Below are 144,179 nucleotides of genomic sequence, written 5' to 3'. Positions count from 1 at the left end.
AGAGTTCCTAGATTCAGTTTTCCCTGAAGCCTAGCAGGATAAGGCTTGCCTCACATTCATCCTGTGGTCTCTCTCATGGCTCTGAATTGGGTATCAGTTCAAAACATAGACCTGCCTTTTGAGACAGTGGCCATCCCAATCCATGTATATAAGCTTTGTTTATATACATGGGGCTCCCCAAGAACCTCACATTTGCACCACTTCTTCCTCAGTGCTTTGAGAAAACACAGGAAAGCATGTAGCTATCAGTTCAGCCACCAGACCTGAGATGAATTGGACCTGAGGACAAGGGGCACTTATTAATCATTTACCTGATTTTTAAAAATAACTGGGAGAGTTCCTTTCTAAATTAGTTTAGATTCTGTTTATATATAGCCTAGTTATTAATTAACAACTCTGTTAAGTATTTAAGTTCTTTGGGATCACCCTTTAGCAAACCAGAACTAAAAACAGAAAGTGAATGACTCTAAGAGGTGGAACTGGGAGAAAGAGCAGGAGATTCTGACTTTCATTTAATATCATTCTGAACTGATTAAATTTATTTTTACTCTCTTTGTGTAACAGGAGACAGGGAATCATTTCAGCCTGAAGTCATAAGCATCCCTGAAGACAAGGGGAAGTGACTCCTTCCCTGAAGCTCTAAAACCTGAAACATGGGGTTTGGATTTCCTTGCATTTATCCTGTTTGTGGTTTACTCAGCTTCCTGAGTAGATAGGTGTATGCCTTTCACCACATTTGGGAAGTTTTCAGCCATTATTTCTTGAGATATTTTCTTCTGCTTCATTCTGTTTCTCCTGTTTTTCTCAGATCCTGATAACACAAACATTAGATATTTTGGAATTGTCTCCACAGGTGCCTGAAGTTCTGTTCAGTTTCCCCTAGTCTTTTTTCTCTGTTATTCAGATGGGATAATTTCTATTTTTCTATCTTCGAGATCACTGGCGTGTTTCCCTGCAATCTCCATTCTGCTATTGTACCCATCTGTTGGGAGCTGAAAAGGCCAAAGGGATCTTGACCAACTCAGCATTCCACTGGAGGCTATATGATTAAATAGCCAACTGTTTATCATGAATGCAGGATGTGGGCAAACTCACAACTGCGCCTGCCACCAGGAGGTTTGCTGAGGGCAATCACCCCCTGGCACTGTGCTCATTGAGATTATCTACTGGGACATCTAGAGCCTATTGTTTGAAGACTGCAGTCTTGCAAGCCTGCTGTAAATCAAACTGCTAACCGACAATCACCCCCCACTTCTCGCTGTCTCTTTTGCCTAATAAATGCAAAGGGCTCTAAAGCTCAGGCCCCTTGTTTACTAGAAGCAAGGAGCCCCCTGACCCCTTCTTTCAAATATACTCTCTTGTCTTTGTCTTTTATTCCCATGTTTGCCCCCTTTGTTCAGTCCCGTAAGGTCTATGCAGGTGACAAATTGCGACCCAGAACAGGGACTCCAAGGATGTCAGATAAGTGGCATCCGAACACAGATACTTTGAGGATGTGAACAAAGAAGGTCTGCTGGAGCAGAGGAACTGAAATTGACAAGACGAATGGGGACCCCAGGATGAGTCTGACAGCAGCGGATATAAGGTCAGTGCCCTAAAGAGGTACTGGGAATGATATAAGGTCGGTGCTCTAAATAAGTACTGGGAATGGGGAGTTTTCTGAATCAGGGTAATATGAAGCAGAATTTATCTACTGAAGAAAAACATTATGTGCAGTTGCTTCAAGTTCTGTTGAGACAGTCTGGAGCTCAGGTTAATTCGCAGGCACTAACTAACCTCCTGCAGAAGCCACAAAATGTTACTACACATAACCCATGGTTTCCACAGGCAGGCACTCTTGATGTGGACAATTGGGATAGACCAGGAGAAGGATTAAAACAGGCTCATCAAAAAGGTCTTAAAGTTGATTCTTCTGTTTTCTCCACTTGGAGTCTAATTCGTACTGTTCTTCCACCATTATCTCCTTATTATTCTGCTGGACAGCAGGCTGAGTCTAAAAATCTGAAAGAATCTGTTGTCCCACCCACACCTCCAGTTGAAAATAAAAAACAGGAGAGGGAGGATAAAAATTGGCCTATGCCGCCCCCTCCAGTTGCAGAAATGTCTGTACCGCCTCCTTTGGTAGCAGAAATAGAGACCCCAATACAAAGAATTTTATGCTCTGCTGCCATAGCTGGAGAGCCCCAAGGACCTTGCACTTTTCCTATTTCTGTAAGGCTTGATCCAAATAATCCACAGCAGTTTATTCATGAACACACCCCACTAGAGTTTAAGTTGCTGAAGGAATTAAAAATGAGTGTAGTTAATAATGGGGTATAGAGCCCATTCACTTTAGGATTGCCAGAATCTGCATTTGGTGGTATGTGTCTTCTACCCTTTGATGTAAAACAGTTGGCTCAAACTTGCTTGTCTATTAGTGCATATCTGACATGGAATTTAAATTGGCAAGAACTGTGTGCAGACCAGGCTAGATAGAACCATGTTGCTGGACACGGAGACGTTACAGAGGATATGCTATTGGGTAATGGCCCTTATTCAGACCTGGAACGTCAAATGGCACTCCCAGATGCTGCTTATCAGCAGAGTGCACAGGCTGCTAAACGCACCTGGGCCACGATTCCTGAAGAGGGAGTCCCAGTACAATCCTTTCTACATATCATGCAAGGGTCACAGGAACCCTATGTGCAATTTCTTACAAGATTACAAGAGGCAGTGAAGCGTCAGATTCCTCATGCCATTGCCACAGAAATGCTAACCTTAACTTTAGCTTTTGAGAACGCAAATGCACATTGTAAACATGCACTGGCACCTGTGAAGTGTACAGAAAACTTGGGAAATTTTCTCAGAGCTTGTCAGGATGTAGGAACCGAACTTCATCGCTCTTCAATGTTAGCACAAGCAATGGCTAATCTAGTAGCTGGCAAATCTAAAAGGAGCCAAGGAGTAAGCCCTAAAGTAGGAAAATGTTATAATTGTGGAAAAACTGGACATTTTAAAAAGGAATGCCGCCAGATCTCAGGACAGAAAGGATCTTATAATGCAGTCCCCCCTATAGTGGAAAAAATGCCAGGACTCTGTCCTCGCTGTAACAAAGGAAATCACTGGGCTAATCAGTGCCGCTCAAGATTTCATCAGAATGGCAACCCCCACTGTCGGGAAATGAGAAGGGGGCCTGGACCTGTGTCCCTCAAACAATGAGGGCATTCCCAGTTCGGACCACAACCCCATTTCAGGGGTGGGTCCCAGGAGAAACATTGATTCCCTCACTCCAGGAACACCAGGAAGTGCAGGATTAGATCTCCCAGTTAGAGAACAGGTAATGTTAGCTGGTGGAGACAAATCTATCAAAATTCCCACTGGCATGTGGGGACCTTTACCAGACAGATACATGGGACTAATTTTAGGCACAAGCCGCCTTAACTTGCAAAGAAAGCATCACTGTAGTCCCAGGAGTTGTTGACTCCGATTATGAAGGAGAAATTCAAGTAGTTTTAATGTCACAAGATCTTCGGGTTTTTGAACTGGGAGAATATATAGTGCAATTATTGCTTATTCACAGGAAATTATACCCTTCTCCACGAAAGGAGAAACAAGGAAATAAAGGGTTTGGGAGCACAACTACATGAGAAATCTATTTATCACAACCTATAGCCTCTAATAGACCCACCTGTGTAGTACAAATTAAAGGAAAGAAATTTTATGGGCTTATGGACACTGGAGCGGATGTGTCAGTAATATCCAGTAAGGACTGGCCCCCAGCATGGCCTCTCCGACTAACCTCCACATCCCTAGTGGGAATAGGAGCAGCTAAAAGTGTTCAACAGAGTGCTGAGATTTTTATCTTGTCTTGGTCCGGATGGACAATCGTGTACTTTTCAGCCTTACATTGAAAATATAGCTATCAAGTTATGGGATCGAGACTTACTTATAGCATGGCATATGAGACTTACAAATGAAAACTTTGATAACCCACAATTTAAAATGTTGAAGGATATGGGATATCAGAGTGGGAAAGGTTTAGGGAAATTCCTACAAGGGAACCCTAACCTGATATCAGTAACTAGAAAGACAGGTTAAACCCTGCAGGGAAATTCTTCATTAAATTCCCCACAGCAATTAACCAAAGAGGCAGAAGTTGAGCTCAGCAACGACATGCCTCCTGGCTACAGCTGCAGAAACCTTTGCTTTCATCATCCCTCAGACAAAATTTTGCAGTTTTATAAAGTCCATTCTTTCATTCTTCCTGTGATTACTCATCACAAGCTTCTTCCAGGTGGCCAGACTTATTTTACTGATGGCTCTTCCAAAGGTCATGCAGCTATTTATGGACCTAAACATACTCAAACAATAATGACCTCTGGGGTTTTTGCTCAACACTCAGAGTTGATCGCAGTCATTTAGGTTTTACAGCTCACAGCTGCAGATCCTATCAACATTGTCTTTGATTCAGCTTATGTTGTAAATGTAGCCAGTCGCATAGAAACTGCTACAATTAAAAGTACACTGGACCCAGAACTGCTTAATTTGTGTCACTTATTCTCATATGCTGCAAGCTACATGCCAAACCAGTGAGACAGCTGGTCATGTACAGCCACATTGTCTGTCATCATTTGCTCATATGGGGATTCCTAAACAATTAAAAACTGACAATGGACCCGCTTATACTAGTCGTGCTTTTCAAAATTTGTTATACCTTTGGGCTATAACCCATAAGGAATTCCTTACAACCCTCCAGGACAAGGCATTATAGAGCGGGCACATCAAACATTACAATGTATGTTGAATAAACAAAAAGGGGGAGTAGGAGACCAGTTACCATCTCAAACAAAATTACATTTAGCTTTATTTACTTTAAGTTTTTTGACTCCTGGTATGGATGGTAAGACTCCAGCAGAAAGACATTGACAAGTGTTAGAGGAAAAGAGGAAAGTTTATCCAAAAGTGTTAGAGAAATCCCCAGAAGGACGATGGAAAGGTCTGGTGGATTTACTGACATGGGGAAGAGGGTATGCTTGTGTTTTTACAGGAGGTGGACAAACCGCGTGGGTGCCCTCGAGGTGTGTGTGGCCATGGAACGGGAGACTGGAGGAACCCAGGGTGGCCAACCATCCGCCCGGTCTCTCCGGTACAGGCCATGAGCCAGCTGAGCCTGACTGCGAAGATGGAGAGAAGGCCGACTGGAGTCACAACACAGTCTTAATGTTACATTTGTAGAGAATATCATCACTCAATTTATGGTTTGTGTTTTTAATCCTTATGTGTTTCTGGCACCTAAGAAGGACCAGCTCCAGGTAAACCATACCCAATTGACCTGTAAATCTTGTCAGTTACATCACTGCATTAATCATAGCACATTACAAACACTTAATACGCCTACTTTGATAATTTTGGGTTGCATCCCTGGACGATGGATTCCTGTTAATCTGTCTGAGCCTTGGGCTGCCACCCTTGCTTTACACTTCGTGAAACATCTTCTAACTCAACTTACTCATCGTGTCTGTAGAGCCTTAAGCATGATAATTTTTGCTGTTGTTTCCTTAGTCACACTAATAACCTCTGTTGTGATGTCCTCTGTAGCTTTGCATAGTTCTGTTCAAATGACTCAGTACATGGAGAACTGGACACAGCCCACCAAGTACAGCCAACCAAGCGTGGCTACTTCAGAATAAAATTAACACCGAGTTACAAACTGAAGTGACAATGTTGAAATCCCCATGGTTAGGGGAACAAGCACAAAGTTTACAATTGCAACAGCAGTTGTGCTGTCATTTTAATCACACTCATATTTGTGTAACCAACTTAGAATATAAGTAAAGTGAGTATCCCTGGTACCTTGTGAAAGCCTCCAACATCACCTTTGGTATTGGTGAATTACAGGGAGCTTTCACATCCAACATCACCTTTGGTATTGGTGAATTACAAAGCAAAAGTATTGATTTAAATAAGCAAACTCAAGAGTTTCAGCCTTCTTTAGAAGCCTGGACAGAATTCCAGCAAGGCCTGGAGAGCCTCAGCCCTTGGGCCTATCTAAAGCAGCACATTTACATCTTATATGTAGTTCTTGGAATAACATTGTTTTGTCTCTGTTTTCTGTTCATAGTCTGTAAAATCAGATGGACTGCCAACTGGAAAATGAGAGCTGCCCAGCCTGGCCTTACATTTTTTCAATTAATTCATAAACAGAAAGGGGAAATGCTGGGAGCTGAAAAGGCCAAAGGGATCATGACCAACTCAGCATTCCACTGGAGGCTATATAATCAAACAGCAAACTGTTTATCTTGAATGCAGGATGTGGGCAAACTCACAACTGCACCTGCTGCCGGGAGGTTTGCTAAGGGCAATCACTCCCTGGTGCCATGCTCATTGAGGTTATCTACTGGGACATCTAGAGCCTATCATTTGAAGAATGCACTCTTTCAAGCCTGCTGTAAATCAAACTGCCAACCAACAATCACCATCCCCCCTTCTCACTATCTCTTTTGCCCAATAAATGCAAAAGGCTTTAAAGCTCAGGGCCCTTGTTCACTAGAAGCAAGAAGCCCCCTGACCCCTTCTTTCAAATATACTCTTTGTCTTTTATTCCCATGTTTGCCCCCTTCGTTCAGTCCCCAAGGTCCATGCAGCTTACAAGCCCATCCAGGAATTTGTTGTTGTTGTTCTCATTTTATTTTTTAGTTCTAACATTTCCACTGTGTTCTTCCTTATATGTTCTATTTTACTTGCTTAAACTTTCCATCTTGGCTGAGTGCAGTGGCTCACACCTGTAATCCCTGCACTTTGGGAGGATGAGGCAGGCAGATTTCTTGAGGCCACGAGTTTGAGACCAGCCTGGCCAACATGGTGAAACCCCATCTCTACTAAAAAATACAAAAATTATCTGGGTGTGGTGGCACTTTCCTGTAATCCCAGCTACTCAGGAGGCTGAGGCAGGAGAATTGCTTGAACCTGGGAGGTGGAGGTCACAGTGAGCCAAGATCTTGCCACTGCACTGGGGGACAGAGCAAGACTCTGTCTCAAAAACTAAATACATAAAAATGAAAAATGAATTTTCTATCATTTTATTTATTTCCAGATTATTTCTACACAGTGCAGAGGCACTGTGACCCGAGAGAACACTGTGACATGGTCTAGGACACAGGGAGGCAGATGTGACAAATCTTTCTCTGGTCTGTGTGTGTGTGCTCCTATATTAGTCCATTCTCACACTGCTCTAAAGAATACCTGAGGCTGGGCACGATGGCTCATGCCTGTAATCCCAGCAGTTTGGGAGGCTGAGGTGGATGGATCACTTGAAGCCAGGAGTTCAAGACCAGCCTGGCCAACATGGTGAAACCTGTTTCACAAGAGAGTTCCTGGATTCAATTTTCCCTGAATCCAGGGAAGGTTTTCAGCCATTATTTCTTCAGATATTGTTTGAACATTTTAAAATTTTTACTTGTTTAAAAATTTGTGTAATAGCCACATTAAAGACTTTGCCAGACAACTCCATGAGCTGTGTCATTTCAGCATTAACATCTGTTGATTGTCTTTTCCTGTGTGAGCTGAGATTTTAATGTTTTTTTCACAAGTCAAGTAATTTTGGACTATATCATAGACATTTTGAATTTCATAATATTCTGAACCTTTTAAAAAAATCCTATCGAGAATGTTGGTGTTTTTGTTTTAACAGACAATTGACCATATTGGACTTAGGCTGTGAGCTCCAACCAGCCTTCTGTGGGTAGTTATTTCAGTGTCAGTTCTGTTTTCAAAGGTTTTCCACTGTCATTTGGACCGTTCTTATATGTGTACCACTCAGTGGTCTATCTAGGACCTGGGCAGTGATATATCCTTTAGTTAAGTTCTGAAAGTCTGTGTGAGTTGTTTAGTATTTAATTCACACATGCAAAACAGAGGGATGAGCCCAGAAGTTCATAGCAACTTTATTCGGTTACTTTCCCAAGCTCTTCCCTCTCTTCTTAATTTTTTTTTTTTTTTTTTTAAATTCTGGGCGGCTCCTCTTTTTGGTTCTCTAATCAAAAGTATGCGGCCTATTTATCCTGTTAGGCCAGCCACTTCCTATGTCTATACCTGTGTTTGGGACCAAGCAGTGAGTGAACACAGAAAGGAAAAGCAAGAGAAGTCTGTCCTACCCTCTTAGGACAATAGCTCCTCTGATTGTAGAGGAAGGTTCTTATCTGTCAGTTTTAGGCTTCGTAGGCCATCATTGCTGTTGCTGCCACCATCACAAGGACTTCCTAGGGGATAGGGTACAAGTGAATTGAAAAAAGAAAAATAAAGGGAAATGTCCTTCATTCTGGGCATTTGGAGGCCTTTTTCTGCTCCTTAAACCAGAGTTAGAGGACTTTTCCTGGAGATTTCTCTGTCTGCGCTAGTATACATTTCCAGGTTTCAAGCTGCACTGAGTCCAGCCTGGGAAATATTGGAGGAAAAAAGTAGTAAACTAACTGCTGGCCTCATGGTGCTTCACATTCTTGTTTTATCCCTAAATCCATCTGTTACTATTAATTTTTCAAAGTTCTTAAATAGTAACTCCTTGCATTTTGTCCAGGTTTTATAGCTGCATTCACTGGGAGAAGTGGGGCACAGTGCACTTACTCCATCTCACCTGAACCAAGCTCTGTTCTCTTTAATTTTTAAAAAAGAACTCTTTCCAGAGACAGAGAGAGACAATGATAAAACAAGTTAAAATGTTAATAGTTGGGGAGTCTAAGTGGTGGCTACAATGGGAAGTCTTCATACTATGTTTTGGAGCATTTTTTGTAAGACTGAAGTTATTTGAAAAAAAAAAATTTAACTATGGGAGAACAAATATGGATGTATAGAAACCCCTCGTAAGAATAATAAAAAATAAAACAACAAAATAGCTTTTTTTTTCTTTTACTTTTTTTTTTTTTTTTTTTGAGACAGAGTCTTGCACTGCCACCAGGCTGGAGTGCAGTGGTGCAATCTCGGCTCACTGAAACCGCTACTTCCCGGGTTCAAGCAATTCTCCTGCCTCAGCCTCCCGAGTAGCTGGGACTACAGGCGCGTGCCACCACGCCCAGGTAATTTTTGTATTTTTAGTAGAGATGGGGTTTCACCATGTTGGTCAGGCTGGTCTCGATCTTGTGACCTCATGATCTGCCTGCCTCAGCCTCCCAAAGTGCTGGGATTACAGGCATGAGCCACCGCGCCCGGCCCCAATAGCTTTTCATTTAAAACAATCTCTCTGTTGGGGTGAGCATTAAAGCAACTCAAGCTGTTGCTTGCCTCCCAACCCTGCTTCCCAAGATGGCATCTGGGGATAGGTGAAGGCTTCAGATCCTCTTGGAGTTGGGGGTGAGGGTGCTGCCTGGGCTGCTCATGTGTGGACCAGGAAGAGGTGGTCATTCTGCTATTCCTAAGGACAAATCTGTGGCAAAAGATGATTCTGGTTATCTATTGTTTCGAAAAACAACAGCAATCGGTTTGCTCATAGGTTTTCAATTTGAGCAGGCTTGGTGGGTAAGTCTAGTCTGTATGTCGCCTGGATGGCTAAAAGGCTGAGGGTGACTTGACAGCTGGAGGCTGAAATCATCTGAATGTTCACTCACTCACATGTGAGGACTTGTTGCTGGGATCTCAGCTGGGTCTATCAGTTAATGGCTTAGTAAGTTCCTGCTGCTATAACAAAACACCTTAGACTGGGTGGCTTAAACAACACACATTTATTTCTCACAGTTCTGGAGGCTGGGAAGTCCAAGATTAAGGTGCTGGCAGATTTCAGTTCTTGGAGAGGGCTCTCTTCCTGGCTTGTGGACAGTTGCCTTCTCATGGTAGCCTCACATGGTGGAGAGAGAAAGCTCTGGTGTCTCTTCATCTTCTTATGTGGGGCATTAAACCCATCATGGGGACTTCACCCTCATGACCTCATCTAAACCTAATTACTTCCAAGGCCCCATCCCCTAATACCATCACATTGAGAGTTAGAGCTTCAACATAGAAATTTGGGGGGCAGGGTGGGAGAGTACATGGACATTAGATCTATAACAACCAGAATACCTATATGTGGCTTCTCAATGTGGCTGTTTGGCTTCCTTACAGCATGGTGGCTGGGTTCCAGTAGGGAGTGACCCAAGAGAAACAAATGGAAGCTATATCACATTTCAATGACCTCATCTTGGAAGTCATATAGCATCACTTCTTTCACAGTCAATCACTCTTCCCCTCCTCCTGGATTAAAGGAAAGGGAATTTAGATCCCATTTTTTTAATGGCAGAAGTGTCAGTTGCATCATTAAGAGGAGCATGTGAAATGTGAGATCTTGTCATGGCCATTTCTGGAACATGCAATTTGCCAGAAAGAGCACAGTGATTATTAAAACACTAAAATACCTCCCAATCAGTTACTACATAGCAGAGCCCCGAGCCCCTCAATCTCATTGCCCTTCTCCCTACTCTCCCCTGGGACACCCCCTTCTCAGGCCTCCCCAGGATCTATTGTCTGAAGAGTTGATAACCTGGCATAGTCAGGACCTCTGGGAACTTGCTCCAGGCTAGGGCCAAAGTCTTGTGATAGGAATTGCCTTGCTAGCTGTTAAATCTTTTGAGTATCACCTCTGGCAATGAGGCATCCTCATTGGCAGTCTCCCCAGCCTGACCTAGGAGTCTGGGGGAGCCTTGCTTGCTTCACCTAAGATGTGGGACTTTACCTTCTATCGTGACTTCTCTTCCCTGGTGCTTTTGACCTTCCCTTTATCCTATATAACCCTACCCTCTCCAGGATTTGTACCATCAGTGGGAAGCCAGGACACACAGACTTCTACCTACTTTGCCCTGTCCCTTTGTGACTTCACCCTTCTGCCATGGCAGGATCTTTTCCATTAAGTAGCATTCTCATGCCCCTTTCTTTACGACCATGATAACAGCAGGAAGAGGGACTGGCAGCTCCCTGCGGGAGAATTTCAAAAATATTATTCCTGTTATATGGACAAGGTGGGAAGAGGTGAATTGAAAGAAACCACCAAGGCTCAGGTGACTGACATGAGAATATGCTGATTAGAGAAGCAAGGGAAAGAGGGAGAGCATGGAGTGGGGGCAGCCACAGGACAGGAGGTACTAGAAAGAAAGCAACATGGAAAGAAGGTTTGTATAATGATTTGCCATGTCTTCTGAAAGTATATTCCATGAGAGTATTACCATGAGATACCTGGGAAATACTTAAACTATTTTTCAGTTATTTTGGGTCTTAGTTTTATTGATTGTGGTTATGACTTGCATTTCTGTAATGACTAGTAATGACTAGTAATGTTAAGCACATCTTTTCTTTATTGGCCATTTGCCTATCTTTTTTGGAGAAATGCCTATTTAAATCCTTTGCCTATTTTCAAAGGCAAAGGTTGTCTTTTTTTTTTTTTTTAACTATTGAATTATGCATTCTTTGTATATTTTGGATACAAGTCCCTTACCAGATATATGATTTGTAACTATTTTCTCCCATTTTGTGGGTTGTGTTTTCATCTTTCTTTTTTTGCGATGGAGTCTTGCTCTGTCACCAGGTATGAGTGCAGTAGCGCGATCTCGGCTGACAGCAATTTCCACTTCCCAGGTTCAAGCGCTTTTCCTGCCTCAGCCTCCTGAGTAGCTGGGACTACAGGCATGCGCCACCGTGCCCGGCTAATTTTTGCATTTTTAGTAGAGATGTGATTTCACTATGTTGGCCAGGATGGTCTGCATCTCTTGACCTCGTGATCCACCCACCTTGGCCTCCCAAAGTGCTGGGATTACAGGCGTGAGCCACTGCGCCTGGCCCTGTGTTTTCATTTTCTTGATGGTGTTCTCTGATGCACCAAAGTTTTACATTTTGATGTAATATAATTTATTTCTTTTTTCTTTTATGACTTGTGCATTTGCTGTCATATCTAAAAAGCCATTGCAGAACCCAAGATCACAAAGATTTACTCTTATATTTTCTTCTATGAGTTTCACAGTTTTAACTCTTAAGTTTGGGGTCTATGATCTATTTTGAGTTAATTTCTGGGTCTGGTGTGAGGAAGATCGCCACAATAATTACTTTGTATGTGCATAATTTTCTTTGCACCAGCATAAACTCATACTAACTTGTTACAACAATTCTGGACAGGATATAGTTGGAGGCATTAGAAGGATGAGATGTCAATTTCAAAAGAGCCTCTAACAAAGCAACATGAATTCTGCTAAAACTGAAGAAAGAACAAACATGAAATTTGTGGGGAAGCTTGGGTGGAAAATGGGGAAATCATTGATATTTTACAAAAAGTTTCTAAGGACAATGCCCACCAAAATCAGAAGTTTACAAATAGATAACTTGTTTTAGGAAGGGACAAGACTATGTTGAAGATGAGGCCCACAACAGCAGAAAAAAAATTAGTCTTGTTTGTGCCTTGATTGATGAGAACCAACGATTAACAGCAGAAACAATAGCCAACACCGGTGGACATCTCAATTGGTTCAGCTTACACAATTCTCCCAAAATACTAAAGTTGAAGTACTTGGACAAAATACAAAAGTTGAGCAAAGTTTCCACTTAGTGGGTGCCCAAATCCTTACACCCAGATGAGCTGCAGACAAGAGCAGAGCTTTCAGAGGGAATTTTAAACAAGATCCTGAAGGATTTTTTTTTTTTTTTCAAATAATTGTACTAGGAGATAAAACATGGCTTTACCAGTATGATCCAGAAGGCAAAGCATAATTAAACCAAAAGCTACCAAGAGGTGGAAGTGATCCAGTCACAGCAAAAGTTTGTTTGCTTTCTGGACGGCCAATGAATGATAACATCTGCTTATTATGAGAGTGTTTTGAGAAAATTACTCAAAACTTTACGAGAAAAAACTAGGGAAAGCTTCACCAGAGCATCCTTCTCCACCATGATTATGCTCCTGCTCATTTCTGTCATCAAACAAGGGCAATTTTATGAGAATTTTGATGGGAAATCATAAGACATACACGTTACAGTCCTGATTTGGCTCCTTCTGACTTCTTTTTGTTTACTAATCTTAAAAATATCTGTAAAGGGCGCCAATTTTTCTTCAGTTAATAATATAAAAAAGACTGCGTTGACATGGTTAAATTCCCAGGACCCTCAGAGTTCTTTAGGGATGGACTAAATGGCTGGTATCATCACTTATAAAAGTGTCCTGAATTCACTGGAGCTTTTGGTGAGAAATTAAGTCAATACTTTGTATTTTTAGCTTCTCATTCCATTTTCCATGAACTTTTTGAAGTCCCCTCATGTTAAGTATCTACAGTAGCCAAAATCATAGAGACAGAAAGCAGAATGCTGGTTGCCAGGGGCAAGAGGGAAAGGGAATAGGGAGTCATTTGATGGGTACATAATTTCAGTTTTGTAAGATGAAAAAAGTTGTGGAGGTAGATGATGGTGATGGTTGTGTAACAATATGGCTGTATTTAATGTCACTGAACTGTATATCTTAAAATGGCTAACGTAGTAAAATTTATGTGTATTTTACCACAGTAAAAACTTTGGGAGGCTGAGGCGGGCGGATCACAAGGTCAGGAGATTGAGACCACGGTGAAACCCCGTCTCTACTAAAAATACAAAAAATTAGCCGGGCGCGGTGGCAGGCACCTGTAGTCCCAGCTACTCGGGAGGCTGAGGCAGGAGAATGGCGGGAACCCAGGAGGCAGAGCTTGCAGTGAGCCGAGATTGCTCCACTGCACTCCAGCCTGGTGGACAGAGCAAGACTCCGTCTCAAAAAAAAAAAAAAAAAAAAAAAAAAGAGAAGGAAGGGGAATTCAGATACAAAATTGACCATCTCAGAAAATGCAGTGTCACTTTCCCAATCCAATTGGAGAAATTATGTTTCTGTGGTCTCTACGGAGCTATTGTGCTGACTCAGCTACACTGCCCACTGCATACAAGGTTTGGGCAAAACACCTGCTGGGCGAAGCTTTGCCAATATAGAAATGCATAAGTAACAGGGAAGGCTGATCACCTCCAAACTCTTGGCCCAATGCTGAGCCAAGAGCTCCACATCTGGGCCTTCTTTCCATTGTGGCAACTGAGCCTCCCGTTGCTACTACCATGCAGCTTAGTAATACTCAATTTGGCATAAGCAATAGCAAAGGTGTGCTTCTAAGCTAAAATACCTACAGCCTCAAAAGCACAATGTGCATTCTGAAAGGGGCCTCTGCAAATCTGAAGTATGGAAACATACCTGAGATGGATGGGGTCTGAGACCCCCAAGGTGGAACTGCCAAAAGTTCCAACCCCCTTCTCCCTTTGAGCTCCTATGGCTCTCTTCTTTTACTCAATGGAGAAAACCTTCTGGATTTGAAGTATCAAATGTATAAATGTCTGACAGTGTCTTGACTGTATATTTTAAAGGTTTATACCTTAAAGGGTTTAAGAATTCTGGTTAAGGGACAGTCTCTGATGGTGAAATTTCAGACATTCATCAGTAGATGGAGTTGATACATTTGAGCCTTATCACAGTCTTAGGAGGCTCCAGGAATCAGAGACATGGTCTCCACTTAAATGCCCAAATCTCCTCCTTAAACAAGCTTGCAATGGGCTACCCAGGTTCTGCTTGAATATCCCCACTGACAAGGAAGCTATTACCTCCAGGAGTAGAAGTTTTCACCTTTGGATAGTCTGTGTATTGAGTGAAAAGGCCTGTGGGAATGGGGATTAGACCAACTCTTCTGCTTGTGAGTGGAAGTGAGGACATGAGGCCAACTCTGAAGGTCCTAAATTTGATGGGCAGCAGGAGGGGGAGGTGAGCAATGCATTGCTGTATCATCAGGGCGTGACTGGGACTGTCTAGTACTGTACAAAACATAAGGCTTGGGTGAAACTATACCTAGTCAAAAGTCTTATAAATTCTACAGTGGACATTTGGTGGCATTTGTCTTTTCCAGTAATAGCACTTTGGTTTTCATTTGGGGAAGCACTCATTCTACACTCTTTGCCATGAAGTTCAAGTGGAACTAACGTAACTCTCAGCTCCAGGAGTGGTCATGTGACTCAAGTCCTTAAATACGGTGATTGATTTAGGAATGGGCATGTCTTAGTCCATTCTGGCTGCTGTAACAAAATACCATACCTTGGGTGATTCATAAACAACAGAAATTTACTTCTCAGAGTTCTGGAAGCTGGGAAGTCCAAGATCAAGGCAGATTTCATGTCTGGTGAGAGCAAGCTTTCTGGCTCATAGATACTGCCTTCTTGCTACATCCTCACATGGTGGAAGGAGTGAGAGGTCTCTCTTGGGCTTCTTTTATAAAAGAACTAATCCTATTCATCAGGACTCTACCCTCATGACCTAATTACCTCCCAAAGTCTCTATCTCTTAATACCATCACCTTGTGGGTTAAAAATTTCAACATATGAATTTGGGGAGTGGGACACAAACATTCCAACTATAACTGCATATGATCCAAACAGAGTGTCCTAGTTACCTCAGGCTGCCATAAGAAAATACCATCAACTGTGTGGCTTAAACAACAGAAATTTATTTTTTCACAGTTTTGGAGGGTTGAGTCTGAGATCAGAGTGCCACCATGGCTGGGATCTGCTGAGAGTTCTCTTCCTGGATAACAGACAACTGTCTTGTTGCTGTATCCTCATATGTGAGAGATAAAGAATGAGGAAGAGCTAGAGTGCACTCTCTTTGCTGTCTCTTCTCTCTAATCCCATCATGAGGGCCCTACCCTCATGATTTCTTTTTTTTTGAGACGGAGTTTCACTCTTGCTGCCTAGGCTGGAGTGCAATGGTGCGATCTTGGCTCTCCGCAACCTCTGCCTCCTGGGTTCAAGCGATCCTCTCACCTCAGCCTCCGAGTAGCCGGGACTACAGGCATATGCCACCATGCCCAGCTCATTTTGTATTCCCAGTAGAGATAGGGTTTCTCCAAGTTGGTCAGGCTGGTCTCGAACTCCTGACCTCAGGTGATCCTCCCACCTCCACCTCCCAAAGTGCTGGGATCACAGGCGTGAGCCACCGTGCCCATCCATGATTTCTAAACTTCATTACCTTCCTATTGTGCCGAACCTCCACTGACTCCAATGGGGATGGCACCAGGTTCAAGAGGCCAAAGAAGAGACCTAGAGCCAGCAAATGAGACATGAGGTTTTATTTGGGGCTTACATACAGGAGAGAGAGTCCAGTGGTGGTGAGCTGGACAGGAGAACCACGGTACATACAGTCCAGTGGTGGCAGTCTAGATGGGATAACCACATGGGTCAGTGGTGGTGGCCTGGGCAGAAGAACCACAACTGCTTGTAGAAGACATACAGTTTATATAGCATTTTCACTTAGCACCCTCCCCCTAACAGTTTCCATCTAGCAACTTCATCTAACCTAAAACAAAAGGTCTAGATCTCCTACATGGCCTGCATTCCACAGGATGGGCCATATGTTCCTCATAGACCCAGATGTTCCTCATACACAAGGAAGGAATCTCCAAGTTGGCCACTCCCAGATTTCCTAGTTGCGTCTGCCATACAGAGTCATTCTCAGGGTATACTTAAATTATTGCTAGTATGCACATTTACCATACATTCCGAAAGGCCCTATCTCCAAATACCAGCACATTGGAGGTTAGGGCTTTAGCATATGAATTTAGGGGCGACATAGTTCAGCTCATAGCACAGAGTTAATCCCAAATTCTTGTGGGTGTAGTTACTAAATAAAAGAGAACCCTGATTATAGTAGAGCCAGCAGTGTCAGAATCCAGATGACCCTTAAGCTTTCAACTTTATGGGCCAAAAAGTCTCCTTTTAGCCAGTCTAAATTGAATTTTCTGCCACTTGCAACTAAAAGATTCTTGAATAATATGATCCCCAAAGTTGCAGATCACTTGATCTCCAAAGGCTGCACTGGCTGGTTAATCGGTTGCTTTGTGTGTGTGTAATGACTGTAGGAGGTTCTTACATTTAAGCCTTCATCAGAATCACTTGGAGAACTTGGTAGAGTCCAGATTGCTGTGCTTCAACCCCAGTTCCTCATTCTGTAGGTCTAAGGTGCAACTTGAGAATTTCTGTTTCTACAAGTTCTGAAATGATGCTGATGCTGTTAGTCTGGGAATCCCACTTTGAAAAACGGTGAAATGGAAGCCCTTGATTCCTGAAATGAGGATACCTGGAATCTTTGTGGCCCAAGATTGAGACAAGGGGTAGGATGAAACTTTTCTTTAGTGGGAAATAACCATTTTAGTATGTCCTGGGAGTCCTCGGAGAGTTTAATCCTTACTCTTAGCTCCCAAAGGGGAGGTATTATAGTTCCAGAAGAGATTTTCTTAGAGATCGTTTAAACATGTCTGTTGTGCCTCCCTACAAGGCTTTTCTATTGCACTCAGAAAAAATTCAGGTGCCTTACAAGGCATTACATGATCTGGCTTCACTGGGGTAAGTGGAAGGGATCAGAATCCTTCATTCCCTTGACTCTCCTCTCATGTTCTATGTCAGTAGCTACAGGGCTCATACACACTGGAATTTCCTGGGCCACTCTGGCAGCAAGGAACATTTTTCAGGCTATGAGATGTAGCAAAATTAATCTTCATAATAACAAAAAACACACCAACTCTTCTCCTCAGCTCTCTAAATGTCTAGGAAATTCTTATTCTGTGTTGGTCTGAACTAAACTATATCTCTCAGATGCTTTGGCGCCCAAAAATAGTTCTTAGACTCCCAAGTATGTACTCAGATATTTGGATTGAGAATTGCAATCAGTAGATCATAGTGGCTACAAATAATGACCCATGACTCTAGGAGGAGTCACCAAGCAGTGTGTACCAAGGGCCAAGACAGGGGTCTTAACTGCTCCAGGAGATCAGGAAAGGGGCTCTTCACCATGTAGCAAGGCAACAGGAAGTTAACTCAACCATAAGAAATGCAGTGATAGGTGTTTTGCATAGAGTGGCTTATGTAATCCTGATCCCAACATCACTATTATTACACCTCTTTTACAGAAGGGAAAGCTGAGGCTTAGTGACACAGAATAACTTGCCTATGGCTACATGCACTAGCTTGAAAAATGGTCTCTCAAAGGTACCAGGTTCTAATCTCTTACCTTACATGAAAACAGGGTCTTTGCAGATGTGATTAAGTTAAGGATCTTGAGATGGAAAGGCTATCATGGATTATCAGGGTGGGCCTTAAATGCAGTTGCACGTATATAAGAGGAAAGTAGAGGAAGATTTGACCCCATACACACGGAAAAGAAGGTACTGTGACTATGGAGATGAGAGATTTGAAGATGCTGGCCTTGAAGATTGAAGTGATGTGGCCATAAGCCAAGGAATGATAAGAGCCACCAGAAGCTGGAAGAGCCAAGAACGGATTCTCCCCTGGGATCCCCAGAGGGAGCATAGCCCTGACGACACCTTGGTTTTGCCCCAGTGATACTGATTTCAGACTTATGGCCTTCAGAATTGTGAAAGAATCAATTTCTTTCATTTTAAGCCACTGTATCTGTAGTAATTTTGTACAACAGCCTCAGGAAACTAAAACACATAAGCCCAGCAATGTGCCCAAGTCTGTCTGGCCCCAATAGCTCTGCTGTTTGCTCTGTACTGTGGAGCCATGCAGGAGAAAACAAATGCTGCTTCCCATGGTCTGCATTAATAGAGATGGAGTGGGCATGGGAATGCACATAGGACCATTATTTGGCTTGGGAACACGGTGTACTTTTTTTTTTTAATTATGAAGATTTATTTTGCTACATGTAGTAGTCTGAAAAATGCCCGTTGGTTCAAGCTTCTGAGTAACCAAGCATTGACCTAGTGGGCCCATAGTGGCTGGATACTGAGAAGGGGTGATGGGCAGGGACAACCTCGGATGACAGATGTGCTACAGATGACCCCCAGATGGGACAATCATGTTGATGTGAAAGTGATATTGTCAGATAGGCTAACAGATTCTAAGTAGTATCAGAAGCTGCCAGGTTAGCTTGCCACTCTGCCATAGATTTAACTGGTGGGAACACATCAATCCCATATAGATTAAGATGACTTTTTAGTTACACAGACAACAGTGGTATTAGCTCCTTGATCACAGGATGACACTGGAACAGAAGGGGCCAAGTGACATGCAACAGAGATGATGGGTCCCTGATGCTAAGGAGCCAATTTTATGCTGCAGCTAAGCAGCTTTACAGCCTGCAGCTGTACCCTGAAGGGAGGAGGAAAAGTGGATAGGCCCGCCTCATCAGAACCAGCAAGGCAGATGAGAAATGGCCATGACAGTCTTCCTGTAGATAGAGAGGTGGGTGAGAGATGGCCTTGTGGCAGCTCCTTGCAAGCCCACCTGACTTCTCATGATCTGGGTGATCAAGGGGTATCCCACCAAGACTTAGGTCAGCAGTGGTTAAGCCTTGCCCCATAGCCTAAGTGAACATCTGCGAGGTTGTCAGGGCACCAGCATGGAGGAGTTCCCCTACAAATATGAGCCTTTCACAGTGAAAAGGCAAGAACTTAGATTTTGCCACTTCTTTGAGTCTTCATTTTTGTATTAAGACTCGTGTGTGTGTGTGTGTGTGTGTGTATAACAGGGTCCTGCTCTGTTGCCCAGGCTGGAGTGCAGTGGTGCAATCACAGCTTACTGCAGCCTTGACCTTCCAGGCTCAGGTAATCCTCCCACCTCAGCCTCCCAAGTAGCTGGGACTACAGGTGCATGCCATCACACTGGCTAATTTTTTGTATTTTTTGTAGATGCAGGGTTTTGCCATGTTGCCCATACTGATCTCAAATTCCTGGGCTCAAGTGATTCTCCTGCCTCAGCCTCCCAAAGTGCAGGGATTACAGGCTTGAGCCACTATGCCTGGCATCCTTATGCAGACTCTTGTGTCACGTAAAACTGACATTAAATCTGTAGGTTTTTCTCCTGTTAATCCATCTTATATCAATTTAATTCTCAGGCCCAGCCAAAGACCTTAAGAAGGGAGAGGTAATGTTTTGCTTTCCCTACACCATCACCCTAGAAAGTTTCCTATTGTCCCTTTCCAGTCAACCACCTTCCTAAGAAGCAATCACTGTTCTGATTTCTATCCCTGTGGATTTGTTCTGCAACATCACTGTCCAATGGGACTTTCTACAATGATGAAAATGTTCCATGTCTTCACGGTCCAGTACAATAGCCAATGGCTACATGCAGCTATTAAGCACTTGAAATGTGGCTAGTGCAACTAAAGAAATGAAATTTTTATTCTACCTAATTTTAATTAATTTAAATTTAGATAACCACACAAGGCTAGTAGCTACCATATTGGATAGCTCCAGCTCTTTTTTTGTGCTTTTGATAGTTTACATTGTTGTGTGCCTCACCAGTTAGTTTCTTACTGCTGAATGAGGCTTTTAAAATTTTAAAATTTATTTTTAATTGAGGTAAAATATATATAACAGAGAATAGACCATTTTAACCTCATTTTTTAAAATTGAGATGGTGTCTCACTCTGTTGCCCAGGTGGAATGCAGTGGTGCAATCATAGTTCACTGCATCCTTGGCCTCCTGGATACAAGTATCCTCCTGCCTCAGTCTCCCAAGTAGCTGGGACTACAGGCGCACACCACCATGCCTGGTGAATTTTAAAATTTTTTTTGTAGAGATATGGTCTCACTATGTTGCCTGGGCTGGTCTCAAATTTTCAGGCTCAAGCTATACTTCTGCCTCAGCCTCCTCAAGTGCTGGGATTACAGCAGTGAGCTACTACATCGGGCCCCATTTTAACCATTTTTAAGTGTAGGTTTAATGGCATAAAGTTCATTCAACATTGTTGTGCAACAATCACCACCATCCATCTCCAGAACTTTTCCCCTTCCCCAGCTGAAACTCTGTACCTTTTAAACAATGACTCCCTGTCCTCTTCCCTCAGCTCCTGGCAACCATCATTCCACTCACTTTCTGTTGCTGAGTATGTTTTTTACTGCTGAGTAGTTTTTTTAAAGCTCAGTACTATCCCCTGCCTCCTTGATATTGCTCTGCTTTGTATATGAGTTGAATCCTTGAAGGTTAAATATGCACAAGACACAGTTCATCTACATGCCTTGGTTTCAGCATGTTTTCTTTGACTAGATGAGTCTTTAACAGCAGATCCATGCCTTCTGTTTCTCTGAATCCCACATTCTGAATGTACTGCCAAGCTGTTGGTATAAAACAAGATATCGGCTCATTGTGAATTCTTGGTACCTGATGGTGAAGTTGGGTAGGGCACCACATTTGCTGAATTCCCATGAGGTATCTGAGTCCAGGGCTTTAGAGCAGGTCATACCACAGGGAAGGAACTTTCCCAAGCAAACTGCTGGTTTTCCACCAAATCTATGAGGCTGAGCATGTGGTCACTTCCTCTGATACTTCATCTTGATTGCATTCTAGATGACATGCCCAGCTGGGTCACATTCTCCAGCCATGTCAGGTATGGCCATGTGACTAAGTTTTGGCAATGGAACTGGAGCAGAAGTGTGCTGGGACTCAAGCTGAAGACACTGGACTAGTGTCTTCCACTATTTCCTCCTCCTTCTAGCTGGAACTGTGATACAACACCCTAAGTTGGGGATCACAGCAATGCACTAGAGGATTGCAGGGCCACCCTCCCAGCCTGGGACTCTGGATGACTTCATGAAACAAGCCTACCTACTTCCCTGGACTGTTATGTGAGAGGAAGATAATGATCTGTCTTGTATAAGCCATTTTATTTCAGGGCTAGCCTTTGCCCTAACTAATACAACCACAGACAAGGCTGAAATAGAATCTGGACCTCCTGATTCCCATGCCATCCCTATACCATAGTACAAGGGCTACTAGATTGGAGGAGAAAGAGAAGTGAGTGTAGCAAAGTTATCTTCAGTGGCAGCAGGAGAAATGCCTCTGCTCTTGCCTGAAGGTACTTTCTGTCTGGGCCTCAGCCTTACCATCTCACTCCTGGGTGTTTGTGGTGGCTTCCCACTTGGTTTTTCTATGTCCAGCCTTTCTTATGCTGGCTAATCCTCCTTACCATAATCAGAACAGTCTTTCCAATACCTATGTGATCTCTGAAACAGACATTTTATCCAACAGCCATTCCTTTCCATTGTTTCCCTTCTTGGAAGAGCCTATCTGCCAAGGTAGATGTTGAAATATTAGTAATTTGTTCTCCAGTGTCCCTCACAGCAAGGGTTGGCCATGTAGCCAATGGGACACATTGACATTGTTGTATATGGTAATTTTTATGTTTAACTTTTTGAGGCACTTCCAAACAGTTTTCCAAAGTGGTTGTACCATTTTACATTCCCACTAGTGATGAATGAGGGTTCCAATTTCTCCTCATCTTCCCCAACACTTGTTATTGTCTCTCTTTTATTACAGCCATCCTATTAGGTGTCTAGCCAATGAGAACTGTGGGTAAGTCTGTCAGGGGACTTTGGGGAAAGATTTTCCTCCCTAACAAAGAGATGTGTGCAACAAAGACATCACAAGAAAAGAAAACTACAGACAAATATCCCTTATGAATAAAGATGCAAAGATTCTCAACAAAATAGCAAAATGAATCCAGCAACATAAAAAAAAAAAAACTATACACCATGACCAGAAATGCAAGGATGGTTTAATATCCAAAAATCAATCCATAAAAATACACATCAATAGAAGAAGGAAAAACCACATGATCATCTCAACAGACACAGGAAAAGCATTTGACAAAATTTAACACCCTTTCATAATAAAAATGTTCAACAAACTAGGAATAAAAAAGAACTTCCTCAGCCTGATAAAGAACACCTATTAAAAAACCAACAGTTAATATAATATTTAATGATTAATGATTGAGGCCGGGTATGGTGGTTTTCGCCTATAATCCCAGCACTTTGGGAGGCTGAGGCAGGTGGACTGCTTGATCTCAGGAGTTTGAGACCAGCCTGGGCAACATGGTGAAACCCCATCGATAAAAAACATATAAAAATTAGCCAGGTGTGGTGGTGTGTGCCTGTAGTCCCAGCTACTTGGGAGGCTGAGGTGGGATGGTCATTTGAGCCCAGGAGGCAGAGACTACAGTGAGCCAATATTGCACCATTGCACTCCAGCCTGGGTGACAGAGTGAGAACCTGTGTCAAAAATAAATAAATAAATAAGTAAGTAAGTAAATAAAGATTGAATGCTTTGTTCCTAAGATCAGGAACTAGACAAGAATGCCCATTATTACTATTTCTATTCAGTATTGTACTGGAGGCTCTGGCCAGTGCAATAAGGTAATAAAAGAAGCTAAAAGGCATCCAGATTTAAAAAGGAGAGGTAAACCATTTCTATATGCATATGACATGATCTTGCATATAGACAATACTAAGGAATCCACAAAAAACTATTAGAGCTAATAAACAAGCTCAGCAAAGTTGTAAGATATAATATAAATATACAAAAATTATTTATATACCCATACAATTATTTGTATAGGTATATATCTATACCTATACAGAATAATCTGAACATGAAATTAAAAACCAAACCTGTTTTTAATAGTATTGAAAATAATAAAATAATTAGATACAAATTTAACGAAAGAAATACAAGACTTGTACACTGAAAACTACAAAACATCGCTGGAAAACACGAAAAGGTATAAAGAAATGTAGAGATATACTATGTTCATGGATGAGATGACCTAATATTTTTTAAATGGCAACACGCTTCAAACTGATCTAAACTTTCAATAAAATCTTCATCAAAATCTGAATGGCATTTTTAGCAGAAATGGAAAAACAAATCCTAAAATGGTAGTAGCTTCTTGTTCAAGGCTCCTTGTCAGTGAGATAATCCTCCTGTCTTCACTGATCCTCCTGACCTTCACCTGATGCTGTTCTTTGGGGGAAAATGGAACACTGGAAAGCCAACACTTTTCTTTTTCTTTGTCTCTGGCCTTCACCATTACAGTAAGTGAACAAAGTCTTGACTATTAATTTCATTTGGTTTATTGTCCTAACTGACCACCTCAACACCTGGCATCTTGACAATCTTAAATTATTAAACATAACAATCAAAAGACAGATTGGCAGAGTATATGTGTTGTTTATGATAAACTCATTTCAAATTCAACAATTTAGGTAGGTTGAAAGTAAGTGATATAATAAGATATATTATGCAAACAGTTTAAAAAATAGAAGTGGCTAAATGAATATCAAATACAGTGGACTTCAGAACCATGAAATTTACTAGAGTCAAAGCAGGATATTACATAAGAATAAAATGATCAATCCACCAGGAAGATAAAACAATATTAAATGTGCATGCACCAAGCAACAGAGACTTAAATATGTAAAGCCAAAGCTAATAAAACTGAAAGAAGAAATAGATAAGTCCACAATTACAGTCAGGGGCATAAACAACCCAATCTCAACAATCAATTGAACTACTAGGTAGAAAATCAGTGAAGATTTAGAGGATCTGAACAACACCATTAAACAACAGCATCTAATAGGCATGTATAAAATACTCCAACCAACAACACAGAATACACATTAGTTTCAAGAACCCAAGAAATATATATCAACATAGACATATCCTGGACCATGAAAGAAACCTCAGCAAATGTAAAAGAATTGTAATTATAGAGTATGTTCTCTGACAAAAATGTAATAAACCTACAAATCAGTAGTATAAAGGCAGAAAATCTCTAAACGTGGAAATTAAGCAACATAGTTCTAAATAATCTACGGCTCAAAGAAGTTTAAAGGGAAATTTAAAAACTACATAAAACCAAATAAAAGTAAAAATACAAGGTACCAAAATAAGTGGGATGCAGCAAAAGTAATGCTGAGAGGAAAATTCATAGCACTAAATGCTTAACTGGAAAAGATGAAAGGTCTCAAATTAGCAATTTAAGTTAGTACCTCTAGAAACTAGAAAAAGAAGAGCAACATAAATTCAAAGCTAGCATAAGGAAAGAAACAGTAAAAATCAGGGCAGATACAAATAAAATCGGTAACAGAAAAACAACAGAAAAAATGCAAAAATGCTGATTTACTAAATAAAATTGATAACCCTCTAGCAAGATGGAAAATAAAAAGAGAGAAGATACAAATCACCAGTATCACAAATGAAATAGGGAATGCCAGTATAGATCTTGTAACCATTAAAAAGATAATAAGGAAATACTGTAAATAAATTGATGCTCATAAATTTGATAACTTAGAAGAAATGAAACAATTCCTCAAAAATAAAACAACTTCCAAAACCCAACCAGGATGAAGCATATAGTTTGGTCAGTCCTGAAATCATTAAAATGGCCGGGCATGGTGGCTCATGCCTGTAATCCCAGCACTTTGGGAGGCTGAGGTGGGTGGATCACCTGAGGTCAGGAGTTTGAGACCAGCCTGGCCAACCTGGTGAAACCCCATCTCTACTAAAAATTTAAACATTAGCTGGGCATGGTGGCAGATACCTGTAATCCCAGCTACTCAGGAGGCTGAGGCAGGAGAATCACTTGAACCTGGGAGGTGGAGGTTGCAGGGAGCCGATATTGCGCCATTGCACTCCAGCCTGGGTGACAAAGTAAGACTCCGTCTCAAAAAAAAAAAAAAAAAATTAAAATAACTGAATTCATAATTAAAATGCTCCAAAGCTGGATAATTCTACCAAACATTTGAAAAAACACCAATTTTACCCAATCTCCTCCATAAAATGGAATCAGAGGAAACACTTCTCAATTCATTTCATGAGGCCAGTGTTATGAGACAAAATAAAAAGAAAGGAAATTACAGACCAATATCTCTTATTAATTCTGATGCAAAACTCCTTGACAAAATATAAGCAAGCCAAATCCAACAATGTATAAAAATAATTATTCACCATTATGAAGTTAGATTTATTACAGCTATGGTAATTCAACATTCAAAAATCAATCAATTCACTATATCAACAAGTTAAAGAAAGAAAAGCACATAATCATATGAATTGATGCAAAAGGAAAGCATCTGACAAAATCCAAAACTCATTAAGTCTCCCAGCAAGTCCTAAATAGTGCAGAATTATTTCAACTTGATAAAGAACATGTAAAATAATTATACAAAACAAGAAATTCACAGCTAATATACTTAATGGTGAAAGACTGCTTTCCTCTTACAATGCTTTCCTAATGGCACTTTCCTTCTAAGACAGAAACAAGGATGCTCTGTCTCACCACTCTTATTCTACACAATACTGGAAGGTCTAGCCACTGCAACAAGGCAAGAAAAGGAAATAAAATGCCTAACATCACAAAAGAAGAAATAAAACTGTACTATTTATAGATAATCTGTTTGTAGAAAATCTAGAGGAATTTAAAATTCAACAAACAAACTCCAACTAAAAAGTGAGTTTACAAGGTCATAAGATAACTCAAGGTCATGAGTTATCAAGATTTATCATAGATAAACACACAAACTTCAGTCACATTTCTACACACTAGCAATGAATCTATGGAACAGAACTTTAAACCACAATACCACTTATAATCTCTCCAAAGAAAATGAAATATTTAGCAAAACATACATAGTATATGTATGCTGAAAATGATAAAATACCAGATAAAAGAAATAAAAGATATAAATAAATGAAAATACTGTGTTTACAGATTGGAAGTCTCAACATAGTAAAGATATCAGTTTTCCCCAAATTTATCTGTAGGTTCAATGTTCATATCAAAATCCCAGCAAGATTTTTTGTAGCTATAGATACGTTTATTTTCCAATTTATAAGAACACGTATAGTCTCTAGAATAGATAAAATAACCTCGACAAACAGGAATAAAGTGGGAGGAATCAATCTACTCAATATTAAGGTTTACAGTATAGCTACAGTAATCAAGACAGCTTGGTAGTTTCTTATAAAACGCAACATGCAACTATTATATGATCTAGCAACTGCACTCTTGAGCATTTCAGAGAACTGAAAACATGTTCACTCGAAAATCTGTACACCTATGTTCACAGTAGCTTTATTCATAGGAACTAATAACTAGAAACAACCCAGATGTCTTTCAGTGGGTGAATGGTTCAGTAAACTGCAATATATATATATATCATTAAATACTCCTTAGCAATAAAAAGCAATGAACTGCTGGTAGGTGCAACAACTTGGATGAATCTCCAAGGAATTATGCTGTGTGAAAAAAAGCCAATTGCAAAAGGTTACATACTGTAGGATTCCATTAATATTTATTTCATAAGTATTTATTTTTGCAATAATAAAAATTTTAAAATGGAGATCAGATTAGTTAGTGCTTGTCAGGGCTTAAGGATGGGTAGGGAGTGGCTGAAGGAGGAAAACAGGCATGATTATAAAAGGATAAAGTCCTTTGATATTTTTGTGATGATGAAGGTGTCTATTGTGAATGCAGTGGTGAATATACACACCTATGCCTGTAATAAAATTTGCATAGAACTAAATACACACCACACACACACACACACACACACACACAATGAGTACATGTAAAAGTAGGAAAATCTGAGTAAGATGGGTGGATTCTATCAATGAAAATATCCTGGTCATGATATTATACTACAGTTTTGCAAAATGTTATCATTGGGGAAAACTAGGTAAAGGGCATATATGGGATGTGTCTGTATTATTTCTTAGAGTCTGTAATTATTTCAATAAATATTTTAATTTAAAAAAGAAGCAAAATACATCTGCCTACTTTCTGATCCAGTAAATCTGCTTCTAGAAATATATTGAATGGAAATATTTGCATGAGACAGGGCAATGGAGGTGGGGGGAAGGGTTAGATTCTGATCAGTGTTGAAGCTAGAGCCCCCACAACTTACCAAGGAATTGAGAGCATCCCCATATCTCTGGCCCAGTCTCCTCATGGTTTCCCGGCTTCACGCTGCAACGTCTAATCCATTTGCCGTTCTGTAGCTGAGATGATCTTCTACAAACTCACCCTGACCGTGCACCTTCCTGTAGAGCTTTCTATGGTCCCTCACTGCCCTCAAAAGCCAGCATTCTTTCCCCTGGCATAGGAGATACTTCATGATCTGGCCTCTCTGACCTATGCTCAGTCCTGTTCTGCAACTCCCCTGACTCACTGCATTCCCTCTAGACACGAGGCCTGCACAGATGCTGTTCCCTCAGCCTGGAAGACCTCAGTCTGGGTGACTCATGCTCACTCTTTAAGTCCCTGGTCAGACAGCACTTCTTCCAGGAAGCCAGCCTGACCTTCTCAGCGGGGTTCTAAGACCCATGTTTCCTGCCTAATCACAGCCTTTTGCAAAAGTGAGTAATAGTTGTCTCCTCACTGGCTAGGCACAGGATGGGGGCTCAGAGTGTGATTCTTCCAAGTAGAGGGGCTCCCCGTTGGCTCAGGACTAAGTCCAGATTCTGCACCATGTTCAGGAGATCCTGTAGCATCTGACCTCTCCTGACCTTCCAGCCCTGGATCTAGCCCCCATCTCTCCACTACTTCCTTTATTCAGTCTGTTGACTTTTAATAGTTCTTCTAACTCTCCTCATGGTCTTCTCTCAAGGCCTTTGTTGATACTGTTTTCTCTGCCCTGACATGCCTCCTTCTTCCCATTTTCACCTGGGTACCTCCAACTCATCCTTCCCACTTCAGTGGGAGGTTTCCCTGACTGCCTGGGCCAGGTGAAGGCCTCTGTTACGACCTTTCCCATGGTACTCTGTGCCTCCTTCCTTCCGGTGCACATCATACTTTGTCATTCATTATTTTTGCCTGTACTTACACCAGAATGTGAACCCCATGAAGGCAGAGCAATTTATGTCTTGCTCACTGCTGAATAGTGCATGGCACCTAGTAGGAGCTCAGGACATGTTTGTTGAATCAATGATTAATTTCCCTCAGAGACAAATGCAGGTATGTGGCTTGCCCAGTTGACCCGAGGTCTTTGTGAAGTGGACAGCAATTCTGGGCACCAGCTGCATGACAGGTACTCTCGAGACCCCACTTATTCCTCACCACAAACCTTTGTGATAAATTTATCATTCTCATTCTACAGATGGGTAACTGAGGCTCCAAGAGAAGAAATAACCTCTGCAGAATCACTGCTGGCAAGCAGAGAGTCAGGATTTAAACCCAACTCTCTGGCCTTTGAAATTGGTTTCTTACCACAGAAAGGCACTGCCTCTTGGTGGTAAGAAACCAACTGGTTTTTTCAGATGACCCTGGGAGCTAAGAGAACCAATGCTTCTTGCGTGCCCGTTCTGTGCCAGACACTGACATGCTGATCTTGCTCAGGCTCACCACAGCCCTGTGCAGTGGGAATTAGAGGAAGAGCCTGAAGCCCTGAGAAGCGAAGCCACTCACCGAGATCACATAGCTGAGAAGAGCTGAGCCAAGATTTACCCCAGGGTGTTCTGACTCCAAGGCTGGTGGACTCAGGCAGAGTGGCTACACATTGGTGCCACCTCCCACTTCCTGGACATACCAGCATGATGACACCAGGCACTGGAAGCTCCCACCTAGGTCTGCAGGGTGAGTACAGAAAAAGACAAAGATCCCTTGAGTCGTCTGGGTAAGAAAAGGCAGGGAATGACAGGCACAGTGTGGTGCGCTAGTGATGGCCTGTGCACAGATGGGGCTTTGCCAGTCCCTTTACAGGGTGGGCTCAATCATACCTCAAGAAAGCCGGGGAAAAAAAAATCACATACCACAAATTCACTCTTTTAAAACATGCAATTAAGTAGCTTTAGTATATTTACAGAATTGTGCAACCGTTATCACTATTCATTCTAGCATATTTTAATCACCCCAAAAAGAAACCCTGTACCCATTCATAGTCACTCCCCAATCCTCTCTCCCTCTAGCCTGTGGCAACAAGTTGTAGCATGCATAATATTCCATTGTACGATTACACCACATTTTTGCTTATCCATCAATTGATGCACATTTGGATAGTTTCTACCTTTTTGCTATTGGGAACAGTGCTGCTGTGAACAGCCTGTGTACATTTTTGTCTGACACTTGTTTTCAATCCCTTGGTCATATACCTAGGAGTAGAATGGCTGGATCCTATGATAACCCTGTTATCATAACTTTTTGAGGAACTGCCAAACTGTTTTCCAAAAGGGCCGCACCATTTTACATTCCCACTTTCAGTGCATGAGGGTCCTATTTCTCTATATTCTCTCCAACACTTGTTGTTGTCTTTTTTTATTATAGCTATCCTAATGAGTGCAAAGCGGTATCTCTGTGTGGTTTTCCTTTGCATTTAAAGATTACTAATGAATTAGTCTGGTGTGGTGGTTTGTGCCTGTAGTCCCAGCTACTTGGGAAGCTGAGGCACAAGAATCACTAGAACCTGGGAGACAGAGGTTGCGGTGAGCTGAAATCTTGCCACTGCACTCCAACATGGGCAAGAGAGCGAGACTCTGTCTAAAAAAAAAAAAAAAAGAAAAAGAAATTTAGTACTACTAATAAGCACATTTTCATGCTGATTTGTTTGTTTTAAAGATGCCAAAGATCTAGATGGGTTTTTGTGTGTGAAATTTTCTGATTTTAAAATGTTGGTCCCAGATCATGGGGTGCTCAGAGCAGCAGGCTTCCCATGCTGGAGGGCCACGCCACCCCTGGCCAGGCCTGCTCAGTATTGGCTTCTGTTTGGCCTGTGTTTGCCAACCACCTCCTTCAGTTCCCTGTTGTTCCCTCCATGTCAGTCACTTTGGATTTCATCCATTCCTCACACATAGCAAGTTCTTTTCCACCTCAGGGCCTCTGCACTTGCTGTTCCTTCTGCCAAGCACACTTTCTCCCCAAATCTCTGCTTGGTTGGTTTTTCATCATGCAGGTCTCAGCTCAAATGTCAAGTCCTCAGAGTTGCAATCCCTGGCTACCCTAACATAGCTCCCAAATTTGCCGCTAGTAACTTTCCATTTCTATTTCATTGTCTTCAGAGAACTATTGGCATCCGAAATTACCTTGCTGTATATTTATTTACAGCTGTCCCTAGTTATACACAGAGGATTATTTCCAGGACCCCTTGTATATACACAAATTCACATGTGCTCAAGTCCTTTAGCGTTTATTGGAGTCCATGGATACGGTCTTTCTCTTTCTTTCCTTCCTTCCTTCCTTCCTTCCTTCCTTCCTTCCTTCCTTCCTTCCTTTCTTTTTCTTTTTCTTTTTCTTTCTTTTCTTTCCTTCTTTTCTTTCTTTCTTTCTTTCTCTCTCTCTCTCTCTCTCTTTCTTTCTTTCTTTCTTTCTTTCTTTCTTTCTTTCTTTCTTTCTTTCTTTCTTTCTTTCTCTCTCTGTCTCTCTCTCTCTCTCTCTTTCTTTCTTTCAAGAGAGGGTCTTGCTTTGTTGCCCAGGCTAGAGTACACTGGCATGATCATAGCTCACTGCAGCCTTGAACTCCTGGATTCAAGTGATCCTCCCACCTCATCCACCCAAGTAGCTGGGACTACAGGCATAAGTCACAGTGCCTGACTCAGATACTGTATTTTTTATTTACATTTGGTCGAAATAAATTTGCCTATAAGTGGAATCACATAGTTCAAACACGTGTTGTTCAAGGCTCAACTGTGCTCATTTACTCTCTACCCCACTAAGATATAAACTGTAAGAGCAGAAATCATATCTCTTATTCCCTGCTATAACTTGAGTACCCTGCACCTAGCAGGTGCTTAATACGTACTTGATGAATGAGTAAATAAGCTACAGATGAGGAAAATGTGGCTTTGAGATGTTAAGTCACTTGCCCAAGGTCCCACAGTTAATTAGTGGAAAAGCCACAACAGGAAAGGTTTTCTATGTGCAGATCCTGCAGCCTAGGAAGGAGAGACTTGCCTGAGTCTAACAGCAAGTCAGCAAGAAAACACAGGCCACCAAGGTCTTTCCGTGGGATGCTGAATGAGGTTGGCACTGGGGGCCTGTCAAGCTCCAGGAACCTGTCTGCAGTCGGTCTCAGCTGAGGGAGACCCTCCACCTCCAGGGAGTCAGTCAACCAGACCTGGCTCCTCTAGAAGCCTCCATAGATGAAGGGCCCCGGGAAATCCCCAGAGAGATTTCTGGAGGCCAGAGGTAGGAGGACAATTCAGCATCCAGAGGAGAAAGGACTTTCTAACAGGCAGAGCAGCAATGAGGGAAGGACAGGTGGTGAACTACCCATTGCCTGAGGGAGATAAGCAGAGATGAGTGTCAGGAGGGGACCAGCTCCACTTAGCTCTGCCGCACGTTACACTCAGGAAGGAGGCTGGGGGAGCGCTGGCAAAACTCAGGAGCGGAAGAGGCACCATTGCCCAGTCTAGTGTGTCTGACATTTGACTGAACCAGTGGGACCGGTGGGAGCAATGATAATGCAGCTTTATTTTGACCTCCCAGTGTCCACACACCCTGATGGGTGAACTGGAATCTTCACAGGCATTGAGATGGAATCTAGGGCAGGTCCCAGTGACTCTGGTAATTGTAAGTCTTCCCGTCACTTTTTCCCCTCAAAGAGCTTCAATTCATCTATTCATAAAAATAAATTTCTGCAATGATAAAAATGTACTAGAAGCAAGTCAAAAGACAAAAAACAGAATAGGAAACAAAAATTGTGATTCATATCTCAAAGTGTATGTCTTCCTGATCCTGAGACATTAGTTTCTTATAGATGAGTGAACGGAGGATATGAACAAAGGTTCACAGAAGAGAGGATGCAATGGCTTCTGATTGCACGAAAGAGACTCAACATCCTTCATAATCAGGAAAATGTTAAGGCAAACTATGCTGGGGTCAGATCTGGTTCTGGGCAAGAGGGAGTAATAAGCATGTTCCACCCCACCTCTCCTGCTGAAGGCGCTATAAAACCTGGACAGGATGCACAGGCCAGCTATGTGAGGCCTGTGAAAAGTAAATGGTAGAAGGTAACTTGAAGAAGATCAGAATTCAAAGTACCATCCTGAGTTTACCTTTTTGCCCCCTTCTTGTTTCCTGGCTAGAACAAAATGTAGCCTGGGAGTGGGGACTGGGACCACACAGGAAAACTCCAGTAGAAGCCCTCTAGTGCTGGCTCAAGGACCAGGAAAGGAATTTCTAATGCCACCCTCCTGCCCTAAGTTTCTTTCTTCTTGCTGCTCTTTTATGTCCCAGCCAACAGGGAGTCCCTGGCAGGAATGACAGAGGCCTCAAAGCATTGGGAACCTGCAGAAGCCGAAACTCAGAGGGAGGAGAACCACCTTCATGCATCAGGAGAGCTGTGATCCCAAAAGGAAGGGAGCAAACCCCTGTTGCTTTTTCGTTGTGCTCCCACCACCTGGCCCTGCCATGAAGAGTGCAGCACAGCGGGATGCTGAAGCTTTAGCTTTCTGACTGGGAGTGTGAAAAGGCAGCCTCAGGAAACAGGAGAGTACAGGGAGATTGTAAAAAGGGAGGAGCTTGTGAAAGCAACCCCATTACACTGTTTACGAACTCCTTGATGAGCTCTCCAATTCCATGTGTATGGATCCGATTGTAATCACCATATAAAGGCTCTGAGAAATGTGCTAACAGGCCACACTGCTCAGGTCCCAGACTCTCTGCTGGGTGGTGCACACAGGGGACCAGACAGTCAGTAAAGGTTTTGCAGACTGAACTGACACTGGAACCACCACACACAGAAGCTTGGAACTTGAGGCCTGAACCTGACCAGGTTGACTGCCTGCCAAAATGAACGATATAAACGTTTCCAATAAAACTTAAATAAGACACAGAGCCTCAAAATATAATACAGAAAATGTTCAGGTTACAATCCCAAACTACTCAGCTTGTGAAGATTCAGGAAAATGTCAACTCTCCTGGGAGAAGACATCAACAGATGCCCACTCCTAGATGACATAGATGTTGGGGTTATCTGATACTTTTTGAAGAAGTGACTACAAAAATACTCAAATGAGTAAGCGTAGATACTCTTCTTTTTCTTGAGATAAAATTCAAGTAACAGGCCGGGTGTGGTGGCTCACACCTGTAATCCCAGCACTTTGGGAGGCCGAGGTGGAAGATCATGAGGTCAGGAGTTTAAGACCAGCCTGACCAAGATAGTGAAACCCCATCTTTACTAAAAATACAAAAATTTAGCCGGGCGCGGTGGCAGGCGCCTGTAATCCCAGTACTTGGGAGGCTGAGGCTGAAAAATCGCTTGAACTCTGAGGGTGGAGGTTGCAGTGAGCCTAGATGGCACCACTGCACTCTAGCCTGGGTGACAGAATGAGACTCCGTCTCAAAAATAAAATAAAATAAAACAAAAATAAAAATAAAAAAATTCAAGTAACATAAAATTAATCATTTTAACAGGGCGTTTGGTATGTTCAATGTTGTGTAACCACTACGTCTATCTAGATCTAAATATTTTCATCACCCCAAAATAAAGCCCAGTATCTATTAAGCAGTACTTCCCATTGTTCCTTCCACATGGTGCCCAGCAACCATCAATCAGCTTTCTGTCTCTATGGATTTACCTATTCTGGATATTTTATATAACATGTGGCTGTCACAGTACGTGACTCTTTTGTCTGAGTTTTCACTTAGCATAATGGTTTTGAGGTTACCTGGAGTTAGCCAAACTGCAGGTAACCTCAAAAACACTGTGCTAAGACAGGGTCCTCCAGACCACCAAATTTGACTCCCAAGACAAATTTCAAGTTCAAGCGTTTCCTAAAACCACCCTCAGGTTGTATAATTCACCAGAAAGACTGGCTGAAACCCATTATATGCACGTTTATGTTTATTACAACAAAAATATACAAATTAGAACCAGCCAGAGGAAGAGATGCATAGGATGGAGTTGGGAGGGGTCTAAATGGGGAGTGTCTGGAGTCCTCTCTCCAGGGTCATGGACAGTTACTTCCTCGTGGCCATGATGTGTGATAACATGTGCAGAGTATTGCCAACTAGGGAAGCTCACCTGAACTTTGGTATCTAGAGTTTTTAATGAGGCTTCACTACATGGACATGATTGATTAAAATCAATCTTCAGCCCACTCCACCCCATCCCTGGAGGTTGGGTTGAAAGCTCCCACAGTAAATTCTATGTTTGTTTTTTCTGGTGAGGTCAGCCCCTCCACCCTAAGACTATCAGGCATGAGTGGCATTATGAATAATCTCATCAGCATAAACTATTCAGGTGTGGTGCCAGTGACTCACCAGGAATAAAGAGGACACTCCTGTCATGTAGGAAATTCTAGACATCTCTTTGAATGAGGCCAAATTCCTTACAACATGGAAGTTTATCCATAATGGCATGTATCATTACTTCATTTTTTGTTGTTGTTGTTTGTTTCTGAATAATCCATTTTATGTGTACACGATTTGTTTATTCATTTGTTCATAGCTGGACATTTGGGTTGTTTCCACTTTTGGGCTATTTTGAATAATGCTGCTATTAAACATGGATGTACAAGTATCTGAGTACCTGTTTTCAATTCTTTTGAGTATATACCTGGGATGTTTAACTTTATGCATTCATTTGACTAGATTATGGGATACCCAGATATATGGTAAAACATTATTTCAGAGTGTGTCTGTGAGGGTGTTTTCTAGGTTCGTATTTGAATCAGTAGATGGAGTAAAGAAGATCATCCTCCCCAGTGTGGGCGGGCATCATGGATGAACTTCAGTGTTGAAGGCCCATTCATATAGAACAAAAATGTGGAGGAAGTGCAAATTCTCTCTCTCTTTTTGAGCTGGACCACCTTCTCCTGCTCTCAGACAATGGAGCTCTTGGTTCTCAGGCTTTTGAACTCTCTAAGGCTTATACCAGTAGCCTCCCACCCCCAGATTCTCAGACCTCAGGCCTTGGACTGTGAGTTATATACTGGCTTCCCTGATTCTCAGGCTCTCAGACTTGAACTGAATTACATCACCAGCTTTTCTGGTTCTTCAGCTTGTAAATAGTACGTCATGGGACTTCTTGAACTCTGTAATTGCATGAAACAATTCCCATAATAAACCTTCTCTATATGTATTTCATTGGTTCTGTTTCTCTGGAGAACTCTAACATAATTCCTAAGAGTGGAATTTCTGGGTCATATGTAATTCTATGTTTAGCTTTCTGAGAAGCCACCAAATTGTTTTCCACAGCAGCTCCCAATAGTGTACAAGGGTTTCTATTTCTCCATATCCTTAACAACATTTGCTTTTTCCATGTTTTTGATTATGATTATCCTGGCAGGTGTGAAGTAGTTTCTCTTGTGGGTGTTAAGTGGTATCCCACTGTGGTTTTTATTTGCACTTCTTTAATAACAAATGATGCTGAACATGCTTTCATGTGCTTATTGGCCATTTGCATGTCTTCTCTGGAGATATGTCTATTCAGGTTCTTTGCCTCTTAATTTTTTTCTCTTTTTTTGTGGTTGAGTTGTAAGTGTTCTTTGTGTATTCTGGATACAAGTCCATTATTTGCAAATACTTTCTCTCATTTTGTGGGCAGTGTTTCTGCTTTCTAGAGAATATATTTTGTTGTGCAAATGGTTTTACTTTTTATGAAGTCTAATTTATCCATTTTTTGCTTTTGTTGCTCATGCTTTTGGTGTCAAATCTAAGAATCCATTGCCAAGTCTGAGGTTACAAATATTTACTCCTATGTTTTCCTCTAATAGTTTACCCTATGTTTTCCTCTTGTATTTGGGTCATTGATCCATTTTGAGTTAATTTTTGTGTATGGAGTGAGGTAGGGGTCCAGCTTCATTCTTTTGCCTGTGGTTATGCAGTTGCCCCAGCACTGTTTGTTGAAAAGACTATTCTTTGCTCATTGAGTCGTGCTGAATGCTTACTGAAAATCAGTTAGCCATAGATATTTATTTCTAGGCTATCAATTATATTCCATTGGTCTATATGTCTGTCCTTATGCCAGTACCACACTGGTTAAATTATAGTAGTTTTGAGTACGTTTGGAAATCTGGAAGCATGAGCCCTGAAACTTTGTGTTCCTTTTTCTTTCTTTTTCTTTCTTTTTTGGTGTGTTTCTTTTTCAATAGTATTTTGACTACTTGGGGTTCATTCCAGTTCCATATGAATGTGAAGATTAGTTTTTCCATTTTCTTAGGAAATGCCATTGGAATTTTGATAGGCGTTGCATTGAATCTGTGGATCATTTGGGGAGTATTGCTATCTTAGCAATTAATATTCCAGTACATCAACATGTGGTGTCTTCTGTTTATTTAGGTCTTTAATTTCTTTCAGCAATGTTTTGTAGTTTTCAGCATACAAGTCTTTCTCCTTGGTTTAAGTATTTTACTCTTTTGGATGCTGTTATAAATGGAATTGTTACTTAATTTCATTTTCAGACTGTTCATTGCTGATGCATAGAAAATGGATTTTTGTGTACTGATCTTGTAATCTGCAACTATGCTGAATTTGTTTATTGGCTCTAGTAGTTGTGTGCAGTTTTGTATTGTGATACTTTCTATATCATTTCTATTATCTATATACTTCTATATCATTTCTTCTTCAAATAGAGATAACTTTACTGCTTCCTTTCCAATTTGGAGGTGGTTTATTTCTTTTTCTTGCCTAACTGCTCTGGCTAGGTCTTCCAGTACAATATTTGATAGCAGTGGTAAAAAATGGGCATTCTTATCTTGTTCCTGATCTCAGTGGGGAAGCTTCTGCTCTTTTATCATTGAGTATAATGTGAGTTGTGGGTTTTGTGTAAGTGCCCTTTATCATGTTAAGGAAGTTCTCTGTATTCTGATTTGTTGGTGTTTGTATCCTGAAAGTGTTTGAAGTGTTGAATTTTGTTGCATGCATTTAATGTATCTATTGCAATATCATTTCTCTCTTTACAGTGTTGTGTTACACTGATGGACTTTTTTTTTTCTTATTTTGAGCCACCCTTGCATTTCTGGGAGAAATTCCACTTGGTCATGGTATATAATCCTTTGAATGTGCTGTTGGATTTGGTTTGCTATTTTGTTGAGGATTTTTTGAGTCTATATTCATAAGATATACTGGACAGTCATTTTCTTTGGCTTTGATATCAAGGTAATGGTGGACTCACAGAATCATACCTTTGATATCAAGGTAACGGTGGATTCATACATATTCTGCATTTATATCTTTGTAATCACAATTTGCAAAGAACTCTCAAAATCCAACAGTAAGAAAACAAATAATCCAATAAATAAAAAGGCAAGGACTCTTAAAAATGCTTTATCCAAAAGGATTTATGGGTGGCAAATGGCACATGAAAAGTTGTTCAGCATCATTAGCATGACAAGACAAGCTAATGTTAAAATGATGACAAGAGATAACTTCAAACCTATTAAAATGACTAAAATAAAAATGCTCACAATACTAAGTGTTGGTGAGGCTATGTAGCACCCGAAAATCTCATATATTGCTGATGGGAATGTGCAGTGGGACAGCCATTCTGGGAAATGATTTGACAGTTTTAAATAAAATTAAACATACGCTTACCATATAACCTAGTCACCCCAGACCCTAGACATCTCTAGAGTATTCACCCTAGAGCAGAGGTCCCCAAAACCTAGGTCATGGACCAGTATCAGTCCATGGTCTGTTAGCAACCAGCCACACAGAAGAGGTGAGAGGCCGGTGAGTGAGCAAAGCTTTGTCTCTATTTACAGCCTTGTCCCATTGCTTGCCACCTGAGCTCCACCTCCTGTCAGATCAGATCAGCAGCAGCATTAGATTCTCATAGGAGCACAAACCCTATTGTGGACCGTGCATGTGGGGGATCTACATTGTGTGCTTCTTATGAGAATCCAATGCCTGATGATCCGTCACTGTCTCCCAACACCCTGAGATGGGACCATCTAGTTGCAAGAAAACAAGCTCAGGGCTCCCACTGATTCTACATTATGGTGAATTGTATAATTATTTCATTATATATTATAATGTAATAATAATAGAAATAAAATGCACAATAAATGTAAATGTGCTTGAATCATCCTGAAACCATCCGCCCCACTCCCCAAGTCTGTGGAAAAATTGTCTTCCATGAAACCTGTCCCTGATGCCAAAAAGACTGGGGACTGCTGCCCTAGAGAAAGGACAATTTTGTTCAAAGAAAAATCTGTACATGAATGTTTATAGCAGCTCTATTTCTAATTGCCCCAAACTGACAACAACCCAAATATCCTCCAATGGTTGAATAGATAAACAGATTGTTGCACACTCATACCATGTACTATTACTTGGAAATGAAAAAACAATGAACTTTTCATATGCACAACAGCTTGGATGAATCTCAGAGGAATTATGCTAAGTGGCCAGTCTCCACAGGTTAAATACTGTATGCTTTCATTACATGATGTTCTGGAAAAGACAAAAACTACAATGATGGAGAAGAGATCAGTGGCTGTCAGGGACTAAGTTTGGGGGGTAGTATAACTATCAAGGCATTGCATGAGGGAGGTTTTGGGATGATAGAATTGTTTTGTGTCCTGATTGTGGTGGTGGTTACATGAATCTATACATGTGCTGAAATCCATAAAATTACATGCAACATAGTTAATATTACTGTAAGATAATTTAAAAATTAAATGAATTAGAATAAGGTTAACAGTTAATACTGTTATGGCTAAATGTATAACAACTCTTATGAGGTAGCAGACTGGCAGAACTTATTTTCTGGTCCCAACCCTGCTGACCAAAACAGGATGTGGTCTACACAAAGTGAAGAACCAGCAGATGGTGAGGAAAGCAATCCCTAGCTGCCCTCATTGCTCATTAGCATATGACAGTCCCACAAGCGCCATGACATGGTAATGGTAATTACCCTGAAGTTACCACCCCTTTCCTAGGAAGTTCTAAATAACCTGTCCCTCAGTTTGCATTGGCCTGCCCTTTAATTTGCATGTAATTAAAAATGGGTTTATGTGATTATACAGTTGCCAGAAGCCCACATGTTGCTGACTTAAGTGCACTGCCTAGGAGTTATCCTTTCTCTGCAAAGAGCAGTACTGTTCAACAAAAGACTGTCAATTCCACTAGCTTGTCCTTAAAAGCCAAGAACCCTTCCCAGATAAGCACCAATTTTGGGGCTCACCTATCCTGTGTCAGTTATACTGACATACCCATTTTGCAGATGAAGAAAAGGAGGCTCAGAGGGGCTGTTGGGTTGCCCAGGGTCTCAGAGTTAATAAATGGCAGAGCTGAGAACCTGATTTGGGCAGTTTGCCTTCATGGTCATTATTCAAAATATCTTCATTAACTGACTCAAATCGGGGGCACAAGGCCACATTTTTCTGAGTTTTCAGGTAGTTGGTGATTGTTTTTGTTTAAAACTCCTAGGATTTTTTACAAATTACATGTTTTTGTAATTTGTTACATGTTGTAATAAGAACTTTTTTTTTTTTTTTTTTTTTTGAGACAGAGTCTCGCTCAATCGCCCAGGCTGGAGTGCAGTGGCGCTATCTCGGCTCACTGCAAGCTCCGCCTCCCGGGTTCACGCCATTCTCCTGCCTCAGCCTCCCAAGTAGCTGGGACTACAAGCGCTCGCCGCCACGCCCGGCTAATTTTTTTGCATTTTTAGTAGAGACGGGGTTTCACCGTGTTAGCCAGGATGGTCTCCATTTCCTGACCTCGTGATCCGCCCGTCTCGGCCTCCCAAAGTGCTGGGATTACAGGCTTGAGCCACCGCGCCTGGCCAAGAACTTTTTAAAAATTAGATTTACAGCAGCTGAATTTCCTAGAATACAGGGTGCTTGATCATAAGTCTTTTCAAGAAAAAGATACTTTAGAACACTAATAAACAAAATGTGAAAAAACTGTGTTCTTATCTGGGTCCTTTTATCAGTGAAGCCAAAAGAGCTATTATAAGACAACTTAAAACCCATTCCAAAGATGAAGGCAGTTGTCTGTACAATGCAGTGCATCCCAGGCATCTCCAAAAGACAGTAATGAGAATCCAACCCGACAATGAAGAGAACCATGCCCACCAGGAAAGTTGGTGCAATTGGAAGGAAGGAAGGAAAGAAGAGGTGCTCCAATCAGCATATTTTTTTCTTTGAGAACATGAATAACAATATTAATCAATTTCTCATACCCACAAAAATGTTCTAAAAAAACAGAGAAAGCAAGTTAGAAAATCCGCAACCATAGCAAGCAGTATCCTAAAGAAACATAATTATGTGCTCACATACCTGAAAAATGAACAGGTTAAATTATATATATTTTACCAACTCATCAAAGATTGGCCACATACAATGAAGACTTTGAATACCATCCTGAAGTAGGAGTAACTAAAATTTGCACAGATGTTATGATCAGATTATTATGAATAAGATGTTAGTATTCATTAATCCAGGAAACCCTAAGTTGGAAACATTCAACATTCAACCCTAAGTTGGATATTATTTGACACTTTGTGCACAAGCAAATGTTTAGGGAGGCAATATGCAGAGTGATTAAGAGTACAAGCTCTGAAATAAACATACTAAGGCCAAATTTATTGCCGGGCATGTTGGCTCATGCCTCTAATCCTAGCACTCTGGGAGGCCGAGGTGGGTGGATCACCTGAGGTCAGGAGTTTGAGACCAGCTTGGGCAACATGGCGAAACCCCATCTCTACCAAAAAATACAAAAGTTAGCTGGCTGTGGTGGTACATGCCTGTAATCCTAACTACTCAGGAGGCTGAGGCTGGAGAATTGCTTGAACCTGGGAGGAAGAGGTTGCAGTGAGCCAAGATCACGCCACTGCACTCCAGCCTGGGCAACAGAAAAAAACAAAAACAAAAAACAAAACTAAGGTCAAATTTATCATAAAATTGTGGACTTGCATATGCTGGGTAGGTGCAATAGGCATGTTCCTTAACCTCTCTCATGCTCATATATAAAATGGGATTAAAAATAGTTCGTGCCTTATAGGGCTTGCCTGAGGATTAAATGGGATGATTCGTGAGAAAGATTTAGTTTATAATGTGGTACAAAAAAGTACTCAATAAATAGTATTCACAGGCTGGGTGTGGTTGCTCATGCCTGTAATCCCAGCAGTTTGGGAGGCTGAGGTGGGCAGATCACCTGAGGTCAGGAGTTTGAGACCAGCCTGGCCAACATGGTGAAATCCTCTCTCTACTAAAAACACAAAAATTAGCTGGGTATGCTTGTAATCCTAGCTACTTAGGAGGCTGAGGCAGGAGAATCTCTTGAGTCCAGGAAGCGGAGGTCACAGTGAGCCAAGATTGCAACACTGCCCTCCAGCCTGTGCAACAGAGAGAGACCCTGTCTCAAATAGCAACAACAACAACTGGTATTAATGCAAACAAAACCACACTGTGAATCTATTGCTCACTTAACTGACAGACAAATGCTCACAGCGCACCCTGCTGGTGAATCTGTGGGAAAACAGGCTCTCACGTCCACTGGGGGTGCAAGAGTAAACTGCACTTAACGCATCTAGGAATTTACTCTTTACATATTTGCATTTGCAAGCTGTCCCACTGCAATACTGTTTGTAATAGCAAAACCCAGGAGACACCCACATGTCCTTCATAACAAATGACCTCCAAAATCTACTGTTAAATGGAAAAAGATGTAGACAGTGGCGGGCAGGCTGACATACTTGTGAATAAGAATCGCTGCAGATCTATTGGATCTAAGATGCCAGGAGTGACAAAGGCACCATTAATTTATATGCCACTAAGAAAGACCATTGCTGATTAAATTGGCACAATGCTTAGATTTTTATATTTGAGAACTCATTTAGACTTATTTAGACATGAATTTATATCATATCAACTTGGGGCACAAATAAAAAAGGAAACATATAGACAAAATAAATATGTTAAGATATTAGGTGACACCAAGACTGCCTGATTGTATGATGCATTCTGATTTCAGAGTAGTTAAAATAGGGGAAACAGTGGATGCCTTAGAATAGACAGAGAGTATTGGCTTGTATTTAGGAACTCTGGAAGGACAACTAAGAAAGTGTGGGGGGGAGGGAGGGGAAGTGGGCAAACGGCATGGATAACGGAGGTATCTAAGACATTTTTTGGCACCATGTAAATATATTACCTATTTTAAAGTATTTTTTTTGAACTTCATTTAGAAGTACAGCTTCTTCCCTCTCTCAGGGGCAGGGTTGCAGGCGAGATGGGGATGCAGGAAGGGCCTGCTGGTTTCCTGTGGCCAGTACAGATGCTCTGGGCTTCCCTCTAGGGTGCACTTGTTGGTTCTTCAGATCTTGGCTCACTTCCCTTCAGGAAGCCAATAGATTCTCTGGCTGGCTGATTGTAACTCCTCCCACAGTCCTGGAATCCAAGGTCTATCTTGCACTGAGGTCCCTCTGTCCCTCCAGAGCAAGACCCAGGACAGTCCAGTCTGGCTGCCTTATGGGTCCACATTTGGCTGACGGGACACACAGCACCTTTTGGCCCCTCAGACTCCTGGAGTACAAGCTCCCTCGCACCAAGTTCTCTTTGCTTCATCAGCCTCTTGCTTTCAAGATTGCTCAGGTGTGAGGTGGGTGCCTGGCACCTTCGTCATCTCCAAGCTCTTGAGTGGTCTCCTTGAGACCCCAATCCCTAGGCTGAGGGAGGAGGAAAGCTCCCCCTTCCCCTGTGGACTCAAAGCCCTCCAGCAACTTCCTTTAAAGAAAATTCTTCTCAGAGCCCCAACTTGAACCTTTAATGTCTTTGGTGTGAAAAAGAGGCAAGGAGTCACAGCTAGTTTTTGGCCATCTCTTTGTAAGCCCTGTGCGTGGGCAGCAATTCATCCAGCGAGGTGGAATGGCGAGGCCCCCTATTGCCTCGGGAACCCAGCTAAATTGGGATGGAAATAATTCCATCTTAGTATATTGTCATATGGGTGATCAAACTACGGAACTTGCTGAGGCCACACAGCTAGTACCCAGCAGGCTGACTCTTAAGCCTGAGCTTTTCCTGCTGCAGGTGGTTCACCCAGAGCTGATTTAAAATAAGCTCATGGTACAGAGGCCAAGCCAGGAGGATGGAGTTAGATGGCCCTTGGTTCAAACTCAGCTGTCATTTATTAGTAGTGTGTCCTTGATAACTTTCTCCTTTTTGATTCTCCGATCATTTATCCAATAGATGTTTAATGGCCAGGTTGACTACTATGTGTAAGGCACTCAATTTCATTCTCTGTAAAGATACGGATAATAAAAGTACTTGTCTCACAGGAGTGTTGAGAATTAATGAGATCATGCTTAAATGTGTAACAGTGCCTGGCACATGGTAAGGGCTCCATAGCAGTGCCTATTGCCATTCATAAAGTTCCTACTATGTGTCAAGTGCTTCACAGACATCTTTAATCCCCATAGTGTAAGAGGTAGGAACTACCATCATCCCTGTTTTCTGAATGAGGAAGCCAAGGCTCAGAGAAGCTTAGGTGACTTGTCTAAGGTTATGCCTGGTAAAAGACGGAACCTAGTTCAAAGCCTGCCCCAAGCCTCCACATGCCCTCTGAGTTTGTCTCCTGAGGAAGGAAAACTTTTTGCCTTTTTGTCAAAGAACCAACCTCTAATCACCCTTCACAACCTAGCTCAAGGGTGCCCGCTTCTGTTTTCCCTGTCCCTCCCTGACCGACCCAATCATCCCTCCTGCCGCTGCCTTTGGGCCTGCATTTTTCACAGAAGTAGAGCCTCGTGGTCAAGGGCTGTGGCTTTGCATTCAGGTAGTTGGGGATTCAAATACCTCTTACTCCATGTGTGACTTCAGGCAAGTCCCGTCACTGCTTTAAGTCTCAGTAACTTCTTCCATAGTGGGCTAACCATGGTACCCTTGGGTTATTAAGGCACAAACGGCCTGGTGAGTGCTCAAATAATGGCAGCTGCTATTATGATTAGTACTAGCAAGTCCTAGTCCTGGCATTGAGGTTCTCAGGTTCTCAACACGGAGGGTAACTGGCCCTTAATAAACCTCTTAGTCCAGCTGAGACAGGGCAGGAAGGGACTGGGGACATTCCTGTCACACCTGCTTCCCACCCCAGACACATCTTCTCAGCACCTGTTGCAGGAAGACCCTGTGGCTCCTGGTGTCCTTTAGGACGCCCCTTCGTGGCTGAGAACCTGCTTTGGGAGGAGGGACTGCAGTTGCCAAGCATGCACCACATGGGGGTGCTTTAAGCCTTCTTGCCTTCCATCCTTTTATACAAGGTCTGGTCTCCATTTCACAGGTTCATGCAAGCACGCACTTGTTGAGCATCTACTATGCGTCAGGCACCATGCCACCTGCTCCGGATACAAGAGTGAGGAATAGGCATTTTTGCCCTCATGGAGTCTATAATCTAGTGGGGGACCAAGGAAACAAGCACATTAATAGAGTACATATTAGATGCAGCAGAGAGAAGAAAAATGCAGCAGGTCAAAGGGATGGAGGGTGGTGGGAAGGGGCCAGGGCCTATAGGGCTCTGCAGGTCTTAGAAGTTTCCAGGGGTAATGGAAAGCTACCAAGGACGTTAAAGGATGGGGGTGGCAGGTTGTGGTTAATGGTGCAAAAGAAGCCCTCTGCCTGGGTGGGTCAAGGGCAGAAGCTGGGGTACTGATGAGATTCTGCAGTCATAGGTGAGTGACTATGGAGGCTGGCCCAGGTGATCGCAGGGGAGGGGTGACCAGGGGCACCTAAAGGATTGCTGATGGACTGGACACGGCATGAGATGAGGCCATTGAAACAAGAGAGGCACAGTCACACAGTGCAGGAGCTGGCTCCGACTGGGACCTGGGACAGATGCTACAAGTCAAAGTGTTTTCTATCTGCTTCCCTGTCCTGGCCTGGGAAGAGAGTGTGGCCTGGAAGAGGGGGACTGGGATCCCCAGCCACAGACCTAAAACACAGGAGCCCAACCCCATTTAAAGAAGGCAGGCCTTTTATTTGGGCCTGGGAGTCCGGAGTTGGCAGTTCTCTCTGAAATGCCGGGAGTTAGGAGACAGGGAGCAGCAGTGAACCCTTATTTCTGTACCAGCTGCTTCCCCTGAATGAGCTCTAAGTAACCTTTCAGCTCCTGGCAGGGAAGGGCATGCTTTGTCCTATGGATGGGCATGAAAAAGGCCACAGCCCCTTTGGAAGACACTTTGGAATGCCATTAAAGCCATGTCCAGCTCTTGCCCCACATGCCTGCTTCTTCCCTGGTCTTCTGATGAGGAAGCAGTCGGATCTGTGCAAGACTCTACCCACACGGTTGCTGGGCATGACTGTTAACAAGATCAAACAACCCACATCCCACAGCAGAGACTAGTTAAGACTGCACTTTTAGAAAGGGCATCATGACAATTACTTTGCCTTTTTCATTTTGATGAATTTTGGATATCTACCAAGGCATGTCCAATGAACTGACATGCATCCTTGGCCTGGCCCATTTAATGCCAGGAGGTTCTCTTCCCAATCAGTTTTTGGGGAGATTCAAAATGCCCCAGTTGAGAACTGAATTCAGAGGCCCCGGAACCAGTGGCTATCCTTTTTCTTTTAAACCTGTGAAAGCCTATCTGGGTGGATGGGCCTTTCCATCTAGACTGCCCAAAACCGAAAACTAGGGCTGGGAACATCCTTCCCCAGCCTGGAAGCAGACCAGTGTGATCCCTGGTCCAATGTCAGAGGGACTGTCTCTCAACTGTGGTAGCTTCATCAACAATACAGGTAAGCGATCACCTGCCTTGCTTGCTTCCCAGAGGTGCTGGGGGCTCTTTGCAAACTACTGTAGATGATACAGGTTTTAAGTGGGTGTTTTTACAATCTCTTCTGCAATATACTAATTAAGCAGACACTGTGAGGAGGTGGGGGGAGGTCAAATGTATGTACATGGGCCTGGCAGTTACGGATGGAGTGTATACTGCACTCCATGGTGGCTGAACGTAGGCTCTGGATGGGAACAGGCAGTACCTTACCACTTACTGGCAGTGTGACTGGGGCTCAAGGTTTTGCACTGTGAAGTGGGACCTTTGTGACGCACTGAAGCACTTCTGCTGGCTGCTGTAGTTTCCGTCAAAGCAACCCATTAGAAAGTACAAAAGTCCATTGTCCTCATTCTGGTTTTTAATGTTCAAGGTGACAACAGTGTACAGTTTTTCCAGACCCATATGTAGTTTCCACAGTAATCTCCACCTGCTGGAGAAAACACTATGACAGATGCCATTGCCCCAGCAGGTCACTGCCAGTGTGGGAATTTGGGATCAAAAGCACCAAGCCAAGTCCCTTGCTCAGGATGGGTCTTGGTTGAAACCACAAGCCCTTCTGCAGTTCTAGGTGGATGTAGTGTTGGTTCTTGGCTCATTGCAGGGGTGAAGCAGGAAACAGAAAGACTGGTGAGGCCTGCTTGGAAAGAGGATCGAGGCACATTACGATTCCAAACCAGGAGATCCTGAGTCAGCACTGATTCTAAGTCTCTGGTTTGTTTAACAGGGGAAAGGATTCCATCCAAGAGCCCAACGGGCCTCCTCTCCCAAACATGCATAGGAAGCAAACTTACGGGGGTGGAGGCTCTTTACCAGGCTAGGACTACTGCCTATGTTTCTGCAAGTCACAAGTCAGCAGGTCAAAGAACAACTGTGAAACAGAATCTGCTAAGCAAAGCCAAGTAGTGACACTCACTTCCAAAACATACCCACAGAAGCCTCCTGCATGTACCAACAGTGACAGATGCTTGTAGCACAGGAAACTCACCCCTTCTTCAACAGTTGATTTGACTTGCCACACATCACTAGTGAACAGCTCGGTGGCATTTTGGCTGTTTATCTTTTAGGGCAAGATACCCTGATTCTGAACTCACTTGGGTAGGGTTGGCATGAGCTGTATCCTAGTGAAAAAAATACCCCACCTACCTCCTAGGTCCACTCAAGACTTCTGCACGTGGAGTAAGTCAAACCATAAAGGAGCCCATAACAATACCCAGGAGGTGAGCAGTCTGGATGGTGACGGAGGAAAGGACCAGGCAGGCAGGTGGAACAGACTCTCAACTGGCCAAGGCCTGGCAAGATTGGATTTCCCAGGGGTTGAGTAAAAGGAGCACAGGGAAATATTTATTTTCATCTTCTGAAGACACTGTGTGCATGTAGCTCTGATTTCCCACTTCAGGGGACTCTGGCTGCTGCCCAGTTTTATCTGGGCCAGCGATATATTCTTGTGGGAACAAGTGGTGGCAAAGCCCCTTTCGACACATTTCCCCTCCTTCCTCCAGTGATCGTTGGGGCTGGCAGGTGGGACACACTAGTGAATAAGCCTTGTGTGCCACAAGTTTTTATGTAGAGAAGATGGAAGGAAGTTTCCTCCCACAGGCCCCAAGATAAATATAATTTTAAAGCAATTAAAGCCTGCTTCAGTGGGAGAGTTTCCGTACAACATGCTGGTGATATTCCTTCAATTTTTTTGGTTGTTTTTATTTTTTTTTTCATTAAAGTCCATTGATCGTCACAAAAACCCAGGAAATGCAACTAAGGAGAAAAACAAATGTCCAACCAAGATCTAAGAACCCAGAGCTATGGAGGAGACGTCGCACTGGACTGCTGGGTGTGCACAAGGGGGCAGGAGGGGCGATCCTCATGAGGCATGGCCACTGGCCATGGGAAACACAGGAGGGACGCCAGGCAGCTGGCTGGGCGGTTATGTTAACCGCTGCACGATGACAGCATTGAGCAGGTTGGCTTCCTTCAGGGTCTGGCTCTCATCAGCCAGCTCTTTGTTCGGGAAAGTAGTCATGAGGATAAAGCTGGTGGCAGCCATGGCTGGCCGGGCATCCACGATGAAGAGTCGGATGTCGCTGATCCTGCAGGAGTTGGGGAAGTGGTGAGCAGTGCCCTCCTCTGCCATCCACACCCCTGCCCTGTGGAAAGCTAAACACCTCGCAAATCCCCGTCCCTGACCTTCTCCACAGAACAGCGAAAGCTACGCTCAGGCATGTGGGACCATGTCCCTTTCTTGCCAAGAGTCCTCCACTGCTGTTTCTATTTTCCTTGAGATAAACATCAACAACCCTACTGGGTTCCCAAGGCCTGCCTAATTTTCTACCACCCTCTTTCCCCTCAATCTCTTCTCCCCACTTTTGGTTCATCAGGCCATACTCTCTTCCCACATTTGGGTCGTTCTTTCCAGAGGCCCCCTGCCTGATCCCCGTCCTGTAATCCTCCTAATCACAACTCAGGCCTCGGATCAAATGCCACCTCCTCAGGACAGCCTTCCTCAGCTCCTTGTCTCCATCCCTGGCCCTCCTTCCACATTTATGGAATGATCTGATTAGTGTCTCCTCCTGCAGCTCATGAATTTCATAAGGGCAGTATATGTCTGTTTTGTATGTCACAGGAATCACAAACTATTTGTTAGAAATTAATGGTCAACTTCTCAGGGCCAGGAATCGTTTCTCCAGACACTGCCTATCTTCTGAACCTGGAGATCATATGAGAATGAAACCACCTGGAAACAATGCCTCCTTCTCTACAGCACTTAAACAGAAGTTTCCTTTTTGCCCCAAACCCCTAAATTCTATGCAACTTACAATTTGGCACATCTAAGGGTGTGGACCTGCAGGATTCTGCCTGTGACTTTTAGCAAACCAAGCCTTTTCACCCAGCGAAGCTCTCTGCATGGGCTGTCCACCTTGGGAGTGGGCAGCAGTGTGCTGAGCTTAATGAGTGAAACGAAACTGAGGCAAGTAACTCACATCACTGGGATGGGTCACTCCCTTAACCACCAGACACTTGAGTGTAATGAAGGTTCCTGATGAAGGAGGTCTGAACAGGCTCTAGATGCTCCTGGCTCACAGCTGGGGCTTGTCTCCCGCTTTTACTCACAGGCGAGCCCAGTCGATACTCAATGATTGTCAAACAATTCACTGACCCCACATCTGGGTGCTGGCTTAGTTGGCTCATGACCAATAACATTTAGACACTTCTGTTCCACAGAAAGGAGATACCAAATATATTTACTGGCGACAGTCCTCTAGCACCTCTCCTACTAGTCTCTTCCCTTTGCTGCGCCTCAGTCTCCCCATCTTTAAACTGAAGGAGGAACTGATCTAGCCCAGACGGTCTGAGATGTAGAACAGGCATTCCCAGAATTCTCGACAGCCAGATCTAGAAGAGATCTTCCTGGCCCAGTGGTTTTCACAGGCCGCTTGTGGGGAGGGAGGTGGAGGAAGCCAGGTGAGTGGGATGCTGGCACTGTAACCCCTTCTCCTCTATCAACCACAGCAGTTCTAATTTGATCTCTTCACAGGACTTTAGAATAAGACTTCCTCTGAACAGTCTGGTAGCTTAAAAAGCCCTGAGAAATCCAATACTTTAATTTTACAGATGAAGAATAAGACACACGGGGTGGGGGCGGGGGGGAGTTAACAGTCACTGGCCACACTAATGGAAGAGTGGGGACCAGAACCTAAGGCTTCAGACTTGTAGTCCTTACCACCCTCATGTCTGTTTTGGGGAAAGCATGGAGTGCCTGCTGGTGTTTAGGAGGAAGAATGGCTCTCTGCTTCCCACACATTCGTGTGAGTCCCAGAGGACACTCCTAGAATAAGCAAGGCCACACAATGCAAGGTACCTGTGGCTGTGGTTAAATTTCTGCACCAGCCTCCCGCCGTCTGCAAGCCGAATTTGGATGTTTGTGGTAGGCTCTGATTCGTCGATTAAGATGGAAGAGCTGGCTTTGGCTTCATTTTCTGCCTGTTGGGCTGGAGAGCTGGTACTCAACACCTGGGGGGCAGTGCTGAGGAGAGAGGATGGCATCAGGACACAAGCAGAAACAAGGCCCCTGGCAAGAAGGGAATCCCCTTTTGGACTGTTACTGAGCATTTCCTATGCTCCTGTCATCGTTTGGTGCTGCTGATCTATTGACCCAGACAGGGAGAACTGTGCCCTTGTGGTCCAGCAGAATTAGCCTCAAACCCTGAGTCATGTGTTTCATATGTTATTGCTAGCTCTCTTGCTCCTGAGTAATGTGGGCAAGTTACTCGGCCTTTTTCCTCCTTGGTGTCTTCATCTGAACAAGGGCTTGAAGGGAGGAAAGCAGGACAGCCTAGGGTGGGAGAGACAGGGTCATAAGGCTAGAAGACATAATAGACCAGGGTCAGTTTTGGTCTCAAATGGAGTGGTAGAGGGGAGTGTTCCAAGTCTGCAGTTGAGGCAGCCTTGGCACAGCCTGGCAGGTGAGTAGCAGGTTGCAGGCGAAGCAATCCAGATTCTTCCTCTGTGATGGAATTTTCAGGCCTGCATTACCTAGTGCACCTCACTCATGTGTGTCTGTACTCATACATCCACTATTGAGGGCAGGGGAGAGAGTTCTGAAGGGTGTTGAAAAGCCAATCAAGTGCTGGGTACTGCTGGGATTCATCATACAATGAACAGGACACGGTGTCTGCCACAGTGTTAGATTTCATATCTTAGAATCACATGGACCAGGGTTTGAATTACTCATGGGTTAAGGCTATAGGCCTTGCTCAGTTTTTGTGAGGATTAAAGGGGAAAATTGCATAATGCACTCAGGATGGCTGACAAACACAAAATGCACAAGGACTCCCAATTCTCCACAACTGTATGGAGCCACCTTCTCTCCTCCAAACTACCTGTTCACTTCACTCCCAGTCTTTCTCTTGGCAGACGACCTGACCTAGACCTTTACAAAGAAGCAAGGCCATTAGATAAGCCTTTGCTTCCCCTCAAAGCCTCTAATTAGATCAGTTCTTGTACCTTACCCTTCCCCCTTCACAGCCCCAAAAATGGTACTCAGAGCAAATCCAACTGAAAGTGCTTTCCAAAGTGTGTTCCATAGGAAGGAAGGTGTAGGAAAGGCCACATATCACACCAGCAGCTTCAGAGGCCATTGGTACATTAAAAGTTTTGAGAGACTGAACAGTTCAATAGCGCCCTGAAGCACATAATTAAAGAATGACTGAAAAGTGAACTTATTCTTTTCTGTGAATGTGAAAAATATGGACTTAGAGAATTACAAAGTAGAGCTCAGAAGAGAATGTCGCCCACATTACTAACACTAGAGAAGCTGCTTCTATGCATCAGTCTCACAGCATGTGGGACTCAAAAAGTGTAGGCTGGGACACAGAGTTTAAATGACACCACCATAGGCCACAAGAGTTGCTTGGAAAGAGTGAAGAGGTAAACCTCACATACCTGTAAATGCCTAAGCGCTGCACCAAGCTTTTCCAACCACCCATGGCTCACGGGCCGTATGTGGCCCAGGACAGCTTTGAATGCAGCCCAACACAAGTTTGTAAACTTTCTTAAAATGTTATGAGTTTTTTTTTTTTTTTTTTGCTTTTTTTTTGTTGTTGTTGTTAGCTCATCAGCTATCATTAGTATTAGTGTATTCCATGTGTGGCCCAAGGCAATTCTTCTTCTTTCAATGTGGCTCAGGGAAGCCAAAAGACTGGACATTCCTGATCTACACTATCTTGTTTTGTTCATTAGTTTCACAGACATTAGGTCAACTCTCCAATTAGAATTCAGGCAGGCTGTCCCTCAATTATTTATAATAATTCAAAGTACATGTACTCATTGAAACCACTGCCTGCCAGAAAGGGAACTATAACATTTTCAGTCAGGCCTAAAATGAGAAAGAAGCTGTTAAGCCAAAATAGCTGATATCTATTCAGGCAAGGGGGTGGAGAGTAGAAAAAACAGGAGTGACATTTACACCGACTTTGTGCAGGATTGTCTAAAGGAGCTTTCACAGTCATGACCTCACTGAATCACCACAACCATCCTTTGAGATAGGTGTTATCTCCATTTTATAGATGAGAAAACAGACACACATGCTATGGATCATTTTTAAAAACTCATGCAATAAACAAGCTTTCTTTCAGTATAGATTCTGTGTATTCCCACCAGCCAGGATTTTGTCAAGCTTTACAATTAGGATGGTTTACTTTAGAAAAATAATATTTACATTGAAAATGCTTTCTCAAACTTCTCCTTGAGTGTCATTCCTCACTTACGAGCTGATGACCCTCAGCAAGTTACTGAGCATCTTGGCACCTCAATTTCCTTTTCTATAAAATGGAGATACTCTCCTTACCACATCTCCATGCCTTTTAGGGGGAAGCAGTCTCTACTGTCCCTATTATTAAGGAGAATTGGTGTGATGCTAGAGAAATGGCACAATCTTTGGAGCTATGCCACCTACCATTTGGCCTCCGCTCTGCCTCTAAACTAAACAAGCAGTGTGGCCTTAAGCAAGTCACAACTTCCCGGGGTTTCAGTGTCTTTGTGTGTAAAATGAGGAGCTGTTCTGTTTTGAGGATGAGACGAGATAGTGTGCATACAAGGCCTGATATTTACGAAATCCTCCACACAAGGAAGCAGTTGCTGTTTGGGTTTGCTTCCCAGCACGTCCTGTTGCAGATGGCTGGTGGCTCATCACTGGAAGAGATGAGGAAAGTCTGATGCCTGGACTTGGCTGTGCTGCTTCTGACTGGTTGTTTCTCTTACACACTCCCTGAAAATTAGGTGAGGCAGGGTGGCCTGATAAATATGGTGACTGTTTATGAGGCACCCATTCCTAAGCCAGGCCCTGTGCTGAGTACTTCACATGTACTAACCCACATTACTTAACCCACAGGCTTAACCCCCAGCCTATGAGGTAGGGATTCATCATCTCCACTTCACAGATGAGGAAACTGAGGCACAACAGGGTTAAGCAACTTGCCCAAAATTCCAGTGTTGGTTCACAGAGGAGGCAGTATACAATCCGACCTGTCTGGCTCTCCATCCTGTGCTCTTTACACTGTCACACTCTTCTGTTGGGCCTTACAGTCAGACAGATATAGGCCTGGATTTCAAGACCCAGTTTCCTCATCAAAAAACAGTTAAAACTTCCCAGATAGTTGAGAAAATAGCTAAAAACATGCACTGTACCCAGCACATACTAAAAACACAAACAAATGTCTATGTGGCTATGCAAGAATATCCAGGATGCTATGCAGGCTGGCAGGTAAGGACAGAGACTGGAGGGATCCAGCTCTGCACTGGCCAGCAATATGGATCTCACCAAGTCTCAGGGTCCTTCTTTCCAGAATGGGGATCAAAACAGGATTAAAGAAGATAAAACATGTGAAATACTTTGCATAGTGCTTAGCTAACAACACAAAACACTCGGCTAGCCAATTACTATCATTCTTCAAGGTCCTGCCCCACTTATATTTGCCTCAATTCTGGACCTAAATCCACTGGAAATGCTATCAGCTGCCCATGGGCTGTAAGTGGAAGGTCACCTGACAGGCATTCCCAGTCTGTGCTGCTCTCAAGGAGGATAGGGAATAGAAGAGGAGGAGAAACCTGACGACCAGGCCTCCTGATTCTTCAAATAGTAAGAGCACATCATTTAAAGAACATTAGTTCCATAGTGCTCTAATCATCCCGCAGGGCAGCCACATACATCTGTTCAAAGGAGCTGGTCTGTCAGCTCTTCCTGAGAACTGCCAACAGCTGGGCTACTGCTCCCAATGAGCGGCTGGCCATCTGCAGCTGTTTGATCACAGGCAGGAAAGGTTAGAGCAGATGTCTATAAATAGTGTTTTTTGGTGTCTCCCTACAAACATAGTAAGTTATGGGGAAAATGAGTCTCAATCCAAGAGCCTGAATCACCCAACTCCTCCTATCTTTACAGTGAGAATAAACTGGCACTAGGTGCTTTCTCGCCACTGTTACAAATCCTGAGACCAGTCATATTCTCCACAATAATAACCACTAGAGGTGGCACAGGAGCAGCTAAAGCTCACTTCCAGCAGCAGTGACCCCTCCTTTCAAGTGCACTCTTGCTGTTTGCTAAAACAACAACAAAATTCTCTGGTTTCTCTTCAAATTGTATACATCTTTTACCTTTTACTAAAACAACAAACATTTAATACAACTGAATTTTCTCAAAATCTTTGAACTGAGACAACTTATTCATTCACTTGAAGCATTTTCCCAGATAATTAAGATTTTGAAAAAGTCCAGCACTGACTGATTTTTGAAGCAAATCTGAGAAAATTTTCTTGAACTTTTGGCTTCTGATCATTTTGGTTCATAAGACAATGAAAAATGTAGTAAAACTTACGGGAAAAACTAAAGCAGCTGTCCTGATTTAGACTGGTTTTTCTTTTTAAGCTAAGTTTTCATAAAAAGCCAGAACTGAAATAAAATGCAAGTGGAATTGGCATTGAACACTTATTTTTTTTTGTTGATAAACATCATGGTGATATCAAGTTCTATCTTGTACTCATTCTCCACACTAATATTTATTTCTATCATGCTAAAATAGACTTTAAACATATTTTAATTTTCTGAGATGCAGAGTTTCACACACATAATATGGTTAGACTCTCCAATAGTAGAAGCATTTCCTGTTAGTATTATAAAATCATACCCAAAGTACATGGTGTTCTGAAGCTCTAAGCCCTCCCTTGTAACTGGCAGTGAGCATAAAAAATATAACCTTTTTGATGGGCAATTTGATATCTTAAAAATATGAAGCCCTTTTGAAACAATAATCCTATGTCTAGCCCAAGATTAAAGAGTATACAAAGATTTAATTAGAGATATTCACTGCAATGTTGTAGTTCTGGTAGCTGCCTAAATGTTTAACAGTAGGGACTGGTTAAATTACAGCACATTTGTGGGCTAAAAAATTATGTAAGCATTATAATTAAAAGTGTAGAAATAAACTCACTGATATAGGATGACAGCCATACTTCATGGATAAAGCAAAAAGTGGGTGATAAAACAGCATGTTTACAAACACATGTAAATGAGTAAGAGAAGAAAGATACACTTGCCAGATATTTCTGGGTGTTAGGTTTAGGACAGCTTTTATTCTTTACCCGCACTTTGTATTTAGATGAACATGTACCACTTTAACAATCAGAGAAAAAGAAAATTAGGTGCCCTATAAAGCTCATCACAACTGACAGGGACACTCTCTGTAAGAACAGCTGTCGTGGGCTAGTCCACAGCCCTTGACACAGTAGACGAAATCATGAGAATAGGGATGACTTAACTATTTTGGGCCTGCTAAATCTAATACCGTGAGCTCTGACCCTTGCTCCTGATGAGGCATGAATGGTCAATAGGCAGGTAAGGGATTCTAGCAGAGGGCCAGCCAGAAGCTCAGAGGGCATGGTTGCTGGAAGACCAAGCTTTGATCCCTGAAGACAGTGAGGTGAGCAAAGGCAGTACCTACTTTGAGAACTGCCAGATCTAGGTTAGAAAGGATGTCTCATTGTGCAGGAGTGCAGGAAGGAATGCCAGTCAGAAGGCCTGGGGTCCTGGCTGTAACACAGACCACACACAAGGACAGGCCCCTAATGTCCAAAAGCCTCAGCTTTCTCTCTATAAAATAAAGATCATATTGGCAAGAAGGGTCACTATGCTCTGAATGCCTACCATGTGCACAGTTCCCTCTGAAGAACACTAATCAGGTGACCCCATGGCCATGGCCAAAGCTAAGTGGATCCTGAGAGAAGGCAGCCTACCAATGGGTTGGCCAAGAGTCTGGTGGGAAAACTGTATGAGGGATACCAGTGACTATTAACCAATCAGATATCATCAGAGGGTTTGAATAGAAGATAGAGAATGTCTGTTAGTAGAGGGTACAGGAGTGAGAAGGCAGTGGCAGAGGACACAAGGCAGAAAAAGTCACAAGTGGCAGAGTGTCAGGAAGGGTCAAATAAGTAGAAATAAGAGCTGCTGAGCTGCCATAATGGTAGCACACCAGCCTGCAAAGGGGCAGCAAGGTTCTTGAGCGTCCCTGCATCCTAAGCAACCCACCGTGAGGCCTGGCTGGATGAGAGTCTGTAATTCCTTATCCCCCTTGGAATCCCCATTTTGGCCTTAAGCCATCAAGGAGATGACACCTTCCCTGAACACCCTAGATTACTGATCCATAGCAGCAATTATGTTACACTCTCTGCTTACATTGACTGCTAACTATGGAACAATGTTCTACATGTATCAGCTCACTTATTCCTTGCAACAATAATCCTAGGAGGTATGGACTCTTATTAGTACCAACTTATGGTTGAGGAAACTGAGGCTGTACAGTCCAAGGTCACACTGCTAGAAAGTGAAGAATCAGAGATATAAACTCAGGTCTGTTAACTCCAAAGTCCGTGTTCTCCACACTGTTCCTCCCATAGAAATACAATTTGAAGTATTTTGTAAACAGTAAAGAGCTAATAACCAAAGTGAGTGATACACAGGGTCTGCTGGGCTTGGCAGGTGTGACTGACAGTCTGGCTCTCACCTGTGCTGCTCCTTACCTGCCCAGTTTCTGACCCTCGCCAGTGAAGGCTCTGAAGGCTCCTTTGGGCTTCACAAAGTCCTCGTCCCGATGGTCCTCCATATCCAAGTTCACCTGTCCACCGTGAGCTAGCCTCCGCAGCTCTGCTGGCACCTCCCTGTGGGAGAAAAGGCCATGCTGGGGTCCACAGAGAGAAGATGGAAATGACAGTGATGGGGAAAAGGGGAGAAGAAACCTCTCAGTCCCACAGAGAAAATTGCTGGGTCTCCCCAGGGAGCAGGCTACTCCGGTGGCTACCTGTCTACCTCCACCTTTTCTCTTGTTTGTTCAGCCATGGCCAACACCTATTTCTTATTTGGCCACTTAGGTCTGCCTCAGGCCCAAAGGGGAAAAATGGACACACAAGGTTTTTGGAGCAGATCTATGAATCTGTATCTCAACTATGCTGAATCTGCTTCAAACAATTTACTTCCCAAATAATCAACATTCTGCCTTCTTCTTTCCCAACTGCTATCCACTCACTGATTTGGGACCTGGAGGAGGGCTTTTTCACTCACCCTCTGCGGATAGACTCCAGAAACTGGGCATTGGATGGATCTTGGTAGCTTCTGAGTTCTCCGTTATCCAGGCTGAATCCACTCTTCCAGAGTTTCAATACTACATGAACCTGTGATGACAGGGAGTAAACAGTTACCAGGGATCTGGTAAGCATAACAATTTGAACTTGCACATTAGCAGGTTTTTACTATTTCTCAGTGTTGCTACTACCAAAACACACACAGACAGACACACATACATACATGTGTGCACAAGCAATTCAACAAGCAAACTAAATAAGCATTAACCTAGAATAGGAAGGTAATCCAGCACAGACTAAGAGCAGGGGTTTTGTTTTAGGAGAACTGAGGCTGCACCTTGACTGTGCCACTCACTAACTAGATGGCTCCAGGCAGGTGACCCAATTGACGCTTTGCTTGTGCTTGGTATGCAGTGAGTGTCCGACTAAACTACCATGGCAAATCTTGCTTGTGGACTATTCCAGTCATTAAAAATGTTATCTACAAGTTCTGTTAACAACAACTCCCATACACATTCACAGCAAAGGGTCTAGAAGGCTAAAAACCAAGGCATTAGCAGCTGCCTCGGAGGATAAAATGTTTATTGTCTTCTTGTTTGACTTTATTTTGGAATAAAACCCAAAATGATTTAAAACATATTATAGAAATCAATGATCACAAGACTACAAGAAAATGTTTGTGGTATAATATTGAATAAAAAAGACTCAAAATTGTGTGTATGATTACACTTGTGGGGAGGGGGACCCTAAGCACAGGGCTAAATAGTGGACAATGAGGAAAACTAAAAAAAAAAAAAAAAAAAAAAAAAAAAAAAAAAAAAAAAAAAAAAAATTGGTGTTAAGTCTTCTCTGGGGGTCTGAAGACAAGTTCTTCAGCTATACTCACATCACTAGAGAACCCCAGATACACTGTACCTCTGCCTGAGATCCATGGGCTGCTCAAAAAACTCCTTCATTTGCCCATCCCCTTTCCTCACCTGTTCTCACCAGCTCTCTCACCCAGCACCCATGAAAGCTGCCTTTGATTTTCCAGTAAGCCTCTCTGTTCATGAACCACAGCAAGGGCACTATGACTGTTAGCTTCCCTTTCAGAGGCTGCTGGTTCATGCACAATATGTAACCAATCCCTTCAGAAAAATGACAGAACAGTCCACAGGTTTCCCTCATGCAAGGTGGATGCACACTCACATCTTGGCTGGAATGCTGCCTCTTTTCTCCTGCCACATAGGCAGACTCTTCCTCTGGTGCTGCCCCAAGGCGGTAGCCACCTCCTGCAAATGGCTATAAGGGACAAGTTCATACACATTTGAGAGGTTGGTCCATGGTAAAAGGGTTACTCAGATGTAATGATATATATATCTTAGGTAAGAGGAAGAAAGAGGAATGGGTTCCTGATCAAGCATGTTAGCTACTAGATGCATTTTCTCTGACATCAGACTCAGTGCCTACATGGCCAGGCAGTATGGTAAATGAATTAGGTGGCCAGAACTGGGGTAAGAGCTGGAAGGGGCAGTGCCTGGCTAAAGGAAACAGATGCTACTAAACTCTCATTAACCATGACCATGTAGGAATTTGGGTACAGGAGTCCCAAAGAGACAGAAATCCCTGTTTTATATAAAATAGATGGCTATTAATTCAAGTAAAACAAAATAAAACTCCAAATAAGTCAAACTGGATAGGCCAAACAAAACATGTATGCAGAACCCAATCTAGACCATAGGCTACAGGTTTGAAAACTCTGCCCCAATTCTTGGTTCCACGTTAAAGGGTGAGAGAAACTATACTCGCGTTCTGCACAGAAGACCAAGTAAGCACATGAAAAAAAGAAAAAGAATCAGTCACTACCGAGGCGAAGAAGGTGGCATTCCCAGCTCTGGAATCTCAGTCCTGTGGGCAGACAAAGACCCTCATACTCACTCTCGGTTTACTGGTCTCTCCAGGGCTCTTGGTCACTCGCTCCACAGCTACAGCTCCATGCTCTTTGGCACCTTTAAAGAGATCATCCACCAGCTCGTTGGGACTTTTCTTCCTGGGAGGGCCAACAATCTGCTGTCCACTTCTCTCTGAGCCCCCAGCATAAAACCTGTGTACAAAATACACCTCTAACATGAAACACTCATGGAAAACATGAATGGAGCATGTGCCAGGCTGGTGCTGGGCACACTGAGGCAAAGGTACAACGCTTGTCTTTAAAGAACTTACTGGCTAGCTGGGAACACATGGAAGGAGGCAAGCAGGTACAATGCAGTGTGAGCAGCAACAGAAGTCAGTAAGGGAACACTGGGTGGGAAGGACAGCCAAGACTTCCTATAAGGGTGTCTTCTGGGCCGAGTCTTAAGGATGAGGATGAGTTTATTAGGTGAAAAAATTGGGGAAAGGCATTCCAGGCATGCAAAACAGCTTATCAGCTCAGGACAGAGTCTCAGCTCAGGAGAGAGTCTCAGCTGGGAAATATCAATCTGGTGGCCAGGCTCCTCTCCAGGAGACAGTGACTGCAGTCATAGTCAGAAGTATCCACCACTAGTGACTTGGGGTTAATGGCGGCACTGGCATGGTTAGTACAAGCAGCTAGGCTCCAGTCTTGGCTCTGCCACTGTGTGTCCTGGGTAAGGCAGTGCACTACTCTGTAACTCACTTTCCTTGTCTTTGAAATGGGAGGGAAGGACCACATGCCCTACCTACCTGCTCCTTAAGTCAGAGCCGTGAGGTTCAAATCAGCAGATGTATGCAAAAGAACAAGCACAGAGTAATGCACACAGGTAAGGTGGTGTGACACAGCACCAGGAGCTCCCCCAAGCCTCACCTCACCTTGCCATTCATGTGACACACACTGTGGCCCCTGAGGAAAGGGTACTGGAGGTCAGAGAAGCTCCAATCTCAAATACAAGTCCCAAGACACCCACACTGGGCTTTGCAACAGGCCAGGCATGGCTTGAGATAATAAAATTAGTACTTTTTTATATGGGTCTGAAAACCAGTTGTCATGCAGCCTGGCCCCACTGCCTCTTTATTACTCCTAGTCAGAGCTAAGTCAACAGCTTGTCCCCAAGTGGGAAAAATCGAGAACCTATAAACATTAGGCTCAGCCCTCTATTTCCTGACATTCACCAGAGAACGAGAGGCAAAGCCACAGGCCCTGACAAGGACAACAGCACCAGTGTCCTTTTAGTCTGAAATGCTGAGGGGTCAAGGAAGTAAGCGGAATGTGAAATAAAGGAAGGTCATTGCCTGGAGGATGTGACTGGGTGGGAAGAGAATGAGAAAGTCATTTATGAGCTGGGCATTCACGTACTTGATGACACTGCCTTTCACTCAGGAGTTAATACCCTTTCACTCAGGAGTTAATACCCTAAAATTAACATACATTCTCATATCCAGGAGTATCTAAAAGGAAGGTTTTGAGGCAGTGTGAAGGTCACAATAGGAATGAAAATAGAGAATAGAACATGTGTAATTTCTCAGCCCACTTCTCCAAAGACTGACCATGATGAGATAACTGCATTCCCGTAATAGTTATTATACAATTTTCCTTAGGAATGTCTGACAGACCGAGGCAGATCCTGTGGAGAACCAAAACCCATGAAATGAGGTTGTAGCCAGTTCATTCTTGTTCATTCCAGGTAGATGAAGTTCTGCTAAATGGACCAGAAAGTCAAAGTCTTTATTAAGGGATCTCAAAGCCCTGGCTTCAGAACTGGGAGCCTGTGAGCAAGAACCTTAAAAACATGCATGCCCTTGACCTAGTATTTCCATTTTTAAAAACTATCCTAAAAAATAAACTGAAATGTAGTTAATTAATCCACAAAAATGTTCACAGCACTGGTATTTACAGCAGTAAAACACTGAAAATAACCTAAATGGCAGGCATCCCATATAACAGATTATTATTACAGCATATGAAAAGGCATATGAAGGATTTTAATGACATAGGAAAATGTTTGAGATGTAGCATTGATTCAACAAAACCATATTTATATATGGAACAAAGACTGGATGGAAATATGCCAGAACATCAACCGAAGTTACCAAAGGGTAGATGAGTTTAAGCCTTTTTCATCATACTAGTCTGTATTTTCCACAATGGATATTTTTATTACAATGCTCCTAAAGGTTAAGAACAAATAGATGTGTGCATGTCTATTGGGGGAATATACACTTACAAGCCTATTATTCTGTTTTTTACATGATGTTTTTTAAATTAAAAAGAAAAAGCTGGAAAGAAATATACCAAAAAACGGATATATGGTTACGTATGGATTATAATATAATGAATAACTTTTTCCTTCTTTTCCTTATTTTTTAAAATTGTAAATTGGCAGTTTATAATTGTTTATACTTCTGTGGTACAAAGTGATGTGATGCTTTAACAATATGAAGTGGATTAAATCAAGCTAGTTAGCATATTCACCACCTCAAATACTCAAAATTTTTGTGGTGAGAACACTTGAAATTAACACGTAGCAATTTTGAAATGTACATGCTCTTTTATTAACTATATTCATCATGCTGTGCAAGAGATCTAAAAAAAAAAAAGCCCCAAACCATATTCCTCCTGTCTAAGATTTTAAACCCTTTGACCATCATCTCCCCATTATCCCCTCACTTCTGCCTCTGTAACCACACTCTGCTGATTGTTCTAGACTGGAATTGTTCTAGATTCCACATGTGAGCATGCCGTATTTGTGTTTCTGTACCTGGCTTATTTTAGCTAGCATAACGTTCTCTATCCATGTTGCTGAAAATGACAATTTTCTTCTTTTCACAGACTGAGTCGTACTCCTACTGTGTATATATACCACATTTGCTTTATCCATTCATCTGCTGGTAAGACACTTACGCTGATCCATAACTTCGCTACTGTGAAGAGCACCGCAATGAGCATGGGAACATAGACATCTCTTTACAAACTGATTTCAAATCTTTTGAGTCAAATATCAAAAAGTGGGACTGCTAGATCTTTTCCTTATTTCCCTCCCCTAATATTCCTCGATAAATACATTAAGTAATGGAACAGGGATCACTTCTAAGCTACGGGGAGAAGAGACTTCCTAGGATATAACCCACAGACCAGCCCACAGTAGTAACGGCTAACAATAACTGAACATGTTTACCAGGTCCTGTTCTAGGTGATTTACACATTACCCTGAACTTCCCTGTAAACTGTCCCCCAGATCCCATCTAGAAGACTCACCTCTGGCCTTCCTCCTCCTCCTCATCCTCATCTTGGTCATGAATGAGGTCTCTGAAGGATGTCACTCTATTATCACTGGAGACACAGAAAGGAGCAAAATGATCTCAGGGAGCATTAAGAAAGGTAACCCTCATCACCAGCAGCTAAGGAGGTGAAGACACTAAGGTTAGATTTTTGGTAGGTGAGAGGAGAATGTTATGTGGAGACAGGTTAATCCTCTAAGACTGCACATAAAATAATGTGGCATTTATTTTTCCAAGGTCAAACAGACTGAGTATAAATTAGAAAGTCCTATCGTGAGGTAAAATGGAATCCCAATTTAAGCTATCCTGGCTTTAATAAAAACTAGAAAGTATTCATTAATATTTAGGAAAAAAAGCAGTGTTGTGTAGGGTGGGCACAACTAAAAATGAGTACAAGGGTTAAGTAGTACAGACAGTGGGAAGGAATACAGGAACATAAGAAAGGCTTCGCAGAAAAATAAAATATTTGGACCAACTGCCAAAGAACTAGTGGACAGTCACGGTGATGGGGCTGCTGGGGAAAAGGGGTTGGTATAGCATTACAGGAAAGCAGCATACACAGTGCACAGAGACCAGAGAGTTGAAGGAAGGACACACAGTCAAGAAGTAGGAATGAATGAATATGTGGGTGACAGCACTGGAGGAAAAGCAAGCCCCAGTCTACTTCTGCTGCAGGTTAGTGGAGATGTAGTATTGATTTTGAGAACAAAAGCAGTGTTGTATGGGATGGGCACAACTAAAAATGAGCGTGAGAAGGGTTAATTCTCTCTGACATTATCTTCCACTGCGATTTTCCACCTAGTTTAGATCTGTTCTCAAGGAACAGGCTTAGTTTTTCAAGGATCATAAGACACAAGTTTTATCAAGATGAAAAAAAAAAAAATTCTGTATTTCTTAGGGGAAAAAAGCAGCTTCCATATAATATGGGAGAAGGAGAGTGATACGGTTTGGCTCTGTGTCCCCACCCAAATCTCATGTTGAACCATAATTCCCAATGTTGGAGGAGGAACCTGTATCATGTGGGTGTATTTCCCCCATGCTGTTCTCATGATACTGAGTGAGCTCTCACAAGATCTGATGGTTTTAAAATATATGGTACTTCCCCGTTTACACATGCTCTCCCCTGCCACGATGGGAAGATGTGCTTGCTTCCCCTTCACCTTTTACCATGATTGTAAGCTTCCTAAGGCCCTCCAGCTATGCTTCCTGTACAGCTATGGAACTGTGAGTCAATTAAATCTCTTTTCTTCATAAATTACCCAGTCTCAGGTAGTTCTTTATAGCAGTGTGAGAAAAGACTAACACAGAGAGTAATACAGGTTTAGTGAGGCTTTAATGAGCTGTTAACTAGGAAGAAAGCTCCAGTTCAGTCTTGAACATTTATTTCAAGGAGACAATCAGGGGACAGAAGAGTTCTGAGGTTCCATCAACTAGAAGTGAGAAGACAAAAACCAATCAATGTAGCAAATAAGCTCCCTGTATGAGTTGGCTCCTGAGAACAGCCTCCTGGGCATTCCTTGATACTCGATATGACATGGTTCAAAAGGATCCAAGTGATGAGATCTGTACTAGTACCCTGAGAGTACTAGTTTCACTCATTCATCTTCCCAAAGGGATTTTTCCATACAGGCTCAGCCTAAAGTTTCTTAAAATGACTAGGCTAGGATGACCATCTATGAAAAAAATATTTTCTATCTCCCTGTTGCTAAACTTTCAAATATATGTGTGTACACTTGCTTGGGCAAATCACTTGCTCTGACTATGGCTTTCTTTCCCCCAAAACTCATACACCCAGACTCTGATGGTATCCGACACTGATTCTGGTGTCCATGTACCAGGTTCCAATCCCAATTCTGCTTCCTACCCTTGTGATCTTGGACATGCTATTTAAATTCTCAACGCTCTCATTTTCTCACATGTAAATAAGACAATCACAGCACCAACCTATGGGCTTTCTGTGTACAGGTGGGGTAGTGATGCACGGAAAGTCTTTCGCATGGTATGGCACATTTAAGTACTACTCTTGAGTAGCAGTTCTCAAAGTGTGGTCATGGACCAGGAGCATCAGCATTACGGTGAACCTGTCAGAAATGCAAATCCCCAGGCCCCTCTTAATTCTACTGAATCAGAGGCTCTGGAAGGGGTATTCAACAATCTAGTCTTAAGGAGCCCCTGGGATAATTTTGACATACATTCAAGTTCAGAACCACTGTGTGGAGTAATACTTTCAGTTACCTTCTGGCATGGGTGTCCTAGGGATACTACCAATTGCTGAATACTTTAGTCCTATGGTCTCTATAAATCGGCTAAATATCTCAGAAAGTTCGATTTTTCAATATTAAAACTATCTCCCAGGCTACTCTGGCATACTGAAGTGGCACAAAGCTCCTTCATCAGATGACATTTTCTGCTTTTAATCTGGTTACCTAGCTCTGTCTCTGTGTGATGATGGAAATGCTCTATCTGCACTATCCAACAGAGAAGCCACTAGTCACATTTGGCTATTAAGCATCTGAAATGTGGTTAGAGCAAATGAGTATCAATGTTTGTTTAATTCTAATTAATTTAAATAGCTAGTGGCTACCTTATTGGATAATGTAGTTTTAGAGAATCAGACAATGGTAGTCGCTGAAAGTTTCAAGTAAAACTTTTGCTGGATGAAAGAGGGGGAAAAAAAGGAAGAAACTGTTACCTCTTGCTTAACCCTGCATACAGGGGTGGGAGGTGCTGGCAGGGAGGTAGCATGTGGCAGTAGAAGCAGCTTTGGACTTAGGCAGACTTGGCCATGAATCTGTGATAACAGCAGCTGTAAGTTACTTGACCTTTCTATAAGAATTAGCATCCTGACCAGCAAAATGGTGAGCACCTTATCTACTTCAAAGCTGTTGAACAGTATCAGAAGAGAACACAGGTGAGAAATATGGCTAGAAGGATGGTGACTGCTCCTGAAATACTAGCCCTCCCACTTCCAGGAACTTACAATTTACTTGGGGAGAAAAATTAAGTTAAATATCAAGAAAAGAGTTCACGGCAAGGTGGGAGAGATGCCATTGAAGGAGTGACAGTTGTGACTGGAGCTCTGTGGAACAGAATTATGGCATGCCGCCTGGTCACAGGGTTAGGAATAACACGCTCGACAGAGGAGTGGGGATGGAGGTGAACATGGAAGGATGCATGGGATCTGTAAGGGCAGAAAGCAAGAGAGTGGGCACACCTGACCAGGTGAGAGACTCAAACAAAAGCAGGAGAACCAAAAATAAGGAATAATTAGAGCACCAATAACCAAAGAAATCAGTTTGGTTGGAACAAAGGATTTAAGAAATGAGGAAACGGGAGTCAGATTAGGAAGGTGGGTCCAGGGTAAACTCTGGAGGACTCTGAATGACCACAAGAAGAGGCAGAACGTCGTTGGGGCTGAGAGCTGAAATGCTGATTGTAGAAACAACCCTACATTTAAATCCTTGTTTTACTAGCTCTGTGATCTTGGAAAGATACCCCAACTTCAGTGTCCTCATCTGTAAAACAGGAATAGTACTAACCTCAGTGCTAATAGTACTAACAACAGTACTAACCTCAAAGGGTTGTTGTCAGGACTAAAAAGGTGTTCATGTAAAAGCTTAACCCAGTGCCTGACTCCTAAATACTCAATAAATGGCAGCTGTTATTACTGAGTTTAAACTGTCTCCTGTAGCAATGGTAACATTTTTATGTCTGTCAGTCCTTTGAGAATCTCATAAAAGCCAAGGACTCTTTTGCCACAAAAGATACCTGCTAACGTGTACACAAACTTTTGCCTGTAACTTCAGTTATTAATAATTTAGAGACTTTCTCATGCCCATTCCATAGATTCCTCCTAGGGTTCTGGGGCTCCATATTAAGAATCCCTATTCTAGAGTCGGGTGTTGCTCTGAGGCAGCAGTGACAACATAAATGGGTATGTGAGAAGTCAAAAGTGGGGGATGGGGAGAGGGCAGCAGCTGGCTAAGTGTCCTGCAACACCCAGGTTGAAGCAGAGGCAGGCCCCACACAGAATTCCTCTGAGGTGCTAGCACAAGTTTGGCTTTTCCTGAAAATGTAGTCCTAGCATTTGTTTTCCTCCTCAATAAGGACAACCATGCAACAGACTGCATCCTCCTCCCTCCCTTTTTCTTGTCTTCAGTTCTTTTCTAGGCCTACCACCAAGTCTGCGCCTTAACAGAGCAATAAAGCAATGCCTCTTGGACTGAATGTGTGTCCAGCCTTTTTACTCACTTCAGTTCTAATATTAAACCCTATGTCCTTGATTCTTTTACTTTTATGCCTATTCTTAAATAAACATACTTGTTGGGGAATAGACAGAGTAAACAAAACAGGTTGAGAATGAATGCTAAAAATGATAATTCTAAAATTACAATAACAACACATACTGCGTTCTATTTGCTTGTGGTAGCAATATCCTATGTGGTAGGCACATTCAATCTCCTATGTGGTAGGCACTATCATTCCCAATTGACAGGTAAGGAAAATGAGGAACTGATACATTAAGTAACCTGCCCAAGGTCACAAAGCTTTTACTTAAGTGGCAGAGCTGGGATTTGAACCAAGGCAGTCAGGCTCCCGGGCCCACGCTAATAAACCACTGCCTTAATAGAACTTTGGGACTACTGGAGAAAAGAGAGGAATAAACATGTAACTGGCATTAGAGACTAAGTTTCAATCTCTCCCCCTGTATAATTCTGACATGCCAACATCCTAACAACACCCTAAGGTGGCTGTCAAAGACTCATACCCCAGAAAATTAGCCATCTCTACTAGCAGCTGCAAGAACAGCACTTACCCTAACAACATGTCCCAAGCAATAATACCCAGATGTGCCATCACCAGTATCTCACAGGTTAGCACGTGCAAACAGTTACAAGATCACTTTCCTCCTACCTCTTTTCTCTGGATGGGAGTGAGTGAAAGAAGTTAAGAAAGCAATGAGATCTGGGGTTAGTGCTCCTTCTTCAAAGGGAGGAAATATATTTTAAACCTCAGTTGCCTTTAGAGAGAAACATAATTTACCACTTCATGGCAAAGAAACACTATTGGTTATATTCTAGGGTTGAATTCAAACCCAAATAAAATTTCCTGGCTTAAACATACACTAGAGAGTAGAAGCAATCAGGCTAAAGCAGAGAAGGGAGACATCTCTGCCGTCACACTCTCTGTAAAGGTTCAGACACCTTTACAGGAAGCACCCCTGCCCGTCTCCTGGAAGACCAGCATTGTCTCACTCTGCAGAGCACAGGAGCAATCTGCTGCAGGAGCCAGGGAGGTGGCACCAGGGGATGCAAATGGGATCGCAAAGGTTAACACTGTTTTACTTAGTAAGACAAGGTCTCCCTAATCAACTTGGCCAAGGGTGGGTTACACAGGTTTATTTTGTACAAGACTTCTTAATAAGGTAACGGGCATCCTAAAATATCAAAACAGCTTTCCTAAAGTCATTTCGCCTAATCTTTCACATCTACAGCACCCTTGAAAGGAAGTTTTTTGGCTTTTAAAAACTTTAGAGTTGCAGTGGTCATTCCTCATATTACATAAGTAAAAGACCCTCAAAAGTCTTAAAAGTAGATTTGTGGTTTCCCCCAGAATTGAACCATAAACCACACCCAGTTAAAAGTCATGCATCTCTGTACTGGAAATGACGGAGGCTTGCTGGGAAGTACTACCCATTGACTCAGTCTAACTTTCTCATTCAGACCTGGTCCACATGCCCAGGCCTGAACCCTCTGGTCAGAAAATAATTCCTCTTCACTGCTGGAAACACTCATGTAGCAATAATTGAAGTTGGCCCTTACCTGGGGGCTGTGCCTCTGGACACTGAACTGGGGGTTGCCTGCGAAATGGTCACAATGTCTTCATCCCCTCCGTCCTCATAAAAGCTCGCTAGTGCGATCTGAAACAGAGAGGTAGTACCTTGGGACCCTTAAACAGGCCTTCACCTAACACATATCTCCTCTCAGCACAGAGGAGCACAGACATGGCCAACACTTACAAGGTAGCTTGCATCCATGGGCCAAAGAAAATTAGACCAGAAGGTTAACAGCTCAACTGTTAGTCTTCGCGTCAACTGAAACAAATTCCACCCACGATGGTGAAAAGAAGGCAGTAAGAATGGCTGGGGTGGAAGACACTCCTCATTCTCATTTTATGAAGAAACGTGATCTAGTAAAAGTAGCACACATTTAGTGAGCATTGTGCCAGGTTGTTCTGAGCATTCTACATATGTTGATTTGTTTAATCCTCACAGAACTCTATGCTATTAGTACTATTATCATCTCACTTTATAGTTGATACAGAAGCACTGAGAATTAAAAATAATTTGCTCAAGTTTACACAACTGGTAAAGTGTGGAGCCAGGTTCCATCCCTGCTAGTGTGCTCAGGCCCTTACTCTTAAGCGTTTCCAGTACAGCCAGGAGTCAGGAAATGTGGTCAGTCCAGGTTGCTACTTTTCCTTTCTTTCAAGTTGTTTCCTAATCTGTGAAATGGGGGTACCTGTCTCACCAACCTGCACACTGGATGAGATAATCCATTACGATTTATGCATACTCGCACGTCAGGTCTACACATACATAAGGAATATGGGAATCTTTTGGTCATTTGTGACATCTCTCTCACCAACTCAACGGACAGGCATTTACTAATCACTTGCTTTGCACAAACACAAGAAAGCACTGAGGTCACAGAGATGAAACAGACATGGCTCCTGTCCTCAGGGTCACCAACTTTACAGGAGACAGTGAGCTGTCACGGGATAAAAGCAATCTGCTGGGAGGCAGTGTGCTGTCTCAGGACATGTAGTGAACTGGCATTCTCAGGGAGCCTACCTTCAAGTCCTGATCCTGCCAGGCAAGTCACATGCATGAGTCTCAGTTTCCCCACTACAATGTGAGGGGAACGAGACAGAAGATCTGTTGGTCATAACGCTGTGTGCTTTTAAGTCTTTCGGGTAGAAACTTTGTATTTCTGCCCAGCACAGAGGCTTCCCGTTGTGTCTAGGTGTGATGCTTTACCTAATTCTTATGTTTGGGAAGCAATTTACGTTTGGCAGCAGACCCAGTAAAATTCCAACCCCACTACTTACTGGCTATGTGACCTTGAGAAAATTCTTTCCCCTCTGTGCTTCCAATTCCTCATCCATAAAATGGGTCTAGTCTTTACCTCATAGTGTTGCTAGGATTAAACGAATCATATTACATAAAGTGCTTGGCACATGGTGGTTTAAAGCTTGGGCTCTGTCTGCTTGGAATCAGACAGAGCTGAGTTCCACTTCTACCTCGTCTGCCTGGTAGCTAGTGAGGCCTTGAGCAAGTTACTTAACCTCTTTAACCTCAGTGGCAAAATGCGAAGGTTAAATGACAAAAGACATGTAAAGCAGTTAGAACAGCGCCTGGCTCATGGTAAGTACTCAATAAATATTAGTCATCATCATCATCATCATCTACCTAAGACGAGGCTGGCCAAGAATATTTATGCAATTCTTTCTACAGTTAATTACCGAGTGCTTATTATGTGCCAGGCATTGTTTTAGGCACTGGGAATTCATCAGTGTACAAAAATCCCTGCCTCGTGAAGCTTAAGTCTTCTCAGCAAGTATTTAGTGAATACTTAGTACGTGCCAATGAACTACACAGTAATTTCCACCAAGACTCCCATTTTACAGATAAGTTAACTACGAAAGGTGAAGAAGCTCCAACCTTGCGCCACCACCCCAGCAATTAGGAAGGCGGGGCGGGGTTCAGCTCCCGGGCTGGACTTCGGAAGTGGAAATGAGCGGCCACCTAGTCCCCGAGTGGGGCTTCACCCAAGAGCTACTCACTCGGACCAGCCTGGCCCTCGGCAGACATTCGGCGCGGCAGCCACGCCCCCAGGCACTCCCTCTCCTCGCCGGCGGCTGCAGTGCCCGAAGTGTCGCTGACGCCGCAAGCAGGAGAGGCAGAGTGAAACTGGCACGTCAGAACTGGCTGCGGCTGGCCCGCGTTCCCCCACTCCCAAGCCGAGCAGGCGACGCGTGACAAGCGGTCCCGGGACCATGAGGCCTGGGTCGGGCCGCGGTAGAGCGGGGATGACTGTGCGCTTCGGCCGCTGCGGGCTTAAGGCACCAGGCGCCCGTTCCCAGCAGTCCCCGGCCCACCCGACACAGCCCGCCTCGCGGCGCTACCTGCAAGTCCCAGCCGGCCGACTCCAGAAAGAAGCGGGCCCGGTCCTCCTCGGCGCCCGTCACCGCCACGAACTCCCTCAGCGCCTCCTGTCGCTCCGCCGCCATCTTCGACCAGTGCGCTTCCCAAAGCGCTCCGGCGGCCGCCGCACAGCCCAAGCCCAGCTGCCGCGTTCCGCTTGCCGGTCGGCGAAGCCCAGCCGGTGGGAGCCCGCCCGCAGCCCCGCCCCACGTGGTGCCCCACGCAAAGCGCTCCGTGCGGGAAACCCCGCCGCTCCGCGCCCTCTGGCGATTGCAGCGCGAACCGCAGCCTAACGGCGGGGGTGGGAGCCCCAAGGATGAGAGGCGGGGCGGGTCTTACATACACCTGTGGGCTGATGGATCCCTGCAGGAGTCAGATTCCCAATTATTCATTGACGCAGCCCTCATTTCATTAATTTATGCATTCGTTCATTCACTTACTCGTCATGCATTTACTGAGAGCTATCAATGGCCCGAGGTTTTTCTAGGGCTGTGGATATGGCAGGGAACAAAACAAAGTCCCTGCTTCCTTGCTTCTTACACTCTGGGGGTAAAAATTCAGACCTTGAACAGGCTAGGCCTCCGCTCACAACACGTCCATGCCTTGCTATCTCGCCCCGCATAAAAGTCTGTCTCAGGGCCTGCCTGCAGGACCCATGAGAAATGGGCCAGTTCCTCCATCTCATCTAGGGATCCGCTAGCTTCCTTTGCTCCAGGCGCCTTGCCCTCCTTGTTGTTCCTGGAACTTGCCAGGTATGGTGCATTTGCCTCAGGGCCGTTGCGTTAGCTGCTTCTGTGCCTGGAGCACCTTTCCTTTACCGATGGGCAAGGCGCTCTCTCCGCTTTCTTTGGGCCTCTGCTCCAAGGCCACCTTCTCAGGCACAAACCTGTCCTCTGGGCCCTCAGCTTCTTTGCCATCTTGCCTCTTGCTTCTTGCCACTGGCAGGTACAGTAAGTTCCTCTCCAAAGAGTGGGCTTGTTCAGCTTACTTGTTCTTTGTTCTCTATTTTCAAAGCCTAACTTACTCGTTCTTTGTACCTCCTTACCCCTAGTTACGGTAAACAACCTTCCCGCGGGTCCTAATCTAGAACCCACATCTGTTCCCTTGGATACCCTCGCTACAATTGCCAGTCCTATGGAAACTCTTCTTCCCGCCGAAACCGCTTGCCCTACCACTGTAGCCCACATTTCTGCTCCATTTGAACTAGCCAATAGGGATTAGCTTAGATTGTGCAGTCCAGCCCCAGCCACTGGGAACAGGACACAGAAGCGGGGACTAACCGCATTACGGATAAAAACCCCTTCTCTCTTTTGTTCGGTGTGCCTTCTTGGAGACCGGATGTGCGAGTGGCACCCTTCTGCAGAAGTGAATTGGCTTTGCTGAGAAATCTTCGTTTTCCTTGCGACTTCGAGCTTTAATTTCCAACACCACCGTGGGACCCTCTTCCCTTCCTCTTCCTCTGTCGGCCCCTGCTTATTCTTCAGCTCTCAGTTCGGGTGTCCCTTTCTCAAGGGGACCTCGAGAAGGTCCCTAGGCTTAGTCAAAACCCCTCTTAATCAAGTTATGAACAGCACAAAGTCCAGTCTTCCTTCAATTGACACAGTAGTTGCTTTCCTGGAAAATGTGGTGTCTTATTAACACTGTTCAAGAAATCCTTTAAGTTTATATGACAAACGAGTTAGGGTTTGGGTTAGGTTATTAGGAGCGTGGTTGCAGCCACACTAGGCCCTGGCAAGAGGCATGGGAGGAGGGTCCTTTCTTTGTGGTGTGAGAATCTCCTTTCTATTGCAAGGCCACCCAGCCCCAGCCCCGGTCCCTAGGCCTTACCCCTTTCATCATTGTGTCAACCCGAAATGCACCCCAACTTTCCAGGAAGTCCAAGAAGCTAGAGGCTCACTCTGGGCCTCAAGATTGGCAACCAGCAGGGTCTTTCTACCTTGGAAACTGACAATGACTTACCCTTAAAGATCTGCAGGTGATCGGCTCCTCAAGGTCCAGTTCCCTGTCTGGTATTGGAGCCATTGAAACTCATTGTCGCCCCCCTCTTCCTTGTTGTGCCATCAGGGAAAGCTCTTTGTTTGGCCAGAGGGTCCCTGATCCCTCCTGTAGAGGCCTTGAGGGCATCCTTTCCCATAACACCACTGTCGTGGGCGTCCTTGTGGAGAGACCACCAAACAGGCTTTGTGTGAGCAATAAAGCTTTTTAATCACCTGGGCGCAGGCAGGCTGAGTCCGAAAAGAGAGCGAAGGGAGATAAGGGTGGGGCCGTTTTACAGGATTTGGGTAGGTAAAGAAAAATTACAGTCAAAGGGGGGTTGTTCTCTGGCGGGCAGGAGTGGGGGGTCACAAATTGCTCAGTGGGGGAGCTTTTTGAGCCAGGATGAGCCAGGAAAAGGACTTTCACAAGGTTATGTCATCACTTAAGGCAATTTTCACTTGTTTTGTGGTGGAATGTCATCAGTTAAGGCGGGACAGGGCATTTCCACTTCTTTTGTGATTCTTCAGTTACTTCAGGCCATCTGGGCGTAATACGTGCAAGTCACAGGGGATGCGATGGCTTGGCTTGGACTCAGAGGCCTGACAACCACCTGGCAGCTAGTGTTTATTGAGCACTTACTATGTCCCTAGACACTCTACAAAGAGCCTTAGATACACTAACTCATGCATCCTGTGAAGTGAGTTCTATTGTTACCATTTCCATTTTACAGATGGGGAAATCTAGACTTCTAAAGAGTTTTGAATCCAGGTGTTACACAGCTCCTGAGTCTGCTTCTAACCACTACACCACACTGTCTCTCCTTAGGCTGCAGGACTGTGCTGGTCACTTCCTATGGCTGGTTTCTGGAGGCAGCTCCAGATGACCTGACTGGAGTTTAAAGCAGGGGATGTGAGGGCATGAACTTGAAACTACATTACATAACACTTATCTAAGCGTCCTTAACAAAACTAGAGAAGGGGGTGCTGAAGGCCCAGCTTTAGCTCCACCCTCCTACGTCCAACCACACCGCCCCCCAACCTCCAGCCCCATCCCACCCCAGCCCTATCCCCAAATTCTACCACCACTACCACCTGCAGCCTCACCTCTACCTCACAGACCCGCCGCCAGCACCTGACCCACCCAGCCCCACTTTCCCTTCTAACTCCACCCTCAATACTAAATGCACCCCCACTCTCCAAAGCCCACTTTCACTCCATTTCACCCCAGCCCCCTCCAGGCTCATCTCCATCTTCCCTCCCACTCCAGCTTCTCCTCAGCCCCTCCCTTTAATCCCATCTTCCACCACCTCCCGCCCCACCCCAGCCTTCCTTTGGCACCCCCTCTGCTGTGTCCTCACTGGTGGTGACTTAACTTTGGGCAGGAGCTGTGTGTACCCAGGACTGGTGTCTCCTCTGACCCCCTACTCCAGTCCCCTAAACACTAGACCCTCTATAGCTTAGTGGCCCAGGGGAACTGCTAGGTGGAGCAAATGATTGATTTCTCAACCGACATTCAGACCTTCCAGAGGCCCCTATACATGGAAGCTGCCGGTACCACTCCCGCTTCTCTACTACCACTGCCGCCGCGAAGTTGGGACTATTCGTCTCTCTTTTCACAACATCTTCAACTAATGACAATAGTAATAAAATAACAGTACTGCCAGCCGGCGTGTGGAAAGATGCTTGGCTGCATTAGTCAGCAGTGAGAACCAATGAAAGCTGCGATGAGATTCCCTTTTGCCTTTTCCAACTGGTAAAACATTTACAAATCTGACTCTTAGAGTAGGCAGATAGCCAGAAATAAGCAGGCAAGGGAGCTTTTGGGAAAAGAAATCTTGAAGACTCTGTTCTCTGATAGTCAGCGCCACCCACTGGCAGCCAGCAAAAAGACAATGGCTACACTGGCCACTTCTGGCCTTGTTGTTGGGCTCCTCTGGCCCTAAAGGGGACTTATGAGGCCCTACCCAGAGATAACCTTGGTAGGGACTGTCCCACTGACGAGCATGCGCACTCCTCCAGTAACTCGCCCTATAGTAGCCTTTTGCTCATTATAATAATAAGCTGGGCACAGTGGCTCATGCCTGTAATCCCAGCACTTTGAGTGGCCGAGGTGGGCGGATCATGAGGTCAGGAGTTCAAGACCAGCCTGCGCAATATGGTGAAACCCCGTCTCTACTAAAAAAATACAAAAATTAGCCAGGCATAGTGGCGCATGCCTGTAGTCTCAGCTACTTGGGAGGCTGAGGCAGGAGAATCGCTGGAACCTGGGAGGTAGAGGTTGCAATGAACCAAGATCGTGCCAATGCACTCCAGCCTAGGTGACATAGCGAGACTCTGTCTCAAAAAAAAAAAAAAAAAAAAAAATATATATATAATCAAAACACACCCCTGAGTGGAGACTTTAAATACTAATGAGACATGCAATGTGTTTACTAGCATGTACAACCACAGAACATTCATGGCCAAAGTGACCACCTAAAACATGATTGTAAGTGACACTCACTCATGCCCCTTCACAACTAATCATGTAAGATTCTCATAAAGAGGGTCACCTGGCACCAGCTGCTGCTGGCTCGTTCTTTCAGAGTGTACTGTCTCTTTAAATAAACACTGCTACTGCTATTTTTCGCCTGATGCTGTTTTCCAGCGGAACCAGCCCACCGGCTGTTTTCCAGCCAGGTCAGCCCACTCCTTTCTAGGAATGTACTCTCTCTCTCTTCAATAAACTCTGCTACTTAACCTTTGATGTGTGTCTCTTGGCTGAAATCTTTCTTCCAAGCAGACAAGAACTGAAGATTCCCGCACTTCCCTGTAATGTGACCATAGGAAATATTGGCATAAGCATGAAACAACAGGAATTTTCCTGTGTCTGCCAGCAGCATATGTTGGCTTAATGGCATTGGGGCATGATTTGGCAAATTTAGTGGAGTTGAAGAAACACAGAACCTGTATAACCCTCCAGTTCTACTTGTGGGTATGTGCACTGGTGCATGTATCAGGAGACACAGTGAAACTGTCTCTGTTTGGGATAGTGAGAAACTGGAATAACTAAGGTCTCCATCCATCAACAGAAATCACAAATGTAATATGTTGATACAATGGAATACTATACAGTTCTGAAGATGAATGAATTAGAGTTACAAGTAACCAACCTGGATATAACTCAAATGTTGAGTCAAAAAGCAAGGTTGAGAATGATCTGTGTAGCAAAGTGCCATTAATCAGTGCCATTTAGATAGAATTTAGAAACGTGCTTGACTAGACCTGGCATCCCCCACTTTCCCAGCCCTATGACATGTAGCTGCACTCTGGGCAGTGTGTCTTGTGGAGAGGATGGACTATTCTTGACCAGGCTGGCACCTCTTCTCACCCCACCCCGATACCACCACCCCAATACTGCAGCAGGGCTGCCATCCTTGGTTGTCAGGATATAGGAAGCCGCTGTCAAATGATGCTTGCTCCTCTTCTTCCGCCAGCTCTAGGTCTTACCTGTGGGGGGAAATGAAGGGTCCTCAAGGCCCGAGGAGAGTGGTGTGAATAGACCCATCTCTCACAGGGAGCTGTCACAGAGGCTGGGACTTTGGCAGCCTTGACAGGGGTTCCTTGAGGCAGGAGGAATATGGGACAAGAACCATGGGAAGAGAAGGAAAGAGCTAAAGAAGAGCTGCAGGAAGGAGAGAAACAGATGCCCTGATTCAGGGATCTTGGAGTGTAGCCATTGACATCCAGGGGTCAGATCTGAAGGCCCAGGCAGGACATGTCATAGTGGCCTGTTTGCCCTTAGTGGGGGCTGTGGCCTCTCTGTGGCATGCCCCCTGCTCTGTCTTTGGCGGGTGGTCTCACCTCTGCAATGCCTGTGGCCCCAGAGCAGAAGAAGGGCTGGACTGAGGAGTTCTGTCTCCCATCCATTCCCCACCCTTTCTATCTGCGGTCAGCAGGTTTCCCAGAGTCCCCATGAAGGGCCTTAAATTATGCATCTTTTGTTATATTTGTCTTCTTTAGTGGACTTACCCCCACCTTGCTCCCCTGCCATGTCCCTATGAGGTCACTAGACCCAAGCAGGGCCAACTTTCTGTAGGATTTTCTAACCAAGTCTGTGGTGAATAGGGCTGTCTGGTGTCTGAAGTTGCCCGATAAGGGGCCCAGGCACTGTGGGCTGCCGTGCTCCTCGTCATGGGGAGTGTAGTGACTACAATTTACTGTCAGAATTGCATGACAATCGCCTTATGAAATAATGTAACCGCAATAATTATGTAGGGCTTCTTACATGCCAGGTGCAGTTAATGCTGCACATATACCAATTCATTTTAGCCTTGAAACTACCTAATACGGGCATGTTATTATCAATTTACAGACAAGGAAACTGAGAGAAACAAACTCATCCAAGAGGTAGGTAGGAGAACTGGAATTTGAACCTGCACAGCCAGATTTCCTGGACTGTGTACTTCATCTCTGCCATGTACGTAGTTCAGATGTTTGCAGTGTCTAATACAGGCCAGGCATTCTGCTTGGTGTTTGCTGTTCTTGTGCCAAGTCAAGCACGCTCCTGCCTCAGGACCTTTGCATTTGCTCTTCCTTGTACTTTTCAGCTCTTCCCCTGGGTATCTGCAGGCCTCTCTTCCTCACTTCCTTCAGGTGTCAGCTCAAATGTCACTTTATCAGGAGGCCTCTTCTGTCCACCCTGCATAAAACAGTGTCACTTCTCCTTTGCTCTGGCAACTTCCTTCCTCCATCTCCTGCGTTGTGAAGGCCCTCAGCACTCGGTATATCTAGGGTTACTTGCTCATTGTCTGTCTTCTCTCAGGAGGAGGTAAGCTCTGAGACAGCAGACTTCTGTTTCATTCTCAGCACACTGATTAGGGCCTGGCACAGAGTCAGGTTTCAACCATGTTTCAGGATTGAATGAGGGTGGCTACAATAGTGGACCGTTAGGTTCCTGTCCCCAGGGAGCTCAAATTCTAGTGGGGACAATTAACAACCATCAAGGAAGCAGACACACCAACACACACACATATACACACACACAGACACGCACACATGCACACACTCATGCGCACACGCATACACGTGCACACACAGGCACACACAGGCACACACACAGACACACGCATGCACACACGCACACCCACATAGGTGAACACACACATGCACGTGTGCTCACACACACACCCACATACGTTTTCAGGTAGCAGTAAGTACTGTGAAGAAAACTTAAGTGGCATGAGGGAATGAGAGTGATGGAGGTGCTTTTATGGATAGAGTGGTCCAGAGAGGCCTGTTGAAGGTAAGCAGAGACTTGAATGGATTAGGGAGCTTTGTGTGGTCAAAGCCCAGGGAGGTGCTGGAGCAGAGTCAGCTTACGGGGTCTGGGGAGATGAAGTCAGAGGGGGCGGCAGGGACCAGCTCACGCAGGGCCCTACAGGGCGAGGGGGCTTGCAGGGGCAGATGGGACCCACCTCCAGTTAGTGGAGAACCAGCTCCACGCTTTTCTGCTGTTTAGCTGCCTGTGGCTGCTGAAACAGATCACCGCAAACCTGATAATTTAAAACAACAGAAATTTATTTTCTCATAGTTCTGAAGTCCTGAAGTCTGAAATCAAGGTATTGGCAGGGCCACGCTTCCTCCGGAGGCTCCAGGGGCAGAATTTCTTCCTTGATTCTTCCAGCTTCTGGTGGCTGCTGGCATTCCTTAACCTGTGGTCACATCGCTCCAAACTCTGCCTCTGTGGTCACATTGCTTTCTCTTCTTCTACATTGAAGCTCTTTCTGTATCTTTCTTGTAAGGATACTTAACATCTCTTTTAGGGCTCACTTAGATAATCCAGGATAAACCCCCACCCCTATCTCATGATTCTTAATTTAATCACACCTGCATAGTCTTTTTTTTTTTTTTTCTTTTTAACATACAAGGTAACAGTCACAGGTTCCAGAGATTAGGACATGGATATCTTTGGGGTGGGGGTTAGTATTCAGCCTACCTTCCCTACCCTCTCTAATGTCTGGTAATTCAATGATTTATTCTATTCTCAGACTAAATTACTGTTCTCTCTGGCTTAGTTCAAGCTGTTTTTCTGTTTGTTGTAATGAAAAACATCTAGACTCATCTACTCCCCGCTATAGTGCTAATAAATGTTTGCCTGGAAAGAGAAAAGCGAATTTACATGTATTGAGTGCACACAGAACATACAGCACATAGTCGGCCCTCAGTAAATGCAGAATTGAATTGGTTCTTTTTTTTTCTCTCTTTTTGAGATTGAGTTTTGCTCTTGTTGCCCAGGCTGGAGTGCAATGGTGCTATCTCAGCTCACTGCAGCCTCTGCCTCCCAGTTCAAGCGATTCTCCTGCCCCATCCTCCCAAGTAGCTGGGATTACAGGCACCCGCCACCATGCCTGGATAATTTTTTGTATTTTTAGTAGAGACAGAGTTTCACCATGTTGGCCAGGCTGGTCTCAAACTCCTGAACTGAGGTGATCCACCTGTCTCGGCCTCCCAAAGTGCTGGGATTACAGGCATAAGCCACGGTGCCTGGCCTTGAATTGGTTCTTACACAATGCAGAAAAGTCCACATTAGTATCCTGGATGTTCTGTGATGTGAAGAGACTCTGATTAGTCACTAAGGGCACACGGGGAGGGGGCAGAGGCTTCAGGGTTAAAGGCAGGTATGTCTGACTCCTGGGCATACACACTCTTCCCCATGTCAGGGCTTCTCAGTCCACTAGATGGTGGTAGCACCCCCCAGGTTGCTAGACATTGCCAAAAGTCCCATGGGGGCAAAATCACTCTTCTTGGGATCTACTGCCCCATATCATGCTGCCCTAGGGGAGGTGATGGTGGGAAGAAGTGCTGGCCAGCTAGCTGGGCATTAAACTCAGGTGTACCACAGGGCAGGTGAGAGGCTGCCTGTATGCCGCTGTGGCGGAGATAACTGATTATCTCCTGATTTCTACCATCCGGTTTCTCTAGTGAAAACTTGCAGCTGGGCGCATTGTTGCCAGAAATAAAGACTACATTTCCCAGCCTTTCTTGCAACTAGGTTGTGACCATGTGACCCCATTCCAGCCAAGTAGAGGTAAGTGAGGTGGCCAAGTTCCTGACTGTGCCCTTAAAGGGGAGGGTCCTGCTCCCCTTCCCTGCCTTCTTCTCCAGTCTGGCTGCCTAGAAGGTGGACCTGTAGCAATGAGATCAATGAATCCTGGGTCTCAACACCAGGGAGTCTCTGTATTGCTTGGCCTGCTGATGGTCAACTTTCTGGTTGATTTCCACTGGTTTAAGTAACTGTTATTTAAGAGCTTTGTTATATTTGCTGAACCTGCATTCTAATATTACACCCACCCAAGCCAGCCATGAGGGGGATGGAAGGAAGGCAGGAAGGGTGGAGAGAAGGGTGTAGATGGAGGAGCACAGATGGTCTGGCTGGTTGAGCTCAGAGATGCTTAGGGACACCTCCTGGGAAGAAGACTCTGAGTTGGATGTTGGAGGCCAAGAAGGATGTGGTGAGGTGGGGAAAGGGGCAGGGCTCACCAGAAAGGGCTTCAGCAGGGGCAAGGGTGTTGAGGAGAGACTGAGCCAGAGACTGAAAAGCAAGGAGGTCTTGAACAGGCCAAAAGGAGAAAGGGAGACACTTTAGAGGGAAGCCCGGTGCAAAGACGGGAATTTCACTAGGTGGACCAAAACCAGATGTAGGGATCTAGGACTTTGTCATGAGGCCTGGGGGCATCTGGAGGCTGGGACTGGAGGTAGGGAAATGGTTGAGGAGCTCTGGCTCCTCTCCAACTCAGAGGATCCCCAGTCTTGGGCTGACCCCTCACTCTTGACCCTTGCTCCATGCTAAGGTGTTCATGGCTTCTGTTGGGTCTGTGGTCTTGACATCTTCTTGCCCAGGGCTCCTCCGAGAGGTAGCCAGAGCCAGTAGGAGTGCAGCCAACGTAATTGCCTTCAGCCCCAGGACCACAGGTGCAAACACAACCAGGAGGCCTGGTAGGCACAGGAGAGAGCTCAGGCGGGACCCATGGTGAGGGCCCCACAGCCCACAGCTCAGTGCTGCCCATGGGCAAGGTCACATCCTGCTGTTGTATAACCTCTGGAGCTGTATCCTTTCTACATTGAAAGATGAGATCAAAGACCACCTTTCCCTCTGCCCTGGGCCCAGAGAATGGTTGCCCAATATTCTACCTGCACCTGTAATCATCTCAGTCGCATCCCTAACCTCTGCTCTTCCTGATTGCCTAATGCAATCCTCAAGGTAATCCTACAGTGTAGGATAGTGATCCAATTTTTATAGATAAGGAGACAGACCCAGAGTGGGGAAATGATTTTCTCAGTGCCACACGTGTTAAAGAAGTCACGGGACCCAGGCAGTCTGGTCCCCATGAATGGCAGGAGCAGGGCTGAGCATCAGGAAGGCAAATCTGACCACGTCTATCACAAGCTCCCACCACATACTGAGAGCCCTTGAATGTTAACAGGAGATGTGCCAGGCACAATTCTGGACACTTGGCATGTGTGATCTCATTGAGTGCATACACAACCCCGTGAAGTAGGCTCTCTGATTCTTGTCCCCTCCTCCCTAGTTCATAGAGTCAGATACCAGATTCAAGGGGCAAGAACCTGCCCATCATATTAGGAAGGGGCTCCATCCAGGAGGTTTAGCTACAAAGCCATGTTCTCCAGTGTTGCTGTGCATAGCCTCACAGCCCTACACTCAGATTCACAGGGAGCTCACCACCTCTCAAGCAAAATTTCCCACTAAACAGTTACATGGCCCTGGCTATGAGAAAGTTCGTTATAACTGAGCTGTTATAACATGGTTCTCTGGGGTCCTAGTTCTGCAGTTGAGATGAAGTCCTGGGAGCTTTCTTGGTGGCAGATTAGCCCCAGGAGTCTGGGACTGCTCCCTTCCCATGACCAAACATTCATGGCCCCCTTGCCTGTGAGGGACTCATTGACTCCACTGAGGTGGGTACACTCACCTGTTGGAGACATCTCAGTTGCATGTTCACTGGTGAATTCTGCCTCTTGGGAAGAGGTAGATTTTGCTGCAAGGGAGAGAGGCTTTCTCATACTTCCCTTTATCTCCCACCACTTCCTAAGTCCTAGGAGCTGGATCTCTGGGATGAGTCTGCCAGTTTCTACCTGGGTGCGGGCTAGAAGTCAAACCCTGCAGCTATGAAGGACAAAGTTAGACTTTTTACTGGAGCACCTTTAGCGTATGGACATGTCTAATTCATTGCAGTGTCTCCAGTGCTTAGTACAGTGCAGGACACTCAACAGGCATGTAGTAGATGTTTGTTGAATTATTATTGTTACTATTATTTGAGATGGAGTTTTGCTCTTGTTGCCCAGGCTGGAGTACAATGGTGCTGTGATCTTGGCTCACCGCAACCTCTGCCTCCCAGGTTCAAGCGATTCTCCTGCCTCAGCCTCCCAAGTATCTGGGATTACAGGCATGCACCACCATGCCTGACTAATTTTGTACTTTTAGTAGAGACAGGGTTTCACCATGTTGGTCAGGTTGATCTCGAACTCCTGACTCAGGTGATCTACCCACCTTGACCTCCCAAAGTGCTGGGATTACAGGGGTGAGCTACGGCACCTGGCTGATGTTTGTTGAATTGTTAATGATCTATACAGAGTTCTGGCAACCAGAATGGGGAGAAATTAACTCAGCTTGAGAGGAGAAGGTTTTACAGAGGAGGGGCCATTTGTGCTGGGCCTTGAAGGATGAGTAGGAGTTTTCAGAGAAAAGGAGAAAGCATTCCAGGTAGACGGAAAAACTTATGTAAAGACACGGAGGCTGGGAAGAACTGACTTGTTCGGGACATGTAGAAAAATTCCTCATGAATACCTGCTCCTCTCCCCCGAGAACTCCAGAACTAATTGTCTCACCTTTCACTTTGAGCCTGGTGCCCTGTCCAGACAGGTATTGCCTGTTGGGTTTCCTCTGAAACTTTACACAGTAATAGGTGCCTGCATCCTCACTGGAGACGTTTTGCAGAAGAATGCTGAAGTCATTGTTGGAGGCCTGAACCGCTGTCGCCTTTGGGTGGGAGATGCCTCCAAAGTTGTAAATGGCCTCCCGGCTCAGACCAGCTCCCTGGAACCACCTGATGGGTCCGGGGGGACCGTCTCCAAGCACTGTGCAGTTCAGAAAGACCGTGTCTCCAGTGGTCCCCAACACCAATTCCTGGGGCTGGATGATCCACAGGTCTGGTTCAGGGTCTCCAGCTCCTGAAGCCAAAGAGAAGGTCCTTGTTGGATTCCATCTCCTCTTCCATCTTTCACTCATTTCCTCCCTGGTGTTTTCCCTCCCTTCCTTCTTTCCAGATTTCTTCACTTGGCCACTCCCTCCTGCTTTCTTTATTACTCACTAGTTGACTCGTTCAGTAAAAAAGCTTGGAGTACCTACTACATACCAATGGTAGGACTGGGGAACATGAAACTCAGGAAGACACACAAGTGCCTGGCCCTGAAGCCATTCTCTGTCTTCCAGTGGAGATGGTCAAAAAATTGCCCAGAGGTGGAAACCCAGAAGACAGCAGGACTACAGAGCAACCATTATGGCTTGGAAGAAGCCAGTGAAGCCTTCCTGAATCTGGCATCAAGTTAAAATGAACTCCCACATACAGATACTCTCCACGTCACTAGTTTATGGGGTGGTTCCACAAGCATCCATTCTATTTGATCACCCAAATGACTCTTGAAGTACAAATTGTATTGCCTGTTTTACAAGCATAGCACTTGAGGCATGTAGAGCCAGGGTAACTGACTTAAGAAGGAACTGCTATTCAATGACAGGCCCAGGATTTGGGTATTCAGGTCACCATAGGTGGACTTACAGATGCCATGATTGATTACTTGGGGAGTGTGGTAGATGACATGATCAGCCTCAGGTTTTGACTCTGTGCTTGTAAAGGGGTACATCCACACTCTTACCTTGACTGCATGGTGGAAGAGTATTCTTCCTTGTCCCTTAACTTGGAGCTGAGCCACGTGACTTTCTTTAGCCAATGGGCTGTTAGCAGACATAATGTGAGTAGATGCTTGAGGTGTACTTGAAGAGTTGGGACTGGGCTTCTGCTTCTGCCATCTCTATGAGAAAAACATGCCCCACGTAGTTGCTACCTCTCCAGCCTGGGCTCTGGCATGAGACATGAGGAGTGGAACCACCCAGCCACACGTAAATGTGCATACAAATATGTATTGTTGTATGCTGCTGCAATTTTGTGTGATACAGCATGATACAGTGGATAAAGGTGACTGTGCAGGGAAACAGACCAGAGCAAATGTGTGGTCTGCAGGGCCTGATACTCACCCTTCACAAGCACTGAGGTGCCTTCATCTGATTTCATTTCTGAATATTCACTCAAACCATCAAACCTCACACAGTGGTAGGTTCCAGTATGCTCCTTGGTGACATTGTGGATATAGATGGAATAATCGCAATTCAGTGGTTCTGATGTCCGTTGGATCACAGGCATCACCCCGGGGAAGGAGCCACATTTAAAGTTATAAATTTCTTGTTGGTCCTTAGTGCTCACCTTGACCCATTTTATCATACCATCGGCGCAGGAGCTGACTACCATACACCTCAGTAGGAGTGTCTCGCCTTCTGCCACCAGCATGGGGCCCTCGGGCTGTAACACCTGCCCATCATTCCTGCTGCTGTGCCCAGAGGCATCTACAAAAGAGGAAGAAAGACCTTGCACTGGGCAGGAAGGACTTGGAGCACTAAATGACAAGCTTAAAACAATCAAACCATCATCTGGCCAAGAACAATGGCCCAGGACAAGACAGGAGTGTCATTAGAGAGGGAAGGGAAAGAAAGGACAAGATGGCTGGCTGCAGAGAGAGAACTGAGCTATGCAATGGAAAAACCTACAAATAATAAATAACACTCAAGTGCTCACCATGTGCTGGGTCCTGCATGCATTATGTCACTTATTCTTCACAATGCTCTGGTAAGGTAAATGGCATTATTCCCATTTTTTGACAGAGGAAACTGAGGGCCCAGAAAGGTTAGGCAGCTGTCCCAGGATCATCTGCTAGGATTGTGTCTCCCAAATGCACATGTTGATGTCCTAACCTCCAGTACCTCAGAATGTGATGTATTTGGAGATAGGGTCTTTAAGGAGGTAATTCAGTTAAAATGAGGTCATTGGGGTTGGGCCTTAATCTCATCCAACTGGTGTCCTTATAAGGAGAGGAAAGTTAGACACACACATACAGGGGGAAGACCATGTGAAGATACAGGGAGAAGGCGGCCGTCTATAGGCTGAGGAGAGAGGCCTCAGACAAACCAGCCCTGCAGACATCTTGATCTCAGTTTCCAGCCTCCAGAATTGTGAGAAATTACATTTATATTGTTCAAGTCACCCACGCCATACTACTTCGTTATGGAAACTCTGGTAGACTCATACATCACCCAATAGGAGAGTGACAGGCTTAATTCAAGCCCTGTCAGCCTGTTTCTGGAGCTCTAGCTGTTAATCTTCAAATGCCACCCTTCAGAGACGTAGGTTTGTGTGTTGCGGGGTTCAGTGTAAATACCCTTCCTGCCTCTTGTGAATTCTTCAGCAGACTTCAGTTCATGTTAATGTGTTGTGAAGTGAGTCTATTTTGAAGACAGGTTGAACCGTTGAGTTTGTCCTCAAAGTGCATACAGAGAAAGAGGGCTGAGGCCTCCCATGGGCGTTCTGGGTCACAAACATCATCACATGTACTCCTTCTAACAATTCTGTGAGGTAGATGCTGTTATAATCTCAATTTTAAAAACTTTTCCATTTATTATTTATTTTTAATTTTTTTTTTTTTTTTGTAGTGATGGGTACTCACTATGTTGCCCAGGCTGGCCTCAAACTCCTGTGCTCGAGTGATTCCTTCCCCTTGGCTTCCCAAAGTGCTGGAATTACAGGTGTGAGCCACCATGCCCAGCCTATAATCTCCATTTTTGAGATGAGAAAGAAAACGAATCCTCACAGTGGTAAAGAAACATGAGGTGAACCATGCATTCAGTAGATATCATGTCCAGGATTTGAACTCAGATCAGGTGACTTAAGATTCTGCTCAACTCAAGGTCAGCAGTTTTGTACCCCGAGTTTCCTTTTTGTCTGTATTCCCATCAGCCTTTGTGAATAGCTCAGTCACACTCCACATATTTGTTTGCAGTATATCATGGTGTTTCTCAGTCGTGAATGAGGCAAGAAGAGTAAGAAGGTGAAGCAAACATTCCCTTCTAAGAGGATCTAGGAAAGAGTTATGGAATTCTAAATTCTATTTCTACCTATCTTCAGCTAGGCATGTGCTGTTAACCACCAAGAAAAACTTTCTCACAATTGTGACGAAGTGATAACCGCATGTTGAATCCTAGGGATTGCTTTTGTCCTTGATGTCCTTAGTTTCAAGAAATTCAGCAACATCCACTCTCAAGCATTAATTGAGCCAGTCAGATCTGTGATCACTAATCCTTCCTGTTGTTTTTTTCCCTGGCCTCAGGGAATTTCCTCACACACATGCACAGAACTGTGCCCCTCTCTCAGCACAGGGCTAAGAATGGTGCCTGTTCCCACCAGCCAAACTGGTAAAACCCATGATTGTCAGGGCACTGGGGAAACTCCACAGAAGAGAGTATGCAGCCCGGAAAGAAGTGTTCTGGTCCACCCAAGAAATCCTAAAAGCAAGGCCCCAAACGGATTTTAAAAAATAACATTCTATTGTGAGGCTTCTGACACATATATAACTGGAAGTTATGACATCAGTAGAATAAAGACTGGGAGGGGAGAAATGTGAGTTTACTATTGTAAGTTTCTTTTTTTTTGGTATCCATCACCTGAGTATTTATTATTTCTATGTGTTGGGTACATTTCAGGTCCTCTTTTGTAGCTATTTTGAAGAACATAATACATTGTTGTGAATTATAGTCACCCTACTCTGCTATCAAACATTAGAATTTATTCCTTTTATCTAACTGTGTGTTTGTACCCATTCACCAACCTCACTCTTAATCCCTCTCCCTCAGACCCATCACCTTTCCTAGTCTTTGGTATCTGTCATTATACTTTCTACTTTCATGAGATCATTTTTAGCACCTGCATAGTTGTCTTTCTGTGTCTGGCTCCTTCTTTCCTTCCTTCCTTCCTTCCTTCCTTCCTTCCTTCCTTCCTTCCTTCCTTCCTTCCTTCCTTCTCTCCTTCCTTCTTTCTTTCCTTCCTTCCTTCCTTCCTTCCTTCCTTCCTTCCTTCCTTCCTTCCTTCCTTCCTTCTTTTTTTGGAGTGTGATGGCATGATCTTGGCTCACTGCAACCTCCACCTCACAGGTTCAAACAGTTTTCCTGCCTCAGCCTCCTGAGTAGGGCTTACTTCACTTAACATAATAATCTCCAGTTCCATCCGTGTTGCTGTGAATGACTACATGATTTCATTATTATGATTTTTTAATTGTGGAATAGTATTCCATTGTGGGTGTGCTTGGGGACACTATATATATATATATATATATATATATATATACACACACACATATATATATATACATATATATACACACACACACATTTTTTTCTCTATCAATTCATCTGTTGATTGATGCATAAATTGATTCCATACATCTGCAATTGTGAATATTGCTGTAATAAACATAGAAATGCATGCACTCCTTTGATATATTGATTTTTTTTCCTGTGGATAAATACCCGTTTTAGGATTGCTGGATCATATGGCAGTTCTATTTTTAGATTTTTGAGAAATCTCCATACTGTTTTCCATAATGGCTGCACTAATTTACGTTCCCACCAATAGCATATAAGAGTTCTCTTTTCTCCTCATCCTCGTCTTTTTTTTCTTTTTTTTTTTGAGAGGAAGTCTTGCTCTGTCACCCAGGCTGGAGTGCAGTGGCACCATCTTGGCTCACTGCAACCTCCACCTCCTGGGGTCAAGTGATTCTCCTGCCTCAGCCTCCTGAGTAGCTGGAATTACAGGAACATGGCACTACACTTGGCTAATTTTTGTATTTTCAGTAGGGACAAGGTTTCACCATATTGGCCAGGCTGGTCTGGAACCTCTGACCTTAGGTGATCTGCCTGCCTCAGCCTCCCAAAGTGCTGGGATTACAGGCATGAGCCACAGCACCTGGCCTGTTTTGTTTGTTTGTTTGTTTGTGTGTCTTTTTAACAATGGCCATTCTCACTGGGATAAGATGATATCTCATTATGGTTTTGATTTGCATTTCCCTGATGAGTGATGTTGAGTTTTTTTTCATATATCTCTTGGCCATTTGTATGTCTTCTTTGGGAAATGTTTATTCATTCCTTTCCTTTGCTCATTTTTTATTAGATTCTTTGTTTGTTTGCTTTTTTAACTGTTGTTTGAGTTCCTTATATATTCCAGATATTAGTCCCTTGTCAAATGAGTACTTTGTGAATATTATCTCTCATTCAGGAGGTTGTCTCTTCACTCTGTTGATTATTTTTCTTCAGTGAAGAAGCTTTTTAGTTTAATATAGTCCCATTTGTCTTTTTTTGTCTTTGTTGCCTGTCTTTCTGAAGTCTTAGCCACAAAACCTTTGCCTAGAGCAGTATCTTGGAGTGTTTTCTGATTTCTTTGTTTTGTTTTTCAGAATTATCTTGTATCTTACTGAGCTTCTTCAGTATCAATATTTTACTGGGATTTTGTACATTTCTTCTTGATTGGGATGTGGTATTGGTATAATAGACCAATGGCATAGAATACATAGACAAATGGTATAATAGACCAATGGCATAGAATAGAAAACACAGAAATAAATCCATGTATTTACAGCCAATTGATTTTTGGCAAAGGTATCAAGAATATACATTCAATAAATGGTGCTGGAAAAAGTGGATATCCATATGCAGAAGAATAAAAGTAGACTGCCATTTCCCACCATATACTAAAATCAACTAAAGATGAATTAAAGATCTAACTGTAGGACCTAAAACTATAAAAACTACCAGAAGAAAACAGGGAAAGCACTCCAGGACACTGGTATAGGTAAAGATTTTATGACTAAGACCTCAAAAGGGTCAGGCAACTAAGACAAAAATAGAAAAATGGGACTATATTAAACTAAAAAGCTTCTTCATAATAAAAGAAACTATCAATAGAGTGAAGAAACAAACTCTTGAATGAGAGAAAATATTTGCAAAGTACTCACCTGACCGGAGACTAATCTAATATCCAAAATATACAGGAAACTCAAACAACTCAACAGTTAAAAAAAACTCATTAAAAAGTTGGCAAAGTAAATCAATCAACATTTCTCAAAAGAAGACATACAAATGGCCAACAGGCACATGAAAAAAATGCTCAACATCACTAATCATCAGGGAAATGCAAATCAAGACCACAATGAGATATTATCTCACCCCAGTTGGAATGACTATTAAAAAGGGAACAATAAAAAAAAAAAAAAGCAAAATAAAATAAACAAACCACAACAAATATATGCTGGTAAAGTTGCAAAAAAAAGGAAAGTTTATACATGGTTGGTGGGAATGTAAATTAGTACAGCCACTATGAAAAACAGTATGGAGATTTCTCAAAAATCTAAAGGTAGAACTGCCATATCACCCAGCAATACCACTACTGGATGGCCAGTATGGAATACTATTTGGCTATAAAAACAAATGAAATTCTGTCATTTGCCACAACATGAATGAAGGTGGGGTTCATTATGTTAAGTGAAATAAACCAGGCACAGAGAGACAAATATCACATGTTTTCACTCACACGTGGGAGCTAAAAAAATTGATCTCTTGAAGGTAGAGGGTAGAATGATACTTACCAGATGTGGGGAAGAGTGAGTGTAGGGAGAGGGGGATGAGAGAGATTTATTAATCGGTACAAACATACAGTTAGATAGAAGGAATAATATCCTGCCATTTGATATCAGAGTATGGTAACTATAGTTAACAACAATGTATTGTACATTTCAAAATAGCTGGAGGAGAGGACTTAAAATGTTCCTAACACAGATAAATGAAAAATACCTGAGGTGATGGATATCCCAAATACCTGGACTCATTTGTTACACATCCTATGCATGTAACAAAGTATTACATGAACCTCATAAATATGTACAAATGTTATGTATCGATTAAAACCAGAGAAATTAGAAAGTATTTTAAACTGAAGGAAAAGGGAAACATAATATAAAAATTTGAAGGATCCCATTAAAGCAAGGGGAAATTTGTAGTATTAAATGCCTATATTTGGAAAGAAGAAAGAACTTAAATAAATTACCCACTTTCTACCTTAAGAAACTACAAAGAAGGCCAATAAACTAAACCCAAAGTGGTGAAAGAAAGGAAATCATCACGCTCTAAATGAAACTCTATACAGAACACACACACACACACACATGCAGAAAAATCAATGAGAAGAAGAAAATCTTTGAGAAGATCACTAAAATAGATAAATCTCTAGTCAGATTGAACAGAAGGGACACACACAGAAAGAACCTAAATTATTAAAATAAGGAATCAGATTGGTGATACTACTACAGATTTTACTCTTATTAATAGAATAATAAGGGAATATTATGGAAAACTTCAAGTTATGTATATTTGACAAATTAGGTAACATGAACAAATTCCTTGAAAAAGATACACTGCCAAAGCTTTCTCAAGAAGAAAAAGATAACCTGGTTAGCCCTATTATTTATTAAAATGTTTAATCTGTTGTTAAATCTTCCTGGAAATAAAGCTCCAATCTTACAAAGTTTCATTCGTGAATTTTCCATATCTTTTTCTTATTTTTGAGACAGAGCCTCACTCTGTCACCCAGGCTGGAATACAGGGACGTGATCTCGGCTCACTCCAATCTCTGCCTCCCAGGTTCAAGCGATTCTCCTGCCTCAGCCTCCTGAGTAACTGCGATTATAGGCATGCGCCACCATGCCCGGCTAATTTTTATATTTTTGGTAGAGGCAGGGTTTCGTCATGTTAGCCAGGCTGGTCTTGAACTCCTGGCCTCAAGTGATCCACCTGCCTCAGCCTCCCAAAGTGCTGGGATTACAGACATGAGTCACCATGCCTGGCCAAGTTTTCCATATCTTTAAGAAAGAAATAATACCAATTTTATACAAATACTTTTAGAAAAGTTGAGAAAAGGAGTATACTTTTCTAACTGTTCTATGAGTCCCTGTGTTATCTTGAAACCGAAGCCTTTTCCTTATGAGGAAAGAAAACCGATATCTCTCATGAACATAGATAAAAAATTTTAAGCAACATTTTAGTAAACCGAATTCAGCAATCAGCAATATTTAGAAAGTATAATACATTATGATCAAGTTGAGTTTATCCCTGGAATATAAAGTTGGTTTAACATTCAAAAATCAATCAATGTAATTTACCATATAACTAAACACACACACACGCATATGCATGCACTCATATAATCATCTCAACAGATGCAGAAAAAGCAGTTTTCAAAATTGAACATGGATTCCTAATAATAACTCTCAGCAAACTGGGAAGATAAGGAAGCTTTTTCAAGTTGATAAGGGGCACCTGTGAAAACCCTACAATACCTATATCAAGCTTAGTGGTGCAAAAATGAATGTTTTCCCTGCAGATCAGGAACCAGACAAGGATGCCTGTTTTTACCTTTTCTATTCATTATTATAGGATAGGTACTAACCGTGCTAAAAGGTAGTAGGAAATAAAAGACATCCAGATTTGAAAGAAAAAATAAAACTATCTTTATGTGCAGATGACATAATTAAATTGCAATGAAAATTTCTTAAAAAGGCTACTAGACCTAATAAATTAGTTTAGCAAGGCTGACGATAAAAGATCAATGTACAAAATTATATGTATTACTATATACTAGCAATAAACAATTTGAAATTGGAATTTAAAAATTTCCAGTCATCAATATTATAAAAAATAGAAAATGTTTAGCCAAAAATGTGAAGAAACTGCAAACTGAAAACTTATAAGACATTACTAAGAGAAAGAAAAAAAAAAAATCAAGCCTAAATAAATAGAGAGGTGCACACTGTTCATATGTTGGAAGATTCAATATTGCTTAGATGTCAGTTCTCTTAAGTTGATATATAACTCAATGCCATTCCTGTTCAAATCCTAGCAGGCTTCTCTTTAGAACTGATATACTAAATCTAAAATTTATAGAATAGCCAAAACAATTTGAAAGATAATAAAGTTAGAAAACTAACACCACCTGCTTTCGAGACTTAGATAATGTTACAGTAATCAAGACAGTGTGGTAATGCAGAAAGATAGATAAACATACCAGTGGAACTGAATAGAGAGTCTAGAAATAGTCCATGCAAATAGAGGCAACTGATTTTTTAAAAAGAGATGAGGTCTCACTATGTTGTCCAGGCTGGAGTGCAGGGCTATTCTGGGTGTGATCATCACAGCACACTGCAGCCTCAAACTGCTAGTCTCAAGCAATCCTCCTGAGTAGCTAGGAGTACAGGTGTATGCCATGGCTCCTAACTATAATTATCTGATATTTGACAAAGGTGCGAAGACAATTCAATGGAGAATGGGGAGGTTTTTCAACAATGGTGCAAGAACCACTGGAAATACATGTGCAAACAAATGAACTTTGATTTATACCTCAAACTATATAAAAATTAACTCAAAATAGATCATATAAATAAACATAAAATGTTAAACTATACAAATTCTAGCTGCAAACATGGAAAAAAACTTTGTAACTTTGGGCTAGGCAAAGATTTCTTAGATGTAACACCAAAATTGTGATCCATTAAAGACAAATTGATGAACTGGACTTCGTAAAAATTAAGAGCTCCTGCTGTTCAGAAAACACTTGTAAAAGAATAAAAAGACAAGTCACAGAGTAGGAGAAAAATCTTTCCAAAGCATGTATCTGGCAAAATATTTGTATCCATAATATATAAAGAACTTTCAAACTCAATAATAAGAAACACACTTAAAAAATGGGAGTCGAATAGACACTTCACCAAAAAGGGATGCATAATGTAAAAAATCTTCAGCATCATTACATGTCAGGGAGTTAAAATCACAGTGAGAGGCTGGTAATCCTAGGACTTTGGGAGGCTGAGGCAGGTAGATCACTGGATCCCAGGAGTTCAAGACCAGCCTGGGCAATATGGTGAAACTTTGTCTCTACCAAAACAAAAAAACCAACCAACCAACCAACCAACAACCACAAAAATTAGCTGGGCGTAGTGACATGCGCTTGTAGTCACAGTTACTTGGTAGGCTAAGGTGGGAGGATCGCTTGAGCCAGGGAGATGGAGGTTGCAGTGAGCTGAGATCAGGCCACTGCACTCCAGCCTGGGCAACAGAGTGAGACCCTGTCTTAAAAAAAAAAAAAGAAAAAAAAATCACAGTAAGATATTACTATATACCCATTAGAATGACTAAAATTAAAAAGATTGACCATAATAAGTGTTGGTGAGGATGTGTAGGAACTGCCATCCTCCTATATTGCTGATGAGAATGTAAAATGGTACAACTCCTTTGAAAAACAGTTTGGCAGTATCTGAAAAACTTAAACATATGGCAACCATATGATCCAGTCATTTTATTCTCAGATATTTCCCTAAGAGAAATGAAAGCATATATCCACACAAAGACTTGTACATGAATATTCACAGATGCTTTATTTATAATAGCCCTAAACTGCAGACAACCCAAATGTCTGTCTGCAGGTGAACGGGAAAGGGTTTAAATGGATAGACATGAGAAGAAATGAACTACTGACATATGTGACAACATGAATGAATCTCAAAATAATTATGCTGAGTAAAAGAAGCCAGCCACAAAGGAGTACAACTGTGTGATCCTTGTTATATAAAATTCTAAAAAATACAAACTATAGTGACAGAACACAGATCCATGGTTGCTTTGGAGACTAGGAGGAGTGGCAAGGACGAATCACAAGGAAAGTTTTGGATTCTGGATATGTTCATGATGCTGATTTTGGTGATGATTTCACAAGTGTGAAATATACCCAACGCTCACAAACAAAACTTACAAAATTCTCTACTTTCTATATGTATGGTTTAATGTAGTCAATTATATTCAATAGAGCTGTTAAAAATAAATTATTTGTAAAGATGAAGCCTGTGTGTGTGAGGAGAAAGAAGCAATGGAGGAGAGGAAGAAGGAAGGACTCAGGAAGTCTTATCTCAGCTGGGAGTGAGTCTGGGGAAGTGAACACCAGGTAAGAAGCTGGAGCCTGGACTCAGTCCTGGTGCCCACACCCCTTCCCTCCCTCTCCCCTTCTGAGTCTCCTTCCGTGTTGTCACTTGGGCTTTAGGAGGTGTCCTAGGAGGTTTGCCTCTGCCTTGTTGGTGGAGCTGGACCAACCCTGGGCTTCCTTCTCATCTACTTTCCATCTGCATCCTCTGCATTTCATGGTTCCTGTACAGGGGCTCCCTTTAAAAGTCTTATAGAAAATTTGTTAGCTCCAGTCTCCTCTACTACAAAATAGGGGCACTCATAGGACCTTTCTCTAGGGCTGCTGTGAGTATTACATAGAAAAGTGGTGAGGCTCAACCCTGGGCCAGCTACGTAATTTGTGAGGCCAAGTGCAAAATGGGAATGCAGGTCCCTTGTTCAAAAACTGTTGAGCAACGCAGCAGAGCATTAAACCAAGCACGGGGCCTTTCTAGGCAGGGGTTGTGTCCCTCTATATAGAGGGCACACCCATGAACCAGCCCTGACTCAGCTTGAGATGCAGCTGGACTCAAACCTTCCAACTGACTGGTTTAAGCAACTTCCCTTATTTTCCATCTATTCTATTCCAACAATCATTGGGAACATTTTTTATTCTGGGGTAGTTTAGATTTCTGATTTCCTAGTCTAGTGCCTAAAACATAGCAGACACTCAAAAGTACTTGTGGAATGAGAACTAGGAATTACGATTCATATCTTACAATTGAGGAAATCAGCTCAGAGAAGTGAAGTGGTGTCTCGAGTCGTATGGCCAATGAGAAAGGGAGCACCCAGGTCTGACCCCTCACCTGGGTTCTGCCAGGATCTCTCCTGGGGATGGCCACCCCGGAGGACCAAATATGTGATGGACACAATCTAGATCTCAGTAGAGCCTGGAGCAGGGGCCCAGATGGGCAGGAGATGGAAGGAGCCCACTGAGAGCCAAGTATTCCTGCCTGGTAGATCAGAGGGTTCTGGACTCGGAGACTAAGCTATATATTCAGGGGTCTCAAGACTCAGGAGCTAACCTGGCCTGCCCCTGAGTTAAAGGAGACATGGGAATGATGATAGTAATCGCCAGCAGTTATCAAATCTTTGTTATGCCAGGCTCTTACGGGTATAATCTTGTTAAATTCTCCTAAGAAAGTCACAAGGTGAGTCGTATTTTTAACTCCATTGTACAGTTGGAAAAATTGAGGCTCAGAAAGAAGTTGTTTAAACTGGTTAGTGGTGAGGTTTGAGCCCACTGCGTCTTAAGCTGAGCCAGGGCTGATTCCTGGCTGTGTCATTCAAGCACAGTTGCACAGGGCCCCGGGCTTAGAAGGATCCCATGCTTGGTTTAATGCTCTGCTGTGTTGCTCAATACTTTTTGAACAAAAGACCACAGTTTTCATTTTGCAATGGGTCTCATAAACTATGCAGCTGGCCCAGGGCTGAGCCTCACCAGTTTTCTATTTAATACTCACAGTAGCCCTAGAGGAAGGTCCCATGAGTGTCCCTGTTTTGTAGAAAAGTCTCCTGGGGCTAAAAGAGCTGCAGCATCTGACGTGGGCATAGGAGCATCCAAACTGGAAGCCAGTGGGTGTGAGCGCAGAGCCTGGGAGCTTATCACTTCGCTACGCTGCTTCTTGGGACGCTGGGTCTGCTCTCTGCCAGAGACAGGCAAATTTTCAGTCTCCCCCTCTTTACCCTATCTTCATTGGGGTCAAGTTTCTCCAGGCATGCCAGAGCACTTAGCACCCCTCTAGGGACTGATCAGCCGGGGGTGGACTCTGTTCTGTCCCAGATTCCACTTACCTGAGGGGACAAGGACCAGTAGCAGCAGCAAGAAGCAGGAAGACAAGTAGGCCAGGCAGGTCGGGGCAGGCATCATGGAGCACATGGCATCTTCTGTGGTCCCCAATACTTGGGGCTCCTCTGCTCTTTGGTGAGTGTTGGAGTCTGAGGTGGGGCCCGTGGACAAGGCAGTTTCTGCGTCTCTTGGCCACAGCTGTTTGGGAAGTGTTTTCATTGCAGCAACACAAGGCTGTTGGTGCAATAGGAAGGAGCCCGGTCAAAGGGTTTCCTGCTTTTGTGTCTGGGCTGTGGTTCCTGTAATCACTGTGCTAAAACCTTGATGACCCCTTGCCATAGGCTCCATCCTAGGTACCTGGGAGGGAGGTGGGCAGTGAGGTCACAGGATGCGCTCTGGAATCAGCTGGACTTTGGAGCAAACATTGGATCTTCCTCTTCTCGGCTGTGCAAGATTTCAAAGTCACTTGCCATTTCTGAGCCCTTGTTTCTTCATTTGCAGCATAGGAACAGCAGCAATCCCCTCTTCAGAAAAGTTTTGGTGCGACTATTAGAAATAATGTGTGCGAGGGCACAGAACGATGTAAATGCTAAACATATTAACCATTTGTATTTATTTGTTTATTTTTTTGAAACGGAGTCTCGCTCTGTCGCCCAGGCTGGAGTGCTGTGGCGATCTCCGCTCACTGCAAGCTCCGCCTCCCGGGTTCACACCATTCTCCTGCCTCAGCCTCTCTGGTAGCTGGGACTACAGGCACCCGTCACCACACCCAGCTAATTTTTTTTTGTATTTTTAGTAGAGATGGGGTTTCACCGTGTTAGCCAGGATGGTCTCGATCTCCTGACCTCGTGATCTGCCTGCCTTGGCCTCCCAAAGTGCTGGGATTACAGGCGTGAGCTGCCGTGCCCGGTCATATTAACCATTATTATTCATGATATGCAGAAAATAGAGGAGGTGACATTGCTTAAGAAAAAGGATTTATTATAAAGCAAGCCCCATGGGGGCCTCCTTTTAGCACTGCAGGGAGGATACAGGACTAATTCCTAAAAGTATAATCATGGGCAACTCTCTCAGCTTCTGTTTCCTGGGGTCCGAGTGAAACATACCCAGATTGTACAAACATTTGTGTTTGTGGCATCTTTGTTTCCTGTAAGTGATCCGAACTTCCTCAGGAGCCTCCTGATGCTGGCTATCGAGAAGGAAAAGCTTAACCTTGCCAGTTCATGCAATCTACGCAGTCTCTTTAGCCACACTGTTTGGGTTCAAATCTTGGCTTTACTCAGTCTGGCTGTGTGACCTTAGAGCAATCATTTGACCATTTTGTGCCTCAATTTCCTCATCTGTAAAACAGGAATAAAAATATGGTAGCATGTGTGGGGTGCAGTAAGCACTCTATAGGCTTTCACCATTGTCTTTTAGGTTAACTCAGTCTTTTAATTAACTCAGGGAAAAATACAAGAACAACTCAGTCTTTCATTATTTCACTTCCTCCCTCATGCTTCAGAAGGTTCTGGGTGCAGAGAAAGCTGAAGATTCTCTCCTGCAACAGCATGGCAGGCCTTGGATCTGAGTATGTCCCGTGGGTCCCAGGGGTCTGGTGTCTACTATGAGGAGATTAGTCTGGCCTGGTCCCCAAGGACTTTGCACTGGGTCTGTGACTGGTCTTTTCTAGACTTTTGAGGCCTTGCATTGATACCCCTGCTCAATTCCACTACTCCCTCTACTTGTTCTCCTGTCAATGAGATCTATATAGTGAAGCTTCTTTGAAAGCGTCACAAGTCTAGATGATTCCACCAGACCCTCAGTACCTCCATGTCATTCTTACACGGAAACTTCGGAATCACCTGCTCATCTATGCAGATTTCTTTCTCAGCTATTTGTTTTTTTCTGAAGTTTTACTTACAAATAATTTTATTTATTTTAATAGGCAAGGCATTGTATTGGTTAACTCTTGCTGCATAACAAACCACCCCAAAATTTAGAAACTTAAAAACTGTTTAGTTAATTCACGATTTTGTGGGTTGACAATTCAGTCTGGGCTCAGTTTGATGGTCAGGTCTTCTCATCTCAGCTGATTTTGGCTGGGAATGTTCATGCACTTGAGGTCAGCTGCAGGTTGGCTAGGTGGCTTTGTTACTGCAGCTGACTGATTGTTAACCTGGGTACCTCAGCTGTCCTCTATGTGGTCTCTCATCCTCCAGGGCACTCACTTAGGCTTGTTCACATGAAAGGGGCAGTTTTGAGAGACAGTGCAAGGTACAAGGAAACTTCTGCCATATTCTTTTGGCCAGAGCAAGTTACAAGACCAGACAGGATTCAAGGAATGGAAAATAGACTTTGCCTCTTGTTAGGAGGAACTGCAAAGCCTAATTGCAAAAGGTGTCGATACAAAGAGAGGGTATAGAATTGTGGACATTTTTGTGATTTATCTGCCATGGGCATCTGCAGAGTACAAAATTCAGAGGTCTCAGTGTCTCATTTGTAGGGCTTCCAGACATTACTTTCCTTAGGGTTAACCGCAGTCACCAGTTTTTGAAGACATTCAATTTCTCTACTGTTTCTGATCTAGTGCTCAAAAACCAGGTTGGACATGGTTTCTTTGTGATGTCATGGACTATGAACACCCTGGGAAGCCAGGCCATGATCCTTTGTGCTGTAGGAATCACTAAACTCCATTCCCACCCCACCCCAGCATTTGGACCTCAGGACTGTGGGGTTGGCAGGACTCTAGCATCTCAATCCCTGTCTTCTCCCTCTTTTTCTTACTACCTCACCAAGTCATAAGGGGAGGAGTTCCCCTTCTTTCCCTTCTGGTAGGGACTTTCCTAACCTCAGTCCTCTTCCTAACAGCTGGACTTCTTTGTTCTAGATGGAATCCCTCCTTCCCTCCTGCTCCTTTCTCAAGACAACAAGTCTCACACTCCAGCTTTAGAATAGGAAAAAGGAGCTTCCAGGGAAGGAATTAAACTACTCTGAGGTGGAAAAACGCAAAAGGAAATAGTTAAAAATGTTATATCTGTCACATCATCTATAAAACACATGAAATGCGATTGTGTGTGAAGCACTGGCTCCCAGTAATTGCTCAGTAACCAGGAACAGTGGTATTCCTCCTGGTCAGTGTGCTGTCACACGAACCGTAGTGTCTATTACCAGCCTGAGTTAAGTTATCCTCAACAAGAGCACCCAAGGTATATATAGAACACAAGTCTACCCATAAAGCTTTTCTTCCTTCTACTACAAAAATGGAACTTTGTTAAAACAACAGCTTTTTCATTGTTTACCATAAAATGGAAAACATACTATGTAAGCACAGGGAAAGCGTTCAACCTTAGCAGCAATCAAGTAAATACCAATTTTAAAAAGAGCAATACTGGTGTCTTTGCAATCAGCATCTATCTCCACTTTTTCTCTACTCTCCTCTTTTTTGGAGGTTCTAAAAGCCTGGGAACTACATTTTCTGTAACTCCTTACCATTGTTATTCTAGAGGTTCTACCAAGGAGAGGTTCTTGCTTAGATTTGGAAGGTAAAAGGAGAGGCATGCTTGCTTCTGTAGCCATGAAGAGGGGGTAGATACGTGAGAATTGGTGGATTTAATATACGGAAATGTGAGGTTTTGCAGTGCTCCCTGTCTTCCATAAATCACCTCTAAAGCACAGGCAGCTGGGATCATTAGTGGCAATTTCTGTGAGCCTCTCAGATTCCTGATTCTCCAAGAGCTACCATGAACTTGGGAGACAAAGCAGCGAGCATTTACAATGGTCTTTAAGCACCAAACGCCACAAGTCCCATGAGAACAAAGCTTGGCTTTTTATGACCTAACACGAAAGTCATCCAGCCTCGTTTCTTCCCTTCTTTTCATTTAGGAGGAAGTGTTTGGTGTCTCAATACTAAAGCCTCTAAGGTCCTTGAACTTGATTTTCTGCTATTGGCAATTTGTCCTGCCTAATGGCTTGGTTTGCCTTTCTTGCTCCCTTTTCCTATTTCATGTCAAATCCCACGGTGTGCTTTTTGGTGTTTTTGTTTTAAATTTTTATTAAGGTCTGACTTACATACAGAAAAAGGCACAAACATTAAATATGCAGTTCGGTGAATTTTTAGACTTTTGCATCTGTATACTTCTGTGTAATAACCACCCCAAGATGTAGAAAGTTCCTTTTTGTTTCGTTCCATTCAATCTCTGGCCCCAGAGGTAACCACCTTTGATTTCTATCACCATAGATTGGTTTTGCTTGTTCTTGGAGTCTTCAGGTTTTTCCAAATATAAGATCATATCATCTGCAAACAAGGATAATCTGACTTCTTCCTTTACAATTTGGATGCCCTTTTTTCTTTCTCTTGTCTGATTGCTGTAGCTAGGACTTCCATTATTACACTGAATAACAGTGGTGAAAGTGGGTATCCTTGTCATGTTCCAGGTCTTAGAGGATAGGCTTTCTGTTTCTCTCATTCAGTATGATCCTAGCTGTGTGTCTGTCATATATGGGTTTTACTATGTTGAGTTATAGTCCTCCTAAATCCAGTTTTTTTTTTGAGGATTTTTATCATGAAGGGATGTTAAATTTTATCAAATGGTTTTTCAGCATCAATTGAAATGATCATATGGTTTTTGTCCTTCATTCTGTTGATATGGTGTATTACATTTATTGATTTGTGTAAGTGAACCATCCTTGATCATTTCATCCCAGGAATAAATCCCACTTGGTCATGATGAATGAGCTTTTTAATGTATTGTTGAATTCAGCTTGCTAAAATTTTGTTGGGAATTTTTGCAACAATATTCATCAGAGATATTGGCCTGTAATTTTCCTTTTTCTATGTGTTTTTATGTGATTTTGGTATCAGGGTAATACTGGTCTCATAGAATGAGTTTGGAAGTATCCCCTCCTCCTCTATTTTTTGGAATAGTTTGAGTAGGATTGGTATTAGGTCTTCTTTAAATGATCGGTAAAATTCAGCAGCGAAGCCACTGGGTACTGGGCTTTTCTTTACAGGGAGTCTTTTTATTATAGCTTCAATCTCGTTACTTGCTATTGGTCTGTTCAGGTTTTGGATTTCTTCATGGTTCAATCTTGGTAGGTTGTACGTGTCTAGGAATTTGTTTATTCTTTCTAGATTTTCCAATTTATTGGCATAAAGTTGCTCATAGAAGCCCTAATGATGCTTGGAATTTCTGCAGTATCAGTTGTGATGTCTCCTTTTTCATTGCTGATTTTATTTACTTGGATTTTCTTGCTTTTTTTCTTAGTCCAGCTAAAGGTTATTTCCATTTCATTTATTTCTGCTGTGATTTTTTTTTTTTTTTTTTTGAGGTGGAGTCTCTCTCTGTTGCCCATGCTGGAGTCCAGTGGTGTGATCTCGGCTCACTGCAACCTCCTCCACCTCCTAGGTTCAAGCCATTCTCCTGCTTCCGCGTCCTGAGTAGCTGGGATTACAGGCACCCACCACCACACCTGGCTAATTTTTTTATTTTTAGTAGAGATGGTGTTTCACCATGTTGGCCAGGCAGGTCTCAAACTCCTGACCTCAGGTGATCTGCCCTCCTTGGCCTCCCAAAGTGCTGGGATTACAAGTGTGAGCCACTATGCCTGACCTCTGCTGTGATCTTTATTATTTCTTTTCTTCTACTAATTTTGGATTTGGTTTGCTCTTTCTTTTTCAGTTCTTTAAGATGCATCATTAGGTTGTTTATTTGAAGTTTTTCTTCTTTTTTGAGGTAGGCACTAATAGCTATAAACTTTAATACTGGTTTTGCTATATCAAGTTTTTGTATGTTGTGTTTTGGTTATCATTTGCTTCAATACATTTTTCCATTCCTTTCTTAATTTCTTCATTGACCCACTGGTTATTCTGGAGCATATTATTTAACTTCCAAGCATTTGTATAGCTTCCAAAATTCCTGTTATTAATTTCCAGTTTTACTCTATTGTGGTCAGAGAAGATACTTGATATTATTTCAATTTTTTGAATGTTTGAAGACTTGCTTTGTGACCTAACATGTCTGTTCTTGAGAATGACCCATGTGTTGAGAAATAAAAAATTATTCTGCAGCTGCTGGATGAAATGTTCTGTAAATATCTGTTGGATCCATTTGGTCTGTAGTGTACATTATGTCCGAAGTTTCATTGCTGATTTTTTGTTTGAAAGATCTGTCCAGTGCTGAAAGTGGGGTTTTCACATCTTCAGCTATTATTGCATTGGGGCCTATCTCTCTCTTTAGCTTTAGTAATGTTTGCTTTATATAGCTGAGTGCTCTAGTGTTGGGTGCATATGCATTTAAAATTGTTATGTCTTCTTGTTGTACTGACCCCTTTATCATTACATAGTGAGCTTCTTTGTCTTTTCAGTCTACACCTGTCTTTATAGGTGAAATGGGTTTCTTGTAGGCCTTGGCCTCCAAATGTGCTGGGATTACAGGTATGAGCCACTGTGCCTGGCAGGCCTTGTTTTTTTAAAAATCCATTCGGCCACTCTGTATCTTTTGATTGGAGAGGTTTTCGTCCATTTACATTCAACGTTATTATTGATAAGTAAGGACTCATTCCTGCCATTTTGTTATTTGCTTTTTGGTTGTTTTGTTTTGTAGTTTTCTCTTTCTTCTTTCTTTCCTTCCTGTCTTTTTTTTTTTTTTTTTTTTTGTGAAGATGAGTTTTTCTGGTTATATGGTTTAGTTTCTTGCTTTTTATTTTTTGTGTATCTGTTGTATGTTTTTTGGCTTGAGGTTTCCACGAGGCTTGCAAATACTACTTTCTAACCCATTTTTAAAACTGATAACCGCACTGTTTGCATAAACAAACAGAAAGAACATTAATCAAGACTTTATACCTTAACTTCTCCCCACACCATTTTTAACTTTTTGTTGCTTCTAACTACATTTTTTGTACCATGTCTTGAAAAGTTGTTGTAGTTATTATTTTTGATTGGTTCACCATTTAGTCTTTCTACTTAATATCAGAATAGTGTATATACCACAGTTACAGTGTTATAATATTCAGTGTTTTTCTGTGTACTTATTATTACCACTGAGTTTTGTACCTTCAGATGATTCCTCACTGCTCATTAACATTCTTTTTTGTTTTTCTGATTCAAGTACTCCTTTAGCATTTCTTGTAGGACAAGTGTGGTGTTGATGAATTCGCTCAGCTTCTGCTTGTCTGGAAAGTCTTTGTTTCTCCTACATATTTGAAGGATATTTTCACCAGATATACTATTCTAGGGTAAAAGCTATTTTTCCTTCAGCACTTTAAATATCTCATGCCCCTGTCTCCTAACCTGTTAGGTTTCCCTGAAAAATCTGCTGCCAGATGTATTGGAACTCTATTGAATGTCATGTGTTTCTCTTCTCTTGCTGCTTTTAGGATCCTTTCTTTATCTCTGGAAAAAGTTTTATTATTAAATGTCTTTGGGAGTATGATTATTAAATGATTATTAAAAGAAGACTTGAGGTATTCTTCTTTAGGTTAAATCCTCTTGGTGTTCTATAACCTTCTTGTACTTGGATATTGATATCTGTCTCTAGGTTTGGGGTGTTATCTGTTATTATCCCTTTGAACAAACTTTCTACCCCATCTCCTTCTCTACCTCCTCTTTAAGGCCAATAATTCTTAGATTTGCCTTTTGGAGGCTATTTTCTAGATCATGTAGGCATGCTTTATTGTTTTTAATTTTTTTTGTCTCTTCTGACTGTGTATTTTCAAATAGCCTGTCTTCAAGCTCACTAATTCTTTCTTCTACTTGATCAGTTCTGCTATTAAAAGACACTGATGCATTCTTCAATATGCCAATGGCATTTTTCAGTTCCAGATTTCTACTTGATTCTTTTTAACTATTTCAGTCTGTTTGTTAAATTTATTGATAGAATACTGAACTCTTTCTCTGTGTTGTCTTGAATTTCTTTGAGTTTCCCCAAAACAGCTATTTTGAATCATCTGTCTGAAAGGTCACATATCTTTTTTTTCTAGGATTTGTCCCTAGTTTCTTATTTAGTTCATTTTGTGAGGTCATGTTTTCTTGGATGGTGTTGATGCTTGTAAATGCATCTTTGGTGTCTGGGCATTGAAGAGTTAGGTATTTATTGTAGTCTTCTCAGTCTGAGCTTGGTTGTATCCATTCTTCTTGGGAAGGCTTCACTATATTAAAAAAGACTTGGTGTTATGATCTCATCTATTTCTGCTTTAAGAGGCACTCCAAGCCCAGTAACACTCTGGTTCTTGCAGACCCATAGAGATACTGCCTTGATGACTTCTTTTGGACAAGATCCAAAAGAATTCTGTGGATTATCAGGCAGAGACTATTGTTTTCTTCCCTTGCTTTCTCCCAAATGAATGGCGTCTCTCTATCTGTTTCGGGTCACCTGGAGCTGAGGGTGGAGTGACACAAGCAGCCTGTGGCCACCACCGCTAGGACTGTGCTGGGTCAGACCTGAAGCCAGAACAGTACTGAATCCCAAGGCCTGCTGTAACCTCTCCCTAGCTATGGCCTATGTTCACTCAATGCCTTGGGGCTCTATAATCAGAAGGTGGCAAAGCCAGTCAGACTTGGGTTCTTTCTTTCAGGATGGCAAGTTCCCCTTGGGCTCTGGGCATGTCCAGAGGTGCCATTTGGGAGCCAAGAACTAGAGTCGAAAACCTTAGAAATCTGCTGGTGTTCTATTGTACTGTGGCTGAGCTGGCACTCAAACCACAAGATTCAGTCCTTCCCACTCTTTTCTCTTTTCCAAATGCAGAGGAACCTCCTCCCATGACCAACACCACTACAAGCCTTTTGGAAGTACCGCCAGACTACCACCAATGTTCCTTTAAGGCCCAAGGGCTCTTCAGTCAGCTTGTGGTGAATGCTGCCTGGCCTGGAACTCACCATTTAGGGCAGTGGGCTTCCCTCTGGCCCAGGACAGGTCTAGAAATGCTATTCACCAGCGAAGTCCTGGAACTGGGGACTCCAAAAGCCTACTTAATGCTCCATCTCACTGTGGCTGTGCTGGTACCTAATGTGCAAGACAAAGTCCCCCGTATTTTTTCCCTCTGTTTTCCTCAAGTGGAAGGAACCTTGCCTCATAGCCACCACAGCTGGGAATGTGCTGAGTCTCACCTGAAGCCAGAAAGTCTCACCCAAGTCTCTCAACATTGTACCTGGGTATTGCTGCTGGTTATTCAGGGCACAATGTCTCTTTAGTTAGCAGGTGATGAATGCTACCAGGGCTGGGTTCTTCCCTTCAAGGCAGTGAGTTCCCTTGTGGCCCAGAGTGTGTCAAGAAAAATGATCCTGGAGCTAGGACCTAAAAAGGGGCCTCATGGTGGCCTATCCTGCTGTGGTTGAGCTGACATCCATGTGGGATAAGATGAGGTTTCTCTTCAAATAGCCTGATTAATCCTTTATTCTTTAATTCGTAGTACCCCCACACCCCTTTTTCCCTTTTCTCTTTTTTTCTTCCTTTCTGCCTTTGTTACATGCCCAGACATGCCACAGTATCAGGCGTTATCAGTACCAGCTCACATTCCTTTCCTTATTTGGAAAGAAGACTTGCGCTCTAGCTCATTGCAGACACCCCATCCCCTTTCCCCTCTCTTCCTTACATACCCTCCTTATCTGAAAACAAGTTCAAATGTTATCCAACCGGGATTAGTTTAGATTGTACAGCCCGACCCCGGCCAAAGGGGAAAGGGTACAGAGGCAGGACTTGTGTTAGGAATAAAGGCTCTTATGACCCTTTGTTCAAGTGTGCTCATGGTGGCTGGCCAAGGAGAAGCACCCCTCTGTGCAGAAGTAAAATTGCTTTGCTAAGAATCCTTTGTTTGAGAGTTCAGTTTCCTTAGGATTTTGAGCATTATTCCCAACATCCAAGATGCAAGACAAAGTCCTCCTCATTCTTCCCTCTCCTCTCAAGTGGAGGGAAGAGGTCTCTTTCATGAGCTGTGCAGCCTGAGGTTAGGGGAAGGGTGATGCCAGCACCCTCTTAGCTGCCCTGGCTGGTGACTCAGTAGGTTGCATGTTCCCCCAGTCCACTCTCTCTGGGCCCAGTTCAGCACTAGAACTTGCCCAGGAGTTGCAGCCCTTGGAGCCTAGACTGCCTTTCAAGTTTATTTAGAGCCCCAGAGTACTTTAGCCCACAGTGGTAAGGCTTGCAGGAACTGAAGTTCAGATCACTGAGATTGGATTAGCAATTCCTCTCTGGCTAAGGCTGTGTAAATGCTCCCTCTGTGGGTGGGTGTCAGGTGAGTTTGGTCTCATTTTGTTTTCTTTTATAATAGGGCAGCACTGAGTTCAATGCTTCACAACTGCTGTGATCTCCCTTTCCCCAGTGCACAGAAATGCTCTCTACAAACCATGCTGCCACTGCCAGGGGTTAGGAGACGGGTGGTGTTGGCGATTCAAGGCTATTTTTTCTACCACTTCAGTGCCTCTTTCAGTGATATGAAGTAAAACCAGGAATTGTAACTGCTCATTTGATTTTTAGTTTTTGTGAAGACTCTTTTATTTGTGTGTAGATAGTTATTAAATTAGTGTCCTTCCTGGAGCTAGGAGGGAGATGATTGGTGGGGCCTTCTATTCTATCATCTTGCTCTGCTGTTTTTATGTTTTCTCATTTATCTCTTTTAATTGAGGTATTTAATTTATTTGTGTTTAAAGTAATTACTGACATGGAAGGACTTACTATTTCCATTTTGTTAATTGTCCATATATATGGACAAGACATTCAATATATTTTAATATGTCTTGTCCAGTGGTTTTTGCTCCTTTTCTCCTTTGCTGCTTCTTTTGTGTTTATGTTTTTGTACGGACATATTTTGATTCTCTTTTCAATTCTGTTTGTGTGTACAGACAGTACCTGAATGTAAACGCAGCATAAGATAAAAAGTTCCTATGACTTACAATGGGGTTATGGTTTCTACTGAATGTGTATTACTTTTGCATAATTATAGAGTTGAAAATTTGTAAGTTGGACATAAGTCAGGGACAGTATGCTGTGTTGCCAGCATTAAATGCAATTTTGACTTACAATATTGTTGACTTCTGATACGTTTATTGGTATGTTACCCCATCATAAGTTGAAGAGCATTGGTATTCTATGCATATTTTATTTGTCGTCACCATTGCAATTACACAAAGAGACTTAAAGTTATAGCAAGACATTTTAAACTGATAACAACTTAACTTAAATTGCATATAAAAACTCTACTTCTTTACATCTCTGCCCCCTTTATGTTACTGTAATAAAACAAATTACCTCTTTTTATATTGTGTATTCATCAACATAGACTTTTAGTTGCTTCCTATGCTTTTGCTTTTAAAATTCTATACCAAATTCAAAAGTGATTTATACACCTATGTTACAATACTTCCAGATTTTATATTTGTCTCTATGTTTATGTTTACCTGGTAGATTTATACTTTTATATGGCTTTGTGTTGCTGTTCATCATCTTTTCACTTCAACTTGAAGGATTCCTTTCAGCATTTCTTTCAGGGCAGGTCCAATGGTGATGAATTCCCTCAGCTTTGTTTATCCAAGAAAGTCTTCATTTCTTCTTTATTTGGAAGGCAGTTTAGTCCCATTTAGTATTCTTTGTTGGCAGCTATTTTTTTGTCTCATCACATCCCAGTACTTCTAGCCTACAAGGGTTCTGTTGAGACTTTAGCTGATGATTTAATAGGAACTCTTTTGTATGTGACAAGTTGCTTTTCTCTTGCTGCTTTCAAGATTCTCTCTTTGTCATTTTTTTTTTTGAAACAAAGTTTCTCTCTGTCACCCAGGCTGGAGTGCAGTGGCATGATCACATCTTGCTGTAACCACAAATTCCTGGGCTCAAGTGATCCTCCTACTTCAGCCTCTTTTCAATTTTTGACAGTTTAATTGTGTCTTGGTGTAAATGCTTTTAGATTCATCCTAGTTGGAGTTTGTTGAGCTTTTTGAATTTGTATGTCTACTTTTTCCCTCAGATTAGAAAAATTTCCAGCCATTATTTTTTTTGAATAGGCTCTGTGGTGCCTTCTCTTTTTCATATGTTTCTTAGATTCTCATAGTGTGTAGGTTGTTCCATGATGTTCCACATAGTGTCCCATACGTTTCTTATGCTCATTTTACTTTTCTTAGTTCGTTTTTTCTCCTGTGTCTCAGTAATTTCAAAAGTCCTGTCTTTGAATTTGCTGATTCTTTCTTCTGCTTGCTAACATCTGTTGCTAAGCTCCTCTAGTGGATTTTTAAATTTAGTTATTGTATCTGCAATTCCAGAATTTCTGTGTGGTTCTTCTTCATAGTTTCTATCTCTTTTGTGATATTTTCCTTTTGTTCATCCACTGTTTTCCTGATTTCATTTAGTTGTCTGTACTCTCTTTTAATTCATCTAACATTCTTATGACTATTATTTTGCATTTTTTGTCAGATAATTCATATATTTCTTTGGGGTCAGTTTCTAGAGATGTAATGTGTTTCTCTGAATAGGCCATGTTTTCCTGTTCCTTTATATGTCTTCTTATCTTCTCTTGGTACTTTGGTATTTGAAAACTCAGCTACTCCTCACAGTCTTTGTGGTCTGGTTTTCTACAGGGAGGACTTTCTCCAGTCAGCCTGGCTAGAGAATCTGGAGACCTGTCAAGCCTTCTCTGGGAACGCACCCTTTTGGGGCTTACGTGTATGAGCACCGAACTGAAGAGGTTTTTCTATTCAAGCGCTCCCTCTAGTGTCTGCCTATGATGCTGCGGGTTGGCTGGTGCTGCAGTAAGCCATGGTACTGACGTTCCACCTGGTTTCTGTCTGTGACACTGCAGACTGATGCTAGACCAAATCAATAGCTCCACCTATTATTTATCTGTAATACTGCGTATTTTGGTGCTAGACCAAGCCATGTTGATCATCTTTGTTTTCAGTGGCCTCAAACCTGGCCGTCATTCCCGTCAGCAATTAAACTCAGGCAAGATGGAAACTAGTCCTTGGGTAGCACCCCAAAAAGTCAAAACATTGGATCAATGTTCCACTCCTTTCCCCTCCCAAGGAGAAGCCCTGAGTTGCGGTTTCTCCCCAATTTGCATGATTATTACTGATACTGAGCACCTTATAATATTTACCAAAGTAGTTTTTTCCCAATAAAATACTGCACTTTCTTAGAGCCATGCTGGGTACTTTCATTAAATTGGTACTGATTTGTTTTTCTAAGACCAGCCGAGCGGGCACAAAAGAACCAGCGGGTAGGCAAGTGTAGGAGCAAAACTGCAAGTTTATTTTGGTCACCTAAGGTGTGGGGAGGAGGTCTGTAGGCCTCCGGCAAAGAAGGCCGGCAGAGTCCCCCGGTGGGGCTCTCCGACGGAATTCTGGCAGTCCGGGCATCCCGATAGGAGTGGGGCTGTGAGAAGGCCGGGTGGGACCCTAGCCAAGAGCGGCTTTTCTAGGAGTGGGAGGGCAATAGGCGGGGCACGGGCGTGTTGGGGGGCGTTCCGCAGGTGCGACCAGGTAAATCTCGGTCTCTTTGGATTGACGTCACCTGGCGCATGCCCAGTTGATCTGCACCTTCCTGGGCGCCGGCTGCATTTTCGCGCGCGCGCGGGAAGAGTTGGTGGTGAAGAAGAACCCGGAAGTGCACCATCTTGCCTCCGTTCGTCCAAACAGGTACTTCATTTTTTACTTCATTACTCAACGTAGCTGAGATGTTTCTAGTGCACAACACAGTGACACAGATTTCCCTTGTCCAGGACTTAGAAACTGGAGCTAGGTCCCTCCGTCTTGCTCCTTGGATCTATTTTCCACCTCAGGTCCTATGTAACCTGGCTCCACTTGGAGTTCGATTTCTTTCAATCACCCTGGTTGTATCCCCTGGTCAAGGTCAGCTTTAGTCTTAGGTCTCTTATCAGTAAGGAAACAAGTCCTCTTCTGTTCAGTTTTCTACGTGATGTGATTGATTTGAGCTGTGCTGTTTCGTGAGCATTGATCTGGTAGTCTCCCGTCACCCTGGGAAGCAACACTTCCCTAAAGCACCCTGAACACCTGGATTCCAACTATTTCTCTTTTGTCTGTTATAGAGCTGGGCTGGTCAGATTAAATATTTTTAGGCTTCATTTTGACATGCCTGTGTATGCAGCGCTTTTGTTCTCACCAAATATTCAGGCATCATTATTTTGACAGCAGAATGTCTAGCTAGGAAGGACCTAAATGCCTTCCCCACCCCGTGTGTGTGCGTGTGTGTGTGTGTGTGTGTGAGAGAGAGAGAGAGAGAGAGAGATAAGTGTGTTATGGCGAGTGTGTGTTATAGAGAGGGAAAGAGAGAGAAGTGTGTTAAAGCTGTGATGGAATAGAAAGACCTCTGCTTCCGGTCAGGTGGATCTGGGTTTCAATCCTGCCTTTGGCCTGATGAGGTGGCAAGAATGTGGGGAAGTCATAAATCACCCCAGCCTTGGGCCTGAGTTTCCCCTTTCCTCTGCTCCAGAGGTGGTCAAGAGAGAAAGGGAGAATGGAAGAGCAATGTGGAAAATGGCCAAGAAGCCCACCATCACTCATATTGAATGAGAGACTGTAATTTTTATCACCTGAATGATAGGGTACCATTACTGCCTCTTAAGAGGAATAATTTGGCAGATTTGAAAGGGCAGTGGTGAAGAAGAATGAAGCAGCTTTCTGCTTGAACCCTACTGAGTCCAGCATGTTCAATAAACTGGCTACAGGGACAGGAACACAAAGAGAGACTGTTCAACAGGGTTGGATAAGCTTGACTTACATAGAAATTGGGGAGGGTTGTGTTATTTTGTATAGGCTTTTCCTTTCTCCCTTTTGTCTTGGTCTGCCATGTTAGTGGCCTTTGGGTTCAGCCTCCCAGCACCTTGTTCTGTGTACCTTATCCTACACACAGGAGGGTCCCACAAGTAGGGTCGGTAGTAAAGGTGACCAGGGAACGCTGATGTGGGTGGACTGGATGTGGCCAGTCATGATGCCTGGGGCCTCAGGCTCTGATAACTGGATTTATCCTAAGAAGGCAGGGACAGGGCAGGCGAGTGCTTGGAGCCAGAGAGAAGATAGAGAATTTCAACCCTATTACTCAGAAGAGGTGAAGCAAAGGGCAGCTCTTTCTTCACCTTCCCTCCCTGGAACCTGGTAATGACACGTGACAATGCCCCACATCAGAGAACGCATCTCTCAGGAGCCAGGGAAATGATAGACATTGATCAGCCCTGGGTTTGAGGCCAGAATAAGTGCACAAACTCCTCCTTACTGTCCAGTATTCATTGCTACCTTCCCAAAGAATGATTTTCATAAATATTGTGATAACTTCTAGCCACAGATCGTGGGACCAGCTATTAGAGCTGGCAGGACTAAGGAATGTTCTCTGCAGCCCCAGACCTAGGAGCTCTCTCTTCTTTTTCCCCCTCTGTCTTCTGCTCTCTATTCATCCTTCTCTTCATTTCTTCTCTCACCCCGATGTGAGAGATTGTAGGGTGTAATCATTCATTCATTCAACAAATAATGAGCATGCATTATGTACCAGAACTATTTTTGGTGCTTAGGATATATCAGTGAATAAGACAGACAAAACTCACTGTCCTTATTAACTGAAGTATACATCCCAACTGGGGAGGCAGGCTATACACAATAATAAATAAAGTAAATAAGTTAATGATATAGTATCTTAGAAAGTGATAAGTCCTATGGAAAGAAATATAGAGCAGGGAAAGGGGCTTGGGAAAAGCAGGTGGTGAGGGGCTGTGGGGGCCAAGGTAAGAACTTTGGCTTTTACTTGAAGTGAGATGAGCAGCTATAGCAAGGTTTTGGGAAGAGGAGGGACATGATCTGGCGTTTGTTTGAAAGAATTACTATGCTGGCTATAGGGAGACCAGTGAGGGCTAATTGCAGCAATCCAGGAATGAGAGGATGAAAGGTGAATTTTGGCAATGGGGATAGTGAGAAGTAGTCAGATTCGAATATATGTTAAAGCTAACATAATTTCCTGACATAAAGGGTGTGGGATAAGAGAGGAGAGGAATTAAGCATACCTCCTAGGTTTTTGGCTCTATCAGCTGGAGAGATGGAGTTTCTATCAGCTGACATGGGGGAGTCTGTGGGTGGAGAAGATTTTTGGGGGATAAGCAGAAGGCCAGATTTTGGGATGTAACCTTTGAGATATTATTGGGCAGACAAATGGAGCTGTTGAGTAGACAGATGGACATGAAATTCATGGGGGAAGTCCAAGCTGGAGAAATAAATTTGAGTTCTTGAACTATATTTCAATGATATATAAGGCCATTGGACTGGACAAAAGTACCAGAAGAGAGTATGTGGTAGTTAGGAACAAGGGGGTTTGAACCAGACTGCCTGGGTTCAAACCCCAGCCAGGCACTTAGGAGTTCTGCAACCTTGGACAAGTCAATAAAATTTTGTGTCTCATTTTTTCTAATTTGCAAAATTAAGGTAAGTATAGGTTATACCTCATCTGGTTGTTATGAGAGTAAAGCAGTTTATAACATGGAAAGTACTCAGAATAGTCTGGCATGCAGTAAGCTTTCAGTGTATGTTAGCTGTCTATTTGTTTTGCAATGATATGAATTGTTCCATGATACCTGAATATTACTTACCTAAAATAGTTTTTGAACCAATCTCCCTCTGATAGAAGAGTTACAAGTGTGGGATAAAGAACTTCTTTTCAGAAACATCTGTGAATAAATTGCTGACATATTGCCTTATTGTCCCTTGTTATGGCTTGGATGTTGGTATCTCCCCAAATCCATAAGTTATCACCTAATATTCAATGTGATGGTAGTAAGAGGTAGGGCCTTTGGGAAGTGATTAAGTCATGAGGACTCCACCATCATGAGTGGGATTAGTACCCTTTTAAAAGAGGCTGAAGAGAGCTCCTTAGCCGTCTTTGGTCATGTGAGGACACAGCGTTTATCCCCTCTGCCATGTGAGGACAGGGAGCAAGGTGGCATCTTGGAAGACAGGGCAAACCCTCACCAGACAGTGAACCTGCTGGTGCCTTGATCTTGGACTTCCAAGCCTCCAGAAATGTGAGAAATGAGCTTTTGCTGTTTATAAATTACCCAGCTAATGGCATTTTGTTATAGCAGCCCAAATGGACTAAGACATCCCTGAATATCTCATTGCATCTTTCCTACAAATAAGAACATTTTCTTGCATGACCCCCAGACCATCAAAATCAGGAAATTAACATAGGCACATTATTACCATCTTATCTTAAGATTACCTACAAGTTTTGCCAATTGTTTCAATAACATGTTTTTATAGAGAAAGGATCTAGTTACATTTAGTTGTGATATCTCTCTAGTTTTCTTTAATACAGAAAAAAAGTCTCCTTTCCTTTATGACTCTGACACTTCTTAAAAGTATACGCCAGTTATTCTGTAGAATGTCCCTCATTTTGTGTTTTTCTGATACCTTCTTCATGACAAGAGTCAGGTTTTGGCAGTCTTGGCAGGAATATATGGAAGTGATGCTGCGTTCTCATTGCTTCCAGTTAGAAGTCACACAATCGGTCCCTTTACTAATCATGTTCACTTTGTTACTTAGTGATATCTTCCAGGCATCTCCACTGTATTCTTTTTTCCTTTGTAATAAGTATGTAATGTTAAAATTTTTTTCTTAATCCTGTGAAATCCAGTTTGAGCACGTGCCCTTACCATGGTTGGAGAGAAAGTGAATAGTAGCTATTTTCCATAGCTCCCCACTCCATTCTTGGGTTGGATCATGGCACTGGGGCTGTTGCCTTCCAAGACAAATGGGACGAATTCTGGTTCTCAGTCTTTATAGATCACTATAGCCATTGCTCTTTTTTCCAGGCCTAACTGGCCAATTTGAAGTTGGCCAGTTCTGCTGCCTGCTTCAATCTTTCTATGACAAATTCTTTCTTGGGGATATTTGATGAGCCTCCCAAAGCTCTGGTGCTTGAAGCCAAAATCTTTTCTGGCATGAATTCAGGACCTTACAGGCCTGGAAATGTCTAGGGCTTTGCATCCTAGCAGGGTGCAGTTTTCCATAGCTCACTGAATTCACCATCCATTGTGGAAGATACCCTTGTTTGGGCCTCTGCACAGCCAAATGTTCCTTCTGCCTTGCTAACGGAATAGCCATTCCACCCAGCAATGGTTTCAGGGAAACCTAGGCCCTTGCCCACCCCCAGGAGATGAATCTTCATTGGTCCAAGCCAGTTAAGGCAGCCAGTCCCCTAAGGCTGGGATACAAGTTGAGATTCTGGCCAATCAGATGTGAAGGGGAGTTGCCTGGAGGCCTCTGGGGAAAAAATTTCGGTAGCTCACTGTCTCTGTGCACAGAGAATGAATATGGTAAAACAGACAAACACACAAATAAACAAACAAAAAACCCTTGTATATGGATGAGTCCAATACTACCTTTATTAAAGCATCACAGAAACTGCAGACTGGGGATTTTGAGCTTTAGGGTCTGAGAACCAGGTAAATAAATAATAAATAAGTCTGAACTTTCCTTCTATCTGACTTTTTTGCTTTTTCTTGCCAAGCCTGAGATCACCTCCATTAGGGACTCTGGGAAAAAAATGAGGGTTCCGAATGGTTTTCATGAAACTCATTCTTTTCTCTCTTCCCACATTTTACTAATGGAAGAGTATCAGAAATTTATAGGGATAAGGCACATAGGGAATTGGTGTGTTTTGCATGGTTAATGTAAGCATCTTTTTTTTTTCTTTTCTAGCTTTGCTGAGATATAACTCATGCATATAAAATGTATAGTTTGAAAATTCGAGTATATTCACAGGGTTGAGATTCACTCAACTTTAGCGTGTAGAGGCTTCTCACGCATCGTTATAAAACATGCCTGCTGGTGTCACTGCAGAGCTCTGGCAGTGCAGTTTTCAACGATACCTTTCCTTCAGTATTGTATGTTTTTCAGTGACCAAATCAGGCAGCAGAAAAATGTGATGCATCTGCCTCATGGGAGGCTGTCACTGCAGAAACAGAGAGCAAATGCACCTTTAAGTTTTGAAAGCTGAGACCCAGATGGAAGATGCAAACGTTTGGAAAAATATGGGATCTGCAGAGCCAGCCCCTTCCTCACCACTTACCCCTGACCCAGCCTCCGTCTTGACTACTTGAGGGGGCATTGCCCAGTTTGTGGGATAGGGGAGGAGTGCTCAAGAGAACCAACACTGGTGGGCCCCTGACAAGAGTCCTACAACCTGCTCCCTCAAACCCCAGGTCAAATTTGGAGGAACTGGGGAGTTAGGAGACCTTGTGTCTTCCTTCCTGGTGATATGGTTCCTGGAGTTCCTGCTGCCAGCCTGGCCTGGCAGCAGAGGAGCAGAATGGGCTCTATGCTCGGCTTAAGGGGAGAGAACCTCAGACCATCTTGCAGAGTTTTCTGGGCGCGCCAGAGTAGCCACTTTTCCAGTGTGCTTAAGAAGATTGTTGGTGGAGCTGAAATCCACTGGTGTGGAGAAGCTCTGGGATCAGAAAGAAGTTATTGCCAGAAGCCCCTATGTGGATCTACTGCCAAGAGCTTCACAGGGGGTGGACATCTTACAACCCTACAAGGACTGATGTCACCAAAGCACCTTAGACAACACTGGGGATGTGGATGCTGGGGGACCCCGTTTTGATGGAGGAGATCTTAGATTGACCACGATTAAGCTCATGGGTAGGGTGCCTAAAATAGAAATTATGTTACGATTATGGAAAATTTTTAAAAAGTAATACTTTTACATACCTGGAATTGTGGCTTGAGAGTTGTGTTATTTTATTTTGATCATATCACCTAATACCTTTAGGACACAACTTCCACATTTGTGAACTAGGACTAGGGAGAAGAGGTTGTACAAAGTAGTACCAAAAGCTTTACTAGCTCAGATTGACTGTGATGCTAAAGGTGCAGTGGCTCTTAGATGTCTCACTGCCCACCTTGAATGCTTTCTGTCTCTGTTACTCTCTTTGCAGGACCTTCTCCCAGTTTCCATTGAGGCTACTGAAGATCACCAAGACAGACCAGGGTGACAGAGAACTAGGGGGCATTCCCAGCCCCTGCAGATATCAGATCTTTTTACCACCAGTTCAGACCATATTTTATTATTTTTAAAGTGATTTGTTGAATAAATATGCCAACAACTCTCAGTAGATATGAAAACAGAAAGGAAAAATATATCTATCATCATGCCATCTTGACAAAAGCGTTTTGTCTTTCTGCTTTCTCTTCCAATCCATGCCTGCATAAGTATTAATACTTGTTTTGCACCAGAGCATGGAGACTGCATTGTATCAAAGGGCTTTTGGGAGACCAGAAGGATGGAAAAGGAAAATCTGGGAAGTTTAGCTCTCCTGATTGGCTGCCCTGGCAACAGACCAGATGACTCCAAAAATAACTCTCCAGCTCTGACCCCTCTCCTGAACTTCAGATGCATTTGTCCGTCTGCCTACTTAACAGCTCCACTTTGATGATGAACCAACATTATATTTAACATGTTTAAAATGGAACTGTTAATTCAGTTCTATTCCACCACCAAACCCATCCCTCCACCTGTCTTCATCATCTCATCCATTGCTCAACCTTGTCATGAATCCATCCCAAATCCTCCCTCTCCATTGCCTTTCATATTCAGTCCCCAAGCAAGTCCTGTCACTTCCAATTTTAGACTCACCTCCCATTAGTCAATTTCTCTCCATCTCTGCTGGCACCACCTAGCTCAGACCACCCCATTGCCTCTGGATTTACTGCGATAACCTCACATTTGAATTTTCTGATTATTTGTTTTCCCCTTGTCTACTTGCTCCACAGAAGTCATAGTGATTTCTTAACATGTAAATATTGTACTTTGCTTGGTGTAATTTGCAATCTAGGCAGTGAGACATCTGAGCGTCTCTACCTCTGCAATGTCATCCCATTGTTTAAATAAAATCCCAAAGTCTCCACTGTGACCAGTATCGCTGTGTAATCTGGCTCCTGCCCATATCTCCAGCACTGTCCCATGTCCCATTGCCCACACTCTCCAGCCCCACTGGTTCCCTACCACTTCCTGAACATTCCATGCTCCTTCATACCTTAAAGTTTGGCATAATAGGTTCCCTCCAGCAAGGAGGTATTTCCCAGGCTCTTTGAAACTTCCAGATATCAGCTCAAACGTTCCCTTTTCAGAAAGGCTGCTAGCTTACCATTCTGTCTAGCTAGCAGCACTTATTAACTCTGTGAAGATCTCTATAATTGCAATCCCCATTATTTTGTGCACTCTTTTATTTTCTTCAGAGCACCCATCACATTTGAAATTCTTTCTTTCTCCCTTGCTCCCTCCCTCGCTCCCCTGTATCACTCCCACCCTTCTTTCCTTTCTATCTGTCCTCATCAGACTGTACCCTCACCACAAGTGTGAGGACCACTTTTACCAATGCTTACTAATGTTTGCTCAGTGTCCATACAATGCTTGAAATATAGTGTGTGCTCAGGAATATGTGTGGAATAAACAAAGGCCTACCCTTCTTTGCAATGAACAAATATTCATCTGGAAACTCTGGGCTGGGCTTGCTTAGGACATGGGTGGTTTCCTTAAAGGCATAAGAAATCTTTATGTTCAAGCTGGGATTTTTCTGGCAGCTTCATTTTTCCTCTGGCTTCAAGGTATGCAACATCTGGGACATTCTCTGTGTCCTTCTTCAAGTGTGATTTGGGGACATCCTCTGTGTGCTTTTTGAAGCATTATTTGGGGAATGAGGAGCTAGCTAAAGTTTTTGAGAAAATGTTATATATATATCACACACACACATATACACACACACATTTTTGAGACAGGGTCTTGCTCTGTTGCTCAGGCTGGAATGCAATGTTGCCATCACAACTCACTGTAGCCTCTTCCTTTCAGGCTTAAGTGATTCTCACACTTCAGCCTCCTGAGTAGTTAACAGGTGTGTGTTACCACACACAGCTAACTTAATTTTTTTTTTTGTAGAGACCAAGTCTCACTGTGTTGCCCAGGCAAAATACACCCAGGTCTTGAATTCTTGTTCTCAAGTGGTCTTCCCGCCTTGTCCCCGCAAAGTGTTGGGGTTACATGTGTGAGTCACTGAAACCCCAAGAAAATGTTTTAAAAGGCCATTTTGAGCAAGACCTGAGAGGAGGCTGTTGGAGTGATCCAGGTAAATACTGACAAGGGTCTGGGTGATCATGCAGATGAACAAGAGGGGACAGAATTAATGGGACATGGAAACTTAGGGCACCTAGGGCACAAAATGTAGACGCAAGATGTATTAGTCCATTCTTATGCTGCTAATAAAGACAACCTGAGACTGTGTAATTTATAAAGGAAAGAGGTTTAATTGACTTACAGTTCAGCATGGCTGGGAAGGCCTCAGGAAACTTACAGTCATGGCAGAAGAGAAAGCAAACATGTGCTTCTTCACATGACAGCCACAAGGAGAAGTGCAGAGTGAAGGTGGGGGGAAGCCCCTTATAAAACCATCAGATCTCTTGAGAATTCACTCACTGTCATGAGAATAGCATGGAGATAACTTCCCCCATGATTCAGTTACCTCCCACCAGGTCCCTCCCATGATACATGGGGATTTTGGCAACTACAATTCAAGATGAGATTTGGTTGGGGATACAGCCAGCCCACATCACAAGGTGTTATACATACTGACACTGCCCTGCTCAGGCCTCAGAATGAGTGTCTTACTTTTTGTTTCCTAGGAACTTTGCCTCATCTTAGTCATGGTCCTGCTTCAAGGGGGAGGTAAATTATAATTCTTGCTTCATGATACCCTCATCATTGAAGACAGACAAGATATCCTCAAGGTTCTCAACATTGGAGCCCAGGAATGGGAATATTGAAGCTGAAGCAGCTCTATTGTAAGTAGAAAATTTTGAAAAGGAGATGCATATCTGAGGGGGAATATCTCTGTTTCTGTGACTACAAAGGTTCAAAGTCACAATAAAACTAATAGAGCAGGATGTTTATCTCCTCTGGGCATACTTACCCTTTTACAAAAAGCCTTTTCTGTAAAAGGCTTTTCTGGACTACACCATCTTCCCAAGTCTTCACAGGGCCATTTTGGTGCTTATGATGAACCCTCGATCTACTCCAGGACCACATTTCAAACCTGGGAAAGGGCACACATATGATCTTCCTTCCCGTCACCACCCATAGTACCAAGTGGACTTTACTGTAGAACAGTCTGGCTGACAGGCCAGGAAGCAATGGATTGAGGATGGGTGAAGATCACCTTATCTGTGTCTAGAATACGGGACCATGTGGCTCCTTGGAAAGCAGTGAGAAGAGTTGGGTTTGAATCTGGATTTCTTGGTTCTACCACTTATTATCTAAGTGACACTGGGCAGGTCCCCTTACCTGCAAAATGGAGCATGGCGCCCACCTTGTAAAACCGGTATGAGGATGAAATGAGACACAACTGCACATGAAGTCCCAGGCCCGTGGTGGCATCCAGTAACTGTTTTTCTTCCTTATATGGAACTGTAGAATGTCACAATAGGAAGGGAACTTGGGGTTCTCTAGATAATGTCCCTCTGTTTATTTTTTTTCCTTTCAATCTTAAGTACACAGAATTGTACCTATTATAATTCATGCTGCATGATACTATCATTATTGACAATGCATGACCCTTTTTATTAATTTGTTTACCTACCCCTTCATCTATACAACTGTCCATTGGTCGTTTGTCCACCCATCTGTCTGCCCATCCATCCATCCATCTTGTCCATCCATTCATCCATCCTCCCTCACTCCCTCTCTCCCTTCCAATCAACCATGCATCTATCTATCTACTTCATACTTATATCAATTTTATATTGTTAATCTCTCAATTTAAAAAAAATCTTAATATAAACATTTGTGAAGCCACCATACATCATGGAAGCTAGAACCTTCACGGTAACTTCCACTTACCTTTATGTACCCCAAATTCTCATCCTTCTGCCCCCCCTACATCCAAGGTCACTGCTATTTTTAATCTTGTGTTCCTTGTTCCTTTTAAAAATACATGGGTTTCATTATATTTCTGTGTATTTCCAAAAACTAATGTTAGCTGTTTTTAGCTTTATTAAAAGACTATCATTTTGCATGAAATCTCTGGGGCTTGCTTACCCCTATCAATATTGTATTACTAAAATTTATCCATGTTACTGTGTGCAGCTGTGGTTAGTTTTGCTTTCTATAGGATATCCCATTCTGTGACTGTACTAAGTTTATCACACATCGTACTGTAGATGGGCATGTGGATTGTTCTCAGGTTTTGCTAATTTTAAACAATGCCTCCATGTACATATTTGTACATATCTCCTGGTGCACATGTGCAAGTTTCTTTTGGGTGTAACCCGAGAGTGGAAGTGCCAGGTTATAGGGTATGTGAGTGTTTAACACAACAAAATTTTCCAATCTGTTTCCCAAAACAGCTGTGTCCGTTTATGTGCCCACTAGTAATGCAAAAAAGATCCAGTGGCTTCTTTATTTTTGCTATTTGAACAGGGACAAAATGACATCTCAGTGTGGTTTTGCTGTGGCTTTTCCTGATTACTAATGAGGTTGGCCATTTCTTCATATGTTTATTGGCCATAAGTGTTTCATTGAACTCAATTTTAATGATGGGACTGTAGAGGTTTCATGGCAGAGCTTGGGTGCGCACAAGGGGCTTTCCTTGATGAGCCAGGAAGGAGCCATCAGAAATGCAGGTATCTATTTTTCTCAGGGTTGGAACTTATCCTGCCTCTGCTGGGTTTCTTGGTCAGCATCATGGACTCTGAGGTCAGACTTTCCACAGAAAATTCATTCCTGGGTAGGGCATGAGAATCTGCCTCTCACTGTTGACCTTTCCAATCTAGGTGCTCCCTTCCTCTTGGGGCTGCAGGAGATAAGGAGGGATGGTCAGTGCTGTTCAGGTCTCAGAAGGCTGATGCGGCAAGAGAAGCTGGGGGAGCAGTTACAGGTATCATGGCAGGTCCTCCTCTGAGGCCAGTCCTCCAGAATAAGTCAGGAGGGACTGAGGGTCCTACGTCACTGTAGAGGTTTGCCTCTGCAGTGTCTGTGACCTGTAGAGGAAGCAGGGGCTGAGGCACAGCCCATGATTTTCTCATACCTCTCCTTAGAGTCTACCTCAAGGGTGTTGTCTTCATACCAATTCTCTCTGTTTCTTCCTCCCTAAGTGCCCTCTCTCCTGCCCTGACCAGGGGAACCTGCCTCTTTGCACATCCTCAGACTGACTGTGCAAGAGACAAAGGAAGGTCAAGGGGATAGAGGTGCAATTCTCAGGGACCCTCTGGATCAACACCCATTCAAGGTACAGGAGAAATGGGAGGGCCCCACAGCCTTCTTCTCACAGTGCCCCTGTCAGCTGGAGTCCCACCTTTGGGAGCCTAATCCCATCTGGGGTCCCCTCTTACCTGGAAGAAAGTCTCCTCCTAAAGACATAGATGACAGAAAGTTCCAGCCAAGGAGCAGGAGGGAGTTGCACACAGGGGTACCTGGTGACAGAACAATGTCAGGATGAGGTTGGATCCTGTTTCCATTAGACCCCCAAGCAGGCTCAGCCCCACCTCTGACTCAGGTCCCAAGACTATACCCTTGTCTCGAGGAGAGTCACCTCACCTATATAAGCCTCAGTTTCCTTCATCTGTAAAGTGGGAATTATAACACACATTTCAGAATGTTTTTGTATCAAATGGGAGCAACCAAAGTGCCTAATAGGTGCTCAGCAATTGTTGAATCTGAATGACTTTTGAAGGATGGATGGGAACTGGGGAAAGATATTTCATATTAGCTTAGTTATTCAAAGGAGTATCTGGTAAAACGAGTGACTGGTCAGGATTCAGCTGATGAAAGCAGCACTTATTGCAATTTGGTACTGGAGACACAATGCTCTAAAGAGGATGCCATAATTGCTGTCCCATTTTATAGATGATTCAGAAAGAGGTGAAGTGACTTTTCCAATGTCACACATGGTGAGCACAGCAAAGCCTGCATTTGAACCTGGCCTGTCTGTCTCTAGGTCTGAGCCTTTACCTGCTTGGTTATTCTGGTCCTACTCTCCCAGACTCCCTTACTCTTCTTTGGGTCTGCTCAGCTGCCTGCTAGCCTGGACCAGAGCCTGGTTATTCTGCCACACTTGGCAGGTGAACTGTTTTTTATCCTTCCACTCTGAAGTGTTGACCAGGATATGATTGTCTTGGCTGAATGTGCCATCTGGGTTCTTGGTGGGGCCAAGGGCCTCACAGGTCTTGAAGTATCCATTTGTCTTTAGCCAGGCAATGGGTTTGGGGTAAAACCTTTGCACATGGCAGGTGAGAATGGCAGCCTGGAGTCCTAGGAGGTGGTGTGCAGAGATATTCACTGTGGGTACAACTGAAACAACAGCACTGCCTTCGTTAGTTTCTTCCTTTATGCAAAGCATGCTCAAGGGGTGTCCACACCTTTCTAGGCAGGGTGCTGGGTTCTTGGAATACAGCATGAATCAAGACAGGCATGTTCCCTGCCTTGCCTTATGGAACTCCCACTCTGGTGAGGAGGACAGGAAGGAAACAAAGCAGACACATGACCCCCACTAGAGTTCCAAGAGCCTACAATAGGGGCACTTGACCTGGTCTGCAGGAAGGCAGGTTAGGAAAGGGTCTCCAGAGGAAGTAACCTTTGAGTGGAAATCTTTGAGTGGAAATATGAAAGATGAGTAAGAGTTAACTCTGTGTGGCAGACTGCATTTTCTAAAAACGATGGCAGCATACCCCACATGCTCTTCCAGAACTCTGCTACTCTGCTTTAGAGGAGGAGTCTGTTTCTGCTCCCCTGGACTTTGTGACTGCTTTGATGAATAGAATGCAGTAGGGACAACACTGTATGACTTCTGTGGCTGGGTCATAAAAGCTGGTATGGCTTCTACCTAGCTCTTTCTTGGGACACACCCTTGGGACACAGTCACAAGCTATAACTAGCCTATGTGGAAATGTTGGGGAAGCAGGAGCCTAGGAGAGCCAGACTAACGCTACTTTAAGTTCAACTCCATCTTGGAACCAACAAGGCACATTCCTTGCTGGTCACGACCCACAGTTACAGGATATTTACAACTGAAGAAAAAGCCTAAAGATTCCTACAAAGACACATTTCTACAACAGTGGAAAGTCAACATGTCCCAATACCTATAACAATATATGTTTTCAATATCATTATAGTTATTCTTTGATGTACTCACACTCTAGAATGTCAAGGATAGTTTTCTTCAAATCAATAGAATAATATATTTTGTCATGTTGTCCGCTCACGTGCATGTAGACACAGCTTAGCTTAGCTTTTACATGGACAAGACGTCTTTATAAGAAAAACTTAAAACAGATGAGGCATTCCTCTGCTTGCTTTCTGAGGACACCCCGCCCTGTAAGTGAATAGTTTCAATAAACTATCTCTTCTCACTGTACTCTGTGACTTACCTTTAACTTCTTCCTTATCAGATCCAACAACCCCCTCTTGGAACCTGATTAGGGACTCTTTTTCTGGCAACAGAAAGATAATAAGGAAAAGCCCATGCCAAGAATAGCCAGCACTAATGGCCAGGTATGTTAGTGAAGGAGTCTTCAGGTGATTCCAGCCTCTGAATTGTCCAGCTGAGGCTTCACCATCATGGAACAGAGCAAGCTGTCCTTGCCCAGCCCTGCTGGAATTCTTGACCCACAGCATCTAAAAGCATAATCATTTAAGGGAATATGGAGTAAATTTGGAATACTGGAATAAATTTGGGGATAATTGGCTCTATACCCCTAACAATTGTGAAACATTAGGCAAAAGGGTTTGTGGGGCAGGAGGAAGGGGGTGCTGGGAGAGGGTGAGGGTGGGGATGGCATCTCAGCAGATGGATGGACCTGGGCAGAGGCCCTGAGTTTCCATGGACTTTAGAAAGAAGATCAAAGTGAATGAGAGAGAGGATGGATGAGTGAGGCTGAATTCATAGCCAATCTGGAGGCTGGCTATACTTATAGGTGCCCTGGAGGCACTTAAAGACATTCTAAGGCATAGGAACATTATTTTAATACAATTAATTTCCAGATCCTGAACCCTCATAAAACTGTTTAGTTATATTGATCTGCCTGAGAATGAGCATCAGGGCCACTTTCTTTTCTTACCTCCGGTTTCTCAATTTTCCTTCTCCCATATCACAGAAGAAAGGCCTTCCTCCCACACTTCCTGAATCTAGCTGTGGGGCATTGTCCTTAGTGTAAAGACTTTGGGATGCAAAATACTTTACATTGCAAATACTGCTGGCCAGGAAGCCTGCTTTAACTAAAGGACCATCAACTCCCCCATCTACCTTGCCAAACTGCAATTCCAATACCATGTTAATGGCTATTTTAATAATTACTTATCAAAAATTTTTATACATTTAGATTGTTTGGATCAATTGTGTAATTCAATCCAAAAGAATGTTTTTTGACACTGAGAGTCTTACGGTCATAAAAATTTTATTTTAAATTTCAATTTATAGATGTGGTTTTGCTTGAGTTCTGTGTTCTCATAGTTCTCTGTGATATGTATCTGTATGATTTGATAGTCAATAAAAGATTTTCCAATGTAAAATATGTTACATTAAGGTTAAATTCTTCATGGGAGTTAGAATGGAAATACAGCATTAGGAAGTAAAAGGAATGATATAAAATGCCTGATTATTAAAGAAGAGCTTCTTTATGTATGTTTAAATGGATGATGGTGGAAATTAAATTATGATGATGTTATTGTTTTCACTGAATATGTTTTGGAGTGATGCAACATTTGTAATACTCCAGGAGTTATGTTCTGTGTGACTATTTAAGTTATAATGAAAAATTTTAGATGTCAACTTTAAAATACATGATAGACTATATAGTTTTGCACAATTATTTTAGGGAAATATGCACAAAAATGCTTGAATATCACAGTTGAACATCTCAGTAAGATTTTTTTTTTTCCCCTAAGAGAAGTGATGAGTTACTGTAGGGTTTTAAGCAAAGGAGAGACATGATCTGGTTTCCTTTATAAAATCCCCCTGGCTGCTGGGAGTTTGGGGATGGACTGTACAGGGCAATGGTGGATATTAGCGATCAATTCGGAGACTCTTGCAATTGCTCAGGTAAGAGATGGATGTTGGCTTGAACTTAAGTATTAGTTTAAGTAGTGGCAGTGGAAAGAAATGTATGAGTTCAGGAAATATTTGGGAGTGATATCTGATAGAACTTGGTGATGGGTTGGGTGAGAACAGGTTTCTGGCTTAGATGACTTGGTTGAGGGGGAGTGTCTTCACTTATACGAGTAGGACAGAAGGAGCAGCAAGCTCTGAGAGGGTTGGGGGAGCAGCACAACGCCCATCTCTGGGCTGACCATGACTGAGACAACCACTCTTGGGGAAAGTGGGGTTGGTTATTGCCTCTCTCTGGTATCTCTGCATAGGTGGTTCTTACAGGAGACAGATCAGAGGTAGTTATCTGAAGAGGTTTAACACTGGATTCAAATTCCAGCATGCTTACTGAAGAACCCTGTGACCTTGGGCAAGTCACTTCACTTTTCTGGGCCTCAGTTTCCTCATCTGAACGAAGCAAGGACACACAGCTGCCTCTAGTTTCTCTGGGATGATTGATGTGGAGGCTAGAATTCACTTTCCAGGCTGCAGCTCTCTTGTGGTATCTTTTGATTAAGCAAGACAGACTTCTATTTTGGGATGGAGGCGTTTGAGTAATGAGGAACTAAATTTTTGACAATGATACCATAAATTATCTCCCTTATGGGGTTGCTGTGGAGACTATGGTGCTATTAATGGGTCTCCTTGGTTTTCTCTGGCTGGAGCTGGAGAGAAGGAAAGATGGAGTTCTGGACCCCTGGAAGGAACTTCACCCATCTGCAGGAGGTAATTGAGACTATACTATGCTGAGGTTGGTGGGGGGGCAAAGGACAGTACAGGCCTCTGGGGAAAGCCCCTTTGAAGGCAAAGGCAGATGGACTTGAAAAGCAGTGAGGATAATTTCCTTTGCCTTTCTTTCTATATTTCTGCAAAGTTGGATTCAACACAACAGCCTGGGCTTGCTCTTGGGAAATAAACAATGGACTCTGTCCTTAAGAAGTAAGAGCCAGAAAGGGCATGTGTGTGTAGCCTGCCTTGCTGCTTCTCCTGTTGCCAGGTGAGTTTAAGAAGCGTGTTTCAAAGGTGGTGACTGGCGGCAAGGCAGTGGTGGCATGGCGGTTTGAACAGTGGTGTTAGGAGTTCCCACAGCGAGTTCAGGTGGGAGAAACTTCTTTGCTATGAAGCCCTAAGTGATCAGGTCCCTGGCCCTCTCTTGCCAGCCTCTTCCTTTTCCATGCACTCACCCTCTCACTAGGCCTCAGCCACACTGGCTTCGTCTCTGCTCCTCAGACATGTCTTGCTCCCCACGGCAGCACAGGGCCTTTGCATGCTCTGTTTCCTGTGCCTTGAACACTCTGCACTTTGCTTGGCTGACTCCTTTTCATTCTCCATGCCTTGGCTCAAACATCATTTCTTCAAAAAGGCATTTCCTGAGTAAACTGGATTTCTCTCCTTTTCATATATTTCAGCAATTTGTTCTTTCTCTTCATAGCAAATGTGATGAGTCATAACCATATAGTTGTTTGCGTCTTGGTTGATTGGGTTCACATGACTGTAAACTCAGCAAGGCAGAACCAGGTCTGCTCGGTTTACCATAGAATCTCCAGCACCTAGAATGATGCCACCACATAGCAGATGCTCAACAAAAACCTGTCGAATTAGTGAATGAAGTTCCACCTCCCAAAGACGTTAGACAGCAGGGAGCTCTGAAAGAGAAGAACCCGATCATGGCATTATGTAGAAGGAGGATGGTCATATAAAACAGGGAACCTCATCATCACCTCACTGCGGGTTTTGTGAGGAATGAATGGGAGGATGCTTCCCATGCTTCAAGCAGGGAGCCTACAGTGGTCACAAAAGGTTGGCCCTATTTGTGTGGGGGGCTTACCTTGGAGAAATTGGGAGATGTTCACATGCCCTCTGAGGGGGCTCTGCAATTCACTGTGAGCCAACTGGCGGATGACCTGGGAGTGGAGTGAGGAGAAGCCAAGGGTCACTGTAGCAGTGCTGATGACGGTGTAGGAGGAAGCATCTGCAGGTGAGGAGACGTGGCTCTGAAAGGCTGGAAGCTCTATGCCATTTTTGAGTCATTTCACATATATGTTTTCGGCAAAGAAGCCAGTTGAGGTGCAGGTGAGATTCACTAGTTGGCCTGGGATATCCCTGTTGGAGTGGCCAGAAATCTTTGGAAGAGAGGGCTTAGCATTGATCAGGGCAAGGGTGAAGAGAAGAAGGAGAGAGAAGAGAGAGAAATGAAGAGGGAGAGTTACTCTTTAGCACAATAATCACCCTCATGGTTCACTCTGCTTGACTTCCTACCACAATCTCTCATCTCCAGTTTTCTCCTCTTCATAAACTTTATCATTACTCTTCTTGTTATAACGGCCAATCAACTGACCTCACTGACTTTACCTCTCAGCTCTTCCAACCTACACTTGGAAACCAGACCGTGGTGATCTTGCTAAAATGGAGATCTGACCATGTTACTCCCTTGTTCACTTCCTCCTGTCCCCTCTTATCCTCCCTATCTTCTTCCCAAAGTACATTGTTTAAAAAGTCACATAAGGTATACCCCGAAAAACAGCAGACCTTGGTTTCTTCTCCTTGCAAGTATTATAGACCAACAACTTTGAACTATTTTAGAGGATTCTTTGGGCATATCTCTCTGCATTTCTATGTTGATACTAACATACTGTTATTTTCAACTTTTCTCATTTTTTTCAGTTTTATATAGTATGGATCTACCTACTGCTATGGAAGATGATGCTTTAGCTCTCTTACAGCTCCTTCTACCCGCCATCCACATTTCTCCTCCTCACATCCTCCTGTTAAAGACACACAATAATTTTTTGTTTTATCAGTATTCAGCATTTATATTATTATGACCAAATGAACATTGTTCACAATTGGGCCATGTAATATATCATAATTATATTTCCTGTCTTGTACAGCTTTTTGTTTTCTGATGAGGTTTTTTAACATGTATTTTTTAATGTTTCATTTTTGTGGGTATGTAGTAGATGGATATATTTACGGAGTACATGAGATGTTTGGATACAGGCATGCAATGTGTAACAATCAAATCATGGAAAATGGGGTATCAACCCCTCTAGCATTTACCGTTTTTGTTACAAATAATAGAATTATACTCTTTTAGCTATTTTAAAATGTACAATTAAATTATTATTGACTGTCATCATGTTGTTCTTTTAATGGTGTCATAATTTTATTTGCTTCATTTTCTATGAACTTATGACAAATTCATCCCCAAGCCTTCTGCCAGATTTCCTTCATGTTTGAAACTACGAAGTACTGCACTGGACTTCCCTTTAGGATACATATATATTCAGGAGGGCACAAAGATTTTTCAGGGGATTGTATAGACTTGAATTAAAACATCTCTTTATTACGATAAATTTGTAAACATACATAAAAACAGAGAGAAAGTATTTAGCATGGCATTTTAACAGCTATCAACAAATGACTGATCCTGTTTCGTCTACACTTCTCCCATCAAGTGCTGGGTTAATATTTTTTATTGTATATATTTAAAGTGTACGACATGACGTGTGGCTACACACATACTTAGTGAAATGATTACTGTAGTCAAGCAAATTAGTATATCCAGTATCCCACATAGTTACCACTTTTTTTGTGTGTGGTAAAAGTATCTAAAATCCTCCCTCTTAGCAAATTTCCAGTATACAGTACAACACTATTAACTATAGTCCTCATGCTGTACATTAGATCTCTGGGTTTATTCATCCTACATAACACATTTTGTACTCGTGGACTTCCATCTATCTCCCCAGTTTTTCAACTTCCCATCCCTGGTAACCATTGTTCTACTCTGTTTCTGTATATCCGAGTTGTTTTGTTTTTTATATTTTACATATAAGTGAGAGAAATTAAAAATAAAACTACCATATAACCTAGCAAGGTTTTTTTCAGGTACATACCCAAAGAAAATGAATTCAAACCTTGTAAATGTATCTGCATGCCCATGTTTTTGGCAGCATTACTCACAATAGCTAAGATACAGAAACAACATAAATGCTTGTCAATGTAGGAATGAATAAAGAAATTGTGGCATATGTATACAATGGAATATTATTCAGCCTTAAAAATAAAGAGATCTTGCCACTTGTGACAACATGGATGAACCTAGTGAGCATTATGCTAAGCGAAATAAGCCAGAGACTGGATTGCTTTAAGGTAAATACCAGACATGAAATTATTTCATTCTTAACTACTTCAGCATGTAGAAGAGTTAAGAATTCCTTTTTTAAAACAACAAAAATGCCATTAGTATACTTTAATAGTAATTCCTTAATATCATCTAACATTTGTCAACAGTCAAATTTTTCTGCTTGTCTCATAAATATAATTTTACAGTTGGTTTGTTTGAATGAGGATCCAAATTAAAGCCATCTGTTACATTTTGTTGATGTCTTTTAAACCTCTATTAATCTAAAGGAGTTCCACTTTCCTTTATTTGCTGGAAAAACCAGGTCATTGACTCTGATGAATTGCCCACATCCTGTACTATTTCCCAGTTTCCCAACTGCATTCAGCTGCAGTCACTTGCAGTGGTAGTGGGCTTGATAACATGCCCTTTATTGACTGGCTTCACCATTCCCTACTGGTGTTAATTGCACTCAAATCCTTGTCTTAGGGTTGGCTTCTCACTGAACTTATCTCTGTGTTTTAAAGTCCCTTGAAATAATTAGTCTTTGTTTAGTTAAGCCATCAATATATAGTTAGATTAATTAACTTGACTTGAGATTTAGTAATTTAGATTTTTAGGATTTTTTTTTTTCATTTTGGAGTTTGTTTATCAATTATTTAAAAATTAATGTGCTTACAAAGTCAAAACGTAAGTCACAGCACATTCAGAGAAGTCTGGCAACCCCCTTGTCTCTTCCATTCTGTTCCCTTTCTCCTTTACATGTAAATTTTTAAATTATGATTTTAGTTTATTCCTCTTTTTCTAAAAAAACAAGGGACAAGGCCGGGCGAGGTGGCTCACGCCTGTAATTCCAGCACTTTGGGAAGCCGAGGCGGGTGGATCACGAGGTCAGGAGATTGAGACAATCCTAGCTAACACGATGAAACCCCATCTCTACCAAAAATACAAAAAAAATTAGCCAGACGTGGTGGCGGGCACCTGTAGTCCCAGCTACTCCGGAGGCTGAGGCAGGAGAATGGCGTGAACCTGGGAGGCAGAGCTTGCAGTGAGCCGAGATCGCACCGCTGCACTCCAGCCTGCGCGACTGAGCAAGACTCTGTCTAAAAAAAAAAAAAAAAAAAACCCAACAACAAGAGACAATACCCATATGCTTGTATTTCTCACTCTTGTAAACATAAAAGGTAGTGTGCTCCACACACTCTTCTATATATTGCTTTTCCTGTTTAATGATATGCTGTGGGTCACTCTGAAGTGGTGTGCTGAGTTCCTCCTTATGCCCTTTTAAAGTCACATAATACCCAATGTGCGGCTGTACCATAATTTAGCAGGCAGCTCAGCTTTTGCTCTTACAATAGTGTTGTGATGAAGAGCCTAAGGATAAGTCATCCTGCACTTGTATTGGTATATCTTTAGGATACATTTCTAGAAGTTGAATTGTTGGGTCATGAGGTAATTTTGCTAGATATTGCCAAGTTCACCTCTTTATGAGTTATATGATTTTTGCATTCCTAACAGCAAAATATGGAGTTCTTGTTTTGCCTTAGCTTCCCCAACAGAATGTGCTGTTGAACTTTTGGATTTTTGGTCAAGCAGATATGTGAGAAACTGTGTCTCAGTGTAGTTTTTAATTTGCATTTCTTCCTATACAAGGATGGTTGAGCATATTTTTATATGTTTGAAACATTTGTATTTCATTTTCTATAACTTGTCTTTTCCCATTTATTGCTCTTAATTCTAAAAAGATGACTTTTTCTTCTAAAATTTTAGAAGCTTTCTCTATATTAGGGATTATTTTTTGTCTATGATGTAAATTGCAAAATAGTACACACACACACACCCATACACAAGTTTCTTTTTGTACAATGTGATCAAAATTATAATTTTTTTATCTTTCTGCATTTTGAATTACACTTGGGAAGGTTTTCTCCATTTTTAGGTTATAAAAGAATATATATATGTTTTCTTTAGTACTTAAATAGTTTCATTTCTTACATTTAAATCTCTGATCCATTTGGAATTTATTTTGGTGTATGGTGGGAGGAACTAGATAGATACATTTCTGGATTTTTCTATGCTGTTCCATTGGTCTATTAACTCTTCAAATGATCCAACACCACAGTTGAAAAGTCTCTTTTTTCTCCACTGACTTGCCTTCATACTTTTTTTTTTTAAAGCAATCAATTGACCATATGTATGAATCTATTTCTAGAATCTCTATTTGGTTCCATTGATCCACTTGTCTATCTTGATGCCAATAACACACTGTATGATTACTATAGCGCTACAATAATTTTCTGTTCATGACGGATGTTGATCTATAGTTTTGCTTTTCTGTGATTTTTTATCTGTAATGCTGGCCTCATAAAATGGGAAGCCTCACTTCCTCTTTAATTTTCTGAAATAGAAATCTGAGTGAAACTGTTAGTACTTCTTCCTCAATTGTTTGATGGAATTCCTCACTGAAGTCATCTGGGTCTGAATTATTCTTTGTGGGAGGCTTTTTAAACTACAAGTTTAATTTCTTTAATAGATATAGAGATAATTAGGCTATTTATTTCTTCTTGAGTGAGCTTTAGCAGTCTATGTCTTTCAAAGAATTTATCCATTTCATCTAAGTTGTTAAGTTTATTGGTATAAAGTTTTTCATAAAGTTCCATTATAATCTTTTTAATATCTGTGGAGCCTGTAGTAGTGTCACCTCTCTCATTATTGATATTGGTAATTTGTGTCTTCTTTCTTTTTTCCTGATTAACTGTGTGGATATGTGTTTATTACTTTTACGAATTTTCTCAAGGAACCAGCTTTTGTTCCTATGGATTTTTTCTATAGTTTTTCATTTTATATTTCTGATTTCTGCTCTGTTCCTTATTATTTCCTTTCTTCATTTTTTTCCTACTTTTTGAAGTCTCTGAAAAAAACCTTTCTTCTGTCCTAATATAGGGATTTAGTGCTATGATTTTCCTGCTAAGTACTCTTTTGGCTGCATCCTACAAATTTGGTATGCTATGCTTTCATTTTCATTCAGTTAAAAATATTTTCTAGGCCAGGAGTGGTGGCTTGTGCCTGTAATCCCAGCATTTTGGGAGGCTGAGGCAGGCAGATCACTTGAGCTCAGGAGTTTGAGATCAACCTGGGCAACACAGCAAAACCCAGTCTTTACAAAAAAAATACAAAAATTAGCTGGGCGGGGTGGAGTGCGCCTGTAGTCCCAGTTACTCAGGTGGCTTAGGTGGGAGGATCACCCAAGCCCGGGAAGTTGAGACTACAGTGAGCCGTGATTGTGCCACTGCATTCCAGCCTGTGAGATAGAGTGAGACCCTGTCTCAAATAAATAAATAGATAGATAGATACATACATACATATATAAAATACTTTCTAATTTTTCTTCTGATTTCTTTTTCAGTAATGGGTATCTGAGAAGTATATTTAGTTTTAAAATGTTTGGAGATTTTCTAGAGATATTTGCTTTTTAAATTTAATTTCTATGACTACTGAGGGTTAAATTAAATAAAAATCAAAATCAAATAAATAAATAAATTTAATTCCATTGTGGTCAGAAAACACACTTCACATGACTTGATTTATTTAAAACTTACTGAGACTTATCTATGGCTGAGAATATAATCTATGTTGGTAAATGTTTCTTTTGTAGTTAAAAAGAATGTGTATTCTCTTGTTTTGGGATGGAACATTCTATAAATATCAGTGTGCTCAAGTTGGCTTATAGTGCTGTTCAAGTCTTCTGCATCTTTACTGTTTTTCTGCCTCCTTGTTTTACCGATTATCGAAAGAGAGGTGTTGAAATCTGACTATAATTGTAGATTTTTCTATATATTCTTGCAATTCTATGAATTTTGTTTTATGTATTTTGAAACTCTATTGTTATATGCATCAACATTTAGAATTGGTATATTTTATTGATTAATTTTTGATCAGTTTATTATAAATGGTATTCTACATTCTCATAATTTCTTTATTCTAATTATACTTGGATATTAACATAGGTATTCCATATTTAAAAAATTATTGTTAATGTTGCATATATTTTTCTGTCCCTTTATTTTTAATCTATTTGTGCCTTTATTTTTGAAGAGAATCGGTTCTCTGCAGGCAGTAAATAGTGGGTCCTACTTTAAAAAATCTAATGTGAAAATCACTTTATTGTAATTAGGGTGTTTAAGCCATTTACATTTAATATGATTATTTATATGAGTAGGTCTAAATCTATGATCTTGCTACTTACTAGCCTCATCTCTTCTTTATCCCAGTGTACCTCATTTTCTGTCTTCTTTCAGATGATTTTTATGATTCTGATTTATCTCTTTTGTCAGTTTATTAGCTGTTACTCTTTGTTGTGTTATTTTACTGGTTGTTTTGAGATTTCTGGCATACATTATTAACTCATCATTATTTACCATGAGTGATAAGATATCACTTCACATATAGCATAAAATTCTTACAGTAATATATTTCTGTGTCTCTCTTCCTGGTCTTTGTGGGATTTTTCTTACACATTTTACTTTCCATGTATGTTATAATCTGTCAAATATATTATTATTGTATTTGCTTTGAACAGTTGACTATGTTTTAAGTACATTTAAATGTACTTTAAAAATATTTTCCCACATTGTTACTATTTCTCTTGCTTTCAATTTCTTTGTATATATCCAGGTTATCTGGTATCATTTTACTACTGTTGGAAGGACTTCTTTTTAACATTTCTTGTAGTGTGGATCTGTTGATGATGAATTCTTCCAGCTTTTGTATGACTGATAAAGTCTTTATTCTTCACTTTAAAAATTGTGGTAAAGTACACATAAGATCTGCCATCTTAACCATTTTTTACTGTACAGTTCAGTGACATTGAGTACACTCACATTGTTGTGCAACCATCACCACTATACATCTCTAGAATGCTTTCCATTTAACAAAACTGAGAAAATATATGGAATGCATCACAAATTTGCATTCCATCCGTGTACACAGGCCATGCTAATCTCTGTATCGTTTCACTCTTAGTATCTGTGCTGCCAAAGTGAGTACTTAACTCCAGCCTGGGCGACAGAGCAAGACTGGCTCAAAAAATAGATAAATAAATTAAATGCTTAATTAATTTATTTATTTTAAAAGATATTTTTGCTAGGTAAAAATTCTAGAATGACTTTTTAATTATCATTTTCTTTTAAAAAATGCTTTAAATAGCCAGGCACGGTGGGGCATGCCTGTAATCCCAGCATTTTGGGAGGCCGAGTAGGGGTAGATCACCTGAGGTCAGGAGTTCGAGACCAGCTTGGCCAAAATGGTGAAACTCCGTCTCTACTAAAAATACGAAAATTAGCCAGGCATGGTGGCAGCCGCCTATAATCCCAGCTACTCGGGAGGGTGAGGCAGGAGAATTACTTGAATCTGGGAGGCGGAGGTTGCAGTGAGCCAAGATCATGCCATTGCACTCTAGTCTTGGTGACGAGGGTGAAACTCTGTCTCAAAAAAAAAAAAAAAAAAAAAGCTTTAAAGATGTATCTTAAGCTTGCATTATTTTTGATGAAAAATCTCCTGTCTTATTTATTTTTTGCTCTTTTGTACTTAATATTTCTTTTTAGGGGGCTGCTTTTAAGATATTTTCTTTATTGGTTTGTGCATCCTGGTTTGTGCTTGGGGTTCATCGAGTTTTTGGATCTGTGGGTCTGCAGTTTTTATCATATTTGGAATATATGTGACCATTATTTCTTCAAATATTCTTTCTGTCCCCTCTTCCACTGGTGTCGCCAATATATATCTATTAGGCCACTTGAAATTTCCCCACAGCTGCTGATTGATGCTCTGTTTATCTTTTATACAGTTTTTAATTTTTTGTCTTATATTTGAGTGTGGCTTTATATATTCCATTTCTATCTCTCTATGTATCATTTTGAATAGTTTCTGTTGTTGTGGCTTTAAGTTCATTAATCTATTTTCTTCAACGTCTTATCTACTATTAATCATACTCAGTCTATTTTTCATCTTAGACATTGAAGCTTTCATCTCTAAAAGTTCAATTTGGATCTTTTAAATATTTTCCATGCATCTACTTCACATATTCAGTTTTTCTTCTAGTTTCCTGAATGTACAGAGTATACTTATAATAACTTTAATTTCTTTGTGTACTAATTCTATCATCTGTCTTTTCTGGTTAGTTTCAAATGATTACTTTTTCTTATTATGAATCACATTTTTCTGCCATTTTCATGCCTGGTAATTTTTTATTGGATGCCAGATATTGTGACTTTTACTTCATTGGGTACTGGGTAGTTTGCCTTTCTATAAATATGCTTGAGCTTGTTTTGGGACATGGTTAAATTACCTGGAAGCTGTTTGAACTTTTCACGTTTTGCACTTAAGCTTTGCAAGGCAGGCCTCCAGCATCATTTGGTCTAGGGCTAATTCTTTTTCCTTTACTGAGGCAGAACTCTTCTGTGTATTCTACCAGATGTCTCATGAATTATGAGTTTTTTTTCGCTCGGGTTGTAAAGATCAGGCACTATTCTTAGCCTTGTGTAAGCTCCGGAAATTTTTCTCCTCTGGCCTCATGTACTTTTCTCATGTACATAATACACTTTTCAATACTTCACTGAATATTCAAGGGGGACCTTTTACAGATATTTGGAGTTCTCTCTCTGCTCTTTGGTGCCCTATCCTGAAAACTGTAGGCACTTGGCCTCTGTGGACATCCAGGTCCTTCTTATCAACTCAGGGAGAACTTCAGGCTCCACCTGAGTTATCTCTTTGTGTACGGTGGTCTTAAAGCCTTCTCAGAGAGTACTCTTGGGGCAGCCTTAGGGCTCCCTTCATTTGTTTCCCATTTCACAGGGATCACTGTCCTTTGTTGCCTGGTATCCAATGTCTTGTCTACCATTGTTTTAAAATAATTTGCCCAGATTTTTAGCAAGAGAGTAAATCCAGTCCCAATCACTATTTTGGTAGAAGTTGCCCCAAATATTTAATTTGATTTTATTTTGCTATTGTATATGTGTTTGTCTTTTTTCACAATATGTTCTAACTGGTTTTTCTTTGTATATATGAAGATTATTGATTTCTGTTTGTTGATTTTATAACTTGCTATGTTACTTAAATTATCTTGTTTTTTATAGTAGTTTAATGTTGATTCTATTAAGTTTTCCAGATATCATATCATCTACAAAGAGAGATAGTTTTTCCACTTCCTTTGCAATTAATATGATTTTTGTTGCTCTCTCCTTCTAAACGCATTGACAAATACTTCAAAGTAATGTTAAATACTGTTAGAAATGATGGGCATGAGTTTGAAGACTATTTAAGTATTCTACTGATTCTATCTTTTGGAGATGTCCCTAGTGATGTTGCAAGTCCTCCTGCTCTGGAATGGCCCAGTGGCCATTTCTGTGCCTCCTACACAGCTGTTATCTTAGGGTTTCCAATCCCTTATTCCTAGTTCTCATTCTTACCTTTTTTGTTAGTTTGTTCGTTTGACTCCTATTTTGGTAAAGCACAAGGGGATATAAAAAGCAGTTCTCGATGATCTTGCAAACTCCATAGATTGGCTGGGTAAATTATTTTAGCTTGGAAATAATTTTCCCCAAGAATTTTGAAGGCACTATTCCTTGTGTTCTAGGGTCTAATATTGTCCTTAAGCGTCTCGTGCTGATGTCACCCACAGTGCTTTGTCCATAACTTGCTTTTTAGTTTCAACTCTTTAAAATTGTGTGACATTCTCTTTGTCCTCAAAGACTGCCTACCATTCTCTTTGTTTCTCCATGGCTGTAAGGTGCTAAAATTTGAAAGTCCCCTAAATTATCGTGATGTATGTTTCTGTTTCTATGATTCTGTTACAGTAAATTATCACACCTGTTTTTTTAAAGAATCATAGTAATTAATTCACCAATACAAGTATGTCTGAACTAACTGTTGGGCTTCCCAGGCTTTCCTTTAATGAGTGCTGTTTAGAGTCTTGCAGGGTTTGTCTTCGGCCATGACTGAATCAGCCAGGATCAAACTCAAGAATATATGGAATTTATAGAAATACAGAACAAAATTTAAGAAATGTAGGAATTACATATTCTATATCAATAATCTACATGTGATTGTTGTAACTTTCTGCCTCAATAAATTTATCATTCATATCTTATGGCAATCTGTGGTTCCATGCTTTTAAGATTATGTTTTTAAGTTTAATTGGTTGTAGTATCCTGAGTACTAATGATATATAATAATATAATTATTATTATACAGCAGATACTCTTCTAAGTGTTTTCCATTTATAAGCCCATTCACATTTATAATTCGTATAACAAATCTGTGAAGTGGATACTATTGTTATCCCTACCTTAAACACAAGGACATTGAGGCACAGAGAATTTAACATTAAGAATCTTGATTAAGAATTAAGGTCACAGCCGGGCGCGGTGGCTCAAGCCTGTAATTCCAGCACTTTGGGAGGCCGAGATGGGCGAATCACGAGGTCAGGAGATCGAGACCATCCTGGCTAACACGGTGAAACCCCCATCTCTACTAAAAAATACAAAAAACTAGCCGGGGGAGGTGGCGGGCACCTGTAGTCCCAGCTACTCGGGAGGCTGAGGCAGGAGAATGGCGGGAACCCGGGCTGGAGTGCAGTGGTGCGATCTCAGCTCACTGCAAGCTCCGCCTCCCGGGTTCCCGCCATTCTCCTCCCTCAGCCTCCCGAGTAGCTGGGACTACGAATTAAGGTCACATAGGCTGGGCATGGTGGCTCACAGGCCTGTAATCCCAGCACTTTGGGAGGCTGAGGTGGGAGGATCACTTGAGGTCCTGAGTTCGAGATCAGACTGGCCAACATGGTGGAACCTCGTCTCTACTAAGAAAAGCGGGCATGATGGCACATGCCTATAATCTCAGATACTCAAGAGGCTGAGGCACAAGAATCGCTTGAAGCTGGGAGGCAGAGGTTGCAGTGAGCTAGGATCACGCCACTGCACTCCAGCCTGGGCAACACAGAGAGACCTTGTAAAAAAAGAAAAATAGAATTAAGGTCACATAGCATGTAAATGGCAGAGCAAGAAGTTGATCCCAGGCCATTTGGCCCTGTAGTCTACTTTACCCACTGTGCTTTGTGGGCCTTTGGAAGCTGTAAGATTCTAAAGAGTTAGGAGTCTACTGATAGATGGCCCTGGGGTTACATTTCACCCTGCTCCTTCACTGTGACCTCTCACTATCCTCATCTTCTGTTCATAACCTTGGCACAGGAGCTAACAAAGGGGGAGCCTTGGGCTGGGCTCCCAGGGATTGTAATTTGTTTTAGGACAATGCGCTGGATTTCTAGGGATCTGTACTCACCACGCACAAACATCTGGGTGCCTGGTCCAGACTTAATCTCCACGTTAAGCTCCCTTTCTGGAATTTCACACGGTAGTAGGTGCCGGCTCTGCCTGCATGATGCTACAGATATGGATGGAATAGTTCATGTTGTTTCTCTTTGTGATGTCTGAAACAGTTCTTATCCAGGGGAAGTTGCCTTCTTTTTGGCTGTAGATTAATTCCTGGCCTGGTCCAGTTCCTCTGAACCACTGGATGGGCATCAGGGAGGTCACAGTGCAATGACCAGTCTCCAGGTGTGACATAGTCTCCAGCTGTGACTGATACGGACTTCTCAGGCTGAATCACCTGCAGCTCCTCCTCACCTGCCACTCCTGGAAGAACACAGGTCAGCTCCAAGCTCCAGCTGTGGCTGAGGCTGTGGTCCAGGTGCCTGGATTCAGATTGCATTTGAAGCCCCATTAATTCTTTCTTTCCATATCATGTATTAGCTTTTAGGATGGTCACATTTCTTAACTGGGTATCAAGAGAGACATAGAGACAAGACAGACAGACAGCCCTTGCTAAGGACACAGTCAGGAAGTCACAAGAGAAGACATACATCTAGAAAAGATGTTCAACAACCCCGGTAATCCAGTGAAGTGCATAGTTAAACCACAAACAAACTGCTAACCTCCATGACAGACTAGCTGGAAAAGTTTTTCAAAAGATGTACACAGGTTTCAGCATATGAAAGTTAGAGCACATTTTCAGGCTGCAATAAATACTAGAGGCAGGTTGGTACCAAGGCAAGCAGAGAGGTCGATGAAACAGAAGAGAGAACCTAGAACTGGACCCAAATAAATAGACAGATTTACTGTACGATCAAGCTGGCATTTTATGTCAGTGAAAGAAAGCTCTCTTGAAGAAGGCAAATGAAACTCTTAAAAAGTAGCTGTCTTCAGGGAGCCAGATGAGTATGGGGACTTTTCTTGTTTACGTGTACATTTCTTCCCTGTTTGGATTATTTTGACAGCAAGCCTGAAATACAACAAAAATAAAATAAAATAAAATAAAACATTTCTCCCTCCTGCAAGCTAAGAGCAGCCACAAGTTTTAGAATATTAGCTTAGCAAACATGAAAAAGATGCCAATTTTCTGTGTTGCCAAGGGTGTGGTGAGGCGGGCACTCCTACATACTGCTGATGGGAATAAAAATGGACACAATCTCTCCAGATGGCAATGCGGCATTATCGTCATGATCTTATGATCTATGTACATGTGACAAACCCATATTTAAACAAGTAAAGTGGAGATACTTTAACCAAAATCTGTTTAGGTCACCCCTGTCCATTGCTGCTGCTTCCGTGCTGTGTGTGGTGAGATAATGTATTACCGATATTGAGACACTCACGTTTTATTGGGAAATGGCTTTTGAAACCAAAAAACACTTTTGAAATGCAATTTCCCAATAAAACTCATACTCTTTGACTTAGTAATTCCTCTTCTAGGGCCTTATTCAAAAGAAACAATCAGACAAGGGTGAATATGCTTTGTAAAGGAATGGCAATCATAGTATTTACAATCTGGAAAAGTTTGATGTAAGGCCCATGTCCAAGAATAGGAGTGAGTTAGAAAAATGATGGTACAACCACAAAATGGAAAACTATGTAGTGACTGAAATGATAATGTTGATGTATATATTGGGGATGTATTGATGATGCTGCAGACACATATGTATTTACATGGAAAAGGATCCCCAATTTATCATTGAGTAAAAGAACGAATAAATCACCATATTTTGTGTAATCCTATTTTTGTTAAAAGTTCGATGTATATAGAAGCAGCACAGTGAAGAGGTCAAAGTAAGAGCTAGTGGAATCCCATTGACCCAGGTTTCAATACCTCCTCTATTGCTTGATTACTATAGTTTAAATATTTGTCCCCTCCAAAATTCTTGTGGAAATTCAATCCTCAATGTGCAGTATTGAGAGGTAGGGTCTTCAAGAGGTGATTGGGTCGTAAGAACTCTGCATTATTTCGTAAATTAATGGATTAATGGGTTATCATGGGAGGGGAACTGTTGGTTTTACAAGAAGAAAGAGAGGGACCCAAGTACAGTATGCTAGCATGCTCAGTGCCCTCACCAAGAGATACCCTGTGCTGCCTCAGGACTCTTTAGAGAGTCCCCGCCAGAAAGAAGGCTCTCACCAAATGTGGCCCCTTGACCTTGAACATTTCAGTCTTTATAACTATAAGAAATAAGTTCTTTTTCTTTATGCATTATCCAGTTTCATGTATTCTATTCTAAGCAACAGAAAATGGATGACATTGATGAAAATAACCTCCCTGAGGCTCTGATTTCTTATCTATGTAATGTATACAACATGGAAAGTAAAACTTCCTATGTAATTCTGTTGTGAGACTGAAACCTGAAAATCTCTGAGAAACCCTCAGGACTGTGCTCATAGAAGGACTTCTGTGAAATGCACTTTCCATTTTTAACTACAAGTACAGTAGGCTAGCTTCCAGCCCTGACAACCTGGTGATTCAAGGAAGCCCACACCCTTCTGTGGCTTTCAATTCCTTCTTCTACCAAGCCTGATGGACTCTTCTCATTTCCCATGACTTTTGTGAGTTCTAAGTGAAGACATAGACTTGCCAAAGGCACAGAGTGAGTGGTGCAATGGCCTGATGCAGCAGGACGATTTTCATGTGCTCATATTCGCACTTCCTAAGCCCTAAAAGGCTGTAACAGCCAGAGTTCACGTAGGTGGTTCTGTGTGCTACACGTTACTCCAAACACTTAACTATATTAATTAACTAGTTTGATTCTCACCACAACTTTATTGGAAAGGCATTATTATTTATCCTGATTTCACAGACAAGAAAAGAGGCACAGAGAAGTTGAGTAACTTATCCATAGTCAAACAGCCTACATATGATGAAACTTGGATTTGAACCCTGGCCTGTTGGCTTTTTTTTTTTTTTTTTTAAGATGCCTGTGCTTTTCACCACTTTATTAGGTGGAGCCTAAACTGAGGTGTTAATACCATTGGGAGAAGGATGGGTGCCCCTCCTGACTGTCCAGATCAGCTTTGGAGAGAAGGGAGTAGACAGGCAGGAGAAACGCCCACATCAAGAACATAATCCTAGGTTACTGAGATTCTGGGAGACTTACTAGTCTAAAAAGGACGATTTAGCATTTTTTTCTAATAGTTCCACATTGTATGTGTAGTACTTGTTATCTATCTATCTATCTATCTATCTATCTATCTATCTATCTAATCTATCTATTAATCACCTATCCATCCATGTGTATTCATCTTAATGACAGCATCCCTGTCTCCCTCCTGGGGACCGAGGAGTCAAACGCTGCTCCTCTACTTCTTCCCTCAGGATGGCATCAGGTTCTGCAGGTCAGGCCTATGGGGTTGTGGAACCTTCACAGGATGTCAGGGGTGTAGGGAGTGAGAGGGACTGGGCACCCCTGTCATGGGGAAATGCCTGGATAGGAGAGAAAACAACCCCTCCAAGCGATAAGAATTCTGGAGGGATTTGTTTTGGAGACACATGTTATAAAACAAACTATTTAGGGAAGTGTCTTAAAGGGGAAGGGGCAGCAAAGAAAGAGGCCCTAGAACAACAGAGATTCACCTGCCCCACTGCAGGTGGCCAAATGGTACCGCTGCCAAACTCAGGAGAGCATCCCTGCACCATGGTACCTGAGGGTGGGGGCACTCACCTGTGAGTCCCAGCAGCCAGAGGCAGCAGCAGGGATGGATGAAATCGTTTCTGTTGTTTCTCTCAGGCAGGGCCGAGAGGCAGGGACGGGCATCGTGGTGGACCCTGGAGCCTGCTCTGCCTGTAGGTCTGTTTTGGGGAGGTCCTGGATTCTGCTCTGCTGAGAGAAGCAGAACTGTATCTTCCATGATATAAGAGGAAGTTACTATAATGGGAGGAAAGGGCTGTGGGATTATGACAGTTCCAGTTTCTAGATTGTGAAATAGGAATCAGATAAAAGCTAAGAAGTTACTGATATAAGTGTCCCAAGTTGCTTGGAGGGGGCCTGGCAGACACCCGTAGTACCGAGACTCTGCCCTTTGGAACCCTCACTTTGTGTCAGGTGTGCTGGTGACCCTTCCTCGTTCAGGAGCCCAGGAACAGGGTCTGTCATAGAGAAGGGTGTGGCCAGCCTCCTGTGATAGTCCAAGACCTGGGCTCAAATGAGCTGTGCAGCTAGTCAGGAGGAGGGCTCCTGGGAACGGGGCTTCACAGGTGTGGGTCTCTGTTTTTCCCCACTCCAGAGGTGTCAGTTGTGAAAATGAGCCCGAAGCCACATCTGATGGGGGGCTTTGGCTCTTCAAAGTACTCTTACAGGGGAAGTGGCTTTGAGTGAGCAAGGAGTTAGATCTTGGGAGGAGGAGGATAGTTTCTGTTTTAGAGGAAAGGGGAAGAAGCCTGTGTGTGTTAAGCGGGAGGTTCAAGGCCTTATGGTGCTCATACTGTAGAAACAGTGACATGCAGAAACACAGCTGGGAGGAGGGGGGTATCTCTTTTGTCTGTCCCTAGTCTGGGGCCACCTCTTGAGAGAAGGGAGTGGAGGAGCTGTAGAAATGCTCACACCAAGAATGCATCTCCTCTCTTCCTTCTGAGCAGCAGCCACCTGCACATGAAATCATATCCAGAGCCTCTAGCCATGAGCTCATCACTTCTGTGGGCCCAGTGCCAGACACTGCCTCCTGTGACTTAGTTTCCCCACTGCTCCCGACCCCTGCCTCCTTGCCAGTGGCTGACCGGATGTTGGTGATGAGAAGGGGTGGAATGAAAGGGGCCAACCAGTGATAGGATTTGATTACTCTGTAGCATGATGAGTGTCCCTCTCCCCTCGACACCTTATTCTAGCTTGTTAAACATTTTTTCTGAGAGGGATTTCTTGACAAGGAACTGGAAAGAGTGTTCCATTTAGCATTCATTGTTCTAACTCTAATCTCTGTCTTCCTGATGACAGATTCTATTCTCCAGAGCTGATTGCAACAAGGTCCCTCTTCCCTCATGCTCTTTGACACTCCTCCCATGGAGATGTAGGCATATGTTACCTCCCCCTGAGTCTGGGCAGGCCTGTGACTGTAACAGAAGCTATGTGGTGTGACTGCTGAGGCTAGACCATAATAATGCCCTGTACTTCTACCTGGCTCTCTTGGGATGCTCATTTTTGGAACCTTGCCACCATGCTATGAGGAAGCGCAAACTAGCACGCATGAAGAAGTCACATTACAGGGATACATGTAAGAGTTCTAGCTGACATCCCAGCTAAGATGCAGCCAATATCCATTACCAATCATCAGACATGTAAAAGAAGAAGCTTCCAGATGACCCAGCAGTTGAGTCATCCCCAGGTGAGTTTCCCAACCGAGACTCCAGGCAACATATAGCAGAGACAAGTCATTCTCGTACCCTGTCTGAATTCCTTACCCATAGTGTCATTGATCATAATAAAATGGCTGTTTTTTTGACCTTGTGTTTTGGGGTGTTTTGCCATGCAGCAATAGTAACTAGACAGCACCCTTGGCAACATTTTCCCTACCACCACTCGTTAGCTTCTGCCTCCTTCACTGGACTTGCTGTTCCTTATTGGCAGGAACCACTGAATACAGGGATTAAAAGGCAGGCTTTGGGGCCAGAAGGAACAGTGGGTCAGAATCTTGGACTTAGG

The 144,179-nt window shown here is 42.7% G+C and overlaps 2 protein-coding genes, 1 long non-coding RNA gene and 1 other non-coding gene across 13 annotated transcripts; all 4 read right to left on the bottom strand.

The window, feature by feature from the left end:
• Window positions 1-46,806: 46,806 nt before the first annotated feature.
• NSFL1C (NSFL1 cofactor) lies at window positions 46,807-71,932 on the bottom strand. Its single transcript, XM_023220350.2, has 9 exons — window positions 70,988-71,932; window positions 68,623-68,720; window positions 62,778-62,852; window positions 59,504-59,669; window positions 58,775-58,867; window positions 57,567-57,676; window positions 57,029-57,166; window positions 50,320-50,484; window positions 46,807-48,550 (listed from the first exon to the last, which is right to left on the bottom strand). The coding sequence occupies exons 1-9, from the start codon at window positions 71,090-71,092 to the stop codon at window positions 48,388-48,390; spliced, it is 1,113 nt and encodes a 370-aa protein (XP_023076118.1). The 5' UTR covers window positions 71,093-71,932; the 3' UTR covers window positions 46,807-48,387.
• A 6,588-nt stretch (window positions 71,933-78,520) lies between these two features.
• SIRPB2 (signal regulatory protein beta 2) lies at window positions 78,521-96,247 on the bottom strand. 7 transcript variants are annotated; one of them, XM_023220344.3, is made up of 5 exons: window positions 95,970-96,247; window positions 84,294-84,659; window positions 82,868-83,209; window positions 81,952-82,017; window positions 78,521-80,956 (listed from the first exon to the last, which is right to left on the bottom strand). In XM_023220344.3, the coding sequence occupies exons 1-5, from the start codon at window positions 96,181-96,183 to the stop codon at window positions 80,787-80,789; spliced, it is 1,158 nt and encodes a 385-aa protein (XP_023076112.1). In that variant the 5' UTR covers window positions 96,184-96,247; the 3' UTR covers window positions 78,521-80,786. The 7 variants fall into 7 exon arrangements, with proteins under 7 accessions (XP_023076112.1, XP_023076113.1, XP_023076115.1 ...); XM_023220345.2 differs by having other exon boundaries at window positions 78,521-79,118; XM_023220346.2 differs by having other exon boundaries at window positions 79,392-79,566.
• Window positions 96,248-118,401: 22,154 nt separating this feature from the next.
• On the bottom strand, window positions 118,402-142,403 carry LOC111548099. Of its 4 annotated transcripts, none has more exons than XR_002733316.2 (6): window positions 142,209-142,403; window positions 138,506-139,504; window positions 126,878-127,187; window positions 126,234-126,695; window positions 121,301-121,381; window positions 118,402-120,949 (listed from the first exon to the last, which is right to left on the bottom strand). It is a non-coding gene; the product is annotated as an uncharacterized LOC111548099 (long non-coding RNA). The 4 variants fall into 4 exon arrangements; XR_002733315.2 differs by having other exon boundaries at window positions 118,402-120,762; XR_002733313.2 differs by having other exon boundaries at window positions 121,301-126,695.
• On the bottom strand, window positions 134,118-134,221 carry LOC111548255. The gene has a single exon (XR_002733336.2). It is a non-coding gene; the product is annotated as a U6 spliceosomal RNA (small nuclear RNA).
• Window positions 142,404-144,179: the final 1,776 nt, after the last annotated feature.

This window comes from Piliocolobus tephrosceles, chromosome 20 (assembly GCF_002776525.5).
Source record: "Piliocolobus tephrosceles isolate RC106 chromosome 20, ASM277652v3, whole genome shotgun sequence".
Classification (NCBI taxonomy): domain Eukaryota; kingdom Metazoa; phylum Chordata; class Mammalia; order Primates; family Cercopithecidae; genus Piliocolobus; species Piliocolobus tephrosceles.
This window is presented reverse-complemented; position numbering and strand designations above follow the sequence as displayed.

Coding starts and splice junctions, on each gene's coding strand:
- NSFL1C (XM_023220350.2), bottom strand. CDS start 71,092: ATGGCGGCGGAGCGACAGGAGGCGCTGAGGGAGTTCGTGGCGGTGACG. Junction 68,721..70,987: donor CGGCCGGCTGGGACTTGCAG/GTAGCGCCGCGA, acceptor TCTCTGTTTCAG/ATCGCACTAGCGAGCTTTTA. Junction 57,677..58,774: donor GGCAGCATTCCAGCCAAGAT/GTGAGTGTGCAT, acceptor CTGTCATCACAG/GTTCATGTAGTATTGAAACT.
- SIRPB2 (XM_023220342.2), bottom strand. CDS start 96,183: ATGAAAACACTTCCCAAACAGCTGTGGCCAAGAGACGCAGAAACTGCC. Junction 84,660..95,969: donor ACTGGTCCTTGTCCCCTCAG/GTAAGTGGAATC, acceptor CCTCTTTTGTAG/ATGCCTCTGGGCACAGCAGC. Junction 83,210..84,293: donor CACCTCAGTGCTTGTGAAGG/GTGAGTATCAGG, acceptor CTTTGGCTTCAG/GAGCTGGAGACCCTGAACCA.